The 107,560-nt window shown below is 37.1% G+C and overlaps 1 protein-coding gene across 1 annotated transcript; it reads right to left on the bottom strand.

The window, feature by feature from the left end:
* Nucleotides 1-1,027: 1,027 nt before the first annotated feature.
* On the bottom strand, nt 1,028-87,982 carry SCEL (sciellin). Its single transcript, XM_041471252.1, has 18 exons — nt 87,922-87,982; nt 55,375-55,458; nt 55,154-55,266; nt 48,567-48,645; nt 45,832-45,949; nt 45,139-45,201; nt 44,769-44,840; nt 40,595-40,663; nt 38,815-38,880; nt 37,564-37,629; nt 35,525-35,557; nt 34,177-34,248; nt 24,270-24,329; nt 22,553-22,609; nt 21,486-21,545; nt 20,010-20,099; nt 16,534-16,608; nt 1,028-1,124 (listed from the first exon to the last, which is right to left on the bottom strand). The coding sequence occupies exons 4-18, from the start codon at nt 48,607-48,609 to the stop codon at nt 1,028-1,030; spliced, it is 1,041 nt and encodes a 346-aa protein (XP_041327186.1). The 5' UTR covers nt 48,610-48,645; nt 55,154-55,266; nt 55,375-55,458; nt 87,922-87,982.
* Between the last annotated feature and the right edge of the window lie 19,578 nt (nt 87,983-107,560).

Below are 107,560 nucleotides of genomic sequence, written 5' to 3'. Positions count from 1 at the left end.
GCGGCAGGGACCACCTCCGAGGGGAGCCCCGGGTGTTTAAAGAAAAGTGCCTTCCCCCCACTGCACCCCACCGCGTCTCGCCCCGCCTCGCCCGCGGGCTGGATCCGGCCCAGGGCGCCGCGCCTCTCGTGAGCCGTGTAATTAGAGCCTGGTGGTGTCAGGGCTGTAATTATGCAGATTGAGAGTGTGAGGGGAATGGGAATCGCAAATAGAGGCTTTGTTGGGCTTGAAAGGAGCTAATTCAGCCAACAGCCGTCGTTTGTAGGTTTGAAACATGCTGATTCTGGGAGTTTTGGCACAAAGCGAGGAAAGCGACACGTTTTTGAAGTTGCGTTGGTGGTGAAGCAAACACTGAACCGAGCATTGCAGAAAACGATGTAACTATGTATTGGTTATGTATAGGAGAGCTCCCGAGGTGAAAGATGCTCTCGTATTGAAATGTCTTTCTCAACACAGCTCAGATACATAGGTAGGCTTGTAGCTTGCAAATCTTTTAGAGAGAGAGATATGAGTAGTTTTCACTTACGGTGGTGGTTTTGCGTTGTCTTTCATTGCCAAGCACTGTAAGAAGCCATTGCTTGTGTCCCTTGTGTCACCTAGAAGGTGAGCAGGGATTCAGTGTTGCCCGACAGTTCAGGCATCACACTGCCCTCGTTCAGTTAATTTCCTCTGGCTACAGCTTTCGGGGACAGCCTTCTAAGTCACAGTCCTAAGTCTCCTACGGCACTGATTCGAAATCAGGAACAAATCTCATTAGGTCAGGGAAGGGTTAGATTAGAAATTATAAAATATTTCTTCACCAAAAGTGTCATCAAGCATTAGAACAGAGTGCCCAGGGAAGTGGTTGAGTCACCATCCTGCAAGTATTTGAAAGATGTGTAGATGTGGCACTTGGGGATGGTTTAGCAAGGAGTTGGCAGTGCTGGGTTAACAGACTCAGGGATCTTTGATGTCTTTGCCAGCCTAAATGATTCTGTGAGTCTGAGGGTTGTAAGTTGCTCAGCTACCCACTAAAAATAGCTATTGGTCAGTCACTACCACGTTCTTGAACATCATCTTTCGGCACAGCAGTAGCGCTGTCAGCCACTGCTGCCTTCATCCCGCTTTGTTGCTGTCTCAGGTTTCTGGTGTAAGGAAAAACAGACACTGATTCTCTGTTCAGGGCATAAGTCAACTTTGAAATCATCCAGCCTGTCACAATTTTGTCTCTTTTGTTTATAATCTGGAAACTTTCTTCTGCATGTGCACAGGACAACAGCACTATTGTTTGTCAGTCTTTCAAGCACTCTTGCAGTATAGATAACAACAACCGGTCCTATAAGAATGACTAGAAAGGAAGCTAGAGTGGAGTACAAAGCGTTGACTTCCAGGTGATATAACTTCTGTCAGAGTAAAGAGAGAGAGAATAAATACAGCTCCCAGTGTACTACTGTGTAACCAGATAGCACTTAACCCAAAACTTTGGTTGTGTCTTCTCTGTCCATTTGGAAGAAAGAAGGAGGGAAATGTTGAAAGTGTAAAAACCTGGCCCCAATTCTGCCATTTTATTAGAATGAGAAACAGAATCCAGTTTCCACTATTACAGATAGCAGTAATCTTTATTCCCACAAGTAAAAGAAGAATTGACATGTTTAGTTCCAGGCAAAATGTGTATCTCTCAGTTTGTTATCACTAATAATGCTACTAGCCTTAATTCTTAGAAGTGCATTGTTAATCCAGTAAGATTGCAAAATTATATAAAAAGATAAATTAGCAGCATACGCAATATTGAGTTTACTATACATCACTAGTGTACAATGAAAAAAACAGCCAAGACGTTTATTATAATATCAGTGCTGGAGGATGCAACGAGGCAGTAGAGATGCAGTTGTAGATCATAACATTTTTTTTTCCACTGAAAGAGTAGTTAAGCACTGCAATAAGTTTCCCATGTAGGTGGTGAAACCACTGACTCTGGAAGCATTCAAGAGGTGTCTGGATGTGGCAGTTTGGGATATGGTTTAGGGGTGATAATAGTGGTGCCAGGTTGATGGTTGGACTAAATGATCTTGAAGGTGTCTTCCAACCTTGATGATTCTGTGAAATACTCAAAAGGTATTCAAAATGGAGGAATTTTTTTTTTTTTCAATTTGAACTATTTGAACTAAGGATGCAAAGTCTTTTAGTGGACCAGCAAAAATAACCAGTAAATGGGTATCTGAAATTCTCAGTTGTCAGAACAGGAACATGACAGTGTGGTCTGGATATTGCATCACTAAGAATATATTGATGCAGACACCAGTTTGGAATCAGGAGACACATTTGAAGACAGGGCAGAGCATGTAGCATCATAGCACAGGATCTTAAGAGTCACCATGGGAATGCTTGTCCTCAGTTATCAGTACAAGCAGTTGAAAATTTTCAAATGCCCTCTACTGTTTGTGCCACCTACACAAATGTTGCTGCAGGCATTCATTTCAGAACTCAGTTGCCAAAGAGAAAAAGCTTAGGACTCAGCATCGTGCCATAGCATGGGTACAAATGCATCTTTTCCAGACAGATGCATTGATCACAGACATCATATCACCAAGAAGACGGTCCAGAGATTGGCTCCTCCTTGACTGGGACTTCTTAATTACGATACCCAGTAGTATGGGTAGAAAGCAGCTTAAAGTTGTGCATAATTCAGCTACCATGCTCACAGTCAGTGTGAGAGACTCTGTCTTTTTCAGGCGTTTCCTGGATTTAGTAAAGGGTAAAAATGCATTTCAGTGTGTTGTATTTGTTGCTCTATTTTAAGTGTACTTGTAATTTCACTTACACATAATTCCACTAATAACAGCTTCACACAGAGGTGCTGGCAGGTAAAATGTATGTTGATGAATACACTGTCCCATGGTTTTCAGGTTGGTCAGTTTGAATACTGCAAAGAGGATTTGAAGATCTTAGTAATTCAAATAGTTAACCTAATTGTTTGGGTTTTTAAACATAAATTACTCTCCTCTCAATATTGACATTACTAATAAATTGTTAATGAGTTCCATTCAGTATGCCAGCAATAGATGGTAAGTTTGATAAACCCAGAACTTTATCAGCACTTTACAAACCACACTGAAGGCTTGATGGTTCCATTCTTTTTTTAAGACATTGATAAAATGTGTCTAACACCACCCCCAAACATCCTGATGTGCCCATGAATCCTGTTACTCCTGGACTTGAGAAATTATATGCCCTAAATCAGTAGAAATCTACTATAGAATTCTACTTACACAGTACTCTATGGTAGGAATTTCTGAATCAGTGTAGTCACTAGGCCGTCGATGCAGAGAACAAAGAAGCAGGAAGTCCGCAAATCCCATCTGCTCTTTGCTGGTAATAAGCTTGTTGCTTTATGCTGCAATAGCTGCAGGCTGGATCTGCCTTTCAGTAAAGAATTAATTGCTGTAATCCAGTCTGGGCTATACAAAAGATGTGTGACAATAAGGTCAGAGCACGGACAGTAAACTCCCAAGTCTTGTGAGATTATTTTAAAGTGTGCAGTTCCAGTCTGAAAAATGACTGTGAAACTAGTTTTATAAAAATAGAGCCACTATCATGCCAGCAGAAGTCCCTTCTATCCAGTATTCTGCCTTTAGCAAGGGCTGATAGTAGCTTTGTAAGGAAGATATCTCAGAAACAAGAAAAATATTGAGGGATATTTTCCCTGTTTCAGAAGTCATTGAATCAGGACATCTGGATCATTTAATTTTGATAGCAACTAATGTGTAATAATATTCCATTTGCTGAGACCCATTTTTAAGCCATTTAAACACTAGGGCTCTACAACCCCCTGTGGCAATTAGAGCTGCAATTTAATAATGTATTGTTAGAAAAACTACTTCTTATTATCTGCTTTAAATCTGCTGCTTAGTAATTTGATTGGGTGCCCCTTAGTTCTGATTTTCTGAGAAAGACAGAATGATTAATCATTCTCTATTCAGCTTCTCTTTGTCATTCATGACTATATAAAATTTAGATACTTCTCTTCCCAGCTGACAAGCCCTAATTTATATAGCCTTATCCCCACAGAAATCGGGCCAAACCTCCCATTGTTTCCTGTCTCACTCCATAACGAAAACGGAATTTTCTAACCCATTGTTTTCTTTCTATTCTCACTCCATGTTTTCTTATAAAGCCAAATGTTCTCAGTTAAAGAAATCAGCTTAACCAAAAGCATATTGGCTTCTTCAGAAACACTCATATATTCATGAGCATGCCCTGCTTTAAAAAATCTGTGCAGACTCTCCTCCAGTCTCCATACATATCCAGATGCTTCTGTATTCTGTTATTTATTCCAATTTGTAGAAATTGGCTTGATAAAAAAATAAGACTAAATGAAATGTAGTTAGCCAGAGCAGTTTTTGTGGGTTTTTCAAGGCTGATATCCCAGCTAATGCTTCCAATTTGTTTGGCACAAGCCTGCTTTGATTGGTAGGGTAAGTGTTGGTGAGAAGTTCAACAATGTCACACTTGAGCTGCCATGGAGGTTTTGAATGGATACTGCCTAGACCTAGCAATTTGTTATTGTTAAATGTATACATTTACTCTGCATTATTTGAGCAATTACACACTTTATCCTAAAGTTACAGCATGGATTCTTCATTCTCAGTATGTCTTGCAAACATTTTGACTTCCTAGCTGTTGCTAATTTCATGCTAGCTGACTTTCTCTTTTTTTATACAGTTTCCTTCTCTGAACTACCATGGTTCCTATGGGTTTTTTCCTAATTTAATTAATATTAAATTGAAGTACATTGTAATCACCATTAGAATGGATTTACTATAAGAACAAATCCAAAATTGCATCATTTCAGTGAGCTCAAATTGCTCCTGTGCTTATGGTATCCAGAGATAGTCTGTGAATTAAACTTAGGGTCTGCTAGTTTGTAGATCCATCTAGACAGAATTAGCCATGACAGCTCTTGTTCAAGGGGTTGTTATTTGATTGTTATCAAATCACTCTGACTTTCAAATGCTTTAGACTCTTTTCCCTCCCCCCCTTCCCATCCCTTCTGTTTATTGTAAACAGAAAGCATCAGGATGAATCTTGCAAATCAGGATGGTTTCTTTCTAATGATCTTCATCGATAACAAAGACTAATTAGACTTTCAAAGAAGTTTGAATATTTACATTGTCTCAAGTATACAAGTATATTGGAGAATATAATTTGGTTTACCACTGATGAATAAGAAGGAGAAGGTTGAGGGGGAGATGTTGTGTTCAAGGTTGTCAATAAATGTGCTGATCATCTAAAAGTAAAGTTTTTGAAATACTGTTTGACTGTGAAGTGCTGAAGATCACAATGACAGAAACACAACTTCTCTCCAGGAGGCTAAAAATCTATGACACACCTTGTGACAAGACTCCAGATTTCAGCTTGACTTATCTTCAGGGAACAGTGGCAGTTGATTCAGGAAAAATGCCTTATTTCCTGATAACATGATTGTAGGAATCATCTAATCCTGGTTATGATTTTTTCTTTTTTATTTTTTTTCCTTTTATTCATCTTCTGTCATCTTTACTTTTTGTCTATTTGCATAGTTGGGGAAAGAGATTGAAGACATTCACCAACTTTGCAAAAAAGTGGAAAAAAATTACTATCCACGTTAGCAAGTCCATCATGTGGATACATAAGTGATTTTTACAGTTTGCAAAATGTTAGTAAGTGTAGTCCAACAGACTCAAGAGTTTATGATACTGCAAAGTGGTTTAGAAGTTATCATCCTAAAAAAAATAAACAGCAATGTGCTTAGCATTGGTTATGTGATGTATGTAGGAAAAAAATTAAATCATACAAAACCCCCTCAGTCCATCAGTCATTGTGTTTGAGAAGGCACATCTGAGTGGCACCATGTCAAAGGAGCATGGAAAATTTGCAGTTGCTGGAAAGGCTTTTCTTGTGTCAAAGTGGGCATGTTAGCTTTTCAGACAGGGAATGGTTAAAAAAAATAGATAGCTGAACTTTCATCCAGGTTCAGTTTGGTCGAAAAAAAGTCTTTGATGACTGTCTAATTTATTTTAATCATTTATGTTTTACTGTCAAGTGGGATAGAAAAAAAAAAAAAAGCCTGTAAAAATAGCGTGTAAAAACTTGTGTGTAAAAACTTGTCCTTGCACTATCTATAACCCACTGAATCACAAAAGATACAATAAAATGGCAGAGATACCTAGAAGGTAATTTAGGTACAGTTAGAAAACTTACATCCAAACATTTTTTCCTGGACCCACTGTTCCATAAACTGTATAACTTGCAGACTACTTGAGATCTTTGCTGCAACATCACTAGACTGGCATAAAACCCCTTGCCCTCCCTCCTGCCATGCCAGAACTCCTGGGTCTGAGTAGTGATGGGTCTGTCACAGGCAGTGATGGATCTATCAATCTTACTCCCTCTGGGTCCCTTTTGTCCATCCTTGAGTTGTGCAGTGTGCTGGACACACTTCCAGGGCTGGAGGAGAGCTGATCTAAAATCAGCCCTTTCTGGGGCAATCTGGAAATAGAAGAAATGCAGTACAGTAAAAGTATTTCTTGAGTACATTCACTGGATTGATGAAGGGTTCATGAATTGTGGTATTACTAAAGGAGTGTATTCTTCTTAGCTAGATCTTTTCCTTGTGTTTGTTCCAATTTCATCATGAGAAGCAAAGTCCCTGCTATCTTCATTCCCTGTTTCATTTATGTTTCTACCGAGGAGATTCTGATTCTGAATTAGAAGGCAGGGGAGTTTTTAAATAGTCCTGGTGATCTCCAAATTAAAACCGAGAAACCCCAGTTCTCAAAGCATATGCCCTCCTCTGCCTGGGTATCTGGGATGTCTCTCACTAGAGTGGAAGAGGCAGAAAAAAACATTGCTCCTTCCCAGATTTTGTCCTTCAGTTTTCCACAGATGTCAGTCATGTCAGAACTGGTGTGCTTGCTCCCAGACAGAATTTTACTCTGAGAAAACTGGTGTTTTGTTCAAAAGGCTTTTTTGTTACTTTCATACATGTTGCTTGGGCAAATGGATAAAGTCAATGCTCAAATGCATTATCAATTGTGAAAACAGCTAAAAACAGTCACATACTTCTGTGTCATTAGCATACTTTCTGCTTCATTAGCAGTCACATACTTCTGTAGATTTCCCAAATACTGTTTAACTATTTGGCTATTTGAAATTACAATGCTACAAGTATGGTTAGCTGGATTCTCATTCTTAATTCCAAGATTTGAACTACATACAGGGATAATATAATTCAAAGTTCTGTGAGTGGAAACTCCCTGGAGAAACCAGAAGATGTGAAGACAGACCAATGTTTTCTGGAATATTCATCTTAGTCAAGTTTGACTATTAATTTCAATGGCACCATTATTTACAACACTTGTACTGTTAAAATTCCTTAATTGACTTATTTGCATAATGCTTTCATCTTTTTCATAATGTTTTCTCCGTTTTCTGCTTCTTTTAGTATTTAAACATGCAAAAATGGCTTGAATGACAGAAGCTTGTCCTTTCTTTCCAGAATTGATTGTCTTCTTTTTTTCCTGAGTAAGTAGTTTCAAAATGTTGGCTGCCAATTGTTTTGACCACAATAGCTGTCTAAGCTCCCTAAACAGATGTCTGATGACTGCACAGCAAAGCCAAGATTCAGACAAGTGCTTTTGGCATGATTATATTCAGATATTGATTCTAACAGGACCAAACCAGCCACTTTTAAGTCCTGGCACAACCTACAATGCTGTCAATTTATAACTGACACTGACATAGTTATAAAAACCCCATGAAAAAATATTCCATTTCCAAGCAGCTTTCTTGGAAAGGGAGGGAAACTGAATTTTTCTTGGGTCATTCATACAGGTGCAGCAGTACCACCCAGAGGCCACCGCTGTGCTGGACACTGCACAAATTGGAGTTCCTGTCCAAAAGGGCTCAGAGGCTGGAAAGGCAAAGAAAACACTACGGCTTAGAAGAGATTATCATATAAATCTGTATTTGTAATAGTCTTCAGATGAAACTCCCCAAAATTTCATTCTCTCACTGTCCTACTCCAGCCAAATCTGAATGTAGACAACCCTTCTAATCATTGGCACTGCTTTTAATTCTTAATTAGACCACTTGTATGAGATGATGAAATTCCAGGATTTGGTCTTTGGTCCCAAGACAGTGTATTTTTTGTTCCGGAGTCATTCCTGAGCTATCAATAAGCATATAATGAATGTGCAAGCAGTGTGGCTATCCAGTGGAACATGGGCCATAAGGATCCAGCCTGCTCTGGGCAGGGAATGTGGCAAAACGACTACTAGGAACATCTTGTTTATTCCACAAACACCACTGTGTTACACAACCTGCTTAGGTATGTTGGGGGAGACATTGAACTTGGCACTCCCGTTTTCTGGGCCCAGTTCGTCTGTTCAGAGAACATAATCTCCATGGTTTTAAAAGGTGGTAGTTATTGAGGTGTTCAAGAGGTCTCATTTTAGCAGATTGTGCCAAACATATTTGAGAATACCTGCAGATTTTTCTCTATGTAATGCAAGGAATGTTTCTAAGTCCTAGTTTTGCTGATGATATTAGATTTGAGTTGCTCAGACCAGGCAAAGCACAAAACAGAAGGGGAGGCCTTTTGAAGTCAAAGACGGACCTTAGCAGTTTAAGAACTCAGTTGTTCTGCAACAATTAAGCAGCTAAACAGAGCTATTCTGGTCAATAATTTCAGACTTTGGCACATCAAACCTACCTATGTATTTAGTCTCTTTATCCTTTGCCTTTATGGAATGATGGATGTGTCTGCTACTGTGAAGAAAAGAGAGGTGTTGTGATGCAGCAGAAGGAAGAAAAGCAGGCATTTCTCCCTTGTAGTCTGGCATCAACTAGTCTGAAAGCTTAAATCACCTCCTGGTGTAATGGAGTGGCTACAATGAGCAATGTTCAAGTATCATCAGAGAGCAAAACCAACCAAGTGGGTACTTTTCATTCTAAACAATGAGATTATGTTAAAACATCAAGTATCAAGGAAGGCAAGCAGAGTAGCAGAGTTCTGACCTTATTGTTGTGAGTAAATAAACTGAACACCTGAAGCTATCACATTTGATGTTTTTTACAAGCCAAGGTAAGGAGACTCTGTGAAGTAACAGTGTGTCTTGTCAAACTGACACAGATCTTTATTTCAAGAGGAAGAGGATGAAGGGACAGTGTTACAGATGTTTACCACTCTGTGTCAAGCACTGATAGAAAGGGATGCTCAGGCTGAGCGTTCTGTGGAACCCTACACAGGATACAACAGAATATATTAACACTGCAAAGATGTTCTTATGACATTCCTTGTTCTTGTAAGTATCAGTAGTTTTGAAGCAATCTACATATTTAAATGCATCAATATGCATTATATGCATTATTTCACTCCTTTGCTCTGATTGCTTGATTCCCCTCTCCGTAGAGCAATGCCCCAGCTTTGTAAAATAAAGTATCCATTACACACTGAAAAAATGGGCCTGATGAATCACAAACCCCCACATAATTTAGTACATCATCTCTCAATACAGCTTTTCAGTCTAATTTAATGCATTATTGAAGATAACACGTTCATTAAAACAGCTGCCAGCAAACTCTTCATTTGGATTGTTTCATGGAAGGACTAGTCAAAGGGAAATGAAACACCACAGGCTAATGATATGCAAAAAGGACAAAAAACATTTAAGTTTTGATACATTGGTATTGAGATGTTAATATGATTTTTCTTAATGAGTACTGCTCTGCCAGATACGGTAAATCACAAACCTGATGTTTCTTCTTAGCCAACTTACAACATATAATAAAAAATAACAAAAAAACACATGGCAAAATTACCAGGGCTGTACAGTAAGGATGACTTAATGAGCACAGAATTATTATTTATTGTTTCTTATTGCTACTTCTCTGTCAGTGAGAATTTAAGTAGCAGATATTTTCATCCAGAGCTCCTGGTCTCTGGGGGAGTGAACTGAAATCTCTCATCCCCTCAAACACTAGGAAGTCCTAGATTCTAATGTTCTGGCTTAAATGAATGTCTAACATCTTCCATTATAACTGGGCTTTAGCAGTAAGTGTTGGTCTCTCAACAGGACCAAATTTGTGATGTTAAAATTTTGCCAGTATTTTTTTTACCCCATTGTACCATTGTTTACTGGTAAAGCACAGAGTTTTAACAATTATAGTTTAACTAGGACATGTCATCAGCAAGAGACACACACCAGAAAAATTATCAATAACTAAAGATTTATTAGAGTTACTGACATTAATTAATAAGATATTCATAAAATTAACAAAACAAAATATCTGCTGTCTCATATCTCCATTACATAATCAGTCTGAACATCCTTTAAGCCAGACAACATACTTACTCAGCTGCAGGCCCAGTGGTTTAAATTACACAGACATCCAGACCTCCTGCCTCCCCTATGAAATGTGCAGTCAAGGAGAGAGAGTTTGACCGAGACAGCCACTCACCAGTCTGTTATTAACCTATGGCTTTAATACTTTGCATGCTTTTAAGCTCTTGCCTAGGTCCAGCAGCCTCCAAACACTAACTCTGTCTTTGTCATGTCCAGGAAGTCCTTTTAAACTGAGATGTAAGGAAGAAAAGCCCATTCTGAATAAACCATAATCTAAAGCATCTCGTGACAAAGACTAGTAGTCAATACCTTTGTCTGTCCTGTAAGCTACTGAACTATTGATTATTTTAGACAACATATTATAACAAAGCATGAATTCTTCTTTCAGTTTCAATACTTATATTCTCTCCAAAAGGAAAAAAGAAAGGCTTCACTGTAGTCTCAAAGGAAGGAGTGTAACTGACATAGTGTAGATGTCTAGAAATCTGAGCTGCTCATTCCAGGGTCCTTTGCAAACCATGGTAGTAAAGATGTACATTGATTAATGTCACAGTAAAATAGATGTTTGCAATCTGACCAATTGAATTGTTTCTTACAAATGTTTCCTTCTCTATATAAGATAGAATAAGTCAAGTAACTCAGAAATCTACACTGTAGATGTATAAATTTAGGCAAGATGAATCCATCCAAAGTGTTTTGACAGTCAGTTTAATAAAAGTAGGAAAGATAAATACAACAACATACTGTCATGCAGTGTAGGTATTTCATTATTTCATGGCAACTATTAAGTGTGCACTTCTTAAAAAAACAGTGATTAAATAGTTACCAGAATTGCAAACATGGATTGGGGTAGTTCTTAAAACCCTCTAGCAATTTTTTGTCCAGATTCCTTCTGCAGTAGTAGAGATGCATTTTCCAAAAATCATTTGTTCCGTCTCAAACTTATATTAATTATATTACTATAATTTAAGTTATTTGGGGAGAATCTTTCTCTGGATTTTGATGTCTCCCCTTGGAGGTGCAATATGAACCCACTTCCCTCTTCATAAAAAACAGTAGTTTAAACTGAATTACTGGCTTCTAAATGGCTAATCTTGATGATGAGAATCCCATTCATGCTATGTTAAGTAAACAGATCTTTATATTAGAGGAAAAGAGAATACAGCCCCTTCAAAACAAATATGTAGGAATGTCCTGGCATTCAGAAAATTTGAATGAATTACATTGATTTTACATAAAATTTAGTGGTTTCACAGATCTTATAAATATACTGACCAATATCTTGTTTTGCTTCCTGCAATGTGTGTATGAAAATGCATCTAAATTCTCATTAAAATAATTCTTTTAATGACCATGCAGTAGGACTTCATTCAGAGAATTCCCAGTGTAAAAATGAATAATTTCCCACATTGTTTTGAATTAACAGGCCAACACAATTAACTAACGATAGTAATTTCTTCATCATACGTTCTGTATATCAAAATTAGTAGATCCATTTTTCTGCAAGAGAGAAAAGATTGGTCAGAGATGCCAAGCAAAGCAGTATGCTCTAAGTGCCCTACAATTAATTTTCCAATCTGATTATTTGCAAAATTCCCCATTCCCATCAGATTTTATGGTGAGTTAATAACAAAAGTATTTTAAGAAAACAAATTTTTAATATAATTTTAGTTAACATGATCTGATCTCAAAATTACATTGTTGAAAACTGTTTTATCAGATTATTTAATCCACATCTCTGTTTGTCTTAATTTGGTAGAGAGGTACTGATTTATAGTATTGTGAAATAATAATTGCCATGAAGAGAGAAGACTTAAAATCTAGCAACTTCTAGAAAAATTAATAAAACAAAATGTTTATTTGTCCCTGCCTTGCACATTTTTTACTCACTTTGCTCCTCACGGAGGTAAGAATCATAATCACATGTAATATCTTCATTATGATTTCATAGATTTTGTATCTTCTCTCATCACAATTACTCCATTAGTTGAAAATACTTCTGCATCCTGTCTTATTTGTTTCAGTAGAACAATCTGATTCTCAGATGGCCTTGCAATTTATTCTCTCTTCCAGGGCAAGGTGCCATTGCCCCCCTCTAGGTGTCTCTATTGATTGCACAGGTACAACTCTACAGAGAGACCTGAAGAGATGAACTTGCAGTGCAACCAAGATCTCCCTCACAGATACAGCATAATTGTGTCTAGAACCTGGGGTTGGATATCATCCTAAGCACCCAGACTTACTGAAATAGATGCTTTGAAAAGGTTTAAGTACACACAAATGATCATAAGCAACAGCTGTCTTGTCATATATTGAAATGTTTTGAATGAAGTTCACTAAACGGTTTTTCCCACCTTCAGTATTATATATCTTGTGCCTTACCTTTAACTTTGGAATAACAAGGCTCACAGTGCACAGTTTGTTTGTAAATCCAAATGCTGTCTCCTGCTTTTAGATCTTCCAGAGGTCTCTTACATACTTCACACTTCAACACACAAGTCAAAGAATGAAGAAAAATTAAAATGAAACATTTTCGTAATACTCTTACCCAGCATGCTTTCCTTTAGGAAACAAGCAACCCCAGACTAGAATAGGAATTATTAGTACTAAAATATAAAAAATTAACTCTGAAAGAGTAGTTTTAGAGAACAAGAAGTTAGATATCTGACTATGTCTCTTTTAGATATCTAAAAATCAGATACCAGTGTCTCAACTGGTTGCCTAGGTACTCATTACACTCAACAATCCTGTCCTTCCTCCAGACATTTCCAAAAGGCACTTTTACTTTCTCTGTCTTAGCTTAGGCTTTATCCTACAATAAGATGAATCTCCATTTTGATATCCTTTTCTTTCTTCATTGAATAAATGGAGAATGATCACACATAATCATCTAACTGAGAGTAGATCTTAAAGAATCTAGACCTGCATATTTCAAAATATGACACTTTATCTTAACAGTTAACTGTGTTTCCCTTTCTTGCAGTATCTGGACACTGCTTTCACAAATGTCTCAAAAAAGTTAATTTTTTTGAGATAGAGAAACATTGCCCATGTTTCACATATGAAAATGCACAGATACACACAGAGGCTGACTTACCAAGATCACAAGGAAAGCCTACAGTGGATCAAGAAGCATGGTAATTTGATACAGAAACTAGGATCTTGATACCCAGATAATTTTATTTATTTATTCAAATCTGATTAAAGAATAGTAAATTCTGGTTTCTTTGGATATTTTATCCACTGATAAGTGAAAATCAGCATTAGTATTAAGGTGCTATTAAAACAATCTGCTGTCTTCACTGATTTTATATTTCTCTGTTTAAATCAGCAAAAGGGTGGCCATGTGTTCAAAGCTCCAATCACCAATATTAGCTAGAATTTTTACACAGAGGAAAAAAATCTAAAATTTGGGTTATTTAATTCATGTACTTTTGGTATATACCTTTACAAGGAAATTAAGATGGTGTACTGCTGTCAGCTATATGCAAATCTCTAATGGATACAGGGTATTTGTTAGGAGCTAAATTAATATTAATTATAAGAAATTGCACTGCTTAGCTAAATACATACCTACAAGCATGAACCAGAGACCTACATCAATTGTTTAAATTTTTTTGCCAATGTTTTCATAAGTTTGTAGTTATACAAAAACTAAGCTGAACATTCCTGGCCGGACAGGTCCCCATTTGATAGCAGGTAACAAAAAAAAGATAGTTTAAAAAATAAACTTAAGTATTTAACAGATAATTCAGCCGCTGCTAACATGTTAATACTCCTAATGAAAAGCCCATTCTTCTTTATGTGGGTTGATCTGTCTAAAAAGAATGGAAGCAGACCAGAACTTATATTTACTTGCAATAATAGTATTGAGGACATATCACATAGTATTTCAAATGGAAGAAAATGCCTTTCTGATGCTCAGAGAGCTCAGAAAGTCCACAGTAAACAAAAAGCGTGTGAAGCTTCATGCATGTGAAGTGCAACCTTACTGCTGTATTCTGATGTGTGTTACTTTTCATGTAGTAAATAGGGACAAGAATTGCTGTCAGAAGCAGAAATAAAAGCTGTGCAGGACTGAGCAGAAATATGATCTATGCTAATGCAGTGACTTTGCTGCATATTGTTTGTTAGAACAACAGACTCTGTGTGTAGATACCAGCAGAAATAAGACAAATGAGGCAGAAAGAAAACAGACTGTGGGACTGAGCGCTGCCAGGCATACCCTGAGAAAAGTTTAAGAGTGAATTTTAGGCTGAGGCCCAGGGTTTGGAATTACAAACAAAAGAGATATTTCTTCTGTGCTTTAATTCTTCATGGAAATAGGAAAAAATTTCCTGCTTTTTAATAATTAAGACTGTTTTAGATGTCAATCAAGAACACCTAAAAAACTCCATAAAAACTGAATAAAATTTCACAACATGAAGAAAGTGTAAGTGGATATAATTCACAGTATCAGACTTGAACTGAAAGCTCAAAAATGTGTAGGACTTTAAGAATATATTCAGCTGCATCCTTTATCCTGCTTATGGTTGCAAGGGAGGAGAGGCAAAGAGGAGAGTAGAGGGAGAAGGAGAGAGGGAAAAAGAAAGAAAAAGGAAGGGATTGTGTAGGGAAGAGAGGGAAACAGAGAGGTTAGTATTTCCAACATTAATCTTCTCCTCCAGTCTCAAGACTTCTTATTCTCACAGGTGGAGAAGTCCTAAGGCCTAAATAATCTCATATTATATGTGTACTATAATGCAGGTATTACAATCAAATTTCATTTCTTGATAGCAGGTGAAATCTTCTTACCTTGAAGCAAGTCGAATGACAGTAAATTTGCAAGGCATCTAAGATCATTTTGGCATCTATGCCCAAGGGCTTCCTGCAGTATGTACATATATCTTTTCCAATTATACTCCTGTGTATATAATATAACATCAGCTGTCAGAAAAAGAGCTGCCATTGAAATCTCAAGCAGAAAATTGATAAGGTTAGCACACTGCGTGGGAAAGACATTTGTATACTGTACAATGGCCATAATGGAAAAATGTTATTTGTGTATTCTCTCCATTCCAGTTGACAGGTGTCATACACGTGCTCCTGTGATGGGCAAATTGCTGAGCATAATTGTCAAGTAGCAAAAATACCTTGGTAGATATAATGGTCTTCTCTGGTGTACTGAATTAAGCTGCTGAATGTTTGGGAGCATGTATACTAAACAGGGATAAGGTGGAGGGGAATGATTTTAATGTTGTAATCTCAAAAGTAAACTGGTAGTTGAATTCAGACTGCCATAACTTGATCAGTCTGGTTCACAGAATTCTCTGTGGTGCAGAGGTGCCTGAAAACCTTTTTGACTTTCTGCACTGCGGACAGAACTCATACCTTCATGGCAATTATAGCAAATTCATGTATGAACAGCCTACAAGGTATTCGTGACAATAACATTTTAAAAATTGTCTCAGCTCTTGCTGCACTCCTGTGTGACATCACTCTGTACTTTGTCTAGATACAGCTGTTGGTGTTGTTTTAGCATTACTAAATCAATGGCTCTTGCTCCTTGCCTGTCATGACAAACTGCTGTACTAATATTTAATCATCCCCAGAGTTCCTTATCCTTATGTTGGAAAGGATACAAGTTTTTCTGATTAGGTATTTCCAGGTAGTAGGGCTGTCCAAATGGAATTGAATATAGTGAGAACTTTTAACTTCTTTTTCCCCATGAGGTAAGTTATTACAGATTGAGAAAATATCCTGCTTATATTTGGGAATGTCTTACTGGTGTGAAAAGATAGTTTTCAACAGCATTGTTATGTGAACCTATTCCTCCACATTTGTACATAAATTTGGTCATTACCATTTCCACAAAGGAAGGAAATTTTGCAGAGTAAGTGGCTGCCTGAAGATAGAAACCTACAGAATCACAAAGCCAACTCTGTCACTTAAGGCACTGGCTCTTGTTTCTATAGATATTTTCAAATGTCAGCTGTGACAAGCCTAACATAATATTAGGCTGCTGAACTGTGGTAATGATTTGATGGTAAGATCTCACTGAAAGAGAACTTTGTATGAAAAGCTGCCTCATGATGGTGACTTCCAGGGCTCTCTTTTGTCTGAAGACTTGAATGCTTATGTAAATGTCTGTGTCCTCTGGTACTCTACGATGTTATTAATGTGTACTTACCGATCAGAAGTAGAATAAACAGTTTTGATAGTATTTCCAGTTATGTTTTCTTCATAGGCACCAAATGGTGATTTGCTGTGAAGCAAGAGTACATAGTTATCACTAAACAGTACTACATTTTTAAAGGCTTCACTACATTGATGATTATATGCAAAATAAACTAAGAAAACATGCTTGCAAAAAACATACTTGGTGAGGAGTTCTTTTTCTGTTTTTTTTCACAACCATCAAGACTAATATATCAAATAAAAATGTAAATTAGTAATATAGTAATACTTGTAATATAGTGTCCTTAGACTGTTCTATTTTTGAATGATTCTTCAGCACTCCAAAATTAAATCCATGAGGCCATTGAGCAAAATTTACATAACGGTATTGGGTTTCCTGTGCTGTTATCTCAGCCTAAATGATGCATATCAGAAAATGGTGTCAGACTACATTTTTTCATTTTCCTCTTCTTTTATTTGTCTTCAAAAAGCTGTCAAATGGCCAAACAAAATTACAATATGTCCCTAGAATTAGAGTGAGAGTCTTTGTAATTCAGGCTTCTCAGTGTATGATTTGTGTTCACAACAGTAACTGTATTGTTCCTTATATGAGTAGAAAGGAATATTCTGAATTTAATTATCAGGGAAGTTAAATCTTCCACTTTTAACAGTCCCATTTCCAAGTTACTTAAATGTCAGTTTTGTTTTGATGGAAGGGATGAATATGTATGTGACACTTGAAGAAGTAATCTTGCCAAACAGGTTTTGAAGATTTCCGAAATGATTTATTTATCCTATTCTCCAGAAATTCTTAAGGTATATAGTAATTATTACATGTTTCACATCACTCTTGAATAGTGTTCTGCAATGTTAGGAGCAATTGTTTATAATCACGTGTATTTACCAAATAAATACATTAGTTTTTTCCAGGAAATACAACAGATTGATAACGTGTGTGTGTGAGGTGTTTTGAAGCTCAGATAATCTTTTCTACACATCTGTGTTTTGTAAAGTACATATGTCTTACTTGATTTCTGTGCAGCACCAGAAATGTATTTAAAATGCATTTACTGATAAGCTGAAATAATAAATGTTTTATTTATATCTCATAGAACGTAACACAGAAATAACAATGGGCTTGTTATTTAATCAGACTGTAACAAACCTAGGTTTGCTCACCACAGAGGAATTATCTCCTCACATGAATGCCCAGTGCTCCATTTACATTTCAGGTGAGATGAAAATAAGCTTACTAAGCAGGAATGCAAACTAAAGCTAAGTGATCACCTTTTGAAAGAGTTTCACTGACTGAGAAATTCTCTTGACCAAGAATGTGCACAACACATGTCACAGGGTGGAGTATATTGGTAGTGCAGTTGCCTAAAGTTTCTTGCTACAGTGAAAAGTGGCTACAGTGCTACAGTGGAAAATTATTTCTTCGTTCCTGTAAAGTATGAGCCTGTGCTTGTTATTTTTGTTGTTAAGCTTATTTTTTCCCAAATCTTCCATCTAACTCGTATTTAACTGTGGAATCTTGGGCAAAGTGATGGACACTCAACATAAACTCAACATATTATGGGTATTTACATGCTGCATGCCTGAAAGTAACATTATCTTATAGGAAGTTGTATAGAGAAAAATACTTTTCCTCAAGTCTCCTAGTGTAGAGAACATCATCCCTTGGATTTCACTAATTGACTGGAGTATTATGGTTGAAATACACAAAAATATATATAACCACAGCTTAGGTAGAAAACCACAACTGGAGTGTGTAAAACAAAAAAACGCTGAAGCTACAGCAAAAATATTTCCAAAGCATCAGTTTCTAACCTTGTCAACTGAAAGTGTAAGGAAACTCAGAACATTTAAATAAATGCATAGTCTGACAGCTTGATGAGACACCAAGTGAAAACTGAGTCCCAGTGTAGCCTGAGAATTGTGCATCTGATCACGTCCCTTCTTTCAGTTCATATCAGTCACTCCTTCACTTGCTATGGTGTGACTTGTTCATACAGCAAACTACTCAACAAAAATACTCTGTTGAACCTATTGCATAAAACCTGAGAGAATAACCTACAAAGACCATTCATTTAATAAGTTTTCATGAATTAAAATGGGATTAGAACTTCACGTAGAGGGTATAAAGTCTATCAAGTGTAAGGTAATGTTGCATATTGCTGCAGCACATTCTTTGCCCTGTCATTCTTCTACTACTGTTCTCTATTTTAACTTCCAAAGAAAATCAGCGTATTACAACTCAGAGCCTGTATGTGCACAAAATTCTGAAAAATGCTAATTAATTTTTCTGTTGAATATTAATTTTCAATCTTAAATTGTAGGCTGTTCAACTTTGCTTTTATTCTCAGCCAATTTATGGGTTTATCCTTCAAGGTCATGCAGAATTTTCAGAATACACAGATTTCAACTGTATTCCAGCTGCAGATGTAAGAATATGAGTGATTAAAGATCCTGTGCCCATTCATACCCACAGCAAGGATCAGGTGTGCATAAGGTTAAGGATGGGGACATTGACCATAATTCCTATTAAGTATCAGTCTGTGACCTTTACTTTCCCTGTCAGTAAGGCTCAGGCTGAGTCATCAACCCTGGCTCAGGCAGTTTGCAGCTATTATACAGCAATACAAACCTATAGGTTATGTCTTTAAACAGTCCTTCCTACATAATTAATCCGTATAGATGGGTGGATTGATACTGAAAAGAGCTCTTCTTAATCCAAAAAGATCTTTCATTCAAGAATTATATATAATACTTTTTGTTGTCATATTTTGGGAAAATAATTTTGACCATGAAGAACAAAATAACATTTCCTTTTATTTCAATTATTTCCTGATACCAATAGACATGGTATACAGCTAGTTCCTTTAAAAAACACTACATCACATTTTTCACTCAGGTTTGCAATATGTGGGTTTGTAGAGGCAGAATCCAGCTAGAGCATGAATACTGCAAGAGAAACTGTTTTTAAAATAGTTTGTTCTTGGTCAAAAAGTCAGACTCCCATGCCATAGTGTCAGTGATTGGGTTGATGATACATGGGTTCAGATTCATCCCATATTGGTTTAGGAAGTTAAAAAGGCACTTTAAGGGAATAGTTTAATGTTTGCCTTACAGTCTCATAAAGAAAAAAGTTCATAAGAAATAAGAGCATTCAGGAAATGCCTTTCCTCTATTGATTAGATAAGAATTCTGGCTTAGTTGCCCTCCTAAATTTTTTGTTTCATCTATCTCTCCAGAGCTACACAGGGTGTGTCTTGTCCTCCTCACTCTGTGCACTAGAGTTAGGATTTGTGACCTTCTGTGTGCCTGGGATCCTGGATGCAGATTTGGAAAGGGGCTGCCATGATTCGAGAGACCAATGAGAGCTTTCTAAGCATTCCTGAAATTTCTTGCATAAAAAAGATTTTTATGATTTCTTTTCAAGAAATGGCACTTTAGCCATTACAGTACCCAATTAATTTTCCACAGTACCTGGTCTTTCGTTCACTGTCACTAGAGTAGTTTATTTCTGGGAGATGATTTGGAGCCCTTGGAGGATTTTCATATGCTTTCTCAATTATCCTAAAATAAAAAAGAAACCGCACAACAAGAAAATAAGCAATTTTTAGAAGTCTTTTTCAGCTACACAGTTTTAATTTACTCTTACAGTCATGAATGCAGAATCTGGGACTAGAAAAAGCAGGTAAAAGTGATTTGGCTTATTTTGGTTAAATCGTTGTTGGTGAAAAATAATACAGTCACTGACCTATAATTTTTAGTCCTCCTTTATGGTGATATATTCATATATTTTCATATTGGAAGTTTCATCTAACTTTAATTGAAGTCTAGTTTCCTCAAAGATATTTTAGTTCCAAATTTTCTTTTTTTGGATATATCACAGTTATGTTTTAATTAGAAATGACCAAATAAACACAGATACGTAGACTAATTTCAAAAAGCGGGATTCAAGCAAGAGAAACCTCCTCCTGCAGTTTTCCTTGACACAAAACATGACAGGCAAACAAACATAAAAATACTTTGTCATACAAATTATGGGATATCAGGAATAAGTGCTAATAATGTTTCTGATGATTTTACAAAGCAGTGCAGACAAAGGCTGCTCTTGTTTGGTTCTGCCAGAGGTTATATTCTGGAACAACGTGATCATTATCTGCCTTAACTCTGGATGTGTGGGCTGCAGCTTGATTATTTCAGTGAGCTTGCCAAGGACAGAGGCTCTGCTGAACGACCCTCACTCAGTGCTTGTGGTGCTTTATATGCAGAGTGGGGCTGCAGGAAGCAGCACCTCCTTTGTGCCCGACTCGTGATGGGGCAGGCTCCTGTCAGAACTGAAAGAGAAACTCATTCACTGGAGATGCTCAGTATATGCTTCCCTGGTCAGACTGTTGAGTGGAACTGCTGGGATAAAAATATTTTCTATTAAAAAATAGAAAAACTGCCTATCTATACAGATAACTACATTTTCCCTCTTCATGTGGATATACAACTAAATGGAGCACTCAAAAAAGACACCATCAGAATGGTACCTAAAAACATACTGCTAACCTCACTTTAATTGTCCAAAATGGATCCTAGATTTTGTAGATAATGAAATCTAGTAGCAGTAAAGCTTTTATACTAGGAATGCATTTTCTTATATTTGTTTGAGACGCCAGCAGCTGGATTCACAGAACACTTAGAAAAGCACAAAAATACTTAGGAGGACCTTGTCACTAGTCATTTTTATTCTCCATGAGAGATTATAGGTTTGACTCATTGCTTATCAAAATACATGCAACTTTATTGTTATATTTGGTTAATCAGGCACATTTTAGAAATAATCTTACTCACACTGGGCAAATTCTGTTTGCTTGTAAAATGAATTCATATTTTCTGGTTCTACTAAACAGCTACAAGTCTTGATATTTGACCATTAAACTTTAGAGAGGATTATGCTTTGATTCTCACCGCTTTTTACTTTGGTCATCAGCAGACTTTGCTTCAGTGTGATCCCCAAGGTCCTCATCTCTGAAAGTGAGAAAGACCTCAGAATTAATAGAAGTATTTTCTTTAATCTAAACATATTAAATGGACTAAATTATTTATGTTGAAGAAAAAAAACCAAAACTGTATGTGTTTCCCAGGTAAGAGTCCTGACTACAAGTAAGTTATTTGTTCAGGCTTCAATATTTTTCAGTTTCTTTCCAATGTGACACTGCAAAAGAATTACAAATGGCTCAGAAATGTCAAGTCCATTATAGTATTGCAGGATAATTCAGGTTGGAATTCAGGGACTTCAGGACTTCTCTGGTCCAACCTTCTGCTCAAAGCAGGGACAGCACTGAGGCCAGACCAGGCTGCTCAAGTATTTGTCTACTTGGGTCTTGAAATCCTGCAAGGAGAGAGATGGCACAAGCTTTCCAAGCAAGCTGCTCCAGTGTTGGACAGCCATCCATACAGCCAGTCAGAATGTCTCGTGTTTCAGCTCGTGGCCACTGTGTCACATTGTGGTGCCACGCTACCGGTGGAGGTCCTGTCTACATCTTCCAGATTGACTGTGGCTCTGTCATTTTAACTGGGTAACTGACTTTCATTCAGTTCAGGCATCAGGACCATGAGCTATTGAAATGGTTATCAACGTGTGTCCCTTGCTTTGTTATCATATCCAGTCCAAATCTCTCTTCCAACTGCTGGTATCTAGGGTTGTGTGCAATCTCTAGGTCCATGGGGTCACATTTATACCAGTAACTCATCAATTACTGTCTGTGAAAAAATCTGATTTAGTATAATAAATTTCATGTGTTAACATATGTCAGGTATATAAAATATAATTTTACATTCATATTGGATATTAAATGCTCTCTAATAAAAGTATTACCCATTGACAAATTAAGTTTGAAGAAAGGTCACTGTTGTCCTCATTTGAAAACAAATCAAAATCTAATTAATTTTACTGAACAGAACCTATTAATACCAATACCCAATCCACCGTAAATATTTTATAGTATATAAGAGGCAGATTATGGCAGGCTTACCTCCTATTTTTCTGATCAGCAGTATTTTTTTGAGTCAAATCTGAAAGGTCTTTTCCTCTGAAAAAAAAAAACCCAAATAAAACTGTTAAGATATTGCCCCTATCTAGGAAGGGATAAAGTGTCATAAAAGAAAGAAATATATCTATGTTTCTATTAAAACAAACAAACAAACAAACAAACAAGCAAAAAAAACCCTAAACTTTTAGTTAATTTTATGTTAAAATTTTTCAAACAGTAATGTTCTTCAAGAAAGTATGTTTGTAATTTTCCCCTAGCAAGGTAAAGTTCTGTACTATTTATTTATTTATAAAAATTATTATTGACTACATCCAAGAAAATAAAAATGCTTTTTAAAATTGTATTAATTCCATAGTTTAAGATTGTTCTTTGCCAGTGAAGACAGTGAAGAAGAAACATGAACTTTCAAAGAATTTATAATTAATTTACAGATTCTAAGCAGTTTAATCCATGTTTGCATCAGTTATTTGCAGAAATGAATTTTTATTTTAATTAAGAAACTTCAGCTTCTGAAGATAAAACCTAAATATATGGCCACATGTCCAAAATTTCACTCCTGGAATGACAAGAAATTACCTCTGTGTGTCATCATGGTTAACAATTAAAGCACTGATCATGTCTGTATTTATATTGAAAATGTTGGTTTCTGAACACTCACATATTTTACACATAAGGATATATTTTCTTTGATTTCTAAATACAATTAAATTAGAGGCAAGGTTTTTTTTCTATTTTCTTTACTGTTTTAAAATGGTTCAATGAATTCAAGAATGGAATGACTTATGAAAATACTGTAAGAAAAATCCCATGGTTCTCTTTAGGTAGAAGTAGAGAGCAAAACAGAAGGCCAAGTCAGCTCTGTGAGACTCCTAACTTTGTCTCTTCAATTCATGACAGGCGTAAAACTTTGGATATTACTGACATTCAGTAGTGTTTCAAAGCCTTAGACTCTATCCTAACAAATTCTTCATGAATTAACATTAAAAAAAAACAAAACAAAGAAAAGATACCCAACTTAGAGTTTAGTGCTAAATGTATATCTGTATGTATACCTGTGTGTGCATATATGTAAGATTGTCTACTGTAAAACAGATGACACAGGTTGGCAACATTTATCTGCTCTTACTCTTTAGGACATGGTTCTTGAAATTTATCTGTAGTGTATCAGTGCTCAATGTGAGAAATTTTACACAGCTATCACTAGCACAGTACTCCACCAGTTCCTCCCTTTCTCTGTGCTGAAGGGCTGCTTGCAGACCTCCAGAAACTTGGCTTGAAACTCATTGAACTGACACACTGTTCAAAAAAGAAAATTTAAGCTTTCTTTCTTTATGGATGACTTTCCTTGCTGATTGAAATGCTTTGTTACACCTTGCTGGGCAACACATCATCCCAGAGTTCTACAATATTTTGCTTACTGCCCCTTCTCTAACCATATCAAAGTATTTCAGTGATAGTGTAATTGTGGAAACATGTGAGACATGTATGGAGCTTGCTGTAGGTAGTACTGGTTCAGCTGACAGTGCACATGCCAGTGAATTAATCTGTATTTCTATATTCATCTTTCTGTATAAGGAATGCTATTTATTAATCTATAAACATTTTACAGATTAGCAGCTTTACCTTTCCTGACATTCTCATAGTTGCAAACTACTCACTGCCTTAGAAAAGTAGGGCCTGAGGAACTTTGAACACTTACTCTTTGTCACTTGTGAAAGAACTTGGAATCGCTTTGCTGAGGTTATTGAGGTCTTGGTTCCTTTAGAGACAGAACAAAACCCAGATCAAATCACAATTAGTATAGCCAGCTGTCAATTAGTCAAATTAAATACTAATTTAAAAAAAAAGTTATAATTGACACATTCTTTATTAAAGAAATAATTTAACTGATGACAATTATTTTAGTAATTCAGAGGTATTCATAGATACAGCAATATGCCTACCATATGCATATTAAGCACATACTCTTCCTGGAATAAAAAGACCAAATTATATTTTGGGAACAAAAAGTTATAGCTTGTGCTTTTGTCCAGAAGTATAATTCCCGCTGAACATGCATTGTGGACAATTTTAAAGAGTGTCTGACCTCAAACATGATATGATACAAGAAAAAAATCTTTACCAAGTAGTACAATCAACCAAGTACTTCCAATATGTGTGTGAATCATATCTTGTCTATTATAGACTAAGTCTTTCTGTCTAAATAAAAAAAAAAGTCCTTTTGTCTCTTTGGTAGGCTATCTAGACCAGCTCCTTCCCAAGTGAACTCTCACTTCTCACAAGAAATGTCATACATAAACTGAGAGCTGGTTACTGAGATCTGGTGCACTGATTCTTGAACTTCCACACAGGGATAGAATGTCATTTCTCATTACTATCTGATGTAAGGAAAAAAAAATCTTCCTTGAATTACATCTTGTTGGTTAATTATTTTTCCTTTTTCAATATACTAATATTAAGCATATATTAATGTAACAAAACTATTAAAAATAGAAATGTAAATTAATGTATTTTATGTATTTTGAATTAAACTTTTAGTAGTATCATGACAAAACATGGAGTGTTGCTTTGCTTTATTTTCCTTCAAAGTACTGCACTAGTGTTGACATTTCTGTAAAATACCTCATTTCTGTGAAAATGCATTTTCAAAAGGCAAACTCCTCTACTTGAAAATTTTTCAGCAGCTTTACCTAAAAAAGCTACCATCTAGTAACATTAGCTCACTACAAAAAAAAATTATAATTTTATTCCTCAAAATAAAGCAATGGGGAAAGAATGATGCCTTTGATGATATGAACTCCTATAGGACCCGTTATATAACCTGGCAGTCAGCAATGTTCCATATGTTTCTTTACTGACTTTTCATTCTCACCTGTTCTGTCATGAAACAACATCTCCATGGAACATAAAGGTAGCCTTTGCACAGAGTTTTCAAAAATAGTTCAAACTTGGCCTACTGCCTGTTTGGAAATAATGGGGGAAAGAAATTTCTAATAATTTAAGACTTATTCCTTTAGAAATGCATGTACTAGCCCATATTAATCCTTGGTGCAACTCGAAGGATGGATGAGTTAGTTCCCTTCTGTAATCTTTAAATCATCATGACTGTGTAGCTGACAGCATTTTGTTACTTCCTCTACGTTATACTTTTCTTGTCAGTGCTTTGGGTATCCCAGTGGGTTGCAAGGAAGATTTTACTTGCTATCTAGGTGAGGCTACATGTGCACTTCTTGTCATCTACAGCCTGATTCATAGAACACCAACACTGAAGTGTCCTAATAAGTGAACAGAAACAGTTGCTGCTGCAGATTGCAGCACAAAAATACAAGCAGACTGACCTGTTCAGATACACATTATGGCTCCTATGAAAGAGAAGTTCGGTAAAAGAGAATCTTGGAAGATATTAATTTATTGTACACTTCTCAAACTTTCAGCCCCAGGACATATCTTGACAGGACTGCAGCAAGTAACCAGCGCTGATGTCCTGCAAGTTCTTTGCCTTGAGATGGCTGGCTTAGTGCAAAGCAGAGGTCATAGGATACAGAACTGCAAGCTACTGGTTCAAGCATAGTTCAGGTTATTAGCAACTGAAATTAAAGAGCTGTTATTTATAAAAAGGACAAAATGTAAGGTAGAACAGGCTGTAGGACATGGGATATAACTCAGAATTTATCTGATTGTGCTCAGGGCATACTTTTTACGCTTTTTAGATCTCTCTTTGCTAGCAAAACTATGTTTACTTTAGCGTTAGCACACAGCGCTATCAACCAGTGTTGATATTAGAATATAATCCAGCTTCACATTGAAAGTTAGAGTAGATCTGCATTATAGCACCTAAACAGAATTTCAGGTAAGGTTTCATTTGAGAGTTGTTACTGTGCTAAAAATCAGCAATATAACTTACATCTTTTTTAATATTTCTAAAAGAGAGGACAAGTGTTAAAGTAGAAAAAGACTAAACTATATTCATACATTAAAAAATCTCCTTGAATATCAGAGTATCAGATGCAGTGAAAGGCTGCTGTGGAGAAGGATCTCCAGTTGCAAGTATAATTTTCACTTGAAAAAATAAACTATTGTTGTGTCCAAGGCTGGCTGAACTGAATTCATATTTCTTACATTTGTCAACAACTTTTTAAAACATAGATGATGATGATGATGGAAAACAGCAGCATAAAACTTCTATACAAAGAAGTTTAGACAAACTAGGGGGAATGTATTTCAAATATGGTAGGTGGCTTGTGATAGATGTTGACATTTTTCATAGGTCATTTCAAAGGATGCCACTTCCAAGTATAATATTTTCTGAGACAGTGATTAAATCCCTGTGAACATTCTGCCTAGGGTGAGTATTTTTGAAATGGATGAGACTGAGGTAGGTCAGACAGCCTGCCAGGAGGAGAATGTATAGTTTGCTCACAAATTTAATAGGATGAAATATTTTAATAAAGACTCAGGACATGGCTGGAAGTTTTCAGGAACCCCTTACTCAGGATAACTAATATGCATTTTTGTATTCTATATAAAAATACTTGAAATGGCAGTACAGAAGATTTTGTATTGCATATTGTACAAAAGGCTCTCAAGTACTGAGGAAAACACATTTGTTACAAAATAGAAAATTAAGATTTGGAGTAAGACCTAGGTATGCTTGTCATTATTGTTAAAGTATGGAAGACAATTATCTTGATTCATTTACTTTTCTGTTTGTAAGTGATCACCTCCTGAAAAAAAAAAAAAAAAAAAAAAAGAAGTGTATTCTGCCTTTAACAACATCTTTGCAAAAAAATGCACAAAATAGCACTGTGAATCCAGAGAAAGCCCCACCCTGAAGGACAGAAAAACTCATGTGCAACTGGGCTGCTGTGGGCCTCATGCTATAGACTTGTTAGCAATGAAATTTGCTGCTGCTCTCTGCTATTTTGCCTCTAGCTGCTTGAGTAAAATAGGATTAGAAATCTGACAACTAATGAAGACAGTCCAGAAGAATAAAAGAGTAGCAAAGAGTATGAGTAAAGTAGGTTTAAAAAAAGCTGTCAAGGCAGGCTGCGTGCAAAATGTGTTGCTCAGTTTAGCCAGGGACTCCTGTTCTGCCATATCTTGAATCCCTATGCCTCTCAGACACAAGCAGAAAGGGAAATTATATAGGGCTTGTGTGACAAACTCTACAGAAATCAGCTACTTTCCAAAAGATTAATATCTCTGATATCAATATCAGGAAATGTTCCTTCTTTATGGAACAAGTGTGGTTTGCATTACCTGATTGTATTAATGTTAGCTATCTCATGCCCTCCTTGATTAAATGTATGAAAGATCTATGGACGTTTTCTGTAAGCAATCTTTAAAAGTAGAAAAATTAATGTAATATGTATTCACAAAAAGTGATTTTTTTTTCCTTTTATGCTCTGCATCAAAAAGTTAGAGAAATTGAATTGTCTACATTTTGCTTTGCTTTTCAGTCTGCATTTGATTTCTAACTCAGTTCACTTGAGATAGGGCAATAATACAATACTTTTCAGTCCTTCTGCTCTGTGCTTGTGAATTTCACTTGTTTCAGATAGTAATTATGAAATTCTGGTGTATCTGGTGACAAGTCATATCACCATCAAAAAGAAAAATACAAATTAATCTGATCCACACATTCAAGTACATCTCCTAGTTCTTTCTGATTTCTTGGGTTTTTTTAATCTTGAAAACGTGCAGATAAAGTTTCAATCAGGAAACATGAATCACACCCACAAAAAAGCTTTAGTTATGTTATTCTTTAGTGAAAGCAATGAAAATCTTTCTAATATTTGTATTTGAAAATTCTGAAGACAATGAAGAAAGCATCAATGCAAACAGACTGTCCCTAATGCTGAGGTGAAATTGAAGTTGATCCTAAACATGTGGGAGTGAAAAACAAAATTTCAAACAGACCCCAGCTAAGCTCTTGAACCTCAAGGATCAGGAAGAGAGTATGAGCCCACGACTCTCTCATTATTTAGTGAATACTTACCTAACCTGTAAAAGTCCTGAGCCTCTATCTACATGAGCCCACGACTCTCTCATTATTTAGTGAATACTTACCTAACCTGAGCCTCTGTCTAGTTCCAAATATTCCCTAATTCTCGAAGGCATTCTTGCCTTATTACCTAGAATTTTATCATCCATCTTTGCTGCTACACCAACAGTTGTCATAATACCCAAGCACCAATATTATATTATCGTATGGACTAGAAAACTGAAGGACCATGCTTATTTCAGACTTGTTGGAATGCCTTTCATGACTGGGGCACTTGATGTCAGATCCACGGATACTCAGTAATATTTTGAATTTAGTCACTCTGTCATCATCAACATAATCATGAGCAACCCAGAGGCAGCTTTATTAAAGGAATCATGCACAGTATTTTTAATAGATCTGCATCTGTTTTCTGATAAAAAGCCCTGAATAGAATTATAAAAACTACTGAGATGACTCCCTATTTCTAATATGTGATATAATATGTTTAAATGTGATACCAAACAAGTTGCATCTTGTTTGTATGTCCCTTCTTCAGTGAACTCTCCCTGTTGACCTACAAAGCATTCTGATCAACAGCTTGTTCTTCTGACATGATGGAATATGAAAAGAATGAAATAAGAAAACCTGGCTTAAACCATAAGGACATTTTTGAATTAGCCACATCAGCATAGGAGAAGACAAAAATAACCAATTGCCAAGTGGGCCTTCCAATGCTGAAATAAAAGAGTTGGTCTAGAGTATATTAAACAAGTCAGCCATCTTACTGGGTAAAGTATAGCATCACAGGCCCAGATGAATTTTGATCCTCTATTATGGCTGCTTTACTGTCCCTGCAAATCCCTGCCCATCAGCTTTTGTCAAGTACAACTGAGGATGAATAAAGGAACTTTTTGAGAGAAGATTGGCATTTTTCCTGGAGCAGGGTGCATTTCCTTCCACATTGCTATGCTCACTAATCAGTGCCAGGAGCCCTTGCTCAGACCTTTCATCAATAACAGCTGAGAGTTAGGGCACAGAAGGCGCCTGCAGTCAACTGTGAAAACCAATTTTTAATGTGCCAAAACAAGTGTAATGCTTAGCCCAGAGGATTTTGGAGTTAAATACAGAGGAAGAAGCTGTTGATCTGAATGTTTTATAGGAGATAGACTGGGAAAGATCACTGGAAAAAGACAACTTATTCTGTTTTTCTGGAAGGATATGTATCACCCTGTAAATACCATATTAAAATTTTGTTTAGGAATAAGGGGCTTGGGTCTCTTCACAGAAGCTGTGCAATAGTGAATCGTTTATATCAACATGCAGAAAAGCTGCAAACCAGTGTTACAGTGAATGTCAAATCTATCAGAATTGAGAGACAAAAGGAGCCTGTCATTTGGAAGGGCCTGCTGCTGAAATGCAAAAAAAAAAAAAAAAGTAAAAATTACTGTATTGATTTGTATTATCAAAAACAATTTAGAAAGTGTAAAGCAACTTCACTTTACCATAAAGAAACAATTGTCATTGTAGCGAAGCAAACTAGTGAAGTATGGGTGTGCTTATGTGAGTTCTGTTTCAGTATCCTCACTTGTAACAACTTCTGAGGGACACAGGTGACCCCCAGAACATTTTAGAGGTCTCTAGATGGTCTAGCTAAAAAGTCAAAGCAAATAAAAAACATCCCAAAGGAAAAGTCATACAGGAATTATTCACGTAAGAGCCATGCCTTTAAATTTTGGCTATCTAAGCTTTAGTCCAACCTAAGATAATTCCTTTGACTATCTATCGTGGCTCTTTGGAATTGCAAATCTTACACATTCATAGAATGGTTTGGGTTGGAGCTAAAAGACCATCCAGCTCCAACCCCCGTGCCGTGGGCAGGGACACACTTCACTAGGCCAGGTTGGTCAGAGCTCCATCCAGTCTGGCTTTGAACTCTCAGAGATGGCAATCTAATGAAAACACATCATTAGCCAATGTCTCAAAATGCACCTACATATTCTTTCAATTTTGGGCTTTACGCAGCTCTAGAACAAGAAAGGTTTTGTCAATAAATGTTTGTTTAGGAGACCTGACATCATGGTTTTAATTCCATTGGTTTGGAAAATTCCAAGTCAATAACAAGTCACTAATTTTTTTTTAATAGAACTCCTGTAACTTAGCTTATTTTCTACTTTTAAATGTTCCCAGTTGTTGATAGACACAGCAATGTGAGTCCTTATTAGAAGAGTTAGTTTAAGCACAGGTAATTAATGTGCTCTTCTTTCACAATCTATTGCAATGATAACTGGGAACACATCTTGGGTCAAACAGGAACATCATTAAAAAGGAGCATAGTACACACAGATTTACAGCATTGTCTGAATTTTCTACTACCTGAGAGGAGTCATAATAGTGAGTTATCCTGTACACTAGGGGAAAAGCTTATACAGGAGCAAGAATACAGGATTCTCTTAATTATGCCAGAAAAATTTATTCTAGTCCCTTGTTTTGTTCCCTAGAAATTGCCTCTCTCACCCACATACTTACAAATAAACAGCTGAACTATTTTCTTCAAGACAACTTCTGTAGCTGCCATACCAAAAAGACATCTTTATGTAAGGGTTTCTGCAGTATGCCCTTTGCCCCCACAGACTAATAGTGTTTCCCTGCTAGCAGACAATCTCCCTACAGATGCTTTAAGAGCTGAGTGAGATCTCTCTCTAATCTCTTGTATAGCCCCTGTTACTATCACCTCAAAGCTTTTCCTAAGGTATGTCCAACATTAATTAATTCTGATATATCTATGAAAAATAAAAGATAAATCAATTAGTTCTACAGTTTATGAACTTATGGAAATACAACCTTTTGATTATTCTGCATTCTTGGATGGTAATAATTTTGTATGTCCTGGTAAATGTGGCTCACTGTGCCAAACACCATTACTTTCTGTAACTATGTGTAGTTCAATACATGTGAACCCCATTATAAAAGCCTTTTTATAGAAACACAGATTTTTTTTTTCATCCTAGCTGTAATCATTATTGAAAGACTGACTAAAGCTATGTTAAACACCCTCAGAATGTCTGAAGTGGTTTAACATGATTTTTTACAGAACACTGTTCTTTAAAAAATGCCAGTTTTTAAACACCTGAATGTAATGGTTAATACAATTATGGAAAGGAAAAAGGCAGAGTGAGAATCTTGCATCTTCACTGATGTGGATAAAAGCACAAAAAGGACTTGATAAGCCACGAATAACAGGCCCATTGAGGGAATCAGAAAAATGTCTCTTTACATATCCAGTGTAGGGCTCATCTCCTGTTGCATTTGTGAGATACCAAGAGACCTGATTTGACCTTTTATTCTCTGATATGCAGAATTTTTAGGTAGTAATCTTCTCTTCTTCTGTGTCCTAGCCTATGTTGCTGCCTAGAGTATCTGTAGATGCCCTAGCTAATAATGAAATGCCCATTCTCTTAATGACATCCAACAGGTGAAGGTGCATAATCCATGCCTTCAGATATGAGATGTGTGTGTGTATATATATATATACACACATACATATACATATATATATATATACACACACTCTCTCTGTGTTTTAAGATGGAAGCCAGGTCTAACTGTTGTCCTTAAAAACAATGCATTAATTGTTTTTTTATTTTTACAATTTTAGCCAGAAGAGAGTATCTGCCATCCTTTTCATGTAAATCCCTTCTGAAAGATTTTCCTTGTATCACTGAACAGTTTGTTAGAAAGCCAATTGCCATTTTCCACTTATTTTATATTGAAATTAATTCCTTATTCCTTTAACATCCCTATCAGAATCCTGAATGACAGACAATTAATCAATTAAGTCTGATGTTAAAAGCATGACCTGAAAATCTTTCTATTCCAAGTAAAAATATAAGTAACTAAAGGGTGTAAATTAAAGCAGTGTTCTAGTACACATTTATTACTATATATATTCTTCATGTAACTGTTTACATGCCCTGTGTGACACAAGAATTTTTGCCAAAAATGTAGTATTTATGTGACACCTTTTAAAAAGGGGAACTTTTGCTGGCAGCTAATTAATGCAATTTTTGTCTAGCAAAAATGTAACAAAAATCTGTAGTTTTGTGAAGCTAACCTATCAGCAACAGATGGATGACATCTGAAGAACCAGCCAAATGCAAAGGAATTATTGCAGCAGAAGAGAGGGCTGAATTTTGCCCACTAAGATTACAGACTACTTACAGTTTATATACTGACACAAATAGCAGTGCAGTGTTGCCATAGAAACTTGTAGACCAGTAAAATATTCCTCCAGCTCTTCACCAATGAAGGGACAGGAATACAGAGCTTGGTATGGTAATGAGAGCAACCAAGGGATGATTAATGTGAACTGATTGAGGGTGAGGATTAAGTCAGACCTTAACAAGCCCTTAGCAGTGAAGAATGGCTGTGACTTCCCTAGTTAATACTGGGTGTATTTAATTCTCTAAGATATCCCACATTTGTTGAGAAGAAAATGTTGCACTGAAGCATTGCTTTTTTTTTTTCCTTTTCCTAGGGATTACACTGTCAGACATCTTTGGGATGCTTTCTTAGTCATTTTATGCTGGTTTTACATTTTTAGGAGTATGGGGGAGGGGAACAGGATTCAAAATAATATAGACTGTAGCTTCAGATCTCATAAAACTGAACGTTATTAATGAAATTAAACAAAATTAACTAATTTAAATTAATTTTAATGTTCACACCATTTAATATTTCCACATAAAAACGGCAATTGAGCTATTGTAATTCTCAGTGCATATCTAGAAATCTCTTTCTAATTTAATTCATTTTATAATTGCATATTCAGGCATTTTACTCTGGTCAAGGTCACAGAGTAAAATTTTTTGCATGTTTATAGCATCATAGAATCATAAAATATCTTTGAGTTGGAAAGAACTTTAAGAATTATCCCATTCCAATCCCCTTCTCTTGGGCAGGGGCATCTTCCACTAGACCAGGTTGCTTAGAGCCCCATCCAACCTGGCCTGTATCACTTCCCAGGGATGGGGCAGTTATTGCCTGATTGCTTTGAAAAATATAACATCTCTGTCAGTACAGAACCTTACAATTTGCTGTAATTTTAGTTTAAAAATGTTAAAAAAAAAAGTTGGTGTCTTTTCCACCAACAATTTTTATGGTGTTCTGCAGACTTTCAAAGACTAGTTGATCCATCTAACTCATCCCTCAGAAACAAGTCCATCTTGGAACACGCTAATTTTGTCACCCTAAAGTGGGTTGCTTTTACATACATAGTAAAGTGCTCCCATAATGTCTGAAGAGCAAAGAAAATACACTGTATAATCCAAATTTTCCTGCTTCCAAACATTTGCAGCAACTTAAAAAATCATGCTGTTTTCTAGGATTCAGGCTGGATGGGCTGGAAGATTAAAAAATTAAACAGCTATAACTTAGCAAGTCAGTGAGAGGGAACTCAGAGTTTGGACTTCTAGGCCAATGGTTAGGACTGTTTAAATGCTGTATTAATCACACACCATGTCCAGACAAACTATCAAATATAGAAATAAAGCAAACTGAGTATTTAATATCCCAATAATCAATGCTTATGAAAACACTGGTTTGACTATACTGTGTATGTTACCTTGCTGTAGCTCGATCATCCACATCAGTCTCTGATTTCTGAGGGGTCACCTGTTCTGATGAAGGGGCAACCCTGCAACAGGAATGGTGAAAGCATACTTAAGGTACAAGAAGATATTTGAAAACTCTGTATCACTTAAGTGGTGATACTATACTTCTTTCGGGTGTAACTACAATGAGTTTGCATTGTCTTTGAGAAATTTTTCTATTTTTTTTTTTTGTTTAAATATATATTTTATATATATATATATGTGTGTGTGTATAAAGAATTATGTATTTATAAAAAGAGAAATGTAATGCTTTAGTTCACTAGATTACCACATCCAATGAGCCTTTTGAAAAACTAATATCCCTAAACTAGCTATTTTGCTAGTATGGATATAGTAATAAAGTGGAGTGTCATTACTGTTCAAAAATTATTTTAGTAGTAAAAAAAAAACTTGAAAAACCTTTTCTCTTGCTGAATATATCTTATTTAGTAAAGACAAAGCTTTTATTTAACTAGAAAATACGAATTTTTAAAAAGCTCAATAAATAAACATTTACACTTTCCTATTTTTCTTTATGTGAACAATCAAATTAGTCACTACAGAGATACTAAAATGATAAGTAATTATAAGAAAAGGAGAAGGTGGCAGATAGAGTTGATGAGGGTTACCTGCTTCTTTAGACTGTTTTTGATTTAGTATGGCAACTAAATCATGACAAGTTGCAGAGCTGTCTTAATTAAAAGTCGTGAAGTTGCAAGCTGGTTAAGTAATCTTCTCTTAATTTAGACCATGTGAAATGGATATTTAATTAATGAATTAATTTAATAAATTTATTTTCTAAAATTAGAGCAACCTTTGCAGACACTCAGGTTTAGAGCAATATGCATCAATTCATCTTAATGTCTGCTATTACAAGCCTTTGCATGTGCAGAGCTTCTTGATTTAACTTTCTTTATCTTCACATTGCTTGCATGCTTTTAACAGTTTCTTTTTCTTTGCATAGCTCACACTCTTTCACTGACTCTAGAGCAGCAGTTGTGTATAAAAGAGTATTTGCATTAGCAACATATATGACTGTGGAACTAAAACTGCAAAGCAGTTTTTAATGTTTTATGCAGTTTAATGTTTTTTCAATTTGAGTAAATATCCAGTGAAATGTTCTAAGATATATGCAAATAATTGCATTTCTGCAGGGAAGGAAGTCTTCTTCATGCACTTCTGCAATGTCAACTACAGAGGAACCCTCCCAGGTAAATTATACAGTGTTTGTATTATGAATAAATGTAAAATAATAATTGAGGTTTATGCAAAGGAGCATGTTATATTTCTATATCTACTAAGAAGCAAAGTAAGACATACGTTGTTGGAGCCTCTGAATTTTCCGAAGTGGTTCTAGAGAAAGAAAAGAGTAACCATTTCAGAAACCAAATAGCAAAATGCTATTATTGAAGAAGTTTGCAAGATTTAGATCAATCAACAGCAATTATTTTTACTTTCACTTCCTTCCAAGATAATTTTTTAAATTGTAGAATATATATTTAACTCAAGTAGCATAATACTAAATTCAAACCATATTCTTTATATCACTAAGACAATCATTCTTCAATTAACATTCTTCACTTAATCACTTTGATTAATCAGTGTTTTGTTTTCAGCACACAATCCACAACCATAAAAGTCAAATACAGTGAGCTGCTTATAGTCTTAGCTCCAATTGCAATTTCTTTCAAGTGTTCTGTAAAGTGTGTTTAATCAGCTGGAACTGAGGCAAAGAACTCTGGAAGTTTATATATCATGTTTAACTATAAAAGTCTAGAACATCTGAGAATCACAAAAGTACATAAATAACCCTGACTAAGAAAACCCACATATCCGTTTTTGCTGTACTCGCTTCCTGAGGATAGCAGAGCAGTCAGCCATTCTCAAATGTGAAGAAAAGACATAGCTGACATAGCTCTTTGCTCAGTCTTTAAGACTGATAGTGACCTTTAGAAGCTCTGCTTATTAGCATCTATGCGTGGCACTTTTTTTCCTGAAACTCACAGGCAAGTAAAAGGCTTTCCTTTGATAACTATTTTTAGTTATTATAACATTCACAACTTGAAATAGCTTTCACATCTTCAAAGCACTTTTAAAAGCTAAACCAAGTAATCATTAAATGCCCATCAATTTTTTTTACCAGCTGTTTGTGATGGCAGCATTGTCAGAGGATCTAGGAAGAGTCATGAAAGCTTCAGAAATAATATGCCTGTTTTCAGTCTTCTCTGAGACTGGAGGAGTAACTGGATAATTAGTGTTGAGAAGAACACAGGAACAGCACTTGCTATTGGAAGCTGGGTGGATGCCATATAGAGCATTATCCTATGTTTTCAAAATTATCATGATCTTAGCAAGATATTGAAATGAAGCCAGATAAATTCTTTTCAGTTGGCACAATGAGAACATCTAGTAAGGACTGACTTCAAAGAAAATAAACTTTAACATCTTTAAGCCATCTTTCTTCTGAGTGGAGAGTGACTGAATCTTGGCCAAAAAGATAGAGGGTAGTAAACACAGTGTAACATAAAAAGTAATTCCTAAACTTGGTTTTAAGTCTTCCAGTGCCAGACATTCCATAAACTCCCAGGGCAATAGTTTACCAAGGCTTATATCTAACATCACAGTGTATCCATTCATTTCTGTTTCATTTAATTTTCATCATTACTGCACATGAGACTCATGTTGGAAATTTCCCAGGTTAAAACTAGGGAAGCAGAAGGCCATGCTGCAGCAAATAGTGGGCACAAGAAAAAAAGATCATGAAGGTTTATTTATTAATATTTTAAACCATCCCTATTCTGCTTTTAGATAAGAAAGAAACAAGAAACTTTCCCTGTTCTCTTTCTATTCAGCCAGAAAACAACCACAACTTCAGAAATAAACATCAAACATTCATCTGCAAGTAACTTTAGTCTGATTGTTCTTGGATACTTTGATGACAGGGTACTTAGTCAATTTTGAGGTTTTGTTCACACTGATACCCAAAAGGGCCAGGGATGAGCCCTGACTGTGAATCCAAATGGCACCAACAAATCCCTGCCCCTATGGCCAGTCTCTCTACAACACATTTGCTTTGAGGAGAATTAATTGTAATAGTCCAAAGTGAAACCATGAAGAAAGAATTGCAAGCATGATAGAATTTTTTTTTTTTTTTTTGCTGGCATTTCATATGCTCAGGCCCCAGTCAATGCTGGGCATCAGGCTGCCAAAAGCCCAGACAAGTACTTAGGCATGGGATGTTTCTCTTTGCATGGTATCTCCTGCATCGAGCTCACTCCACCAAAGAACTGCCCTGCTTTCTTGCTCCCAAAATGAGCTCTAGCCGAGTTAGGAAATAAGCAGCGATCACTGATACGCACCGTTTGCTTTCCTCTTTTTCTGTTGGAGTCTTACTACTCGAAACTGGGGGAGGCATCCAAGATTGCCTGTAGGTTTCAATAAATAATTTTTTCAGTATTAGTTAAATGCTCTGGGCCTGAACAGCATACTGTGAATATTAGAATAGAAGTGATGTAAAAATACCTGGAACTTTTCTTAAATTATCAGTATTTGCAAAGACTGCATGTTGATACTTTTTAGACCATATTTACAGAAAACTGAATGGAATAGGAAATAGTACAGTAATTTTATTTACTGTGAAAAATGTTCTGTGACTCTAGGTGTTTTTTTCTGCAAACTGAGTGGTGCAAATAAATGGATCATTTATGGAAAGGACAACCAGATAAAATGCACAAAGAGTGTCAAGTATCAACGCAAGAAATACAATCAGGCTATTAGAGGTCACATAAACAGCACAAGTACTTTCAGTTCCCTTTTTGTTTGGGTTTTTTTTTTTTTACCCTCATAACTATCAATCCAGCAATTGTTTGTGAGGTAAAAACAATTACACTAGAAGCAGTGCAATTCATTGATGGCCTTCCCTATCTTCCAAGAGTCTGAAGAGAACTACTGGACTGAAAACAGCATAAACTTCCACTAAACAGGTCTGTTAATATAAATACAATGACATTTTCATTTCTACATTCATTAGTCTACTGATCACATTTTTATGCATTAAATATAAAATAGAAAATCATGATTGAACAGAATTTGCAGCTGGGAAGGATGCAGAAAATTATGGCTATCACCAGCAGTACATTTTAAATTAAAAATGTGTTTAGTTGTACACCCTGTTTTTGTTCTTGCCTGGATAATGCTATCTGAAATCCAGATTTTTAAAGGCAGCTGTGTATCATTAAGAAAATTGTGTGATTCATATGCACTGCAACAGCACAAGGTCAAGTTTGGCATCAGAGCTTTCACAATTACAGTGAGCTACAATGCTTTAAAAGTGGACACTGAAAACGAGTACACCGGCTGAGTTAGGGGCTGCAGCCAAGAGTTAGCACTCATTGTGCCATGTCCACTAGGCCCTGGCTCTACAGAGATAAAAGTTGTAAATCCCATGGAAAAAAAGAGGAATGAAAAGTTTAATTCTTGAAGCTTGCTGAGGAGTTTGAGTGTGCTGGAGGAGGAAGTAGGTAATTTCTAAATGTAATTGTTATACATTACTGAGGCTTAACGCAGTGCTATAGATACTCTGGCAACCAAGCAGCGGTGGGAATGAATACCTCTTTTTCTTGATTGGAGAAGTGACTGCAGTGGTTGTGGATGCTGCATTAGGAGTCCAAGATTGTCTGTTAAGGAAATATATTTACTGAGTTAATATTCAGAAAAAGTATAATTTTAAATTATTAAAAGAAAAAAAAATCATATTTCTGCTATCAGAATTATACAAATAACTATGTTTATATACCTCAAAAGACACAAGATGTGGGAAACCTTAAGGGGTTCTGATGTTCACACAACTGCATTTTTACTTGATATCCAGAGTAATTTCTGACTTCTTAAAATCTTGACTTCTGTACCTACACTTTAGTCTCCAAACACTATAACAACAATATCTTTCATTTTCTTACTTTAAATTTTGTTTCTTATTCAAATATAATGCTTTATGTTATTATGTTTGTAAAACTAACCTACATAAAATCCAAGCCAGTGATTTCTCATAACATTTATCAAAAAGTTATTGTCTTATCCTCTGCAATTCTTAATGATAGTAATTGGCAATTCATAATAACAGTAATTGAAGAATAGTGCTTTACAAATCATTTTGCTCTCTGGCAGGGAAAAAATACATACAATTTAAGTCTCTCTTAAGTCCCACTTCAGAATTAATTGTTGGTCTGTAAAAAACCCTCTCCAAAAAACACCCCATAAAATTCAATTTATATGATGCTTCATGTGTCATCATCAGCATGATTTACAACATAATGGTGCCAAATTATAATTTGAAAGAGTGACCTCAGTTGACCTTTAAATGCCAGAGATACTGATTTGCTCTTCAGAGTAATATCTCAATTCTCCACAAGATGACTTTTAATTGCTGTGCTCTCTGGCAACTATGTTCTGTGTAATTTATTGCTGTCAGAACTCTACTGACATTGATGAAGACACAAAGTGATGCATTTACAAGTATGGTGGATGTGCTCTTCTGACTTTCTTAAATGAAAATTAAAATTTAAATCAGGTACTAGGTGGAAGTTTTTTAGAAAATATTTTTTCAGTGTAGTGGAATTATATGACATATATAGAGTGGCCACCTCTGCATCATAGCAACTTTTTAAATAGTGTATCAACAAAGTTGTGCCAAGTTCTTTTAAATTAAAACTTGTTTTAATCTTCTTTTAAATTAAAATTTGTTTTAATAAAAAGACTGGCCTTCTGACCAAAGAAAATGTTTCCACTGGAAAAATCAGCTAGATTATCAAAAAACTATTTTTTATGTTTTGGTACTCAAGTTTTCCACTGGCAGTGTAAAACAGCATTTTCCACTGAAGCATTAAATAGATTTCTTTCTTTATTCTTCCTCAGAATTATGTACTGTATTTGGTAGAGTTTATGCAGGGAATTCTAGAGCTCTAGAATATACCCACATTTTTCAAAACACTATTATTCTTGGGGTTTTTGTATTTCAAATGCTGTCATTTTAAAATAATCATTATGCTGAGTAAATGTGTAATCTGAGCTGGTGTCCCTTTTAAGCTGTGTGGAGAAATAGGATTCTTTAAGGAAAATTCTTCTGGTTTTAATGAATTTTTTTTTCTTCTCACCAACTATAAAAAGAGTCTATGATAATTTAGATATAGATGGCTACATTCCAGAGGTCAGGTGGTCAAATTAAGCCTAAAACTAGGCCATATGCCATAGAAATAATTTCTCTGTGTAATTTTGGTGTGTACATGAATTCTGAAGTTATGGTAATATATAACACATGATAATGCATGATAATTGATGCATGATGAATTATAATACATAACACTTAGATGATAATTTTTCTGAAATTCATACCTGTTGTTTTGCTTATGGTTCAGAGTTGGAGACTTATTTATTTTATCAGTATCACTTCTGGCTGGAATTCTGTCAGAAACACAGGAATTACTTATAATACACACTCTATTTTTTTAAATATATTTTCAATAAAATTAAAAGATGAAGTGTCATTTTGCACTGTGTACTGATATCCCAGTATCACAAATATCCCAGTATCACTAAAGGCAGAGAACAGAAGCTGAAATTACATAAATTTAGTGCACTATTATCTGAAGACTCCAAGTAGCTCACTGAAAAAGTTTTCCAAGATGATGTTCAAACAATAATGCTGTATTACACATCACTATTGCTAATAATTTATTACAACTCCTTTGAATTAGCTCAAAATACCAGAATGAAAGCAATGTTAAGTCAAGAGGTACACAGAACTATTGCCTTTTTCTCTGCCTCACCATTCCTAGAGAGATGCAACAGTCTTGTTTTATTTACAGATTTAATAGATCAATGTGATGTGAAAATAATCTAGTGCCAAATCCCTGGCAAAGGATGGTATTGACCTACAGGAAGTTGGGTTCTTTGTGCTTGAACTGATTTCATTAAGCCATGAAATTTACATGAAGAGACAACCACATGATTTTTCAAGCCCCTTATGGATTCTACAGTTGTTGCCTAAAACCCTTCAAAATTTTCACAGAAAACACCATGTAGCTATCACAGCTGAAGCAGATTAGGTTCTTATTTTATTCCAGTTTACTTCCTACATATGGAATATTTTTTAGTAAGAACTGGGGGACTCTGAAAAGCTTAAAGTGATGTACATTGAAATAGAGGACAAATACTAAGTTGAGAGGGTGATCTTAAATATTTATTAAATCAGCTGAAACACATCTTGAGCTACAACTTTTTAAATATATATATATAAATTATTTATTCTCATCTATAAACTGAAGCCATAGATGCAAAACAATTAATCCTAGAACTATAACCTGATGTAACGTATAAAATATTTTGTGTCCTGCCTTCAACAGAATACTGTTGTATTTAATGAAAAGCCTTCCAGGGAGTTCTGGGACACAATCTGCACAAGCGTGTGCTCTGTGTCTTTTGCAAATCTTAAATGCAATTTTGCAAAGAACCCTCCGCTATCAGGGCAGCAGTGGTGTGACAGCAGCTACAGTTGCTGGGAAGGTCACTAGAGGTCTCACTAACCCTGCTGACATTGCTGCGGATGCAAAGCCGAGCGTTCCCTCTCATTCGCCAGCGAACCAGCATTTATTGCACGCTTCCTCTCGTGTTTTCAAAATTCCAGCACAATGCTTTACATAGTTTTGTATTTTCCCATTTTAAAGCCAGCACTTTTTTTTTTTTTTTTTTGCTTAAAAAAAATGTAAAAGAAAGGTAAGCATTGTGTTAATTTCTCCCTGTAAAACTTTCGAGCTTCTGATAAGACATCAAAGAATATCCTCTGTTCTCACCCACAACGCTGTATCCAACAGACACCCCTGGATTAATGGTCCATTTAAACATGTAATGTTTATCTGAATCAAGTTACATTTCTGGCCTCCACAGTATCCTGTGGTGGTGACTACTACAATTAATATGTGCATTAGAGGAAAAATAAATGTCCTTTCCTTTCCTTTCCTTTCCTTTCCTTTCCTTTCCTTTCCTTTCCTTTCCTTTCCTTTCCTTTCCTTTCCTTCTTTATTACCCAAACATTTACAGAGTATCTGCCCATTCTTACAGTACAACAAACAGAAAATATTCTTTCATTATTCAGTTTCCCTATATTATTCTTTTCCAAGTGGAGAACTTTTTGTCTTTTCAGACATTTTTCTTATGAGAGCTATTCCATCCTTTCTCACCTTCCTTTTTTTTTTTTTTTTTTTTTTTTTTTTTTTTTTTTTTTTTTTTTTCTTTTTTTTTTTTTTTTTTTTTTTTTTTTTTTTTTTTTTTTTTTTTTTTTTTTTCCCCTGGTTCTATTGTAGCTTCATCACATCAGTGAAATGATTCATGCAGTGTTCAAGATGTGGAAAGCAGGTTCATACCAAACACTACAATGGTTTCTGGTTTGCTCTCTGATCCTTTCCTAGTAATTTCTATCGTTCCAAAGTATTAGATTATTAATGAAGCAAATAACGAAATTGTGTAATTTGCTTCTGTCTCTATCCAGGTCTAATTGCTATAGATGTAGTTGGAATTTAGTGTTTCTGGAAGGTATTCTGGACTTAGGATCACTAAGTACATGGAAAAATAGCATTGTAATTTTCATCCCTACCTGACTTTTAAGGTTTAATCTTTTGACAAATAGTTAGTTAGTTCCTAATAATACTTCTGCTTCCTCTGGGAAAGATGTTCTCCACTTGGTACAATTCTTATTTACACCTAAAATCCTTTTTTTGGCATACTTTGTCATCAGTTGCATATTAAGAATACTTTATGTTAAATATTTGTGTGTATGAAAAGACAAAATAAGCAGCTTACAATCTGAAATAATTCAGATACTTTAATATCTCAGCATAAAGCAAAAAGATGTAGAGTTCAAAAGAACAGTGATCCTCAGTGACCCTGTAGAAACTGAATTTGTCCTATGACCTCTAAATTAGCAATCAGGGTTTGAGGCATGAAAATCAAGCTTTAAAAATTGTTTTGAAGTGAATGGCTATCTGGATAAGTGTGACATAGGTGATATATGCTACTTGAATTTCCAAAAAACTTCACAGAAGTCTGTTTTAAGTGTTCTTAAGTAAATTGACCTCCCATGGGTAATAGAGAAAAAACTGCTTCAAATGTAAGAAACAAAGCATTTGAAATAAATGGCAAGTTTCCAGAGTGGAAGCAGAGATCTGTACAAAACCTGTGTTCTTCCATAAATTCATGAATTATCTGGAAAAAGGGAGAGTGGAATGATGTTCCTTGCCAATGTCATTACTTTCTGGTAGTCAAAACAAATGGTGACTGGCAAAGCTTTTCAGAAGTCATCTGCTAACATGTCAGATTTCTAAAATGGCAGATGACATTCACTTTTCTTGGGTGCAAAGTAATGCCTGACAAGAGAAACAATTGATCTCTGAATCAGCAATTATCACTCAGAAAAAGAGTGTTATCTTGGAATTATATGGATAATGTTGTGAAAATTAAAACACAATTCTTAGCAGCACTCAAAAGAGCAAATTCAACATTATGAAGCACAAGGGGAGGAATTGCAAACAAAATAGAAATAATTGTTATTACTCCTCTATTACTCCTCTGAGTACATACAAGGACAAATCTTAAATACCTACATGGAGATTTGGACTCCCAGATCAAAAAACTAATATGGAAATAGAAAAGATACAAAGAAGAGCAACAGGTAAATTGAAGTTATAGAATGGCTTCCTCATGATGGGTGAACCAATACAGCAGGATTCACTGGGCTATACAAGAATAGGTAAGGTGATGATACTGAACAGGTCTCTAGACTATTCTTTTTCAAACTCCTGTGGAGAAAGTAAATTTTATGTAACAATTTTGCATTGTTTCTTACAAGAGAAGTAAGGATCGTGAAATAAAATAATACAGTGCTAGAACCCAACTGAATAAAGTGCACTTTTCCCACAGAGTGCATTTAAGTGCTGGTTCTCGTAGCCCCAGTATGTTCTGGATATCAGATGTTAATGGTGGTTGGATTTTGAAGATGTAACACAGAAAGAACCTGCAAACACAAGCATGGTCATGTCTTCACCCAGCAGAGGTCAAGGCTGAACCGAACATTCAAATTAAGCACCAGTATGAAAAGAATTACTGATATTGGTACTGATCATAGTATTTGCAAAGAACTATGGGTTTAGCCATCTTGTGCTTAGTTATTGGAGATATGACTTGGGTTTAGAGTTTGAAAAGGAGGAAACTGGGGAGAAATGGTTATCAGCTGTGGAAAAATACTTACATTTATGAGAACAAGAATACACAGAAACAGGTACCAAAAAAAAGAGAAAATATCAAAAGAACCTTTTCTCAAATCACATTTTCATTTGTCTCATTGAGAATTCATACAAAAGTCATTTGCTTAGATGCTTAGAAGTCTTTTGCTTAGATACTTAATAAATAAGAAAACTTTAAAAGAAACCACTGACTTCATTAATGCTTTCCTTTTAAAGACCTCTCACAGGTATGACAACCACAACATACAATACATCCAGAAAAAGAGCCCTACCTGTCCAAGGTGGTATCAGATCTGTATCGTCCAAGAACAGCTTTCTGATCTTCCTTTTCATTTGTGCTACTGCTGTAATAAAAAATTTAGAAATGCCATTTTGGTCACTGATTTTATTAAACAACTCATCATTAATAAAAGAGTATCTATGTCTTAGATTAAAGAAACACACAGGGTTTTAGACCATTCAGATGTCAAACCCTGGATCCACTGCAGTGATCAGTTATGGACACTGGAGCCAGATTTACAGTGAAAATATGTATAGACTAAAACTGAACAAAGTAAGGTCTTTGCTTTGTTCATGACATAGTAAAAGGATACTCAGTTTTTGGTAATATAATTAGAAAGGTGTTCAGATACTCCACCATACCTGTGTAGGCTATCTTGGGATTTGTATTGGTTAAGCACCGCCCTTCCATAGTTTTCATCAGCACTTCAAGCAAAAGAAAAACAATGAGTATTAAAAATAGATAACTTTTTCTTGGCAAAAAATATTCTGTTTTCAATCAGATTTCACAGCTGTCCACTACCACTGTAATTTCACCAGCTACATAACTCTGCAGTAGAAAACTCCAGATGTTTTGGAGTAAGAATTATCTCTTCCTACAAGCTGTTCATGGTCCAGATAATGATAACATGGTTGCAAGGCATGTTTCTGCTGTAATTTAGGTCCTAGTTTACACTAGACTAAATTTAAACTGATTCTGATTTAGGCTCCTTAAAAGAACTTGCCAAGATTTATAATCCTCTTGCTTAGAAAAAGAAAGAGATCATAGTCTTGCAACCTAGACATGTGAAATGAGTGATTTTACTTGTAGAGCAGAACTTCATTAAATACTCAGCACTCAAAAGTCCCAATGAAAAACAGACAGTGAATATTCAGCAAGCTAATACTTTCAAAAGGCAATCAGTATCTCATCAAGATAGATAAATAAATAGGAGTTATTTGATTGAATTCCCCTAATTCTGGTTGATACCATCCATGCAAAAGTAGACGGTCCATGCAAAGGTACATGGCATACTGAACTAAATATGGAAGAAATGCATTTCATATTTTTCTTACCTTTCCTCCTCAGGCCTCTTCTTTATCCAGCTGTTATCTTGCAAAAGGGTCCGTCGTTTATTAACATCATGAGTAGACTGTTGTCTGCTTTTAATTGCAACAGAGGGGCTCTTCTTATCTGCAAATGCAGAGAAACACATCTCGAAAATTAACATGTAGAAAAATGTTGGAAACCTAAAGCACTATTACATAGGTTGAAATAGGCAAAAGTTTCATACAGATTGAATTTTCAGTTATCACACCTGTTTAATCCAGATTGCTTCTTGAAAAGTTTGTAGCTTCACCTTGAAGGACCTGCAGAAACCCAGCTTAGCAAACTCAATTCAGTTTCATCCTTAGTATGAAACTGCTTTGCCTGTCTCTAATGTAAACACATTTCACAGATCTGATAAAGGAATTACAAAATTTGCATACCACAGTAATCCCAGGAAAGTCAAGCTAATGAATCCTGTTTCCTGGGGTGTTGTCTGTGGTTTTTGTATTTGCAGATGTGTGACAGGATACAAGTTTTGAATGACAGCTAATCTTGAGGTGACCACATGGCACTCCAACTATACCCAGCTCAAAATATGTGGATTTTCATGTTTCTCAAAGAGTCAGACTCTGAAGCTTTTTCCTCAAAGGCTGAATGAACAGAGTTTCTTTACTAGTCAATTACTTAATCTTAATCTGAACTTTAATCAAAGCAATAGCTTTACATCAAATTTAAGTAATATTGGTGTATGGTTTCAAAGGTTATTGGGAGAGACATGCTGAACAAACATGGAAGCCTTACATACTTTTGAAAAGAACCTAAAATATCTTTGTCCCACAAGGCTGATATTTAGTGTATTAGGAAAGTAACAGTATGAAATTAACTTGATTTGGGAGAATATGGATTCTTCCCTGTATTAGAAAGCTGATGTTTATCTCCTTTGGTTTTTTCATGAGAATTTTGGCCCTTTTTGCAAGCAAAATATGCAAGGACTATTGTTTAGTATTCTCAGTCCACCTAAGTTTCATATCATCAGCGTGTCTGAGGTAAGAGGAAATATTGTTGTGATATTTTAACATGGCCTATTAAAATGGAAATATAGAAGTTCAGACCAAATAGAAATTCCATCTTTTTAATTGCTATATTTGCCCCAAATTTTTCCAGAGAAGAGAGGGTGAAATATTAAATATAGAAAATATTTGTCAATACAGCCAATTAATTAAAAAAAATATTAAAAGTACAGAGGATCTTGTGTTCTCCTGTAAAGACCCTCATGGTTTTCTCCATTAATTCCTCACTCTCTGAGCATTTGTGCAAAAGGATTTTCAAATTTCAGTAGACATCACTATCTGGTGTTCAGTAATTAGACTGTAAGCATTATGTGTAGAAAGAACATGCAGTCAGTATCATGTCATTTGTCAGAGCTGTGTTTTGGCATTCTGCTCTGATTTATAAGAAAATGTACTCCTTGCATTTAACACAAGGACTTCACCTGTAGTGATAACATTAAAAAATGACAAATAGCTACAGTGAGTAGAAGACCAAATTGTCATAAAGCACCAAAACATTTATCTTAAGTGACAATGGCCAAGAGTGAATTTTAAATACTTTTTTTTTTTCTAAAAGCCTGTTCACTGCCTATTGAGCTAGTTTTTATCTTAAAAATACTTACTAAAATCTGACTTTAAGGATTTAAAAAAAAGGAAGGCATCCCAGGCTTGCCTGAATAGCTCCAGTGGGTTGTCAAAAATCACTTGGATTTCTCAGAAATCATGGCTTTTTAAATGGCTAAGTGTAAAGAATGTTTCACGAAAACTAGTATAAAGCTGGTAGCCCAGGAATATATAATGTTTTCTTGTCAGGAAACACTTGACAAGTGTTTAGCAGATTAGCAAGCAATCTGCTAATACCTGAGGCCCTGGGCTAGCAGAACACTAGAACCAGTACTCTTTTCTAGCCTAATGAATTTTCTCCCGAGCTTCAGCTAAAAAATTAAACATAGCTCTGATACAAAAGATCAGGTCACATGAGCACAGGCAGATGCAGCTCATCTCTGTCTCTATTTGACAATAAAAATGTATGTCCCCTATGCGTAGAGCCAAGCAGCGCCCTGCTGTGGCTATGTGAATTTTGATGCACTTGAGCCTGGCACATCCCACCTGAACTACGTCCTCATGCATCTCAAAACCTTTCAGTCTATAAAAATATTTTTGAGGTTCAGGGAAATGGAAAATTTCATAATGTTTCTAGTTTGCCTCTGGTTATTTCTCTGCATAGAAAGCAAATTACAGCCCTCCTCAAGTTTTACTCCTCCAGAGGACTAAACAATAATCAAACAATGATTAAACAACTTTTCTGACTCCTTCCCCCATTCTACTTTTCCTCAATTTCTCCTCATTTTCCCTGTGCGGGTCAAAGAGATGGCGCTGAGACCAGTGGATCTTCCCGCTGCCCTTGCAGCCACTTTGCTCCTGTGGGTTTTCCATGACAACCACACCACCCTGCTCCTCACCACCCGGCTCCCTCGCTCCACCACACTCTACTGCCCAGTGGGATGTTCTGGCCTCAATCTCTGCCAGCCACAGCTTATGCACAGCACCCAGAGTGTGGCATCTGAATTGGGTCACAGTAGCCCCGATCACCCTCCTGCCACTGCTCTGTGAGGGAGCTGTGCCAGGGGCATGGAGGGGCCTGGACAGGAGGGAGGCCGCGCCTCAGCCTGCAAGTGCCCCTGGAGCAGGAAATGGAGACTCAGTATTACCGCCTTGATTAGGAGACTGTTTTCGTATGTTGAAAGCTGACATTTGTCCCGTGGGATTGTTCTGTCCTTCTGCGGGAATCTGAAAGAAAACATGACAAAGAAAGGAAGTGAGCGTTGTCAGCGACATTAGGAATCGGCCCCAAAGACAGGTCAGGTTTGCTGTCCACTTCGGTCATCTCCTTGCACAAGTTTAGTCTGACAGGCTGGAATGGCTGAGGGCTGGTCACAGCTCTGCTCAGAGCGAATCTGGTGGCTTTTCCCTGCCTGGTGACAGCTATGTGCATCCCTGCCCTGCTCCTCTGCCTGTCACCCTGCCCCTTCCCTGTTGGGAGCTCCTTCCCTGAGAGCATTTGGTGTGGTGAGAGCCTGCAGGGGCAAGAGGAGTAATACGGCTGCTTCCAGCCGGGGCATGCCTGGTGGGCTGCAATGGTCTGGATAGCGCAGTCCTGCTCAGCACAGCCCGTCCGAGTTCCCAAACAGCTGCTGGCTGCAGGCAACCTTAGCAAGCTCGAGTGATATCAGCTCTTAGCGATTATCAGCTCTTCGTGATATCAGCTCTTTAGCTTGCTAGGTGCCGCAGCGAATGCAGGGAGAGAGAGGAGAAGGCTGTGTGAGGTTCCGAAGAAATTCTTTATTGGGGTTCTCAGGGACAGCTCTTCTGCTGAACTGGGCAGAAGCAGGGGTTTATATAGGGTACAGGGGTTTTGGAAATTGTCCAGTAGTAAGGGTCAGGGGAAAGTGACCTCTAGGCTTACAGAGAGATAAGCAGGGTCTGAAGGTGGAAGAGAGGGATTTCTAGGCCCAGTCATCGTGACTTGGCATTTCCTAGCTCAGGCTTCTGACCGCCAAGGAGCCATTGCAGGCCCTGGGCCGGCTACAGAGGAGTACTGCAGAATGGATTGAGGTGGTCAGCTGAAGGGGAAGATGCTATCAGTCCCTGGCACAGCACCTGGAGCACAGGTGAGCCCATCCCGCCCTGCTGATGGGTCCCTCAGACTCAGTGGCCAGCAGCTGATGCAGAAGGCCAGGATGGAAAGCAGTTCTGCTGCTCTGCAACAGTTTTCTAGTCACTGACTTCTTCCCTTACTTCAAATCAGGTTAAAAGCCTCCAAGACTGATGATTTTAAAAAAAATATATATATTTCGGAGTTGAGCCATTCAAAAGATTTCATGTTTTGCTTTGAAAGTGGATTGTGAATACCAGGTTTCCTAGAGAAAGCATCAAGCAGAACCAAATGACATTTTGATGACAGAAAATTGTCCCTTAAGTTAAAAAAGCCCCAAATGCTAACGTTGACTTAAGAGTTTGGGCAAAACTGACCCTCTTTAGCAAAGGGATTCCTTTTTGTAAAGCAGCATTTTCCAAGAAAACAATGTTATGCTGGAAAACTCACAACATGCTCCACTGTCAGGCTGCTAAAACTTACAGAAGCACCAGAAAACTGACAGAAGCAGTCCTTAAAAATCAGAAACATTCTTGGTTCTCTGGATGATAGAGCTATCCTTTCTTTCTTTTTGCAGATGTGAAATGTATTTCTTACACACCTAAAATAGAGTGGAGACACTGTGGCCTGCGGTTCTTTCTTTCCTGATGGAAGGTGAAGATTTTGGATTCTGGCAAAAGCTTAAGAATAATGCTTACACTGACAATAAAACATTGTGGCTGCCACAAAGGATTGCACTTAGAGCACATTTTTCTTTTCTTTGCTTGTGCTGCCCAACAATTACTAAAAAAACCTTATGATTAAAAATAAAAAACAACAAAAAACCCACCATCAAAAGAATCCCAACCAGCCCCCAAAAAACGAAAAAAAAAAAAAACCTCCCAAAAAATATCCCAACAAACAAACCAGCAAACAAACAAGAAGCATTAAACAACTAGAGATCTTTCTAGAAAGTAAAGATATAAACACAAAACTAATACTGGAGTCCAAAGTCTGCATGTATCTCAACCAGTTGTAAAATTCCAAATATTTCTTAAAGTTTAAAATTCTGGCGTTTTAAAAAGGCTCCTAGCTGCATTCCATTTTTTAAAGCTCAATTGTTGGTATCAAGCAAGCATTGGCACGGTGTGTGTAGAAAACATGTGACTGCTGGATCTGGTTCCCACACAATAAAAATATGCTCAGGGCTATGGTGAGTCTTATTTACTTTGCAATAGGTTATAAAATGCCTTTTAAAAATATTTATGTAAGGTTTTAAGCATATGTGAACTGAATTTCCTAGAAATTGTTCAGGTAGTTTTTTTAGATAGTTACCACTTTCACTATAAATTTTCCTGAGTCCCAAGATGATAGAGAGGTCTCTGATTTACTTTTTCAGCTTAGGTACAGCTGGACATTGATGTAGTCAGTCCCAGGATAATAGAAATTTGATATTTCAGTATATTTTCAAACAATGAAAACTGGAACTTCTTCATCTCAAGAAGTAGTAGTTTGCATAGAAGGATTTTGGATTTATTTTCTATTAAGTACTTTTAAAGCCATTTTCTAAGGGAAATTAATCATAAGACTTTGAAAAAGGAGACTTCTTTTGTGAAAATTAAACCAAATGAAAAGCAACTATAAAGAGGCTTGCAACTCCTCTTGTATCCATGAGAGTCCAGTGTGTTTCTTTCATCCTCCGACATTTAATTAATACTGGGGTTTTTCTCATCCTATATTAATTTTTTAATATTTTTAGGGCAAAACAATATTTCTGTTTCACATGTGTACAGCATCCAGAATAAACTGCTGCATAGTGTCCCAACCCAAAAGCAGTATGCATAAATGAATCTAAGAAACAGGTACACTCCCTTTTACAGTCAGCACTGAAAATGTGCCAGGTTGTCTGAAATATTAAACCCAAGCATTTTAGTCCTACAGAATACTGCCATTTTGTCCTTAAGGCTTTCCTCTTACCCTGAGCTTTCAAGTTTTATATCAAAGATTAATTCATTAAAATTTAAAATGCAAATTAAAAAAAATTTACTTTAATCTGTAGCACAGACAATCAAGAATCATCAGGGTAAGATTTAAATTTTAGGGCTTAGAAATGAAAAGAATCTTGCATAAAGAGGAAGAATAGAGCTCATCAAAGCATTTTTCCTTGACCTTCACTATTTTGAAGTGTGTGTGTTTGTATCTGTGCATTTAAAAAGGGGAGTGGACTAGAGATTATGAGGATGCCATTAGTTTAAAAATATCAGCTCATAAAGATTTGGAACTGTCACATTATTTACACAGGTCAGTGAACAGCTCATCTTCAGACAACAGGGAGATAAAAAGTTTTTAACTTTGTAAATGAGATTGTGAGAAAGCAGAGTTACAGCTTTCTGTACTATGCTGCAGTAGTAAACTATGTTCAGACATTTTTAATAAGATCTCAACCACCGAAGCAAAACAGCTCAGCTGGAATGCAAAACAAAAACAAACAGGAATGCAACTCCAGTGTAATTTGAATTTAAAAACAGCGTCAGGAAACTCTAAACGAAAATTAAAACTGCCCTGGCCAGTCCAGTAAGCAGCTTCTAAATGGTTTTAAGACATGCCACTCCTAGATTCAGACCCTCAAACATTTTGTGGGAAATCCAAGCATAATCCCAAAGAAATTCAGAAAAACTTCAGACTTGGCTTCAGGGCAAGTAAAAGTACATCTAATCTGGCAAGAAATTCCTCCAAAAGCAGCACAAATCTCTAACACTATTTTTATCACAAATACCTGTATTTACACTTCTACATCTCCTTTTCATCTCCTGCAGTGACTGATCAGGAGAATACCTCAGGCCTGCCTTAAATTCTGAAAGCCAGACCTTCTAGTTTTCAGATCATCTGAGCACACCCATTCCTCCACCACAGAGTCCTTCTGCCTTCCTTCTGCTCTTTGTGATTAAGCTTCACACATATGCATTGCTGTATTTAAAAAAATACATAATAATAGAAGCATTTCCTGTAAGATTCATGTTTTCCACATCAGACTGAACTACTTCCAACAACAAAAAAAATCTTTGCTCTTTGGCTTCTAGCTATGACAGTAATTAAGACCTTATTCATAAGAAGTCAGTTGATATGTATTTTGCTTCTAATAAAACAAGATTAATTTCCACAGCTTAGAGGCAAGAGGCCTCTGCATTATCACCACACTGTATAATAGTAAATGTTGAAGGAGTGTTGAGAGAGATACACCTTCTTCTTTTAAAAGTCAAAATATTTGTTTTTATACTGAGGTTTTTCATATAAAGCATTGCCAAATTCAAATGCCTATAATGTCAAATTTCCCACTATTATTGATGAACTGGGTGATACAAAAAGTGGTAGCTGAACAATTGACTTAAAAAAAGGAATGTTTCAGAATTTGCCTGTCATCCAGCTTCCCATGCTGTATTGCTAAACCAGCCTCAGTTGTAGAGAAGTTGCTGAGATTGGTATGTCCACATGAAACACCAGCTGGAATAAACGGGTTCCATATATGGCTCCACACAACCACAGCTTGCTGGCTGCTGTTTGCTACATGATCTTCAAGTTCCAGCTTTTTGAAAGCATCGAATATTTGCCACGTGAAAAAGAAAATTGGCCTATACTTTTTTCTTTCTGTATCCAAATTAACAAGCTTGCCACCAAAATGTGATCTTCTTGAAGAACTACTCTGCTCTGACCCAAGCCAAACAGTCAGTACCCTGTGAGCAACCAGAGCTCAAAATTTTAGAATCATTCCATTAGATCTGAAGACTTACTTCAGCTCTACCTTTTGTTTTCCTTTGTTTTCCCTTGTAACTCTTAATTCTGTAATATGTGGCTTATCTTTCATTTATGTGAGCTGAATGTAGAGAATATGATGGTTTAAAGAAAAGCACATCTGGTCTGAATCATAGTTATGAAAGACACAACAGTGTATCCTTGCTTTCAGTTAACAACTTTCAAGTCAGCAAACTTCATTATTTCCTCCATCATTTCTCTTGAATATAGTGTGAGCAAGCAATTGAATTAAGTAATCCTGACTTGATACAGGATAAAGATTTCCAAGCCCTACTAAGACACTGGGGACACACATAATTGCAGCTTTTCTTCAAGACAGGCACTCGTAAGTGTGTGAGGTAACATCTTTCTGGTCTGGAAGTCAATAGCAATTTTGCTGTTGTCCGTATGCATCCTTTCTCCCCTCAGATAACAGTGCTGTGACTTGGCTGTCAGATCTACCTACCTATACCTTACTCTCAAATAAGAATTTTCTGATTGCAGATAAAGGCTGTTTTGCAAATCACTATCACAGTCAGAACCATTCAAAGCTGTACAATCCTTCATAAATCCAAACTTGTTATGACAGACAAGAATATGATCTCTTCAAATAGTCTTAAAGGCCCCTTCTGTCAGGTGCAGACCTATATGTATAACTGATGCTCTAATTTCTTCCCTACACAATTGCCAACAGTAACATGATTCTGTTTGTTAGCTAATCTTTTTGTCCTTTGCTAAAAACTACATTTAAAAATTGCTACATTTATTTTACGGACATTCAACAATCACAGGAACATATTCCTAAAGAGATTTTTTTTCAGGAATTACACATCAGAGCAATAGCCATATGATACATTTGTGAACTTCTGAAAATAACACATTGTGTTTAAATAAATATTTTATTCTACCGTTTTGTCCACAGAACTAATAACACAGAAAAGAGTTCACACAGAAAACAGAAATAACATGTATATTTGTGTAAGAGAGAAAACAGGCAAGATAGGACTAGAGACCACGTGAATGCATGACAGCAATCATTCACGTATTTGTAGCTGAAAGAGCTCTCAAAACTGGTTTTTCAAGATGTGGGCGGAGGAGATTCTGTTTTGAAAGAAGCTGTGGAACTGTCACTAATGTAAAATCAACTAAATCACAATCCAAATTTGTATGTATTTGCAAATTAGAAATATTCATTCAGTTTTAAATGTAGTATTTTTTTAATAGAGTGCAGAAAAGAGGGTGATAATTTTAATTTTCTTTATTCAGCTCTGTCATTCAATTCACTAGATTTTTGATGAAGAACGCTTCCTGTTTATACATTGTTCAGGTCATTGTATAGATAAGTCCTTGCATTTAAGTAGAATGCGTATTTTTGCAAAGGTGAAAATGAAATGGAATTGTTGGTTTGGGGTTTTTTTCCCCCAAAATAATAAAGATAATTCAAGCAAATTATAAAAGAGTAAATACTCATTAATTTTTGACTAAAACTCCAAATAAAGAAAAAAAAAAACAATAAAATGAACCAAAGAGCAAAAACAACATTAAAACAGCCATTCATGAAAAGTGGTCTGAACAGTGAATTTATCAGAGAATTATCACTAGAATAAAATACAATTATCAATATAACATAAATGATGCAATAATTAAGGTAGTATGGACAGAAGAAGTCAGAAAAGTCCCAGGAATCTGAACACCAAAACTGTGTAACATTCAGAGCTGCATTTTCATAGTCAAGTTCTCCATACTTCTTGAAAATCAGATCCTTAGAAATGGCATTCTAAACTGGATATCAAGAAATCACAGAACATCTGAAAATGTAGGAGTTTCCCTACATGGTAGGGAACAGTATAAAACCAGAACAGTTAACATCCTTACCTAGGTATGGTAGAAGTTAGTGTCCTAGTGTGGCTCAGTGTGGTTAGTCAGCCTGGAAGGGAGTCACAATCAAAGCAGACTGAGAGCTGAACTGTTCTTCCCCATCCAGCTGTCTGAAAAGTCAAGAGATTTCTCATTTAGAGGCTGAGTCACTTAAGGAGGAGGTAGGAGGTGTGGAAAAGGGTGGCACCTTGTAGAAATACCAGATCAATTAAGCGTACGGGTGAGTTGTTGTCCTTCTGTGCTTGCTGTTCTTTTCAAGTGCAGTAGGATTGGGTTTCACAAAATGAACTGCCTTCAGAGACCTTGAAAACAGAAAACCAAGCAATTATCATTTGGAAAAATATGCTAGAGTAATTTGGATTTTCCAAGAAATATGTGCTGCAGAGATATAGAGCTGCCTCTCAGCCAGACTTGCAGGTATTTACAGGGATGAACATGAACACCCTATTTCACAGAAGAGAAGTTCTGCAGAAGTGTTACATGGGGATCACATGCTGGGATCTGATCTGCATCAAGTATTTGCACCGTTTGGGTATGTGGGCAGAGGCAAAAGATCTGGGGGGAAATTCCTCCCACATGAGATCTTGTTGCAAGCCTCTCTTATCTCTGCACATTTGCATTGCTCCTTCAGTACTGCCAGCAATAAACAAAGGAGGGAAGAACTTGTGTTCAGTTTTGGGTTTTTTTTCTTTCTTTAAAATGGCTGCAAATAGGTTTGTAGGCTAAGAACTGCATTAATGTTAGTAAATACAGTAGTAGGAAATCAGTAATTTTCTTATAGGAATACTTTGTACAACTCCATGCTTCTCTTTAAGATACAGAGGCTGGTTTTAATGTATCTTATACAAGCCCACATTATTTTATATTTTGGCAACTTTTGTAATGAAATATGTGAAAGGTTGTTTAACAAGATGCTGGCCAACCTTTAGTCCTATTATTTTTTGTGAAAATTAAGAATTTCTTTGAAAACAAAAAAGCAAACTGACATGAATTAACTTAGTAATAGCCTGTATTTTTATTCATGGTTGCCTTTTCATAGGCTTGGTACTTAGCAGAATGAAGCTACTCTCCAAACATTGGTTCTGTTTGATAAAAGACAGCTGATGAAGCAGAACAGCAGACAAGAAAATACCACATATTATACAAATAATATAAACTATTAACTACCATAAATCTCAGAATTAATGAATACAAGCACGCACACATTTCTAAATTTTGTACATCTCAAGTTCTGCGTCTCTTAAAGTCAAAAATACTTACAGCAGTCCTGGAATTTTCAGGTACTATGTATTTATCTTTTTACAGTCAAGAAGAAACTTTTGTGAATACATGTATTTACAGACACATTGAGAATTTAGTTGCCTCCCATATGAAACAGATGTCTTTCTCCATAAGAAATGAGGAATTAGCATCAAATGGGAATTAGCTTTAAAAAATTTACATACATTTTCATTTGAAATTGACATCTAGCTTTTATTTATAGTAACACCTGAGAGTAGGAATATCTTCTTTTTTGAAACATTTTTCTTTCAAAATTCAGGTGCTACATGATGTGAATTTGTTATCAGTTTCCATTCAATCAGACAAGACCCACTTGTAAATCAGAGATATGCTTAACCTGTCTCACAGCACTACCTTCTTCTTCTTCTTTAGCCAAAGTGTTTGAGAAACACAAATAGAGATGCAAACAATACAGTCTGGAGAAGTTAAATTTATATTTTCCTGTAAGTATGGCCTTTGAACACCCCAAATAAGCCCAAGGCTTATTGTAGGGCAGTCCTTGCTAACTCTTTGGTGTCTGGTGTGACAGAGCAGACAGTCTATAGGAAGATGCATACATATGAAATTCCAACAATGGTGCTGACCTCAGCCTAGGAATGAAGCAGGCCAGCTGTGTTTTAGTGACTGTTCTGTGACCAGTATATTCTTTGGATGGTGAATTTTTGGTGTCAGTTATGCTGATTACTTAGTATTTCAAAGCTGTAAAAAATAACTCAACCTTTTTTTTTTTAGACTAAAGTAAATCTGACTTACTTATAAACAGTCTGTCTCATTTTCTGTATTATAACCACATGCAAGCATTGTTCCTAGTGAATAAAGAATATATGATGCAGTGCTGTATATCAGGAATTAAACAGTTTCACCATAACCATAACAGTGAAAATGACACATAACTATTTTCCATGAAAAAACTTCCTATACGCTGAAGAAATTCAGCTTTCAGAAATTCAGAGGAACTCAAACTTTGACTTTGGATCTCAGTATCACATGTAACACTTACAAATCCAGCCATGCCCAGAATGTGAGAACTGTTCTACAGTCCGGTTTCTTTCGTTTTTTTAATTCTCTAGTATAAAGTCCATATTAAATTGAAGGAAGAGTAGAAGTGAAATACAGCAAAATGTAATTTCTCAGACTATTTCAGAACTTGAATTATATCTCCCTTAGTACCTTTCTTGCTTTTAAGAAAACATCCAAGTTGAAGCACAGATTCTAGACAGAGATTTTTCCATAGTGTCAGAAAAGAGCAGTGCAAAAAATACAAACAAGTTTGTATTGACAACTGAGTATGTATTTTACCTAACCATTGCACTGGGCCACGTACTACTACTGATTTCACATTTCGAGGATATTTTTATTTTTATTTTTAGTTCAACCAGTGAGGTGCTTTGGTGCAAACAGTAACTTGTTTCATATCTATCTATCTATCAATAATCTACTTGCTGGAACGTAATTAAAAACTCTGCTTTTGTTTGTCATTCTCTCAAGAAGAAAACAGGAAGTTCTCTGAAAAGTAGATACAAACATAACTGGCAACATCCTAGGGTTATATAACCCCATCAAAATCATTCTGATAGCTTGATTTAGTAATTTATGATAGAAAACAAGAAATATCTTAGAATTCTTCCCTACAATAAATCCTCTTTATTAATAACCAGCAATTAGGACACATTAGTGATCAGTAAGGAGAGGCCACTATCTCTTGCAGCTTAGGTTTTTGACACAGTCTGGAGGACATTTCAAGCAGGCTCATTTTAAATACCTCATCTACAATGGAGGTTTATTTGCCATCCAAGGAATTCTCACAATGCCGCTAGGAAACTGACAGTGACTTTTAAAACAGAGTAGCACTGGCAGAAAACTGAACAGAAGTATTTCACAAGTACCATAATTCAGTTTTGAATGGCTTATTCAGTGTCATTAAAGTCAAATGCTTATAGCACCCTACAGTGGCAATACATTACCATACTTCCCAACTCTCATAGTTTTCTGAAAAAGATGATTGTGTTCAGTGTTCTTAGCTTCAGCTTATTTGCTTTTCTAAAAATTCTATGTCCCTTGGTTGCTAATAAAATGCATTTTTCTCTACATGATTTTCTTGTCAATTTTTGTTGGTTTTCCATTTTTCAGTACAAAACCTACTGCAAAATATTGTGCTACCTCAACATCTTTGTTAAGGTTTATAAGATAGCATAATGAAAATAGTATAGCATAGCCTAGCTCCATTGAGCTGTTATGTAGATTCACAACACAGCATGTGGAATGAGCAGTAACTCAGAAGAAAATTTTTAGACAAATATTGTTCTGTGACTCCTCCCAAAAAGGGAAGAATACTTTACTGAATATATTTTTTCATATACTCAGTGCTCCAGAAGAGAAGTCCTGTAATACTTCAGACTTTCCAAGTAGGATAGGTTAACTGTGGGTTATAAGATTCTATAGCTGATATGTCCAAAAGATTTGAAGACAGCCTAGCAAATAATGTTCAATTTTTTCAAGATAGAGTAAAGCAGCTACATTTAAGCTATTAAATGAAACATACCAAAGCCCATTATCTGGCCTGAGGACAAAGGAGCACAGCATGTTCTGTACCTGTATCACTAAAGTTACTTTTTAAAAAGAACTGTGTGGCCTCATCCACACTCCTACTGAAAGCAGTCCAGAGCTTGTAACAGGGAGATCTGTCCATGCCTTAGTCTTTTTTCAGAGACAGATAATTGTCATGAACAATACTGTGTCAAGGACTGTGTGTGATAATAGTATGGACAAACAGAGGATATTGCTCAGGTCCAGATCCTATTCCTACTAAGTTAACTAGTACGGACCCATTAATTGGCCCTGATTTCTCCAAATTTAATTGTGTTCAATAGAGCTCATGTCAAAAGATGACTAAAACTAAACACTCTGAAACATATAGACAGGTGTAGGCAGTGGATGGTGCCGAGCTGCAAGGCAGCATTTTGCAGAGCAACACAGCTGGTTAATGTCATCTTTATTAGGGATGTGGGTTGGACATCTGTGCCACCTGCACATTTTTCTTGCTTAAGCTTAGTGTAAGCTTACCTATGTACATAGACAGCAGTTCCAACAGGTTAAGTCAAAAGGGAAGGGGTCATTTATGTAAAAAACCCAGTGCAACAAATAGAAAAGGAAGTGATGCTCATGCATGGGATGACCTTCCTCTTGAAGGTGACTAACAAAAGGCCTGCTCCTCCCTAAATTCCCAGTGCATCCCTACATAAAATAAGCTGACGGTTGGGACCTGTGCTACGTCTTTATACAGAGTTACTTTTCACCTGGGTGAAAATAATTAATCAAAGTAATATATTGCCTATGGGTACACCCTTGCCAAGAGGTATTTGTGACTCAGAACCAGATTATGAATGTCTCTGTGAATCCTAGCAGCACTAATGGCTGCAACAGAGAGGAGAGGGAGAAATAGGAAGTATGAGTTTTTTTCCATGGGCAGGTTATTCTAACATTATAAATTCCCCCTGAAGATTCTGGTTCTCATGCTCCTAGATAGACATCTTATAGTAATGATCTAATGTGAGATGGAAAGCCCTTTTCTTCATGGGCTTCCTTGCTCCTTCTAGGAAGGATATGGGTTTTAAAGGTAGATAAGCAATGCCCTGGTTGCTTTGCAAAGGGCAACTACTGGCAGTGCCAAGTACCTACAGTATTTTGTAACAACTTTTTTCTATCCTTTATGCACAAAAATTAGAATTCTTCTGCCTAATTTATGTGCAAGGCTCATGCTGTTACAATCCAATGATTAAGAGGTGCCTCTGCACAGGTTTAGGTGCAGATGAGACCATATGCCCAAGTCAATGTTACAGATTTATTTGAACAATGAGTGTGAGGTAGAGAGATAGAAATAAATAGAAAAGAGGTGAGGGGGACAAGAAGGATGGGTGGGAAAAAAGAGAGAGAATGAGAGAGAGAGAGAGAGAGATGGGGGTCCCAAGCTTGTTCAAAACTTTTCATCATTTATACATCTCTTATTATTTAACATTCTTTCTCTATTGGTTAAACAATTCCCTCAACTCTAAAGCTAATTAGTCTGCATGCTCTGTCTTTCTTTTCTTTTGAGCTGGTGGGTTTCATGGGTAGGTGGGTTATGAGTCAATGGTCATTATCTCCCCCATGAATTGTGTTTATTAGTTTTTCCTTATCTTGGGAGTTATGCCAAATGTCCTTGTAGCCTGTAAACTCTGCATTCTTTGTGTCCACAATCAATGATATGGTTTTCTTCCCAAGCTTTGCTAACCTCCCCCTAGGCCTGAGATCACTGGAGCGTGTCAAGCCCTAAACTTCAGCAAGTTCTACAGACAGGTATTTTATCCTCCAACACACAGACAACAGTACCACCTTTATACAGCCCAAGTCCCAAGTATCCACAGAGACGTATCTAGAGGGCCTTGGTGACCATTGGTGATTGCAGATGCCATCTGTCCCATAACTGGGGTGATCCTTGTTTGACCAGTGATATGCTTATGAACCATTTTTTCTTTTCACACAGTTTGCCATGGTGAAAATTTTTGTCCATATCCATTAATCAGAATGTGCTGACCAGATCTTGCCTTTACCAGGCCTGGAATTAGAGCCTTCCTGTCTCAAATTCATCCCTTCTCTGCCCACTGTGGTGGCTTATTTTATGGTAAGTTCCTTCTGTGGCCTAGCAGTGTTTGAGACAGGCAACTGTGCTCTTTAACTCTTTAACACACACTTAACCTCTCAAAGAACAGGACAAGAAAGCAACAGCTTACAAATTGGAAGGGTCACTTAGCATATGACTAAACCCAAGTTCAAATCATTCCTCCTTTTGGTAACAGCTTATTTTTACCAGCAGACTACCTTAACCACTGAGTTATAATTTTTAGTGTAAGGGAACACAATTACCTGGGGTTTTTTACCTCCTGAAAGTTCAAATATTCACTGGAGAAAGACTAATGCTACAGCCCTTTTACTATGGCATACAAATATTTGCCTTGACTACTGTCAAAATGAATATTTAGATATTATGTATGGAAATCTCTTTTTTTTATGTTGTAATTTCTCAGCACTTTATCACTTGAATTGTTTAAATAGGTAGACATAAGAGTTATTTTTTAATACAGTGTAGCAACAGCTGTTGTGCAAAGGCAGAAGAACCTAACACTTTCACTAGATTAAGTTACTGTCAAAGTGAGTGCAGCATTTCACAAAGTCTGGTATGGAATACCATAATGCACCAAAGATAATGGATTAACTTTTGCCAGCCAAGCCATTTCCTTTAGTTATTGTAGGTTGCTGTTCCTGGGGAAGACCTTTCAACTGGTTAAATTAAGGCATGCATTTTTTTAACCACACCTTTCTGAATACAGGAAGGAGCACTCTCAGAGCTTTTTCATATGAATTTTTGGAATGCTAAGAAAACCTTAGTCACAATGCAGATGTATTTGCAGCCCATTGTTCTCCCAAAGGGTGTGGCAAAGTTCATAAACTTAAGGAGGAAGAAAAAATGTCACAAATATTATGCAAAATGTCTCAAACTTTTCACATCTTCTAGCTGGCCCAGAAAATGTCTGAGCAGCGTCTTCTGTTCATAGCAGTTGCCAATACATTTCATGGAGGTAGATAGTCTTCAGTGTTTTTGGGACTGATTTTCCCACAATTTGAATAGGTCCTGACTCTGCAAATAAGTAAAATATATTTCAGAAGTACCCAAAAGTCTGGTCCATAGCATGCTAAACTTGAGTATTTTGATCTTGCACCACTGCCATTACTGCCTTAGCTAACTAACATAGTTACTAGTTTTATCAGTTACTGATAAGATCAGTTATTTGAGGAAAATTGTGCTGAAAATCTGGCTAAGTTAAATGACGTCTATGTGGCACAAAATGAATGGGTGTAACCAGTTTTGTAGCTTATGTCATTGATAAATAGCTTATTTGTTAATTTGTTACCAGTTTCTGAATTAACAAAGAACTTTCACATAGGTGGCTAAAGAATCAGATTGTGACCTAGAGTAGTAGAGGGAGTGTGAGAATTAGGATTAGATGTGCTTTTTTCATTAAAAAGTGACTTTGTAATATCTCTGTCAAATCCCCACTGAGACAGCTCTGGGAAAGAACAAACAGTGCAGATCTCAGGAAAGACCATCTCTAAAATATGTTAGAAGAGGCAAAGTCAAAAGGAGAAAAGTTTTTTCCTGCTCCTTGTTTGAAATTTTCTTATAACATTTAATTGGTCATGGGCATTGTAAATACATAGGAGACAACCCCCACAGGCTGTTCTTTTTTATGGTGCAGATAAGGAGATGTATCTGCCCCAAAGAATGATATCCATGTGGGGAAGTTCACATTACACTTGTCTGATAGACTGGCTCTCCTGTCCTTACCCTAGTATTGTGTTCCGATTTTCTGCTAGGGCTAAGCAGCCTTCTCTTGTAATTCCTTCTTTTATTATTTGGATCAAATTAGTTGACTGAGAACTTGATTGTTATTTGAAAGCCTACATGGAAATTTCATACCAATCAAGACAACCCAATGAACCAATATCCCACCTATTTAATGAAATCTTTCTTTGATGTACATTCCATACTAGTGTTATAAGCACATTAAACTGCTGTGCATGATTGCCAAATGTTACAGATTGTGATCCTTTTCTCTATCCACATCAAATCTGAATATGGATATGGAAGAAAGGAAGGGTTTTCCCTGTTCCTGGAAGATGCTGGCTGTGCTGTAGTTAGCACAGACCAGCTTATTGTAGAAGAATTGTTAGAAAATGTGTTCTAAAATCAATAACTGCAAAAATAAGACACAGACCAAAAATGTGAATTGGAAAGGATGGAGTTGTACTTAAAAAGGTTCAGAGAAGAAAAAAAAAGATTATTGAAGATGCATAATTACTTTTCCCCACACTGAACAAATGCATCAACTAAGACTGTCTTAGTGTGGTAAAAGGAGGTGTAAGTGTAAAAACCTCACAAACAGTACGAAAAGGGTGTATTTCAACTCTCCCCGAGTACAAGAACTAATTGGCATCAACAGAGAAGACGGAGAGGAGAGGAGAGGAGAGGAGAGGAGAGGAGAGGAGAGGAGAGGAAGAGAAGAGAAGAGAAGAGAAGAGAAGAGAAGAGAAGAGAAGAGAAGAGAAGAGAAGAGAAGAGAAGAGAAGAGAAGAGAAGAGAAGAGAAGAGAAGAGAAGAGAAGAGAAGAGAAGAGAAGAGAGAGAAAAAGAAGAGAAGAGAAGAGAAGAGAAGAGAAGAGAAGAGAAGAGAAGAGAAGAGAAGAGAAGAGAAGAGAAGAGAAGAGAAGAGAAGAGAAGAGAAGAGAAGAGAGAGAAGAGGAAGGAGAAAGGAAAAAAAGAGAGGTGTTTCTGTGTGTAGGATGTAAGCTCTCCTTGCTGCAGGAAGACGTATCGCCAATAGTTTATGAAATGCAAGTTTATTTATACTTGTGCCTGCCTGTACTTGTGCATGTCAGTGTGTGTGTGTATGCAAGTATGTACTTATATAGGCATGTGTGTGTACCCACATGTCAAATAGCTGAATGAGAAACAAGCTTGAGGAAGAGAAAAGCAGTAATTGTTACTAAATAAAGAAAAATTCCATTGGGATAAAAAGAAGCCTGAGAAGCAAATTGATAGAGACTTTAAGGACACTTAGGGAAAGCAACTTAAATGCTCTCCCTGTTCTTCCACTCTTTCCTGAGCTCCTGAATTTTGCTTTTGGCAATTGTTGGAGACAGAATACAGAGCTGACCAAGGAGTGCCACTGTCATGTTATGCCCCTATGGTCAAAATTTGTATAACACTCATAAATAAAATTGCATTAAAATTCTTTCCTAATTCTTTGATGATAATGCAAACAATTGGCAATACAATCAAAGTGATACCATTTTTCTGTGGAATGTTGTTTCTTCGGGTATTAAAATAAGCCTTAGTGAAGGGCTTGTCATTCAGCCCCTCAACTGAGAGTCATACAGCATTGTCATTTTATTTCTTCAGACTTTCTTCTCTGTTTACATGACAAATGTGGAAACTATGCAAATATGTAAACATGCAGAGAATTTTACTTTGTTTGTACATGTTTAAGACCCTTTCCTTACTAATAAATACCTTTGCAATCCAGTAAAAATTTTCACCTGTTCAAATAACAGAAAAAATAGCAAAGCAGATTTATGTAGTTCATCTGCAGGAGTAAAATTGAAAATGGTATCACGGAAATGGCATCAGCCCTCCACATTCCCCTCCCCTGGAAAAGAATTCAGCTGGCTTGTTGTTCTCCCTTATCCACAGAATTAGAAGTTTTAGTAGCATTTCCAAGTATCTTCCAAGGAATAAGCTTCAGGTGCAGTTTTTAATCACAAACTATGTGAAGGAAAGGAGAATACATTTCATTACTCAACACATCTGCAACAAGACCTTATGAGCTGGGAAGCTGAAGAAATAACTGAGCTTTCTTCTTGCCTTTTCAAAATACTTGTCCTTTGATATCAGCTGGCCAATAGACTGGTATCAAAGTCAGTACATTTTAAATATCAACTTCTCCTTCCCTTTTATTTTGAGTAAATTATGTTCTTTAAAAACTGTTTTCCAAATTGTGAGTACTTTGGAAAGAATGTTGGCAGGAAAAAACTTTTACATAAGTTTTAATGTTCAGTACATGAAAAAGAATTGAAGGGTTTTTTCATTTGTTTTTGTTGCTGTTGTTAAATGAAATTAAAACAAGGCTGAGCTTTGAAATAGGATGATTTTTAAATAATTTGGGTGATATTACAAGGGAAAGAATCAAAACAGAATGATCATAATTATCTGATGTAATCACAGAGGCCCAGATAAGTTCCTCAGGTTCCAGATCCTGTCACGGTGCAGTAAGAGCATATTGTGAAGAGCCCAGTAATTTCAGGTGTAGGCTTCTCTGGATTTCCATGCAGGCTATTAGCCTGAGAGAGCTAAATGCCAATTAATGTGTAAGTTAAGAATTTGAATTCTACTCAATGAAGGAGATGCCAGACCAGTGACATCAATTTTCAAACACTTGTTTCCTCAGAGCTGGGCGAGACTTTCCATCACAGGCTCTATTTAGCAAAAAAAGCTAGGCTACATCAAAAGCTAGGCTCCTATCTTTAAATTTATCACTCAAAACACCCCTAATGTAATCTCACACAAAAGTAGATTAAAGTAGGTTAGAGGCTTGGGCTGCGAAAGTTACTATTTCTCTCCACTGTTTTGAAAGGAAGCCTAAAAATGACAAGTCAGATTTAGGCACCTACACTGTAGATTCCTATACATGTCAGATGATTCCATGTAATGGCAGAATTTCAAATATTTTTTTTTATCTTGCAGAAAGCAATGGCTTCTTGTCATATTAAAAGGAAAAGGAAACAAAGATGCAGGGGTTTTTTTTTCTCTCTGTCTGATCAAAATTCAAGATTATTCTGCAGTCTCAACAGTACTGCATCCATAAAAACATGCTTCCCTACTGCACTGTGGCCCCTCACACACAAAAGTGTGTCTAGAAAACTATAATCTGGCCATGTACGAGTCTGAGACACAAAGAAATTATAAGATGAGAGAACAGAGAGGAGAGAAAAACAAAAAAAAAACCCAAAATTGTGCTTTCCTGACAGTTTCATCCCTTTCACTCATGGGTACTAAGCAAATATTACTGTTATTCTTAGAAAGAGTATGTCATATTTTTCTGCATTTGACTCTTCTAGCTATACAAACAGTAAAGCTTGAATTTTGGGGTTTAACTTCTTTATGTGTATATTCACTGTGTTCACATCCCTGATCTCAAGATAAAACAGTATAAATGAGTTTTGGCATCTTCTATGCATTTGTGAATAGAATCTCAGAGCATCGCACATAATCACAATCTTTGAATTCTAAATATTTTCTTAGTTTTCTTAATAGAAGTTTGAAATAAGAAATTCTGCTGCAGAATATTTGAGACTTCTAAACTCACAGTGCTGAACTCACTTTAGGTTGAAGCAGAAAGCTCCAAGCTAGTGAGCTTCACTGGAACATAATTATATGGCCAAGCTGGGTGTGTGAAAATATCCAGTGCGCACTGGAGAATAAATTGCTGGGTTTGGTTTTTCTTGATTTACAAGTTGCTATAAGTGGTGCATGCTCCCAGGGAGTGGTGAAAAGTAGGGGTGTGTTAAACAGGTTTAAGAACATTTTAAAGAAACACTGTCAGGTTTGAAACATAGTAGATTTGGTGTACATCCTCCCTCCTTCCAAATAACATTTTCTGTTTCTGTGGTTACAAACAGCTGAGCTGCACACTGACCCTCTGTTTAAGCAATACCACAAAATCCAGTGTAGCAGTCATGTGTCACACTGTTGCTCTCCCTTTTTTTTTTTTTTTTTTTTTTTTTTTTTTTTTTTTTTTTGCCATCAGTGGGGAAATGAAACTGCCAGAATTGCTGTTCTCTGCACTCCTTGGAAAGCTCAATACACATGCCATTGAGTTCAGCCAGTAAAATCTTGTGGTTTTCTGCAAAAAAATAGCTGTGGTGAGGACAAGCAGCTTCTGGATCAAACAATTTCTCTGCTAAGAGTTGTACAATAGTTATTTGTTAGTGTTGCTGGGCCTGCCACTTCAAGGTCTGAAACTCCCCAGTATAAAGTCTGGCTGCAAGTTCCCAGGAACCTTGGAAAAGTCACATGATTTCGGGCCTAAATCTATTTTGCTTCTCAGAAGTTTTGCATGGAGAATGGACATAGTTTTAAATCTTTTTTACACACAGCACTGATTTTGAGCCTTGGATACCTAGTGGACATTTCCTTCTTCTGGATATACTACTGGATCTAAGGATAATTCCAACTGAAAATAAGAGTAAATTTTCTTAAACAGATTTCACAAGAGAAGTCTGGAATATCCATTTCAATAGGTTGTTTAGTGTAGAAGAATAGAATCAGCTGAGCAGAGTGTATACACAAAATTCTGGACATACAAAAAAACATTTGCCATTATTGCAAACAACACTGAAGTCTTTGTTTGGAAGGATTTAATGCTATTCTCTAAGCAACATTTTGAAACCACTTTTTTTTCCCAAAGCTGGTAAATCTCTTAATTTTATTTCTCTCCCCTGTGGCATTATGCTATAGTACTTACAGTGCTATTCAAAATTTTATAAAATAAAAACATTTAATGCCAATAGGTCCAAGAGAATCATGAAATGTCCTGAGTTGGAAGGGATGCACAGGATCATTGAGTCCAACTCCGGCCCTGCACAGGACATCCTCAAGGACCACACCCCATGACTGAGATCATTGTCCAAACACTTCTTGAACTCTGGCAGGTTTTGTGTCATGACCCTTCCCAGGAAGCCTGTTCAGTATTTAGTTATTTGAGTAAATGCATCTTTTATATTCCCCCTTTCAAAGGTAATAAGGGAGCACCATGACATGCTCACAAATCATTGTTTGACAGAACAACACTTAGCCCACGAAAAGGGGAGAGTGGAGTTGTGACTTGCAAGTGCCACTGTTTGGAAGACACGGAGCAGAGGGAGACTGAAATTTGGAAGAAGGTATCAAAGTAACTGAAGAGGATTTGAAATAAGAATGAAAGAAAAATATGTCAAAGGAAAAGTGGAAGTAAGCAATAAAGGATCTCAAAGGTCAAAGATCAGTCTGATTTCATATACTGACAATGCAAATCCTCCATGGCAGTGTTCATGAAGGGTTTCAAGAACAGTGTCCTTGTAAATGCAGATTAATGTATCCTTCTGTTTTAAGCAATGGTAGAGATGTTTGTGTAAAAAATAGAAAATTCTTTGCCTGGAAATTTTACACTTTAGAAAAACTGCAATCAAATGAAGAGAGACAGGATGAGCAGTGGTGTTGCATGAGAACTGTGCTATGAACAATGCATGATGGTATGTCAGCCATTCATTCCACATGGCTTGTGCTTGGGACAGATTAATATCTGAAATATGCTGCAGAAGGAGCAAATAAAGGCAAACACAGAGGATGAGAAAAGAGGGTTGATGAGTTGCAAACAAAGGAACCAAGTGATTTGAAGACAATGTTGCAAACAAGCAATGCTCAGAAGTTTGGGCATGAGGGCAAGGGCATATACAGCCTCTCAATACAATTTTTTCTCAGGGTTTTGCAAGGTCAGCTTCCTTAACAGCCAAAGGTATCACTGCAGGGACTGCATGTCCAGGAAACACCACAGAGATTGTCATGAACCAGTATCTCTATAATTTATCTAACTGTACAGTGCAGTGATCCAGTAAATGGGTGTTGACAATAGGTTTTGCAGTGAACAGCAAGGGTGTGGTTTCTTTATCAGTTTAAACTGATCTAGTACCACATTCCCACTGAAAGTAACAGTTGTGCCTGGCCTGTCCTGCCTTTGGCTGTGCTCTCCAACTAGTCCCTTAGATTGCCTTGGTCAGATCACCAAACATCAAGATGTAATTCACTGCAAGTCTCATAATCAAAAGAACAGAAGCAAAGCATGTGGAGAAAAATATTCCAGGTAGGCCAAGTCCATTCCATTGCCAGAGTGTGTTTGCATGGCTTACATCAGTCAGGAAACCAGCCCTTTCAAGTTAGCACCTTAATTTAGTAACTATTGGAACCAAAAAAACCCTCAAAACCAATATTTTAACCTCTCTCTAAATTCAGTTATAGTGTTATAAGTGATTGTTATTAGTAGTTTCCCTGCCCTAACAGCTTCAGTGTTTTTAATACAAGAGGTGTCCCTCAGCATTTCAATTGAAAGGATTAACAGTTCTAACAGTTAGAAGGAAACATCTACAGCCTTTCTGAGGGTGTCCAAGGTTTCTTGAAGTACTGCATTAGCTTTTCTCTCATCTACAAATCACACTTTGTTCAGACCTCTACACGCATACATCTGGGAAAGGTTAGTAAAAACATAATTTGGTAAATATGGATCATTTGCCAATTGTTACCAATTCATGTTCTTTTCCATATGGAGTAACTTTGTCTGATATCAACACTTTTTTCATATTAGTGGCCTTTGATATCTTTCAGGCACTTCTGGGAAGGGTAAAATTTGAGGACGGGGTTTGAATGACAAGAACTATTGTCACTTGAGGTTTAAAAGAAGCTGTCTGACCTCCAAAGTAGTAAAATGTGCTCCAGTACTTTAATCATCACTGCACTGGACTCACTCCAGTGAACCATATCATTTTTGTACTGAGTAATCCAGAACTGGACAGAGTACTTCAGATATGGCCTCACCAATGTTGAAGAGAAAAAGGATCCTCTTCCTCATCCTACTGGCAGTGCTCTTACTAATGTAGCCCAGGAAGCTGCTGCCCTTTTTTTGCCATGAAGGATGTGTTGGCAGCTCATGGTCATCTGGTTTTCCATTTCCTGAAAACCTTCACTCCAAGGACCTTTTAAGCAAAGCAACTTTCCAGCCAGTGGGTCCCCAGGTTGTACTCTGTACTGGTGCTTGGGGTTATTCCTCCACAGATATAAGGGCTTGCCTTTACCATTGCTACAACTGAGATTCCTCTCTGCCCTGCTCTCCAGCTTGTTTCAGTCCCTCTGAATGGCAGCACAACCACTGGCACACCAGCCAGTCTGCCCAGTTTGTACCAGCTGTGAATCTGCTGAAGGGGCACTGGGCTCCTTTGTCCTGATCACTCATAAATATGGAGAACAGTATCAGCCCCAGCACTAAGCTGTGGCATACAGCACTAGTGGCTTTACCAGATTAGAGTCAACCATCTAAAGCACAGACCATCCTGCTTCTTGTGATGAAAGCCAATTTCTCTTCTCCCTAAGCAGCATGTACACCATATAAATTGTTACTATCCCAGAGGGAAGACCAAGCCAGAATTAATAACTTTGAAAAGAAGCCCGTGCTTTCTGTCTTTAATTATATAGGTCTTCTTTTCATGTGACAGCATTAACCTGCTTCCTTCCTCATTTTGTTCCATTCTTGCCACATCCCATCTCTGACAACCATGCAGAAAAAAATTAAGGGCTTCCTTGAACACTTCGTTTAATAACAAACAAGAAGGAAGGAGGTAATCACCCATACATTGGCAACTCTATAATTATAAAGTCAATGAAATGTAAACCATCTTCACTACCACCTTCTAAATAATTTCTTGTAATTACTAAAATGTACTGATTTATTTTCATTCTTCTGTTATGACAGAAATTACTATTAAAGTGTTTGCAAAAAGAAAGAATATTAGAAGCCCAAAACACAGGAAGATGTTTAAATGTAAGCATAAGTTTGTATTAGAAGCAAAGGAGATGAACATAATAAATAGGCATGTTTTATTGTAGTATTTCCACTGAGGTATTTAATCACTTGCAGTTTTGTGTAAGTACTAGAGAAGTTGTTCCATGATGAACATCCAAGTTAATCTGAGTACAGATGTACAGTATCTCATTAGCAGTAGTACTGTGGAAGGTAAAATAAACAACTGCTTTGATTTATCAACAAGGTACAGAATATGTATTCAGGTAAATATATGACCACACACTAGAAGCAGACTTCATAGATAGTATGCAGATGAGTGAAACTTTAAGCACTACTTTATCTGTTTTAATTCCACAGTAAATTTAATATATGTATAATACAAATATTAGTTTACTGAGTTTAAATACAGTAATGTACAAAATTAAAGTTCCATATGACAAGCTTTCTCTATAGTTGTCCTGAAAAGTGTGCCACCGTACAATCGGGAGGAATCTCAATTCTGGCCGTTCATGCAGTCTCTGATCCCAAGGTGGCCACATGTCCCTTGTATTACTTTCTCATCAATTTGTAGCTAATGGAGTGGTCCTCAGTCAATTCCTTGAGGAAATGGTGGTGAACACCCACCTGTCTCCAGTTCCAGATGGCTAGAGTTCAGAATAAGTCTCCTGCTAGCCAGATGTAAGACATTCTCTGCCCTCAGTAATTCTGCACTGACCACTCCTAGGTGACTGTACAAAGGGAAAGGGAATTTCAGGTGGCTCCATAATCAGGGATCCCTGGCTCAATGCATTACTTAAGGCAGGCAGAGATGGACTGACTCAGCTTCGAGTGTAAGTGGCAGACAAGTCACTGGTGTGGTGAGGTCACATATCCTCTGGTTATGTCTGACCTCCCTCGAACTTCTTTAATTTTATTGTTGAGACCTTCAAAAGTTCTACCCATAAATTCAGGGAGAAAGTTGAGATTAAGACCAAGAAAAGTGCAAGTTCTGAAATCGTCACAAAGCAGCACAAACACAAGGGATTAGAGTACTCCCTCGTAACTGACACAAAGAAGAATCTGCTCACTTCTCTCAGTGGATAGTGATTTTCAGTAAACACACCTAGGCATGTCCAGGTGTGAATTGTTACAGGTCTTGGACTGGGATGTGCCCCAGCTATTGTTGCCCCTGCCTCCCAGCCCCATGCAGTGCCTTCAAGTCACAGCAGCCATTCTATTTTGTTACACTGAAGATTCAAGGAAGGATCAGACTTGAGAGCTTCTGCTGTAGCTCAGAATCACTCAGTGCAATACACAGAAAAATCTGTGAAGGGTTTATTCATTATTTCTGGCACCACAAGATGAATTTTCAGGAGGCTGCTCAAGCTGTATGGACAGATGTATTACTTTAATATTAGAGGAAGAGCAGTGCCCTTCTTCTGATTGCACCATCCTCTGAAGCATCTCCCTCCAGGCTCTGTCAGAAACAAATTACTGTCCTGGATGGTGGGTAGGTATAATCTAATGTGTCCATGCCTCTCTAAAGGAAAACATTAAAAGCAGAAGGGCACTTCTTCCTACCACCCTTTGCAACAGAATAGAGTGATTCAAACCAAGATACTGCCATTGAAATGTTACGAATATTGAAGCACAGTTACCCCCCATTTTTAAGTGTGATAATTTATTTAATTGATTTAATTTTCTACACTCTCTCTCTCAAAAAAACCCCAAACCATATTTTCATCCAAATACTCATTAGTGCAAAGATCACAGGACAGGACTATATAGACAAGTCTGAAGAGGAGACATAGTGCTAATTTAATTTAATCATCTATTAAGTATTTACATAAATACAGTCCTCTAAGGAAATAAGCTTTTATTTTGCCAAGAGCAGTTCCTTGAAGGATGATATGGCAAGAAACCCTAAACATGTTATTACAAAAGATTATTTAGAAGTAAAAGTACTAATTTTAATTATATTGGATAATACTGAGGCTTCCCATTCTTTCAAAAAATAATTTATTCTGCTTGCACCAGTTGATAGTTGCTTTCAGACACAGGGAGTAGGTTTTCCTCCTCTAAAAAAGTTTTATGTTCCATCCCCTTGGAAAGACACACTCTGTCTGAAATAATACAAGGCTTGGATAGTCTTCACCTGACTGGGCAACTGTAGAGAATAAAACAGCCCCTCACCTTACTATGAACCAAGACAAGAACAGCTGCTTCCAGAGGGGTGGGACTTTCTCACAGACCTCTTTAAGGGCTGCCTTCTATATTGCAGTTACATCCACAGCAATCCCTTCCCTAGTTCACACTTCCTGCCAGATCATTTAAGGACTCAAACCAAAGCAAACCTATGCTTCAGTGCAGGAAACTTTCTTTCAGGAATGCAGAGCTCAGGCAGCAACAGCATAATACAATAGTACTGTTCACTTACACCTCCCCGTGCATTCTCCATTAAAAGCACTATTTAATTAATATTATTTCACAAATAAGGAGAATTTGACTGTAAATAAATTTTGATTTTGCTATTCAAGTAAGAAGGTTGCAAAACAGAAACTGGTGTAAACTTGAATGATTCTGTAGCTCAGAGTTCATAGCAATGTTCACAGTGGTAAAAAAGATACAGTATTTTAACAAGGAGGTTCTGCTAGAAAAAATGCTGACCTATACAGTCCTATGCACTTAGTCTTTTGAAAGATTAGACAAGTTGTTCTGTAAAATGAAATTTAAATCTAAAACTGGAACTGTAAAAAAACCTCAGCCTGCCTGTTTCTTCTGCCCAGAAAAATGTCAATTCTGTAGGAAGATCACTGCATTTGGAGTTCCCTACTGACGTACATACATGCCACTGTAGAGGTATCTGCATGGCTTGAAGCAAATATCTTGGTGTCTGTCTCACATCTAAACTGGGAGAGGAATATCCAGATGACCTAAAAGGAGTTTGGTGCTCTACAGGGAGGCTTAATGCAGCAGTCAGTGCTGGACACATAATACACCAGAGGAGATGCAGAAGCTTTATTATAAAACAAATGTTATCACTGCTGGTGTAGTACAAAAGGGCCTCTCTTGTTTTATTCAGAGTTTATGACATGTTGTTTCGTTTGTGATTGGTACACTCCTTTTACCCAGGTAAAGGTGGCCACAGCTGTGCTGCCTCCTACCTGTTAAACCAGAGGTTACCACGCTCTCCTAAATCAAGGACGCTGCAGTTTCTTAGTCTGGGCATTAACTCATCCATATTTTGCTCAAAGCAAAAGCACAAGGGAAATGCAGGAGCTTAAGCCTTTTTCCTAAAGAAAATGTTCAAACCACAAATTGTGGAACAAGAGGTTCCATCTTCCCACATGCCAGACACCAGGAGAAATAACCATCCTCTGTTTTTCAGATGGTGCCTGTGGTACAGCTCAGAGTTATTTAGCTATTTTGCTTTTTATAACCATATATATCATAAAAAATTTATCTTAGGACCTGAAAATTATTTAAAAAACCACTTGTCCTGTCAGGGTATGCTTGCATCTGTCCATAAGCCTCCTGCTACTTTTGACAAGGTAAATCCACAAGCTGTGTCTTTAGCTCTTTTCAACCACCTGAAAAAAATACAGATTTCATAGTCCATCACAAAATCTCTCCACTTTTTCATCCTGCAACACCATCAAGTTTTTGAATCCTCCAGTTGTGTTACTCAAAAGTTATGATTGTTATAAATTGTGAAAGGTGCTTTATACCCTGAACTATATGGGGAAAGACTATCGAGAGGAGTCCAGCCCAGAGCCTTCAGGTGTCTTAGCTATCCTTTCTAGTCTGCATCCCGAGCACACACTTTTGCCTGTGAGCAAAATTAATGTCTCTCAGTTACTGCAGTGTGGTCTTTTTTATTCACATGCATTCATTTGTCTTCAGTTAACAAGAGAACTACCACCAAAAATGAATCAACAAGAGGGATTTCAAGAGTTAAACCAAAGAACTCCTCTTTCTGCACAGATCATGCAGCGAAGACCATACAGACACTTGACAGACTTTATTCTGGGAACAGGTGCTTTTTATAAAAGTGATATTTAATCTTACACTTGCTTATTTGTACTGCAGATTCTCTGAAAACAGAGAGCGACACCGAATTGCCAAATTGGGTTCTAGAACATACGCACAGCTTGGTGCAATGTGTACTTTGAGCACTAGGTGGAAACAGAGCAGTGAAAATAAGACCCGTTATCAACCCTTCAACACAACAAATGGAAGAGATTTTTTCAACAAATGTGACAGATCCCAGAAGGGAGGAATGGCAGTTGAAATCCACTTCATTTTGTTGGGGGGCTTCTATCATTCTATCCTCTTTCACACACGAATAAGAGAAAATATTATCTTTAGTCTTGTTAAAATTGATTTTTCATTTTCTTGCTTTAAATTTTGGGATACCTTTATTCAGAGTGCTCAGATACATTTCTGTTGGCTATTCTTCAAATGTTTCCATGGGCACATAGCAATCTTTCCTCTATTGCTATTGCAGTTTTGCAAAATTTTATGTTGAACATATACTGCTGCTTTTGTCTGCTGCCATTTCCTTGTTATAGATTCTAAACAAACAAAATAGTGACAATAGAAATGTAATGCTTTCCTTTCACTTGCTTATGCAACAAGAAAAACAGAGCTAAAAAAGTCACCCTAATTTTGCTCCTTTTATCAGACAGTTCTAGGAGACTCTATCATAATGTTTTTTGGTTTGGGTTTTGTTTTTTTTTCATTTCAGGAAAGAGAACAGGAACAATATTTAGCTTTGGATGGCAGCCATATTTTATATATTATGTTGCTTGTGGAAAACTTGGCTACAGAAAAGTCCATATGCAACTGCAGCAAAAGCTCCCAGAAATGAGGAGGAATGATGTGGCATTGCACTGGAAACCACAAAGCAAAAGTGAGACACACCACAGCAGTTCTGGTCCAAGCATTCATGGTCAGGATGGGACATCCAGGCCTTCTTATCTTACTTCCAAGATCAATGGTGTAAGACCATCCATTTGAAAGGATATAGCCATGATTTATACAGTCTCAAAAGAGCCTGACCTAGTCATCCCTCACCCTTTCAGTAGTGTCTGCAGAGCTTCAAAGGTCTGGCTTGAGAAGCTGGTACAATAGCAAGGACATCTCTAGTTTTATTTAGAGTTCATGACATGTTGTCTCATTTGTGACTGCTACCCTGTTTAATTTTCACTTCTTCCAAATTCTTCTGGTTTTTTTTTTCTTTAGCTAAAACATTGGTGATTACCCATAAGCTGCTCAATATCATTATGCATGTTTGCCCAAGTTCTGCATCTATGCCCACCTTTTAACCAAGAAGAGGCCAGATAACTCATATCTCAGGCCAATTTTATGAACTGAAGCAGATTTCAATTGCCTGAGGTGACTTAGTCAATCAACTCAGATGCCAGAGCAAGTATTCATACTGATGGAATTCAAGTCAAAATCTGAACCGAACTTGAAACCTGTTGAAGCTTGGGGGTAACTAAGACTATTGTTCTAGATCCAAGAAAATATAATCTTCTATCTACTGGGTAAATATATTCAATAAATTAGATTAAATTATTTCAAACACATTTTCTAAACTCTGTAGGAACAAATGCTAAGCTAAACTCAGAGCTAATATCAGATAGGTGCATAAACCTACTGTCCACAATCCTGAAGGAAGTTTGTGCATGATATGTGAAATGAAGGTTAGATAGGTCAAGATATAAATGCAATTATAAAGTATAACCTTAGATTCTGGAAAGGTTTTGAGGAATTCAGTGCCAGTTGCCATTAAATTACACCTGGCAGTGGGATACTGTATATTTCCTCAAAGATTTTTGAAAATAGTTTAAAAACTAATTAAATTACTTAGGACAAATAGTGTCTAGCTTAGTTCTTTGTCCCTCATGAGGTGGTCATCCCAATCCTTATAATTATGGTTATCTTTTAGAGAAGACACACATTAAATAGCATTAAAATTTCCTTGCAGTATAATAAAAGAGTGTCACATATCCTTCACTTACAACTGAAAAGTGATGAATTCCTAAATAAAGTACAGGAATTGTTAAAGACATCTTTAAGAGGTTCTTGTATACATTCACTAACATCTCTGCTTGAAATAGTGTCAGAAGATACTGGCATGCATTCAATTTATCATATTTTTCCAAATCTGCTAAGTATTTAGAGACTGGATTTTGTATCAATGGGACTTTTTAGTAGTCTAGCTACATGACTGAACAGTTTCATGACGGCAGCTTAAAGAATTCATGTACTGGTTCTGAAATAAGATGGGGAAAAGTACTTTTCAGGACAGTCAGAACCCACATTACAGATGGCAGGAGTACAGGGGAAATTCTACTTGGAAATTAAACAGAGATTATATGGAAAACACTGCAAGTCAAACACATATGTTCTTTTTTTATTTCAAATTAATTTCCATTTTAAGTTCCTTAGGTAAGCTTATTGCTACAACACAGACTTACCAATTCTGGCGCTGAAGACTGTAGCTCAGGAGAGTCTTCCAGATGCAAAAACTTCCACTGCTCACAAGGCCTTTGAAGACTTGACCGCTGGATAGAGGATGCCTGATGTGCCTCCAGTTACTTCCAACAGCTAAAATCCCTTTTCCACCAAGTTTTCAGGCTAAAGCAGACTGGAAGTTTACCTCTGCTGTTACCTGCTTTTGCTGGCTGGCAGTTGCTGTTGGTGACTGGAAGTGTTACTAGGAGTGGTTTTGGCTCTGAATAGGAGAGCTGTGAGTCAACATGTGGGATAACTCCAGACATGCCCAGCTTTCCTCCTGCTCTGTAAACACAGTGATCTGATACAGAAATCTGACTTTAAAGCACTTCAGCTGCATTAAGTGTATCTCTGCCCTTCTGACACATAAAGACTGGCTTCATACTCAGCCCAGCAGTCATGTGGCACAGGTTCTTTTTTGAGGCACTTGAAATTGCAATGAGTTCCTTGCCTGCAAGGTCAAGCATGAGCGATAAGCATCAAAAGTGAGATCCTGGCTGCTCTAAAGCCACGAGAAAAGTCCCATTGATCTCCACAGAATAATGGCATTGCCTCAAGACTCTGCACATCACTTTGGAGGAGACTTCCCACAGAACCCATTTTTTTCCTCTCCATTGTACTGTTCTGGCCACTTCTTTAAATCTCCTCCATCTGGAGCCAGTATTTTCTACCAGAAAACCCCTCATGAAAAATTTCCCTGTCCTTTTCCTCAAACAGGCTGCTTTTATATTCTTGTTTGCTTTGATCAAGTGAAATTCCAGCTAATACTGTTATCTGGAATATTAACACACTAATTTTTTTTTTTTTTCCTAGGTGCGTAGCTGTGTTAAAGCAAGAATCATTCAGCTGAGCTCTCTAGAGTATGTCTTTATGCTACACATCAGGAGGATAGCAATTGCTTTCCTGGGTTTAATATCACACGTGCCACACAAGTCTCGGCAGTGTAGAATATCTTCTCCAGGCAGACTGGATTTGAAGCAGGTGACCATCAGTAAGCTGTATTTATTCATTGAAGCTACTAATCGACACAGTAAAAATGGAATTTCATATATGGAATGTTAAACAAATATAAATATATTCAGTAGACAAACTGCTACTGTGCTTTTGCAGGGGAGGGCATCAGGAATTTGTGTTTCAAATGTTTAGAAATAAGGTGGTCATAGACAGAAACAGACATACATGGCTATATTCTTTGCAGTCTCTGCCTAATCCTGCTACCTGTGCTAGTGAGTTCATTTCAGAACCTGCTCAAATAAGCAGAACAAACAGATATAAATACAGTTTTCAGAATGTCTATTAAGAAAATTCAAGGAGAAAAGAAGACAGAAAGAAATAAGAAGACTGACTCCAGTGAAGTCAGGATTCCTCCAGGAGTGGCTGCTTATATCACTTACTTATCCACTTATGAATCTGTGCATTTTTGTCCCTAAAATATTTTAGGATTAAAAAGAATCCTTTGATCTTTACTCTGACATCCTGTAAAGGCCATTGACATCCTGTAAAGGCCAGTGAACTGCTCTGAGTTTTGTTTATATTAGAATGCATTTTTGTAAGATAATGTGGATAATTTAATTTATCAGCCACTGTAGTATACATTTATCACAGATAGCAGAAAACTGGATCCTTGCAGTGATGCTAAATCTACAAACCAGATATTTGCAGAATCCATATACAGGGCATAAAAATATTTGCTCATTAGGTCATCAAACTGGCAGGGCATGAAAGAACTCCCAAATGGTTCTCAGATAATTTTCCATCATCCCTTAACACTGTAAAATTTATTTGCCATTGGATCTTTGAGTAAACAGCTATAGGTTAATCTCTCCTTTGGCCAACAAAATGTTTGACAGCACTTGATTAAAACGTAAGCAAGCATCTTAGATGCAGAGTTGCTTGTAAGGCATATTTAGAAGTTGAAGACTTACCTAAAGCAAAAAGGAGTTTATCTGTGTGGCTTGCTTAGCTTTTGGATGCTGGTCTTCTTCTTGGTAACTAAAATGTACTGAAAGCAATTAGTTATGAGCTCTGCATACACAGGTGTGCACATGCATTAACGTACTCGTGTTTAATTGTCTCTGCATCAAATTTCTCTTAGGAGTCTTGGATATCATAAACTGTAATGATATTATGCAACCAAATAGACCAGTATCTGACAATACCCAGTGAACAGCACTGAAAATACCATTTATATAATAATACATTAGGTTGATACAACCCTTTCTTATTGAACTAGTTCACAACTGAAAATTTCTTGGAATATTTAGCATATGCCATCATAACATCACAGTGAATTATTAAGTAGCAGCCCTAACAGCATTTTAATATGACAAGAGTGTATTTAATGTCAGTCAACAATGAGTGTAACTCTAAAAATATACACTGTCTGTGATTCTGTGTTTCTTGAATAGTAATTCAGGACGTGTTAATTTTATAATGTCAGTCCTCTGTCACCCCATCAAAACCTTTGATTCAGTGACCCGTACAAAATGGCACAAGTTCAAGAGCATATCAAGGAGTGGAGAGCTTAAAGCACACACAGTTACTTACAAGTATTATCATGCACTCAGAATAATTGCTACTAAAAAAAGCCAGGGTCTATCAAGCAACATTTTAATCTTAATTCAGAGTAACTACAGTGTATTAAGTCCCTCTCTGCAGTTTCTAACTGGAGATCTTTAAAAATATTTTCCTTTCCAGCTGAAATTACAGGAACTATTGAGGAATTCTCAACTGGTGCTTCCTCAAAGTACGGGAAATTACAACAGACTTTCAGAAACAAGTAGACACAACTCCTCTTTCATTGTTTTATTTAGACTAATTCATTTAGATGGTTTTTAGATTAACAATTCAAAACCAAGCTGAATTTTGACTGATAGCATATCTTCTCATAGCTGTGCTTTAAATAGAAGCCTATTTGGCAAATGAAAAAGGAAGTCTTATCTTACTACACACAATATATAGAAGTATAACTTGTATTTTAAGAATTTAGTTTGTAGTATTTTGTGTTAACTGTACTGTTCTGTACCTTCTATCACTCTAGAGAAGACAAATAATAAAAATACACATTATATATAAATTGAAATCAACTGCTTTTGGTCTTGAATAAAGAAATCACAAAATCATGTCATCCATTACAATGCAGTATGGACACATGAAACTTTAAGAGAAAAAAATTGAAAACACCCAGAGGTACAATTGTTTCATTCATAGAAGGTAGCTCAGCAAATCTGTTCTTCAGAATTGAAATGACACAAATTTTAAACATCCTAAAGTATTCCAAGACATAGAGGACAAATGCCAGTCTTAAAGACGGCAAGAAATTCTTGTAAAATCTGCTGTGAACAAATCCAGGCCTGGTAGCTAAACCAGAAGGAAATATAACATAATTACTCCCAGTGCTCTCACGGGGCCTTGCTCAGAGTCATAACAGTGAGAAGCAAAGCTGTGCATCACTCTTCCCATTAATTAACCTGTTTCTTTCTACAGGTGAGACGTAAGAAAAAATAAAATTATGGAGACATGAACTGTCACCAGGTCCCTGAGCTGCACTGTGCAGAGGGTTCCATGGGAGAGCCCAGGTAGCAGGGAGCAATGCCTGTCTCTTGCTGTGCCAGAGGAGCGCACGCAGGCGAGCAGACAAAGAAGTCAGCTGGTCACTTCAGCTTCACAGAACCGGTGATCTCACCCTCTCCTCCCACGAGGACACAGTAAAGAGCTGCTACAATTTGACTGATTGGTTTTATTTTATTACCTACTCTCCTGATATTTAAGAGAAGTTCACGCCCAGTTCTTGATTACTTAAATTAATTTCGAATTATTGGATGCAAGCCAGGTGATGATGACAGAGCTTGGGATTTTCATCTCCCTATATGAAAAGGAAAACAGTGCTGGACAGTTACACCAGTGCTTTTTAGCAAGGCATTAATAAATCTCGTGGAGATTACTGATACTGATGATTACTCACAAGCAATACTTGAGAGCTCAAGTTCCTGAAAAGAACTAGGTGCCTAAAATATGTATTCAATGATTATTTGTGTATTGAGAATGTCTGCCTTCTCTGTACTGATGACATTAAATTAATTTATTAATTATAGAAATACTACGGAAATGCTTTGCTTGACACAATTTTATGTTTGTATAAAAGTAGTATGAGTATGAATGAAATCAGCTTCATTTTGAGAATCTTTTTCTCATTAACAGATGCCTAGGTTTATTCATTGTCATTTAATAGAAGAGTTTAAATTTGTCTCATAAGTAACAAAAAATATTAGTAAAAAAATGTTGCTTCTCACTGCCATGGAAAATAGCAACACTATTTTAATGGCTAGACTGACTATCTACAGAACTGAAAAATGGATAGCAAAAAAAATCTACATGCCCAAATCTACATGCCCTATACAAGTGACTGAACTATTTCAGAACTATGTCACCTGACCTACCTTGTCATTTTGCATACTGGAAAACTGCTGAAAAAAATACATTTAATATAGTTTGGTTCTTATGATTCTTCCTTGATTTGTGGTTTTGTACCCAGCCCTGGATATTCTGCAACCCTGCTTTTCCATTTCTTTAAACAAAAGCTGCTGCTTTGATCATGTCTAGCATGTACCAAGACACAAGACAGATGCTCCAATGGTGCAGTTGTGCATCCTCAGAAGGAAACTTAATACTGGAGAAAAAATTACCTCTGCACTCAAGATTAAAGCAAGGATTTACTCTTCCTTTGGTTATTCTCCTGCTGCAGGCAAAGTGCAACTGCCTCTGCAAACGACCAGGAGATTCCCCCTTTTCTCAGCAGCAGTGAATAGCAGCTTGGGCTGGATTGCCCAGATTTGCAAACACAGGAAACCACCTACAAACAGCTCTCAGGAATGCAAAATGTGCAATGAAACATGTGGCAACACTGAATGATTAATAAATACATCACAGATGGAAAATGGTTACACTACTAAGTGGTAAAATGGCCAGCTTAATAGAAGGACAGATTATAGAATGCCTTCAATAAAAAAATTTAGAGAAGGAAGAAGGGAGGAAGTGAAAGAGGGAGAAAGGGAATAGAAGGGAAGGGAAGTGGAAGAAAATATTTTTAAAAGGGAGAGGGATGGTGGAAAGACTTTGATTTATATATATATTTGGTTTTTTTTAAATGTCCTGATAAACTGCATGAGTAAATAAAAAGATTATATTAGAGCATCACAAAAGTTCTACAAAACAGCCTTCACAATTTACATATGCTGAGTTCATTTTTGTTTTAACAGTTTTTCTGTAGTAGAAATCTGTGCTCCATCTCTTTCCCACCCCCTAAAGATTTTCTGACATCATCACCGGGACTTTGCTAACAATTCAGAATGACTCGGTCATGTTCTTCTGCCAGATCAAGCCCAACTGTTCCAAATCAAGCAGGAACTCCGTGGTTTCAGTTAGACACTTCAAATATTTCCTCTGAAAATAAACATTATCCTTTATTTGCTATGATCAGATGAGAAGAGCCACATCTTAAAAGAGTCTTGAAATTTCTGAGATACCAAAATAGTGATGTTTATTGGTCCAAGTAAATCCCCTGTAAATAATTATCCAGAGTTAATTGTTCAAGTACAATCATAGATTTATACCAGAAATAACATTTATTGATACACCCATTTTGCCATTACATTTTTGTACCAAATAAATTACTCTCTCCAATGACCAGGTATGCAATCTCTTTCAGAAAGGAGCAAGATGAAAAATAAACCCATTCACTTTTTAATAGGGCTTTGTCATCCTTTCTTCTAAATCTCAGAGGTATTTATGCTTATACAAGAGTCAGTTACAGTTCATCATGTTGCTCCAGCTCTACATTTGTAGCAGCACAATGCCATTAGTCATTTCCAGAACCATAGCTATTAGAGATTGAAGTGACCTTTTAATGTCATCACATCCTACCCTGATTCCTACTATCCATGGCAACAGACTAATGTCAAACACACAATTATGACTTCACTGCAAAGTGTAGCAACAGAGAAGCTGATTTCCAGTTTTAAGCTAAATTTTAGAAGTTTGAGGCTTTTGCCATCCAAATCAGTGAAAGTTATTTGTATTCAATTTGTAAGTTGTTCAATAGTCAAGGTATTTCTGACCACCCATCTCACACTTTTACCTAAACAAAAAATAGATTCTTTTTGGCAGAGGAGAGAAAAATAAAATGACCACATCATGCAGAAATTGGTGTTTGATCCAGGACTATTTCAAACAAAGGACAGCTTTTTTATAACGTGGGGGAGGACTTGTTTTTTCTGTCTTCCTTACCCCAATCAAATCATGAAGGTTCCTGTATTGCATAGTCCATATCCATTTTATATAATATGGACTCCAGTGCAAAGCAGTTCACAGTTACATCCACCATCCCCCGGCTGGAGCCACCCTGCTCCACATCAGACTAAAGTAACACATCTGCAATACAAGGTGTTGGAACCTGGGATAAACACAAGGTTCACCAATGTTGTAGTGTAAATACACTTTTGGAGATGAGAAGTTTCTATCTGCTGCATGTATCTGGGTGTGAATGTACCTGAAACGCATTGCTGTGTGAAGATATTGCAGCTTGCTTTAGCCCAATTGCAATGCAATGCAGTTTTAATGTAGCACTACACTTATGGGAATTGGCCCTCCTTTGGAGGTGGGAATACTCACCCTCGACCACTGCCATGCTAACACACATCTGCAATGCAGTTTTAATGTAGCACTACACTTATGGGAATTGGCCCTCCCTTGGAGGTGGGAATACTCTGCCCACTGCCATGCTAACACACTGCTTGTAAAACCAGAGCTGATGTTCATACAGGGGTATTTACTGAGCCATACAGGGGTATTTACTGAGCCATTCCAAGTGCACTGTGCTTCACTGAAACTCACTGGAGAGTTTGCTTGGTATAAACATGAAACCTTAATATAGTAGAAACGATAATCAAGCCTCCTTTACTTGTGGTTAATGACATTCCTGCAGCAAAGTTGCTTGGCTTGCAAGAGTTTGAACAGCAGAGTAATCATATCAAGATCATTTATCACGAATTGAGATGTGTGACTCGATTTTGTAGCTGGACCTCCGTCTCTAATGGGATTTAAAGGACATTTCAGAAATAATTAAAACCCTCACAATTATCATAGAGAGTTGGAGTCCTATGACATCTCACCTCTGATATAAACCCACAAGCTATTGCAGCTAGAGACCTATGGTAATATAGCACTAGGTAAGTGCAAAGTGCTTAAAAATGTATTCAGACAAGGTCATGTGTGAAAGGGAAATTATTTTGTAATGAAGAAGTTTCATTTTCCACTGACATTCCAGCAATCAAACAGAACAAAAGAGATATATTCTTAATTTGTCTCCATTCAGATTAATTCATACTGAAATAAAAAAGATACCCTTAATTTCTCTTCAAAAGGACTGAACAGGACTACATAAGGGCTTACTTAAAGAGTTGGCTCAGAGCTTTGTAAAATGCAGTGTTGGGAAACAGCATCTGTGGTTTTATATTTCAGGGATGATGCAAGGTTTTTCAACCTTTAAATTACAACTTGTGCAAGCAATACTCTGTTATTTAACAGATTTGCAGATGTGTCCCTCTCCAAGGTAATGGGCATTGCATTTCTGTCATTCAAAAGGCTGTGATTCAAAATAAATCAAAGAATGAATGAATCCAATCCTCTCCTTCTCTAAAAGCTTCTAGACTCTACTTGGAGGGATTCTAGCGGTCTAGAGACTATAATAGATTTGTACTAAAGTGTTGTATCTGTAAAGAGTTTACAGATAAAAGAATGAATTTTCCATGGGAAGGAAGGAAGGAAGGAAGGAAGGAAGGAAGGAAGGAAGGATTTCTTTGACTATTGAACATAAGACAAATAGCTGCATAGGTTTATGACTAATAATATCTGCAGTGATGCAAGCTAAAATAACAGCTATTCTCAGAAATAAAAGCTGAGTTCAATGAAAGGAAATGTTACATGTGTACAATCACTGGGAAACACCGAGTGGCATTTTCCCTTTTGACCTTACATGACAGTGTAACATTCCAATGGAAAACACTGCCAAGTCTCAGTTCAGCATAAAAATAACACTGAAGAAAATACTGTGTAGCAAACAAACGGAACTAAAAACTGTTTCAATATAAAAAAAAAGTCATGCTTGGAGCCATCAGCATCTCTGAAAGCCTGTTTATTCCGTTGTCTGAAATCTGACAGGCCCACGATGAATTAAATGTACTACAATTAAAAGAAGTGTTTGGGGCAAACTAGAAACGCTTTGTTTTCTTTTTCACACTAGGACTCAGCTGACTTACATACCACATCACAAGATGCAAGGATGTGGCAACTCTGCCCTTATTGCTGTGTGACAAAAAGTAAAAAAAAAAAAAAAAAGCTACGATAAAATTAGAAATGGAAATCTTTGAAGCTTAATATTATGCAAGATATTCTGTAATAGAGGATTTTTTTTTTTTTTTTCACTTCAGTTTCACTATTTGGAGTTTGTGGCTGTCAGTTTACAGAAATAAATCTCAGGGAGTCAGATTTGTGTGGGACTTAAGTGCTGCCTCAGCTCTCATAATGCTCTCTTTGCATTGGGTTGGAAATATCAGGCTGTTAACCTGCTTTTTCTGAAATAAATAAATAGTATCTTTTACTAGGAAACATGTAAGATTTTACCAGATTGTCAAAGGTGTTAGTTGAAATGAATCTTCTAAAAATTAACTGAGAAATTTTAAAATTTTGACTTCCCAAAAGGGACAGACAATAAAGACACTGTCTGTAGAAAAGAAGTAACACTGTCCCTGTACAACAAAAGTCAGACTTCTCTCCCTTTTCCACAGTCAGGACAAGGATACTGAAGAAATATTTTTTAAGGGGTCCCCCCTGTCCTTTTACTGCTACTTCCTGGGCTGGGAGCAGAGAGATGGAGGTTCCCCACAAGAAGGTTTCCCACCAGCTCCAGAAGACTATGGATCCAGAAAGAGATCCAGGAAGATCTTAAAAAGAAATCCACCTGGTTGTCTCTACTGGCAGACCAACGCTGACATTGTGATTTTGCCTTCTCTGTTGTTAAAGAAGTGAAACAGTCCCTGGTATGAGGCCCTGGCCAGTTCCCAAACAGATCCTCAGCTTAGGCCCAGAGTTAGAAAAGCCATGCACTATTTCCCAATAGTTAGCTGGGATGTAGCAAACTTGTTTATGAGCCTTCAGTTGTAAGAACAAGACTAGACCATGCCAGCTGGCCAGAGAGGATTGAAGCAAGGTTCCTGGCACTGTTGTATTTGCAAGTACAGGGATAGCCCTGTGTTGATGAGACAAAATCTGTGGTGTTTACTACTAGGAATGGGATGAAATCAGCATGACTCCCAACATTAATAACACTTGTGGAAGAGCCAAGAGACTCAGAGAGGTGAAAAACAGCTTATATCCTGTAGAACAGTAATGCTGATTTGAGATGGGAGGAAAGCAGATGGAGTGAATGGATGTGCTGTTGAGAGAGGGGAAATAGGTTCCTCCCATCACATTTTCGACATTAAAAGTCCAGTGATTTTCTTTTTTTGTATTACTCAGTGTTTGCAGATGTGTTCAATATGTTCAGGATTCAAGATTTTTTGTGTTCCTTTGTATCTTGGTGAACTATATTTCATGGCTTTGGGAGCTGTTGGCATTGCAGCAAACCAAGATGGGCTTTCCATGTCGTGGGCTTTTGTTATAAATTCAAAATGCTGAGTAAACTCCCTCAAATTTGCCAATTCTTTCAGACAAACTATTGTGAGGCATAAAAGGCTAATCAAGCTGAAAGGAAAGGAATAAGTGCATATCTTCTAAATCACCATACTTTATAATCTTTTCAAATGGATTTTCTATCTGTAGACAGCTGACCATCAAGTTCGGTAGCAAAAATAAGCCCTCTTTATTAATTTGAATTTTCTGGTAAGGTTCACTGCCTCTGCAGTAAGAAGTCAGATAAAATCCCAAGATGTCAGGTTGACAAATTTTAATAATTGCTTTGTGTTGGAGGAGGGAGTGGTAATTTTATATCATTACCCCTTTTTGAGATTATCCAATTGCCAAGGTTAAAAACTTGTTTCTATCACCTTCAAAATTACTTTGAAATAAATAAGGATTATTACAATTGTACTTGTAAATGAAAAAACACTCATTTAGACTAACCAGTTTTAAATTCCTTTCCTTTTATCATTCTTAGTACAACAAAGTCAAAAGAGGCTAATAAACACTACCCCTTCTTTAGGAATTCATTAAGATAGATTAAATGCTAGGTTTTTACTATCTCATTTAATTAGAAGATAAATTTAGTTTTAGTACATGGAACCACTAAAGCATATTAACAGCTGTTTTAGATAGGTGTTAATTTAAACCCCAAACCAGCAAAGATTTTACATGTCCCTGAGTTCAAAATGATGTGGATATTTTCCTTTTACATAGAGTGAGCTGAATTGAATGTTGATTTTATCTGCCATCTACTTTTGCTGAAGTTTCATTTCCTGTATGAACCTGTTCTGCAATGGCATTTTCACTGATAAATAACACACTAGAATCTAATGAAAGACAGGAGATCATCTTACAGCATTTCTTACTGCCTTTTGAAATAAATGTTTCGCCCATTACCTCCTCACCACATCTTCATTAAACTGCCACACCCATATAAGAACTTATGACAACAACATATAGAATACACAAATTTAAGGAATGTAGGGGCCCCCAAGCAAATTTTGTTTCCAGAAAGATTCACAAGAAATTGACAATATAATAGAGATACCTTGAAAGTTTTGCTAAGATGGTCAGAGGAGAGAAAAGTCTGTGTCCTAATTTGCCAGTGCCACTTGATGTGGCATCTGCTGTCTAGGTGGCAGCACTGCTTTTGAACTCATCTCTACAGGGATGTCTTCCCACTGCACCACGGGGCAGAGCCAATCCTGACAAGCCTAAATCAGCTAATGATTTCACACCACAGGAAGCCAAGTTGTGGAATGATGACAGACTGCAATGTGCCAAGTGCCACAGACACACTGGAGATGTGCATGTGAAGAGAAAGAACAACAGAACACTTCCTCCAGAGCTGATCTGTTTTCTTTCTACCTAAAAGGGCCTGGGGTGGAAGCAGTGTTGAGAATGAATATGTGGCTCTGTATCCAACACTGCAAGAGCAAGTCTGCTTTATGTACCCTACCCCCAAAATCACACAGACTTGCCAATTCCTTCTTGTTTGGTTTTAATTTGCTTTATGAGGATTGACCTAACATACATATCCCAAGGGTCACACCAACCATAACCTGATACCTCCCATCTGCTTCACCTCCACAAAGATCCCAATCCAGTAGTTGATGTAAAAATAAGACAAATTGCAATAAAGTGAGGTTCCATAAAAATAGCAAACAGGCTTTGTAATTTTTCTTTATGTACTTCCAAAGGCAAAGATGACGGTATCACCCACTCTGTGTCAAATTATACAAATGCTAGGACACTCACCAGGACCTGGGACTTAGTCCATCTTTTGTCCTGAACCTGATGGAGGCTCAAATCCACATCTCCCTTCTCTGAAAAGGTAATCTAACCATGGGGCTACGAGTCATGCAGACAAACGAACAAATGGCAGAATTGTATACTGCCACAACTCCAGAAATAGAAGGAAGGAGCATCTGAACCCAGCCTGGTAGAGAAAGGATTTATCTAGGATGTGGAGAAGGTGGGGTTGAGCTCTCCATCAGCAGAGTAGGGATCTGAATCTTAGTTTTTCAATGATTGAGCATGAGCTGAAATTATAAAGGAAAAAGCAAAGATAACAACTCTATGTTATTATTTCAACTTTCAAAATTAAGAGTGTGCCCACCCTGAAGGAAAAAAAAAACAACCTGTCTTCAGGTGGAGACTTTTAGTAGTACATCACAAGTAGAAAAAGGCTTTGTAAAAAGAAGCAAGGCACAGAAAGACTCACAGAGCACACTCTGTGCCAATTCAGGTGCTGTACTTGGCTTGGCGGTGCCATACCATGAAGTGCTAGCCAGTCTGGCTTTGAATGCCAGCTCAATGCAGAGAACCACTATTACCCTTAGGAAAGGAATGGAAAATCTACATCAACTTTGCATGGCTGCAAAGGCATCAAAGAACTCTTGAACCAATGTTCAAGTGCAAGGAGGGAAGTTTTTGTCCATCCTTTTCTTTCTGCTCCCTCCTACCTTTCCTTCAGCCAGGACACAAAGAAAGTGCAGAGCCTTGTTCTTCCCCTCAAATCTGATTTGGTGAACCTTCTGTTGAGCACTTAGAGAACTTGTTCCATTCACAAAGCATGCAGACAACACAAAGTGTTCTCACCACTCAGTTAATGTTTTTTCTTATCTAATTTCATCCTAGAATTTCTGCCTTTTAAAGCACAGATACAATGTCCCTGCATAATAAGATCAGGGATATTATCAGCTATTTATTTTTATACTGGTATTAAAAAGGCATGTCCTGGGTCTGAATTTTAATGATTTCTCTACAAGTTTGGTATTTACATTCTATAGGCACATGGGAAAATATTGTAAATATTTATAGTACTCTGAATGTGGAGACTTGAAAATTAGTAGAAAGAAGGTTTCCATACTGCAGTGAAGACTGTGAACATTTGCTTTCCTAGATGAGATGTGCCTATTTTCACTTTGAAGGCTTGCCAGGTGGTAAGACTGAGTTAAAGTACCTGGCAAACATGAGTTCTGGGTACATCTGAGCTGTCAGTTGGGCCTGCTCCTATTGCCCACGTGCACATGCCGGATCCTTCATGGAGAAACTTGGTATCCACCCAGCTAAAACCTGGAAATGACTCAATGATAAAACCATCTCAGGGTCTGCTCCAATAAGCTCTGCGGGTGGAAGGAAGCCAGCTCCCACCACCTCCACCTGGCCCAGCCTTCAAACCCCTTCCTAGCAGGCAGTGAGCTGTCATAATACATAACCCCTTATGCAAACACACCCTTGGCATCCTGCACAAATACACCAGTGTTTAAGATGCCTGGGAGTAAGTGGCTGCAAGGGATAGCTGCTGCATCTGTCATATCCTGGTGCTATAGATAGGGCCAGGCTGCTCGAGGGGGTGTGCAGCAAGTTGTAGAACACAATTCACTGATTGAAGAAGTGGGAATCCATCCTTAGAGAAGGTGGTGGGACCAGCACAGACACAATCATCCTTTCCCTGCTGAATCCTTTCAGACAGAGGTTGCGTGCAAGCCAAACCCAGAGAAGTTGCAACTGAGAAAAGTCTGGTTATGCCAACTACTGAAGCTTATTTGAAGCTCATTTCCTGCTAAGTCTCAGCTTGAGAACTAGTACCAGCCGGTCATGCACTGAATGCCCTACTTACTTTACTTACTTGCCTATTTTTGGGGGGGTTGTTGTTTGTTTTTATTTTAACCACTGATAGAGCCAGTGCTGAATGCTGTAGATCAGGTTTGGTTAACCAGCATTGCCCTGGGGCTTCGTGCTGTGTACAGATTCCTGCATGCACACCCTACTTTTTCTTGTTTGGTGACTCCTCCCAGATTCATTGTCCACTTTCACCCCAATGTGTTTCTATTTTCTGTCCTTCTTGTGGCTCTGTCCAGATGGCTTATTATCTGCATTTACTAGGATCTATAAACAATTTTGTTATTTTTATTGACTTTTATTTTTATTTGGGTTTTTGGTGGTTTTTTTTTTTCTTTTCTTTATGTCAGCTCTGTGATTACCTGCAACCTTATTGCATAAGAACACAAACAAGGCTTGGGGATTTTCTTTGATCATTAACAACTATGATTAAAATGGTAACTCTGAACTCTACAAAGGACGAGCCGAGTTCTACATCATCAACATGCAATAAATTGCTCAAAAGTGGCACTTTGTAGTTTTATGAGTTATTATTCAAATAAAGTGACAATTTATTGAAAATTGCTTTTGAAATAAATATTTAAATTAATAATTGATAGTTATTCAAGTAGTTTATTAAAATTCACATAAGAACAATACTACTTTATACTTTTACCCAGTGGTTTTTTTCCCAGCACACTTTTTTCTTTGGCAATTTTTCTCCACTGAACCAATTAAGTACTGACTGAGATATTGCTCACCATATTTCTTTGTTCTACAGACATCTCTCTCAAAATCTGATGACCTCATAATACTATAACTGATAAACTCTTTTCTTCTTATATTTATGATTAAATTAAGTATTTTCCTAAAACTGGATAGATTTTTTTTTTCACCAAATAGAGTTATCATAAAAAGTATATGAAGAACTTAAGCATTCAATGCATATTTTAATATCTATATTCTAAACTTGTTCTCTAATCTATTTAACAAAGCCCTTTTCATGATGGTTTCTTATCCAGTGGTGGTCAAATTATGTGAGATGCATCTACAAGAAAATTATTTGTTACAAAATCATTCTTACTCTAAGTGTGCTATAATCAAAGCCTACTGACACTTCTTTCATTCTTCATCCATTTCATCTTTCCCAAGACAACATCTCAGCCAGGCTTTACTTTCACTTCACATTTCATCAGCACTGCCTATGACCCTATTACTCTTTCCACCTTGGACTTATATTGGTCAGTCAACAAAAATCCCTGGAGTGGCAGCAGGCCCCTGCTGACCTCCTGTGCTGGTGGGTTCAAAATTAGGCATGAGCCACACACGAGCCAGCAGTGCACCTTGGCAAAAGATGCTGAAGACGGCTGACATCATCCAGGAGTGCATTAACAGGAGAAAAGCCAGCATTTCTTAGGTCATATGAATAATAGTGTCCAGTTTTAGGCTCCTGTTGAGTACAGGAAGAAGCAATAAACAGGGATGAGTTCAGCAGAGGCAGCCAGGACGATTGTGGCTGGACCATTTGTCCCATGAAGCAAGGCTGTGGGACTGGGGCTTGCTCAGTCAGGAGAAGAGATGGCTTTGGAGGGACATGACAGAAGCCCCCAGTACCTGTTGGGATCTCAGTAAGGAGATGGAGCCACAGCGAGAGAGAGGTGTGAGGCTGAGAGGCAGCAGAGTGGTTCAGAGAGGATATGAGGAAAACCTTTTCTTCCCATGAGCACTGTCAGGAGGAGCAGGTTGTGCTGAGAGGTTACACCATCTCCATTCATGGAACAGATGACTGGATAAATCCCTGAGCATCCTGGTCTGACCTCAGAGCCAGTCATGATTTCAGCAGGAGGTTGGGCTAGACCTCCCAAGATCCCTCCTATGTGAATTATACTGTAATTCTGTGGTTACAAGGATTGCCTGCAGAGCAGCATTAAATATCACATAATACAATTGTCATAGATCTCCTTATTAAAATTGTTCAGATTAAGCATTCTGGTTAGCACAAAGACTGCATTTCATCACTTGTAACAGTCATAGCTGATGGTGAGATCTAAAGCTCCAGCTCATTTCATATACTCTTTGCTATTGTGTAGAGACACTAGAGCACATTCATGCTCTTGTTCTTTGCCTTCTGTCTCCTAGCAACTCCATCTGCTGCCTTATTTTGAATGTTGGAAGTACAAGTCAGATTTATTTTTTCTAGTTGGGAAAAAGCTGCTCCTTCCCTGATTCCAACATAGCTTAACACAGAGTTTTCTATTTAAGATGCTGGAGTGCCTTTTGCACAAGTAAAGATGATTTCACCCTGCATTCTGTCATGACAAGAACCTCTTTTCCACAGATCTAGGCCACTTCTTTACCCATGGGTTCTCGACCACATAGGAATTTCGGTGACTTTGTCAGTTGTCTGCAAAAATCATTAATCCACCTTTGGTTTGAGGGAATTATTCTGTTGGGTTTTATTATTGGTTATTGTTTGGTCTTTCATGATCTATAATTAGACATTCTTGGCATCCATATTTCACACAAATCTCTCTTACTCATTCCCTGGCACATGACATATTTCCTCGCCAATGTTTGTGGAGCACACTGTGAACTGAGTGGTGCTGAGAAATATGTAATAAAAGTGCTTATCCTGTACATGCCTTGTCAGCTACACACCCGTTAAATTTAACTCATCCAGCTCCACTGTGATATTTTTATCCTTCACAAGTGATTAACCATCACAGCAACATAATCTCTAATCCATCCAATGGATAAAACTATCAGGTGATGGGTAGAAAAAAGGAGGGAAAAATCAATCTACACATGGAGGATGTGAGAATGCCTCAAGAGAGCGCCAAAATATTGCAAAATATTTCACCTTTCTCAAAACATTTGATTATTTATATGTGGAGAAGTGGCTTTTATTAACAAAGTAACAAACTGAAACCTAAGCCTTCTTTGCAGCCTACAGAAAAATCATGATGACTTCAATGTATCTTCAATAGAAATGGAGCCAAACCTTTTGCTTTAGAGGGCTCTGGTTCCTTATTCTGATTTTTTCCCGCTTCATTCCTTTCCATAGCTGAAATGTTTATGTCAGTCATCTCTCCAAAGCTCCCTCATCGATCTTTGCAACCGCTTCAGGCATTGCCTTTTCTGATATTAGTAAGATATACTGCTGGGCTGCTCATTTCTGGTGTGGAGTCTGCTCAGAATTTGAAAAGGTGAATTAAGTGGGAAAAAATAGTCTGACCTTAATGCATTCAGGTTGGATTGTACCCTAAAACAGAATCTGAAGTTGGAAAGCAGCAAGTGCAAAGGCTACAAAGTATCTTTTGGTAAACATTCAAATGAATTTGCAGCTTTATAAATCATCATTCCTTGGACTCTCTCTTATGAGCTATAGGACTGAGTCGTGACCCTGAAACCAAATTGGTGTAGTGATTGTAGCAGTTTTAGAACAGATTAAAAGGAAATGCAATCATCAAAGTACATAACAATACAAGGAGCTTCCCGTACACAACAAACACTGTTTAGCTGTAGCATAGCCAAATTATTTATTTTGACTCCTTTATATATTATTCCTCATAGAAGGGTGAGTTTCAAGAAAACCCACACAGCAGTGGTGTCCAGGATATTAATATTTAAAACATTCCCAAGCAATAGCTAATGGCCCTTGGTTAAACAATACATATGATCATTCTGCTGGTATATAGGTGATGTCATCAACTATAAAACCCCACCTCATTCCCAAATTCCCATGTGGAAAAAAGGTAGGATGTAGCCCACCAGCCCTTTTGTCTCCCTGGAATCTGTGGAGGCTGTTGTGAACAGCACCAAGAATCGGCCAATTTAACAGAGCAAAAATATGATGATGAGTTGATCCTCTCAAACATTTTGCCCACAACACAATGATAAATAGAAAATAAACATAGAACACACTGGTTTATTTCTTCTGTAGTTGCCCCTGGAAACAATAAAATTAGCATGCAAAAAAGTATAATAAGATAAATATTGATTTTATTTGACAAAGAATACATAGTTTTGAAAATTTTAAAAATAGCTGGGGAAAAAAAAGAAATAAAAATTGTAATCTTTTTAAGATTTCTATTTTAATTTGCGCAGCTGCAGTCTTCTGTCATAGTGAACTAAAAGAACCAGGCATAAAAAATACCAGGCAACTGACACTTAAATCATATATGTCTTCTTCTAGTTTGCAGCTCAGCATCTGCTGCATCATTTCTCAGATTTCAAAGAGGCTGGGAAGAGAGACCCAGGATAAGAAAAATGCATCTTTTCAGCTGAAAGCATGTATTTTTCAGTGACAAAGGACTACAGGCCATTATCCATTGCTATTACAAAATAGAGGGGCACTCTGAAACACTCATTTTAATTTAAAGAAAAATCTATCTCTATGATAGCAATTTGAGGGGAGAGGATGGTTACAGGAAAAAAGGAACTTGACTCAAACATGTCAAATTTTCATGTCCAGGAAAAATGAACATATCCATTTTTCCAAAAGAAGTAATGTTACAGTGAAGAGAAGCTGTTTCCAAGGAGGGTAACACCTTCAGGTACCTCCAGAAACCAGCTCAGGGAAATTGTTGTCTTTTGTACTCTGCACTAGTTTTTAGTGCCAGAGTAGAGTTCTGACTTCAAGGATTTCTTCCTTAAAATGAAAGGGCCAGATTCTTCTTAGACACTTACAGAAATTAGGGGAGAAACACAATAGAGTAATACAAGTACTGAAACAAGGAAAGGATAAGAGACAAGAGCTTCAATACGCTTTATTTATCACCCTTTCATTAAAAGGAATTAAAGTTAATTAGCCCAGCTTGTACCAAAATTAAGATACTCCATGCATATCCATTTAGCCTCTCTATTATCTTTCCCTACTTTCTCTCTGTATTTGTCAGAGCTCCTATAAAGGAGCATATTAGATGACTTTGGCCCACATCACTAGCAAAATCAGTATTTATTTTTTAGTTTAGAATCAGATCAAAATACTGTAGCTCCAAAAAAAAAAAAAAAAACAAAAAAAAACCACAAACAAACAAAAAAAACCCACAAACAAACAAACAAAAAACACCAAAAAAACCCACCCAAAACATTTGCCACAGAGAAAGCCAACCTTGAGCAGCCAGTTCATGCCAAGGCAAACAAATCCCCAAAATCAGCAATCAGTTATGTTTCGCAAAACAAACATATCCATTGACTAGAATTTAGAGACTGTCACTCAGCACCAAAATGGGATGAAGTGGTGAGGTTCCATTCCCACACTGGTGCTCATGGGCTAACCATGGGGGTGCTGCCAAGCCCTAACTAATCTGATGTCAGAGTACCAGTTGTCATGAAGTTTTAGGGAAAAACTGATTAATCTGCTGGAGCTAAACAATGGAGATGCTTTTTCTTCCTCCAAACTTCCCACTGAAGAACAATAACCTTGTTTGGCAGTTCTTTAAGTTGAACAAGCAGAGGCGTGGTCACAGCTGGAACAAGTGGCTCCTTCCAGTCAGGATTCACCACTGGGAAATACTTGCTTGTTCCTACAGAATAAAGGCACATCTCAAAAACCTGGTTTTTAAAGTTCCTGTTTCTTAAAGTACATCTGAAGGGTAATGAGCTGTGTTAGCTGTACTCTCCATGTTCCTCATAATGGTTTCCATTTTTCAGGCAGGAAGAAGGTTGAAAAGAGAATACTCTCCATTCTTCCTGCTGAATATTTTTTACATTGAATAAAACAACTAACTTGTGACAGGGAGTGCCAGCACACAAGTGAAGCCTGCTGTCCAATTAGGTTTATTACTTTAGATTAATGCAAGTACTTCACGCAGGGTCATGTTAATAACTTTTTTAAGATACCTTTCCCCCATGTGTCTTACTGACCAGCAGCTGTAACAGCTCTTTATCTGACTTGATGAGGTTTTATGCTTCCCCCTCAAAAGCCCTGATTCTGTACACACATGCACACACAAACACATCACAGAAATACTTCTGGTGTGCGTGGTGCTCTCCTCCCATGGTGCTACAGAGTGAATTCCCTGGCCAGCTGTGTCTTTGCAAGGCACTTTTTGTAACAGCACATTTTTCTGTGAATGCAGCCCTGGTGTAAGAACCTAGTTAGGTGCTTTTCAAAACGTTAGTCGTGTTGCTTGGTTGCAACACACAATATTTAAGAACTAGACAAAACAGACTTAAGTAATCTGGTGCAAAAAATCATCTAAAAAAACCCTCCAGCCTACCACGTAACCCCTGTTCTAGACAAATATAGATGAAATGTTAATAAAAATGCTATTTTTACCACAAAAGTCAATAAAACAAGCTTTCCCCATTACAGCTCATTGACAATTCACCCAGTTTGAACAGTAGACACGAAAACTTATTCCTGAAAAAGGTTACTTTGCACATTGATTTGAAAATTCAATTTTGTGTGAAGCATAATTTCAAAACACATCTGAGAGTTTTTGCTCCCAGTATATCAGGACTTATTATTCATCTTCTTATGATATGTCTCCTGTCATTAAAAAGAATGCCTGGGAATAAGAATTCACTCTTGCAGTGCTAAATAAATACCATCATTAAGGAATCTAAGACACTCAGCTTCAACAGCTCACTTTTATAGCAGTAATTTACTAGGTTTTCCTTATGGCATAGCAGTATACTACACACTTAACAAGGATGTTCATAATCATTCAAATATTGAGACAAACCTCTGGCTGTTGCTATGATACAGCACTCCTTTTACATTCCCATTTAGGTTAGAAGAACATTTGCTCTGCTGTTTACTACACAAAAGGCAAGACAAAAAAAGAAAAATCTGTGGTTTTTTTCCTTTCCTGTTTAAGGATTATTTAAAATGACTCACAATACCTCTCACCCTGCCTTTTGTTGGAATTACAGGGCTGAGACATCACATTAGATAACAGCATTGAGTGTCCCAGCTTATTGCTTTTAGCCTAATTACTATAACATTGAAAATTAATAAAAAATATCACATGTAAGCTCCTGTGATGCAGTTTACATCTCTGATAAGGAAACAGCCCAGAAACAGTTACTGATGGTTCTAATTTTCTCTTCCCTTTGTTCCTAACCCAAGACTTAAAAGGAGCTAGTAAAGGGGGGAATCATGGTGTTGGCAGGTGTGAAGCTTGTCATTGAGATATTTTGTTAGCATGGCAGATGAAGTGGAAAAATTGACAAGGAGAAAATTATTGAGTGGGGAAGATAAAGAAGGGTCAGCTAAGGTGCTGCTCTTTTCTTCTTCTTTTCACTTTTCTTATCATTGCATTTGAAGTTCTTGCCCTGTGGTTTCAAGTAGGATCTGGTACTGGCTCTCCTGTATCTCAGAATATTTCAAGCCCTGGTTGGGGCTGAAGGGACCTCTGAGTTCCTCCAGTCCAACCCCCTGCTAAAGCCGGTCTACTTAGAGCAGGCTGCACACAATTGTGTGACCAGGAGTTGGTTTATATGTCTCCAGAAAAAGAAACTCCACAACCTCTCTAGGCAGCCTGTTCCACTGCTCAGGAACCCTCAGAGTAAAGAAACTTGTCCTCATATTCACACAGAACTTCCTGTGTTTCAGTTTGCACACCTTTCCCCATGTCCTGTCACAGCACCACTCAAAAGAACATGGGCCCACCTTTTCAACTCTTCCCCTTAAGATGTTTGTATACAATGATAAAATCCCCTCCTCAGTCATTTCCTCAGGCTACACAGACCCAGCTCTCTCACAACAAAGTTGCTCACTCCTCTAAAATAAACCTCCACTGGATCCTCTTCTCATTCCTTGTCTTTCTTGTACCAGGGAGCCACAAAATGAACATATGACATGACACAGTATGACAAATGGACTTATGACAAATGGACACAGCACTCCAGATTTGGCCACACCAGGGCTGAGTAGAGGGGCAGGATCACGTCCTTCATCCTTCTGGCAAAGCTCTTTCTAATGCATCCCAGGATACCACTGGCCTTCTTGGCCACAAGAGCACATTGCTGGCTCATGGACAGTTTGGTGTTCACCAGGACCCCAGGTCCTTCTCTATAAAGCTGCTTTCCAGGACAGATTATCCTGCAGCTATTTTATGGCAGGATGGATTGTTTTGTCTGTTTCTGAGATGGCCATAGAGTTGCTTTACCCTGGAAAATGTTGTCTCTTCCCATACAGTCTTTTGTTCCAACTGAGGAATATTATGCCTACAACTATATGGTATCATTCTGACTTTGCTGTGCTTTGCATCCTTTCCTTCTTCCATGGAACAGCCTTACCTCTTTTGCTTTTTTGTACAATTTGAGAGACTCTGGAGGGTAAAAAGAAGTAAGCAACATGGTTGTCCAAACCACCACAGGAATGAGAAAAGTCTGAAGGAGAGCAGTGGCCATAGACAGGCATGAGGGAGTTTCCTTTTCATAAGATCTCATATACTTCTTTTCTCTTTCTATCTATTGGCCCTACCTGACATTTCCTTAGAGCCTTACAGATCTTCCTCTCTCATCTCTTATCCCCATGGGATCCTACCACCTTCCTAGAAACCTGCTTCTCTAGAAAAAACTTGTCGCTGACACAAGATTTGAGTTAGTTCTGGTCCTTAGCCAGAAGGGAAGTGGTGGCTTTGGAGATAAGGGAGTGAAAGCTTTAACAAAATTCACAGTGGAGAGAGGTCAAGACTGGTCATATAATTGCCCTGATTACATGGTGGTCATATGCAATTCCAAACTCCCTGTTGGATGGGGATTAATCCCTGAATTATATTGGCAGGAGGCATTGTGGGTGCCTGAGATAAACTCAGCTACAGGGGATTGTTGGAGATCTTTGTGTAAACATAGAATTGAGTATTTCAACAAGAGCATCAACAAATATGCAGGAGGACACTTAAAATATATAGGAAATAATCCCAGGCAATGGATGAAGACTTCTGTAGGTGTAGCAGTGCAGCCACATGCCATATGTTCATACTTTCAGAACAAAAGTGCTGTCTAAAATGGAGAAATTTCTGGTGTAACTATTCTGGCATATCAGTATTAGCAATGGGTTGTTACTCTGGTCTGATTATATCCCACCACAAATAAACTGGTGAATTTTCCTGTGCAAACAAGCCTTGCAGAGGAAAGTGCAGTGTCTTTCATTACTTCCTGATGAAAGACTAAAATATAAAAAGAGCAGTATGCACAATCTGCCCTTTGAAAGGAAAACAGCAATTCTGGGTGTCCGTCTTCCTAAGGCAAACACAAAGGAGTTGAAGGCGAGCCTGTTGTATGTCAGTTTTCGTGCTCTCTCTCCTCATTTAATTAATGCACAGCACTGAGGAAGAGCTAAATCCTGCTTGTTTTACTCAGGCAAGTGATGCCATTGACTTGAATTAAGCTACCTGCAGGATTAGAAGTAGAAAGATTAAGACCTCAGAGTAGCAAATTCATTTCACTCTGTTTTCAAATGCAAATAGTCGCCTCTCAGATGTCAGCTTGATTCATCTGTTGGTTATTCAGTACAATGAGGCTCTGATTCTGCTCCCTGATTTTGTCTCCTAGGCTGCTCTCTTCCACAAACATACTCAACTTCAATAGAGTAATTGAGATGGAAGTGGAACAGTAAGTCCTCTGAAATTTTTAAAATATATACCAATATATACTGATGCATAAATATATTGCAAACTAGACAGAAAAACTTTCTGATAGAGAATTTGTTCCATTAGTTGAATCCCTGAGCTTTCAGTTTGCAACATGGTTTTATACCTATTTTATCTCTTATGTGGACAAGTTTTTCTCATCTCTTGACCTCACTGTGATACTGAGGGAGAGACACTGACTTGATAGGAAATATAGGAATATTATATCTCACATTATCTTACAACTGATGCCACTATCCTATGAAACCACTTCATAGCTGCTTTCATTAGAATGTCTTCAGCAAGTTAAATAAATTACTCAGTAACGGCTCATCTGTAACCAAGAACATATTTTGATCAGAAATGCAATTTTAATACACAATCTGTCTTTTTAACATATATATAATGGGGAACCGCTGACAGATTACTGTTGCTTTTACTTAAATTATTTGAAAGATCCAGTACACAAGACTGTTCCTGTGTTTATCAGAAGCCTCACCATATCTTGAACCAAGTTATTCCTAATTGTACAATGCATACCTTTACCTCTACAGCTATGCTGAATCTTTCAAGAGCTTCTTTTTGATAATTTATTTGGTTTGTCACTAAACCTTTCTATAAAAAAAAAAAACAAAAAACAAAACCAAAACCCAAATAAAACCATTAGGTCAATGTTATAATTTCTTTATTTTTATTTTAAAGAAATTAAAACTGACATTATATATCACTGAAAATTATTACAAAAGGAAAACAGTAATGTATTGTGAGGTTATATATCATGCCAAGGTGTTGAGTTGCAAAGAGAAACTAAAAAACAAGGAAAAACCAAGAAAATTATACAGATTAGCAGAGCATATTTAAATGTTGAAACTGATTTTAAGAAAATATGATGCATTTGTCTGCATTTATAGAGTCTCAAAATTCTATTTTAAAAAACCCCATGGTTTATTTTAAGCACTTCTAACTTTGTAACAAGGATCACTGTGTGAGTCTTTGCTGCTTATATGAAAATGTTCAGCCTTCTGAAACCAAAATTTTTTTGAAAAATGGTGCTCATTAGAAGCAGTATATTATGTAGATCTCAGAAACTTAGGTGCTATACTGAGTGTTTGGACAGCAGGCTTACAGCTGCATTTGCCTACTCTGATTCTACAGAGGTCAGTTCTCCTGAGTATGTGCCACCTCTACCTACAATTCTGACTGAGGAGCCAAAGCTCAAAAGCGTGGGGGGGATAGAATATAAGAAAATAAAGTTAGTGCAGAAAGTAATCTCACCCCTAAGGAGTTGCAGCTGGGCCAATTACTAAAGATTAGGAACAGGCCTGACTCTAACAGGTCACAGCTGTGAACAATGAGAAGAAGAGTGCTATAAAAGAGTGGGCTGGCTGCTTGAGGAGGGAATTGAGGTTGCTTGGCTGCTTTGTAGAAAGAGAGAGTCAGTGCTCTGAAGAGCTGCCCATGAGAAAACACCAAGAAGGTATGTAACTTTTGTGATAAGGAGACAACAGTATGGAACTTTTGCAATATGATGACAACACAAAAGTTGGCACGCTTTTCTGAATAAATATTTCAGGTCTTATTTCTTGAATCTTGAATGTTGTTGATTATTTTTTTAATGTCTTGCCAGCTCAAACCTTCTTGCTTTGGCTTTATCATTGCATTGTCCCGAATTGGCCCAATTGTAAGACTCATTTGAGGGCAAGATGCCTTAGAATATAGGATTCTAGAATGCCTGATCCTAATAAAAAAGGTGGGAAAAAACCAATTACCTGGCAATTCTGACTTTGCAGCAGGATATACCCTGGATAAATTTATAGCTCAAGTGCAAAGTCAAATATGTGATCTCACCTTACAAAGCTCCTGAAGGGAGGTGTAATAAATATGGTGAAACTGGGATTTGACTTTTGTATTTAACATGTTGTGCTGGTTTTGGATGGGATAGAATTAATTTTCTTCGTAGTAGCTGGTATGGGGCTATATTCTGGATTACTGATGGAAGCAAGATTGATAATGTGATGTTTTAGTTGTTGCTGGGCAATGTTTGCACAGAGCCAAGGCCTTCTCTGCTCCTCACCTCACCCCACCAGTGAGGAGGCTGGTGGTGCATGAGATGTTGGGAAGGGACAGAGCTGGGACAGCAGATCCCAACTGGCCCAGGGAATACCCCTTACTGTCTGGGGTCATGCTCAGCATATAAAGCTGGGGGAAAAGAAGAAAAAGGGAACATTTGGAGTGATGGCATTTGTCATCCCAAGTCATCATTTTGTGTGATGAGGGGCATGGCTGAACACCTCCCTGGGGTGTTCTTCTCTGGGGATGGCTGAACACCTGCCTGCCCATGGGAAGCAGTAAACGAATTCCTTGCTCTGCCTCCTTGCATGTGTGGCTTTTGTTTTACCTGTTAAACTGTCCTATCTCGCCCCATGAGTTTTCTCACTTTTACTCCTTTTATTCTCTCCCCCATCCTGCAGTGAGTGAGCAGCTGTTTGGGGTGAGCTGCCTGCTGGGGTTAAACCACAACACATAACAAACTTTGGAAAGATGTTTGACACAATAATACAGCAGATTAATAAATAGTGAGGTACAAATTAGACACTTCCTTTTACTCTTCAAAGAACTGTTCAGACTGACAACAGACAGCAGCTAACCACACTTATTACGAGGTCATGGTCCAGACAAAGGCTTATAAATGAGGTAATAGAGCTAAGTGAAAAATAAATTATTTTTCTGGTGATATTTCACAGGAATACTACAATGTCAGAAATTAAATGCTAAAACAAAGACATGCTTAACTCTGTAAGATACCCAAGCAAGTCTTTCCTGTATTGCAATCAACATTTTGCAGGTAAAATGGGCTGTAAATAAAACATTCATTTCAATGCATTAGTTCTTTAATCATAGGTTTGCTACAGGTCTGACACAGCTCAGAGGATTAAAAAAGTGCTGAACTTCACTAATATTAAATGTAGGCCCAGGTAATTGACTTTACAAATACATGGCCAACTCGCATTGCATTTGGTAGTAACTAAATTGTAAGTAGATCTTGGATAGTAACAAATTGCATTTAGAGAGTGGTGGTCAACAGCTCAGAGTCCTGATGGATGTCAGCGACAAGCAGTGTCCCTGAGGGGCCCATACTGTTTAAACTCATTTAATATCTTAATTAATGACACAGACAAAGAGTTCAAGTACAGCCTTGACAAATTTGCAGATGACACCAGGCTGAGCAGTGCGGTGGGCACACCTGAGGGATGGAGTGGCATTCAGAGGGACCTGGACAAACTCTAGAACTGAGCCCACAGGAATCTCATGAGGTTCAGTAAGACCAAGTGCAAGAGGCTGTACCTGGATTGGGTCAACCCCCAGTACCAACACAGGCTGGGGAATGAGCAGATGGAGAGCTGTCCTGCTGAGAAGGACTTGGGAGTGCTGGTACATGTGAGGCTTGACGTGATCCAGCAAAGTCTCCAGCACAGGAAGGACACGGACCTGATGGAGCACATCCAGAGGAGGCCACCGAGATGTTTAGAGAGATGGGACACTGCTGCTATGAGGAAAGGCTGAAAGAATTGGCATTGTTCAGCCTGGGGAAGAGAAGGCTGCGGGGTGACTTAACTGAGGCCTGTGAGTACCTGAAGATAGCCTATGAGAAAGATGGAGATAGACTTTTTACAGGGGCTTGCTGTGACAGGGGAAATGGCAGGACAAGGAAAATGGCTTTAAACTGAATGAGAGTAGGTTTGGAGTCAATATGAGGAAGAATTCTTTACTGTATGGGTGGTGAGGCATTGAAACAGATTGCCCAGAGAAGTTGTGAATGCTCCATCCCTGGAGTTGTTCATGGCCAGGTTGGCTGGGACTCTGAGCAACCTGGTCAAGTGAAAGATGTTCCTCTCTGTGGCAGAGGGCTTGGAAATAGATTTTCTTTTTCCAGCACAAACCATTTTATGATTCTGTAAAGTAGAATTCTCTCCATTGGTTGTTGAGTGACCAACATAAAGCACATCTGACAGAGCTGTGCAGGACACATGGTCATGCTCTCAAACCCTTAATGCTAAGCTCAGAAAGTCTATAACCCATAAGCTCAAAAACCAAATATTTGTGAATAAAGGTACAGAGTTTCTCCTTCTCGGAAATGTATTTTCTGTAGCAAATCAAGCAGGAATAGGTTTCATTACTGAGGTCTTTCCATTAAGGTTTCATTTAGCCCATACCTCAGAATCTCTGACAGCAATATCATAACACCTCTGTTCAGCACAGGCTGTCTTGCCTTACATTGAAATATATGCATACATCTTTAGAAATAGCTTGGATTTTGTTGCTTTAAACTGACTGTCAATACAATGACAGAATATATTTGAAATAGAATAGAATATATTAGAAGTAGAAGGTATCAAGCAATTTTATTCCTTTCAGAATGATGCTTAACTTCTGTTTTGCATAAAATAATTCACACAAAAAGATCAGAGATTATCAATTTAAGACTAATCCATGGAAGGAACTTGGAGGCCTAAAAGTTGTGTGATGAAGTAACATGATGAAATAAAATGTCTCCTGAGAATGATTTGCATTGTCACACTAAAGGGAGATGTCTCAGAATGGAATTGAAAACAGCCAGCATGCTAAGTAGTAAAGTGTCTAGACTTAACTAAAAGACATCTCAAATCCCACTGCTCAAGCTCAGGGTCTTTCCACCTGCATAATATTCTCTTGAAAATATAGATTCACATTATTTATTTCAATGAACTTTGTATGAATGCAAATGACTTTTTAAAGTGATGGCACTTTTAGTGACACCACTGTCAGTACTCAACAAGACTCATACTTACCTGACTGCTGAAAGTAAAATCATGCCAGCTTAGAGCACAATAGCCAGATTTTGAAACTTCAATGATTATTCTTGGCATTTCTACGTTGTAGTGTTCTTTTCTCTGCTATTCTCCTGCTTCCCAAAGCTTTGAACTGCTTTCAGGTTTGGCATGGGGAAGGATAGAGCCTGCTGTTAAGACATTGCCATGAAACGAATAGATTCTACCTCCTTCAATCACTGAGTCAGTCACACAGGTTGGGTGGATGGCAACTCCTCTGGGTTACTGCGAAAAGAATTATTTCCTGTCCTTCTTCTAGCTCTCTTCAGTAAGAAAGGAGACATTCTCAACCAAGTTTTAAGAGAAGCCTGATTCATTATATTTGTTGGACTTATTCCAAAAGCTCTTTTGATATGTGTGTTGTGTGTTAGTGGATATGCGAAGGACAAGAACCTATTTTTTAGGGCCTCTAAGTAAGGTAATAAATTCTGCTACATGTAATGCATCTTAAATGGAAACCATTTCTAATCAGATGGTTTGAGAAGCGTAGGCAGTAAGGAAATGTATGTGTAGGCATTTAGATATATGCAATAGTACACTTGGATTTAAAAAAAGTTGGAAGATTTTCTTTGAAATTACTTTATGGTGGAAGGGTATGATATGTAGTTATCTCCAAAAAAAAAAAACTGGAAAGATTTGAATTGTATTAATTTCAGAACTGGGCATCCTGAATATGATGAGATAAAAGAAAATTTGATGCAAATGAAACAAGAAAAAGGCAAACACACATCTACTCATAGTCTAAGGTTTATTATATGTGTGGCTTACTTACAATGATACTGTCCTAGTATTTAGGTAACTTAGAGTTAAAAAAAAATACTTGTACTTATGTATGCTTTCCAGTTAATACCAAGGAAGTATTGAATACTCATTCAATTAATTTTGCTACACTCCATGTTTTCTCTTATTGGTGTGCAAATGCAAAGGCAGAGGAAATCTGAATTTGATATGAGTTTAAATCACTCATGTTTGAAATGGTTTGCAGCTTTGAAAAGCTCCATTACACCTTTTAACATACTATATAACCAAATTTGGTCAGAAAACAGATGAAGAGTTGGTGAGAATTTGGAAATGAGACATTAATCAGAATGATTTTCTAAAGACAATTTTTGTGTTGTAGCTGTTAGTTCTCCCTTTTTTACTATCTCATGGTTAATGAAGCAAGTGACTAAGTATGTTATCACTGTTATTTTAAAAGACAAAATTTACTGGTTATCTCTTGTTTTGGTTTTTTTTTCTTAATGCAGCAAGAATATGCACATGCAGTATGCCAGTTTCTAGAACACAGTTTTGAAGACATACTTTCCCTCAGAAAAAGGGGATTTGGTCTTGAACCCACAACTGTTAGCATGTAGTGCCATTTTAGCTGCTTTATAGTGTATGCTGCATCCACAGCAGGTTGGAAGGTATGACACAAACCTTTTGGAAGGCTGCTTCTTTTTGGGAAGCCTTCTATGAGGCTGCTTGGATTCATGTTTCTGATTTCATACTTTAAAAATGCAGTACTCTCATGGTTTCAGAAGTTTTCAACTAAGAACAAAATAAACAGCGTGGCAAATGATCATGTTTGTTTTGTAAGCAAAGAAAGGAGAATCCCATGGGACTCCAAGGAGGCACTAGAGCAGGGCAAGTTAGCTGAGAGCATCCTCCTGGTTGATGTGCATGGTAACAGTTTTCACCACCACAACCAAACCATTTTATTCCATTTTATTTTCTAGGAGAGCATTTGCTGGACCAGGAGAGGAAAGCCAGGCAGTACCAGATATGTACTCAGCACAGTGCTGTCAGCTGCATGACCAAGTTTGTAGAAATACCATACAGCCATTTCTCTGCTCAGCAGCTGGAAAAGCCCATTAATTTGTGGCTGATCATTATTCCCTTCGTTGTGTTCACAGTAGTACATGGATGCCATCATGATTGATGGCATTTACAGCTGTGCAGATAAAAAGCCAAAATACCTGGATTATTATTTATTATAACTGTAATTAATAATGATTTATATAATATTTGCAATTCAGTACTCATGCTTTAGATTTCTGTTTCTTATTTCATTAAATAAGTCTATCAATTATAGTAATTATATACCACTGTTTCAGTTCTGAAAGAAAGTCTTGGGACTGTAATTTTAACAATTTCTGTGACAGACAAACATTAATTTATTGACAGCATGAGTAGCAACCTGGAAGAATGATTGAGGCCTTCATAGTAAAAATTGTAAAATAAATTCCCCAGTTCCTCTGCCTTTTCTTTACATGTTAATGTCAAAAATGTAAATATTTTTGTATGGATGATTATTTAGAATATTTTATATGGAGTATTGTCTGTGCTTTTGTGCTCATTTTTGGTTGAAACAGCACACCAGAGACCCATGTAGACACGATTCATCAGTTTACTGTGTTAAGAAAATAATAAATACTAAGTAATTTGTATTATTTAAATATATCTATATATATGCTATAATTAACAAAACATAGGCTAAAAAGCTCCATGTGGTACTCCATAGAAATTACCTATTTAAAATTACTTCAAATGAAAATACAGAGACCATCTCATTAAACTTCACTCATTTGCAAACAGTCTTTAGGTGCTGTGGTACAACCTACACATTAAATTAGTCTTTTAAATA

Source organism: Pyrgilauda ruficollis, unplaced genomic scaffold, assembly GCF_017590135.1.
Source record: "Pyrgilauda ruficollis isolate IOZ18807 unplaced genomic scaffold, ASM1759013v1 scaffold26, whole genome shotgun sequence".
Taxonomy (NCBI): domain Eukaryota; kingdom Metazoa; phylum Chordata; class Aves; order Passeriformes; family Passeridae; genus Pyrgilauda; species Pyrgilauda ruficollis.
This window is presented reverse-complemented; position numbering and strand designations above follow the sequence as displayed.

Bases quoted from the DNA above. Each gene is read 5' to 3' on its own strand.
- SCEL (XM_041471252.1), bottom strand. From the start codon at position 48,609: ATGTCAGCTTTCAACATACGAAAACAGTCTCCTAATCAAGGCG. The intron at 38,881-40,594 runs GTATGAATTTCA...TTTCCTTAACAG, and splicing joins AACCATAAGCAAAACAACAG to ACAATCTTGGACTCCTAATG. The intron at 22,610-24,269 runs GTAAGTGTTCAA...TTTTTTTTTCAG, and splicing joins TCTTTCACAAGTGACAAAGA to AGGAAAAGACCTTTCAGATT.